General features: G+C 40.6%; 2 protein-coding genes and 1 long non-coding RNA gene across 10 annotated transcripts in view; all 3 read right to left on the bottom strand.

Moving 5' to 3' along the window:
* FGD3 (FYVE, RhoGEF and PH domain containing 3) overlaps nucleotides 1–19,065 on the bottom strand; it is a 111,054-nt gene extending 91,989 nt beyond the window's left edge. For both annotated transcript variants that reach the window (XM_062585651.1, XM_062585652.1), the window contains exon 1: nucleotides 18,986–19,065. In XM_062585651.1, coding sequence (XP_062441635.1) covers nucleotides 18,986–18,998 — 13 coding nt within the window. In that variant the 5' untranslated portion in view covers nucleotides 18,999–19,065. The remainder of the gene's footprint in view (nucleotides 1–18,985) is intronic.
* Nucleotides 19,066–34,404: 15,339 nt separating this feature from the next.
* Nucleotides 34,405–130,505, bottom strand: BICD2 (BICD cargo adaptor 2). Of its 7 annotated transcripts, none has more exons than XM_062585200.1 (9): nucleotides 130,034–130,504; nucleotides 79,843–80,055; nucleotides 57,933–58,085; nucleotides 55,195–55,647; nucleotides 52,949–53,968; nucleotides 51,707–51,858; nucleotides 39,722–39,932; nucleotides 38,053–38,127; nucleotides 34,405–36,529 (listed from the first exon to the last, which is right to left on the bottom strand). In XM_062585200.1, the coding sequence occupies exons 1-8, from the start codon at nucleotides 130,271–130,273 to the stop codon at nucleotides 38,080–38,082; spliced, it is 2,490 nt and encodes an 829-aa protein (XP_062441184.1). In that variant the 5' UTR covers nucleotides 130,274–130,504; the 3' UTR covers nucleotides 34,405–36,529; nucleotides 38,053–38,079. The 7 variants fall into 7 exon arrangements, with proteins under 7 accessions (XP_062441184.1, XP_062441183.1, XP_062441186.1 ...); XM_062585199.1 differs by having other exon boundaries at nucleotides 38,088–38,127; XM_062585202.1 differs by having other exon boundaries at nucleotides 38,088–38,127; nucleotides 39,767–39,932.
* An 8,363-nt stretch (nucleotides 130,506–138,868) lies between these two features.
* Nucleotides 138,869–144,179, bottom strand: part of LOC134145923 (uncharacterized) — a 20,263-nt gene continuing 14,952 nt past the window's right edge. Inside the window, exons 2-3 of the long non-coding RNA XR_009959716.1 lie at nucleotides 140,320–140,429; nucleotides 138,869–139,079 (exon numbers count right to left, since the gene is read on the bottom strand). This is a non-coding gene — a long non-coding RNA (uncharacterized LOC134145923). The remainder of the gene's footprint in view (nucleotides 139,080–140,319; nucleotides 140,430–144,179) is intronic.

The raw sequence follows: 144,179 nt of genomic DNA, 5'->3' as shown, positions 1-144,179 counted from the left end.
GGCCAGGGATTTGTGTTTTCCATGGGAAGAACAAACGTAGCTCATGTGCTACTTACTTCAGCAGTATTATTTGAAAGATAACTTAACTAAAATACTGGATTAATCTGAAAGCTTTTGATTAAAAGCACCAGCGATGCCACTTCCCCTGCAGCCCCTCTTTAACCGATCACACTGACCAGGCCCCGTCACTACGTAATGTGCTCACTCGGGGGGAAGAAAAAGACATGCGAAGAGCACAGCTATAATAAAATGAAGTTTTTTTATGGGAGGGAGAGGAGATTACTTCATGTAAAATTATGCATCTGACATACGCTCACAAGCCAGACACTGGCCCTTTTTACACCTCTAAAAGCCTCTAAATACAAAGCTCAAACTGCACAGTTTGAACTGTAACAGCTAAATACAGCCCATCTCCTACTCTCCTCACTTCACTTACGCATTGCTTCTTTGGATGGATGGCAGCGACAAACTGCTACACCTGGACAAAAATACTAAGATAAATACTGCTCGAACGTGAAGTTAAGGCTTTCTGTGCCTCTAGCATGTGCCTCTAGGCATTTCTCCGAATGCCTGCGAGCCCTCTGGCGGTGATCCCCAAGTTTGTAACCTCCACCACTACTGAGAACCCTGGGCACCACATTATTCTACGCCCTCAAAAACAAGGATTACTACAGCAAAATATTTCTACAGCTGTGATTTCACACCCCAGCCGGGCTCTCTTGGGAGCCCCCCCAGGAGACGCGCCGGGCGGGCTCGTGTTCAAGAACACGCTGCATGGCCAGAGCTGCGCCCGAAGCTTTTACAGATCTGCAATCGCAGACAATATTGTGGTGCCAGCAGGGACCAGGACTCCACTGCCGTAATGGATCACACCACCCTCCTCCAGCGAACTTAACGCTTTAGGAGTACAATCGACGGTGTCCATCTTTGCTCCCGCTTCAGCTTCACGTTCAACAAGAGCACCATTTAACAGCGGCTCATCAGAACCTGATCAGGATTGTGGTTTTATCTTCTGCACTTAACATTTTTGCTCAAACTCTTCCTGAGATAAAAATCGTGAGGAGAGATTTCTTTTATGAGCACAAGGAAAAACAGTTACAGCATACAAGTATTTTTCATACACACATGTAAAATTTTACAAGTGCAGTAAGAAAACATTTTCGAAATAAAGTGTGATGAAGTTGGGGGAAAAATTCAATTAAAAAGAATACAGAATTTTCAATGCAAGAAATCATTTATTTTCTTTTCATCTTTAAGCATCAAGTGTCATCTGGTGGATTGGTACAGAACTGCATGGAAAGTAACCATTAGCGCTTATTTTAATAGGGATGTAAACATAAGCAAACTAAGCAGAGAGAATATATTTACCTATAGCCTTTGGCATACAAATAACAGAAATGCAAACCTTCATCAGGTGCAAGTGTTTAGAACAAGATCAGCCACCAGATTGCTCATAACACCCCCAGGCAACTTATTGATTTATCCAGCTGAAGTTTTGGAAACAATAGTTACCTAGAGCCTTCTCCCAGAAAACCTGAAGCAAAGCATCCACTTCTCACGCGTAAGGCCTAAAGTAACCTTGCATGTCACTTGAAACAAAACCACCAGATGTATAAACAACGGTGGAAGTGTTCCTGTTTCTGAGCCTGTGAGACTCCATATGTCTCCAGATAAGACATAAAAAAAGCTTATTCAAATTAATTTTTTAATGTAACCTGAGATCCTTACGTAACTACCCGAATCTGGAAGTGGAGCTTTTAAGGATAACAGCTATCTTCAGTGATAGGTCAAAACTGCTTTCCCTCATGGAAAAACAGGGAATTCAGATGCTTTAACCAAGGCCAACAAGAGTGCTGCAATGCTTTAAATAAAGGAGTAAAAACTGAACCCTAAGCCATATTTCCCATTGTTTTCCATACTTTTTCAACACACATTTTGGTCTCTTCTCTCTAAACCAAGATTAACTACCTCTGACATAACAACTAAAACATATATCCTTCCTTTTCAGCAAAGGGAAGTTTAGGCAAAAGACAGAGCCAAGAAGAGAAGAGGGACTACAACAAAATCCTGATGAAACTACAGAGGAAAATATCACCACAAAAAAAAAAATTTGTCATCTTTTTGGTGCTCCAACCTTTAAAATAATTTCTTTTCCCACTATTAATGTATTATCATTTTAAAGACACTGATTTTGAAATACACTATTTACTGAACTTAATAAGCAAACCACGGGGCAGATGTATTTGGGAAACACTCAAGGTTTTAGGAAGAAGAAGAGTAGTAATCAACTTAAAAAGCAGAAAATTGGCAGCATCTCCATGGAGCCTTTCACATGCTTTTGTCATTTGCTGGGGAACCTCACGGCAGTGCTGATGGCCCTGAAGTTTCTTGTACCTGTTCGAAACCACTGCCAAGTCTGTTTGCCAGAGAAGGCAAAACAGCTTCCACAGCATGGTTTTGTTTGTCAAGGACTACAGAAGCTAGACTCAACCAAGTGCAAATCTCAAACACAGTTGACTTGATCAGCACTGAGAAGGGCACATTGCACAAGGGACTAAAGCTAGCCCACATCACTCTAATGACTGCAATTCGCCCTCAAACCCAGCCAAAGTTTCACATGACCCTGATATGCCTACATCACCTAAGCAAGGCCAGTTGCTGAACAATAGAAATTAAGAATATAATGCAATCTGTAACAAGGGCATTACCATTGGAGCTGCTTTCCACTCCTAGACAAGGAACAAAAACATTCAGGAGATTCTTTATAAGCTTTATACTTAATGCCTCGCCTATTAGTCAAATCCAGTCTTCCCCCAAACCTGACGCAATAGAGAATTAAACCACAGCAGCGTTTCTTAGCAAAATCCAGGCTGTTTTAGACAAGGGAAAAAAGCAAGCTTCGCACTGATCACTCCTTACAGACACCTCCCACAGGAAGAACATTTGCTAGGGAGCACTAGCCTCAGCATCCCAGCTCGTACCTGCCATGGACAGATGCCACAGATCCAGAGTGGAGCCAGCTGGCTGCAAGGGAGACAACGTGCTTGCACTCTAAGCCAAGCAAAAACATTAAAGGAAATCAAAAAAAAAAAAAAAAAAAAAGAAAGAAAAGAAAGAAAAGAAACAACGAAACCTCCCACATATGCCCACTTCTCCACACAAAGAGCTGTCTTGCCAGCTAGATCCAACTCAAGTTTTTGGGCAGCCTTAAAAGCGCACCTCCCGAGTACCGCAGTATTTTCCAGTCAGTTCAAATAACCTCATCTTCTTTTTTTTTCAAGGCTGCAAAAAAAGTCCTCAGCTGCCCCAGAAGAAGTAAGAAAGAGACAGAAAGCTTCAACAGATCAGAGGAAACGAAGCCAGTCCTCATCTCCGACCTTCCCAAGAGCCGTCAGGCGTGCCGCTGAGCCGACGAAGACCACGCAGCACTACCTCAAGGCCAGCTCCGCTCCGCAGAGCTGATCCACGGTCAGATAGAGGTGCAGGGACTGCATACAAACGCCTAGAGCTACAGCTGTTTAAATCACACAGTATAAATCAGAACTTAAGACAGGGTAAGTTTCTGGTCCTCCTGAGATTAAAAACTGTAAAATGACTAAGTGGAAAATACAGTCTGCCTAACTGCAAAAAAAGCTGAAACCGTAGTCACATGAGCAGCACTTACATCTCGGTAACCTCCCAATTCCAAGCCCAGTTGTGCTTGGCAAAAACTAGGGAGGATAAAAATACTTCTTTAAGGGGGGGGCAAAAAAGAAAAAGACTATCTTTATATGTACGTGTGCGTACACACACACACACAAAACACACAGCTACACACACGTACCTATCGAGGAGGCGCAAGGCCCCCCGCCGCGCCGCCCCGAGCCGGGCTGCGGCGCGGGGCCCCACCACGTCCCAGCCCAACGCCCAGGAAAGCCACTGCAGTGCGGAGTGCCTCCTGCCCCATCGGCGACTGCACGCCCTGGGTTTAGGGGCACGGAAAGAAGCTGAGAGAGGTAAGAGAATTAGTGTGGGCTATATCCGGAGTTTCCTACAACACCCACTTTTTCCAGTAGAGGAGATCTGCGGTCTCGAGAGGACTCACTTGAACGCCAGATCGTTCACTACAGACAGAGCTCCACCAAAGCACGAGCGCCCAGCTAAAGAAATCCTCCTGACACGCATCTTACAGATTCCTTAAATACAATTTTTCCTAGCGCTGCCTTTATTGTCGGTGCCAAGTACACTGCCTGCCAGCACAGTAGTAACGCAGGCTTGCAGCATGAGGAAAGGAGAGGGGAAAAAAACATTCCAAACAAAATTAGCAATTAGGAATTTCCTGCAACTCAAGCAGCACGCTGATGAACAAGCAGCAGAAAATGATGGTATCGGCAATGACAGCAAAATTTTTCTTCCATTAGACTTGACTAATCATTGTAAGAATCTAAGACAACCCTTACTACCACTGACTCCCTCCAAAACACTGGGAATAGGTGAAGAGGAGTCAATACTTACAAGTTCTTTTCATTGAAAAAAAAAATCATTGCGAATCTCCTTTCTTTCTTTTTTTTTTTTAAGGCGAATACAACCCCTCTGAATTTTTAGTATCCAGCCTCTTGCTTTTCCCACTACCCTCACAAATACATATGTAACCCAAGCTCCTGATCGTAACAGAAAACATCCCATAAACACACAATGATCTGATAACTTAGATTGTTGCTATTTTTCCTCCAGTCTTCTACAGATTCATTAAAAATAATAATAATAATCAAGGCTTACAAGATACCTAGTCTTTCTAGATGTGCCCACGTTTTTCATAAGCAGAACTGTAATATGTCTTCTTCATTTCCATTGTAATGAACTCTCATCCATCTGTCAAAGAAAAAAAAATGCAAAAAAAGGATTTTGTTCCTACATTTATTTTCCCAGTGGAACACCAGGGTGTAGCAGCCAGAAAGCATTTGTCTCTATCATTTCCTGCTTTTATTGACCAAAGTCCATCACGCTACCCAAACTATAAAGTCCATATCAAGCCTGTAATTAGAGAGAATTGAAAAGATAATATAAAAACAACCTATAACATCCTGTTTTTCATAATGATATCGATATGTTAAAGAAAATCATTAACCGTTAAGCACCCTTAATCTTAAACAATGCCATTACTTTACAGTCTGTATCCTCAAACACTTCAAAAACAATCCAGGAATTACCCAACATCTGAACCCAAAGCAGTTCACGATGTGACTCACAGGGAACTGTAAGCTTGGTTCCTTACACAGCTGTTACAGAGCTCTGCGCGTTCTTAGCATCTAAACTTCACCAAAATACACACCAATATTCTTGCAAAGCTTAAAATACTTACAAGGGAATACACTGAGTCTCCACCGACTCAGGAAAATCCTCTTGTTCTTAAAAGGCACTGATAAATACTTTATGTTTTGCTATATTGGGTCTGCTTAGCCTTGACTAGGCTGCCTGCAACACTAGAAAGCAAGCATTGGTGCTTGTTTTTGAGGTTTTGCCACCCTAATAAACACAAACTTCAACATGACTGTGCAGACAGTGTAAAGCGTTTCACTATTTAGAACAATCCTGGCTAGGTGGTATAAGACTATGGCAAGCCCTAGCCTAAAAACATCGCAAACCCACTTCTAATAGTGGGTTAGCTAACCTGATTCCAGGTGATACTGTTCGTTTTCCAGTGACAAGTCCATTCGGTTATAATTTACATTATAACACACATTACGTAAAATAAAGCAGAGTTCATATTACAAAGGATCTGCCCACTGGCCCTGAATGGGACTGAGATATTCCATTGTGGACAGACAAGATGATGTCATCTTCCAAGACCTCCTTTAAAAAAGAAAGAAAAAAGAAAAAGAAATACCCACAACCACTTCTAATAAATATTTTATTGTCTTCACAATCAGCACACCCTCAGCTACTGTGGCCAGAGCTCGCCTAGTCTATATTTTCAGTCCCAAACAGTAAGATCCTGGCTACTGATGAATTTGCTTAACAGAAAAGAGCTTTAGGAGAGCTCCTAAATTATGAGACTTAGGGAAGAAAACAGTTGTTCAAATTTAAACGCAAAGAGTAATAGTTATTTTTCACATGGTCAGTACGACAGAAATTGAGGGGAGGAAGAAATTGAAAGTGTTTACATCCACATTTTTGAAAAGTTATGGCAACTTGAATGGATTTGGAAGCAGCTTTGCTTGCTGAACGTGAATGTTCTCTTTTGGACCAAATATTTAGAGCACAACTGTCAGTACCGAAAAACATCCTGGCCTGGAAGAAAGTCATACTCATGATTGCTCTCAAGAAAGGATTGTGCTGCAATTCAAAAAATATGCAGGATTTAATTTCAATGGTCAAAAAACCAGAAGTGCCTGATTTAACCTGATTTTAGTACTTATGGATATATTAAGACCATGTGGAAGACAGATATAGTGGGTGGACCCGAACAGAGAGCAGCAGAACTGTCCCACTCAGACCAGCTCCAAATAAGTGGCCAGATAGCTCAGTGTCTTTACCTAATATTCTACATATTTCAGCCAGGGCATAGTACCAAATATCATCATTATGCAACTCCTACAAATGCTTCTGAGCGCTCCAAATTTCTGCTTGTAGAAATCCACAGTGAAGGCTGTGGCTACAAACCCCACATAAATCAGACTTTATCATGAATGTCATTAAACAAACATAAAAGTAACAATGCAGAAAAATTGCAGACTTCCAGTTTTTGTTGGTTTTTGTTTAAACAGACTAGCTCAAATCCTGCAATTGTAAGATCCAGCATGAAGCTCTTAAAAGAGAAAAAAATTTGACCACGCAAGTTAATTCCAAGCATCAATACAAGAAGGTTCAACTGAAGAATCAAGATGTATGTACAATTTCGAATAGACCAGCAGAGTGCCAGGATGGGGACAAATTCAGAGTCACCTTAAGTGCCAGCTAAAGGCACAGCAACACATTTTCATCATTTAAAATAAAAGAGGAAAAGAAAACGTAACAATCTACATCTAGTTTCTGCACGTTTCTAATACAGAAAAATCACACCTAGTTGCCAAATACAGTCTTTATGAATAAAAGTCTTCTTATAAACTAAGTTTCTTTTGTTCTGGACACAATACACAGTACATAGATTACATTCATTCAAAGGATACATTTTTGTGAGTCGATTACCCAACTGCAACAACATCTAAAGGACATGCAACACAGACGCGCTTTAAACCGAACTCTGCAGACACACCTAACAGTAACCTGAACGTCACCACCAGCACTTCCAGCCAAGTCTCCCTCTTCCATAAGTATTTTTCAAGCAGATACCCTTTCTTTATGGGCATGTAATAAGCCTGATCAACTCCAGCCCCATACTAATTACCCACTGGTGCTACAAGGCTCACATGAAGACCCGATGCCCACGGTCTGCTCAGGTGGGCACGCAAGCCCACATCTTGCTCCACCCTCCGTCAATCTCTAAGTGTGACCTCCCCTCAGCAGAAAAGCCGGGGTAAAAGCGTACAATTCCTTTGGGCAACCTCTTTTAACATCAAACTTGCTGAAAAGGTAAAAGCTGGAGCACTCGGCAGACTCTGCCGCTCTGTAAAATAAAGGACAGTCTTCCTGTTGCGTCATTATGCCAGACTTCAAAATAACGGTTTTTATTTTAAGGTCTGCCATATGCCTTTTTAGCAAACGACACAACTGTAGTCAGTACTGTCAATAAAAAAAAAAATTAAAAAAAACACGAGGGTTCAGGCTCAAGTCGCACACAGCCTAGTAGAAGACACTTTTTGCACCACCAGATTTTCAAGTCTTAAAAAATAAACAAGCAAAATGGAAGTTATAGGATCATGTTACATTTGAACTGCTTCTCCTGAGTAACTGATGTTTTTGAAAATCCCAACGAACATTAAAAAAACCCTTTAATTATATTCCACAAAAAATAATTTAAGGCTTTCAGTGCAAATGATGATTTAGCATATTTTAGGAACTATAGTGTATGACATTTAGAAATCTTTAATGCATTTCAAAAGTTAAAGGAGAAATATGAAATACTCATTTAGTAGCAGGAATATATATCAAATGTGGACTAGATTTGGCCTTATCTTTTTTTTTCCCCACTACCAGCTAGGGTCCGAATTAGTTTTAAAATGTGAAGAGGCTTCTTGGAGAGGCCTCAGTGGTATTTAACACACGATGTGCAGCCTCTGCGATGATCCATTTCATTATTTATCATGTCACCACACCCACAACTCCACATGCTACACCCAGATGCTACATGCTTAAACGGCTGATTTAATACATAATGTTGTTTTTTCCACTGCAAAATAAAGGACCAAAATGTTTGGAAAAAAAAATACGGGATACAACAGTAAGATCATGCATTTAACTCAAAAAAATCTATATACACAAGATCCACCTAAACCCTGCACAGTGGATCTAAAACCTGAAGTTTTAAAAGGCTGTAAGCACGGATGTGCATTTTTGTGACCTGGTCACCAGAAGGATACGAAGATCAACACTAAGTTAGCCTGTAACTGTAGCAACTCTGTGTTTATATTACGATTTAACATGTGCTGTCCACCAAGCAGAAGACACAACAGAAACACTTCTGGAAAAGAAACGTCAGCAAGGAAACTCAGAAGGTGTAAGGTACCCTCGACCCTCAAGATGGAGGGAGGGATGAGGGGCAATGACCAGGGAGAAAGGGAAGACACAAGCAAGAGGTTGCCATTTCGCCCCATCGGTAGCTTGTGGGGCTCCTCAGGCATCCTGGAGTGGGACAACAGGGGACTGGGACAAACCAGAGAAGCCACTGGAATTGGAATTTCATCTGATAAAGCTTATGGAATAAATCCAAAAAGAGGAGAAGTCAGGATAGTCTACTGAGTTTGGCAGATTTGGAATATAATTTTAGCAGCCGACTTCTGTATGACTGAGACACCCAATCAATGTAGATGCAAAGTAGCAGATGTGGACAAAAAACCCAACTTTTGCTATCAAGGTTTAAGTTCTTTAAGCATATTTCACCATCCCATTTCCAAATTACAGGCACCACCTCAGTTTCCGACATGTATTGAACAGAAAACAGAGCATCACCTAATGGCAGTTCTGCTGCTATTGCTAGCTACTAAGTGAGACCATACTTAATTTTTGGCACTGGTTTTGTTTGAAAGCAAGATTTGCTTCACAGCACCTATGTTCCTGCCCAATACGCTTTTTCAGCGGACAATTCTATTCTTCCTAATGATATGAAAACCACCTTTCTACATAGACAAGACAGAGCAACTAAGAGGAGCAGCAACTTATGGTCCTGCAAACACACGTGTAACATGGAGACTGTTAACACCACCACTGCTTTCCAACTCAGGACATAGGCAATTCGCAGAATGTATGCTGAACTCCCAAAATGCAGAATACAAGCCATAACTCAGCTTTTTGCTTTAATACATGCCAAATTACTGTACTGCAAATGCTTGTAAGCCATTTTTATGAAAGAATTACAGGTTACGTTTTAACAGGTGCTTAACTGACTAGGACAGGGACACCCTGTGTGTTAGACCTTGTGGGAGGAACGGTGCACACTATACTTCAGTCAGAGGCAGCTTACCCGCACACTTCTCATCGCGTTGAGAGAGTGAACACTGATTGCAAATGCAATCATTTTCCCCATGCACACAGCAGTGGGGCTGAGCATTCCCCTGCCCCCAGAATCTGTTATCAAAATACAGTGTTTTAACACTTTGAACATATAGAAGGTAAAACAGCAGCACCTCTTTGTCTATGTTTCCTTAAAAAGTAGAAACAAACAAACTTACAGAGCAACCAAATCAAATGCAAAAAGTTTTCTTCTTTTTCCAAGTATTACAAACGCGGGCAGGGGAACTCATTGCCACAGGATATTGCTACAGGACATACACTGTGGTACTCAAAAAACTAACACTGCATTTCCATTGATATAAAAATAACTATAGAGACAGAATTCTAAGTTTTTTTTTTTAAAAAAAGAAAACCACACAACAGCAATCCTAAATCTGCCACTATCCACAAGAAAATTCCCACTTCAGTGGGGAAGAGTTTTGGAGGGTTATAAACCCTCATGCTTTAGCATACAATCCGAATTTTAAATAACTGGAGGGAAAAGGAGAAGAGGGAAGAAAACAAAATACAACTGTCTCTTGGTGCTAGCTATTCCATAACTATCTGTTACAAAATTTTCCACGTCTGAAGCAGTGGTTGTGGCCACTGGCAAAGCTTAAACACTGGACCAGACTGATGATTAACTCAACAGTTCCTATAGCCCCAAAATGCACTTCCAGTTTCTCTGTCCTAACAAGAAGGGCAGCAATTTTAAAAATAACTTTTAGGACTTGCGTGGTCTGCGAAACATAAAAAAATTTTACTCACTAGAAAGGGAAGTCTAAAGAGCAGCATCTGTTCTGCATTCCAAATGAAGCAACTACTTCCACAACCATCAAAATCAAGCAGCCATAACTAAGAGCAAGGGCACGATTCAAACGCCTCCCTCACGTGGAAGAGCGAGGCTTTCATTTAATTTTGAGGTAATCTTATTTTCCGCTTGCAGGCCACCTGCGAACACTTGTAGATTCATTAGTAAACTAAGCATGATGAGGCAAGATGTGCATTTCCTTAAGTTGAAAGGATTCTAAAAAATTATTTTCTCAACCGCGTAGTAACTAGGGGGAGGGTCCCCCTCGCCAGCTGTCCTGTTCGCCTCCGCGCTCTCACGGCTCAGGAGCAGGCTGCAGGAACTGCAACAGCAATTCCTAAAGCGGACGGAGCGCGGCGCAGCGGGCAGCGCGGCTCGCCTCTCCGCGGGAAGCCGCGGTCCGCGCTGGGAGCTCCCCCGGCGCGCGCCCGCGCCCCACCACCGTGGCACACCTGGCCTCCAGCCGGAAATTGGAAACGGCGAGATTTTTCCTCCAGGCGAATCCACCCACCCCCAAACCAGGGCTCTGCAGATATTCAACAAATGGGAAAAGAGGAGAAAAAAATTTAAATGGAAAAACCATATCTGATACTTCAATGCACAGCGTAACCGTTCCAACACGCAGCTCTGCACGGTTGCAGCCTGCGGCAAGACCTTTAATCATGTAAGTCACGGCAGAGTCCGCCCTGGCTCCGAGAGACGTGGGCGGAACCGCGCCAGCCCGCGGCGCAGCCCTGGCCGAGGACAGGCCGCCGTGCGTCTGTCCGCCCGAACAGAGCTTGCAACGCACCAGCCGTGCGGGCTTCACGCCTCCGCGCCAGCTACGGCGCGAAGGGCAACAAACCCGTCGGCGACCCAACGCCGCCAGCACGAAGCGCCCTCCCCACCGCATTTCGAACACGCTGGCACCGTGGGAGCAAGTTCGCGCTCGATCGGCACAGGGCATCATGCAAGGGCAGCGTTTCGATGTGGATTTAGCCTCCCACCGGAGGAGAGCCTCGCCGATGCCGCTTGCAGACGTAGGACGAAATGGTGGGTCAGAGGCAGATTTCACGGGCCCCGGACGGGCAGCGAGATGGTCTCTGCGTCAGCATTCAGCCTCCCCGCAGAAGCGGCCGATTCCTCCGCCACGAGCGCGAGAATCAAGGTCGCTGCCATCTTCCTCCTTTCCCAGGAACGGCAGAGCCAGCACAGAGCACACTGCTGGGCAACAGCAACTTCCAGAAAACACAAACATGGAGGAGGAGATCTGGTCTATTGGTTTTAGGCAATACGAGTCCCTCCTTTGACTTATATTTCCCATTTCTCTGTTATTCTATACCCTGGAGAACCTTTCCTCCATTTCTGCAGTGTTCACAGATTTATTTCAAGCAGTGGTCTTTTACAGGTTTTCTCTTCTACATATTTCTGATTTCTTAGCTCTTTTTGACTTTAAAATCCTCTTTCTTCAAAACCTCTTTCCATCTCTTCCAGCAGTTTTTGCATTTTATTTACTTTTCCTTTTCTTTCTGCCTCAATCTCTCCCTTCTACAACTCCATCCATTTTAGTCTTATGCTAATATTTTCATCCAGCATTTTGAAGATGTAGGTGAAATTCAAATCACAAACACCCTTCAAATGCAGAGGGACAGTAATAGATAATCTGATATTTCAAGAAAGCTTATTCTGGATTACTGCCTTGTTTGCACAGTGACAACCAAAATACACTGACCAGGTGATTCCTACCAAACATGGCAAATCCATATTTGGAAGCCTCTTCGTGCCTCCTTTCCCCCTCTTCCCCAGCCCCAATGTTTGCTACAGTGACTTTCACCCTGCTCCAACCTCAGTGCCCCAAAAGATTGCTGAAGTAGCAAGAATCTCATGAATGTAAATATTTGCTCAGGTTAAATTACCAAGAGAGAAATTCTACTCAGAGCCTGCAAGCTCAAAAAGAAAGAATAAAGAGGGGCCAAGAGTTTAAAAAAGCTGGAGCCCCGTGTTAAATTCCTTCATCATAGTGAGACACCTGCCTGATTTTCAGGAGTCTAGAATAAATGTGAGAAACATCTGACGTGCAAGAGATGCTTAACTTCTACAAGTCCCAGTATTTTTGGGGAGGGCAGAAACTTCTAGAAGTTAAGCAGATTCTTCAATATGAAGACTGCTGGCCTTCAAATACCTTTATCTAAATTGCCGCTGTAATGAGTAAAGGTGTGTACTGTACGTATACACCATACCCAAAAGCTTTGTCTCCAGGATACAGGCTAGGTTTCTAATAACAGGCTGACATGTCACCACACTCCAGGGTCTAAGTATTTTAGCCTTATGTATTAATTAACTAGATCAACGAGCATCATAAAGTAACAGCAGAGGTGGTTACACTTATAGCATTGGCTCTGTATACTTTACTTCAGCTACAGACTACGCAAAATGGTTGAAGAGAAAAATGGCAAATAAAATACAATATTCATTCCTTCAGCAGCCCAGCATAAAAGTATTCTCTACTTGACTGTTCATAAACCAAAAAATTTCTAAGAAGATGCATCAAATCAGTCTCTGAAGAAATTCAACAACTAGAAGAACTACATTGCAAAAGGAAGAGACTCAGCATTTTAAAATATAATCTCAATAATTATTCACTTCCATACTGAAGTTCACAAGGACCTAGAGTGTTTAATAGTTCCTTGTCTCTCACAACAGCTTCCTGTAGTCTGCTCCATCCCTCTCTGTAAATGCCTTGAAGATTGCCATCCACAGAAATGCCTCTTCCTGCTAGTAACAGATTTGAAAACCATGAATTGTACATTATTCCATTCACTGCCTGATGACAGCTTCTTACTCTAGAGTCTAAAGAGCTTGCTTTAAAACATCAGTTGATACTTTTAACACATTTAAAGCCTGTGCTTTAGCCTATCCTAGAAGCCTGTGCAATTTAAAAATCTTTAAAGGGGTTACAGCTCTTGCTTTTAAAAAACCCTGAGTACTTGAGAAAATCATTAGCATGTAGGGAAGACATAAAAGTTGGTAATGGTGGACTGATTTCTTCAGGACTAAAAGGCTTTTTCCCCAGGCTGTTGCTGCCCAGCAAGACCAGTTCTGACCCAGTAAGGATTCTGCAGCTGGCGCCCCGGGGACCCTGCATGACAACAAACTCGGACTCATCAGTTCCACCAGTGCACATTTCACATCACTCAGTATTAAGTGCCTTAACATAGAATAAAAATTACATTTTATCACTTCTACATTGTTTTCACACTGCCACTCTATTGTCAAAGGGCCACAGCTCCTCAAAAGTTCACAACCAAAACCCTAATCATGCCGGGGATGGGAGAGAGAGAGGGAGAAAAGTATCTTGATGAAAAGTATCCTGGCGATACTTATCTAAGCAACCCCTAGTTACGTGCCCCACGCAGCAGACAGGCTGCGCTGCTTCCTCTTAGGGTGGCCTCCTCTCCCATTAAATTCTCACCGTTTCTATGCGTTATCACGTCACAGCAGGTAAAACACAAGGGAGAAGACAATCTCCGGCAGCAATACAGAATAATCAAGAGACACTCGTGAAATAGCTTGGAAGAAAGCAGGCGGGTCAGCTCACAGGTGCAAATTAAAGGGGTATTCACACAGGCTAACTCTACGGCAGGTACTCGGCTGCTTTGCACAGTTAGTTAACGGAGCTTCCACCACTCTGAGCACCTCTGTGGACCCCACAGCAAATCCCGTAAGGGACGACTGAGGTTATCCTACATAAGCCTCCTCTTCTCCCCAGCTGTCTTGCCCAACTCCTCACCCAGTGCTCTTAGATCACCAACTTTTTGTCCCACACTAGGGTATAAGTCTGGCTGAACAATAAGGAAAGTGCAGCCCAGAAAACAAGGAAGTTTAGTAACAATAAACTCTGAAATATGGTTGCATTTTACAGAAAAAAAAACAAAATAGCAGCAGAATTCAGTGACACCAGAAGAAAAAGCAGGAACAAAAGCATGCGGAGAGGTAGTGGCCTCACCACAGAGGCAGCGCGCTTTAAGCAACACCACTCCTGAGAAGCCAGGTCACACCTGCACGCGTGGGGAACCTCTCATACAACCGCTTGGTGACCATCACCACAAAACGCCGCGGCAGCAGGTTAAGAACATCTGAGCAGGAACCTCCCGCATTTTTTCCACTTTGTTCCCAGTAGCCATACCAGTGAGGGAATGGAGATAAGCAACGGTTTTTCACTCCGTTTACCACTGCAGAGGAGGACGCTGTGCGTCAGCGTTTCTTCGCTGTGCCGGATGGCAGAGCTTTCTCCTGGTATTACGATAAAGCAAAGCATCTCCTAACGACAGCAACTACGGATAAAGCGAAAAACCATTAACTGTGAAGTAAAATCTAACAAGACATAAAATTTTAAGACACTGCAAAGCGCAAAATGCAAATATGGTTACATAAAACCTTTCTTTTAGAAGATGGCTGGGGAATGGGAGGGGGGAGAGTAGAGGGAGGAGCAAAAAATTTCCCCGGGAGCACTTCGCAGTGCACCTCCACTATTGTTCCACCAACAAAGGCCTTCTCAAATTTCACTACGCGCAACCTCCAAGCGGCCAGCTCCTCGCTGCGACTGCCATACAGTTACCGTATGCTTCAGAGACTGCTACACCAATCTGCAGACGTCTACTCCCAATTTTGCGGTGGATTTTTATGGCGTAACTTCGGGGTGCTGCGCTTGGAGGCTCGGGGGACTGGGCCCGGCACTTGCTGGGAAGTTCAAAAGGGCTGGCAGAGGACAACAAAACGCGAGTCCCAAGGACCGATGGTGGGGAAGCAGCATGGCTCAACAGCTGCCACATCATGGGAAGAACTGGCTGGGGAGTTCAATCATCTCCCTCATAATTCTCCTGTTCTCTCTCACCACCTCACTTCACTTTATCTCAGGATATCTCAATTTTTCTGTCTCAGTTTCCACATCTGAAAGGTATAATAAGTTAATTTTTTATTTAAAGAAAGCTTTGAAATAGGTTGGAGAACTTGGAACAGGAGAGAGATTTCGCAAATGGTATCAATATTCATCATTATGCAATAATTGTAAACCAAGGTCTCTCAAGTGAAACATTCGTTTTCACATTAAAATTTGATGACGCCAACAAAAACAAATACCACAGTAGTTATTACTGCTTCTAAGCTGCCACGCTATGTGCTCCACTCGAACTACTATCTGCGTAATCAATAGCTCAAGGCTTTAATACAGTATCTGTATTCAATCCTGCAAGCTGGAAGTATTCATTAATTAATTTTTACCAACCACCTCTTTTAAATAGTTTCAAATTCTTTGAGTTGTCGGTATTGAGTGAGTGAAAAACACTTTAATTAATTACAAAACAGCTTGAAGTAGTAAATGAATCTTATTCAAAAGCATTTTAAAAGTTTACAGCTGCTTTAGTAGGAACAAACTTGCAGTCAGAGAAGAAACAACACATTAATCACATCATAGCGACATTTACACTCTGTCCTTTCAAGTCTCATATGGACTACTCAGTCACACGGACTAACCAAAGTAGGACCATCTGCACTAGTATTACTGGTTTCCATTGTCTTGCTTCAACAAAATCTCTAAAATTTAAAAGGTGCAAATGATTTGAAAAATAAGGTATTCTCTATTATTATTTTGAGCAGGGTAGGTAGTAACAGACAAACTTCAGTCTGGAGTAAGAGGGTTCACCCAGTGTCCACTGAACTGGGCACTTGACAGATACAAGGAGGACAAAGCTGTTTCCAAGGTGGCCTAAGGAAGTTAGTTGCTTATTTTCCTTTGAAAACCAGTAGAAAACACACAGATTTTACATGGCATTTCAGAGGGCTGCAATCTCCAAATCACCCCATCCCACAGAGCCTGCTTGAGAGCAAGGCTTTCCCCAAAACAAACACATAAATAACCTGAATCATGGAGCTAGAAGAATAATACCTTTGGCTTGATTTGAAGAACCCCAAGGACAAAGCTCATCTATAAAATATTGCAATGCAAACAATGCACAAATAAAAAACGATCATTTTGAACTGTGCCTTCCCAAGCCTTTCTTTCCTGTGTCCCAGTACTTCAGCAACCTGCTCCCCCTTCTACTGACCACTCTTGTCCCTTCTTGCTTACCCTACACAAGAAGTCTCTGGGATCCTCACCGTTCCACTCTATTTTTAAATTTGTTTGCATGTAACATTCTTTCCTGCATCTCTGGGACACTTCAAGACCAAATAACCTTTCAAGTTCCAATCTCCTTGCACATTGTCGCTTCAGCTGATGCGTTATGAGAGGCACTCAGAAGATCTCAGAACTTCAAAGGTCAGTTTTTCCCGTGTCATTGCAAATCACACCGGATTGCCTTAAGGAAAGAGTGACCTAGTACCCTAGTCCTTCTTCCCAGTCTTTAGGGAATATAGCCAATAGGGAATACTTGCACATTCATGAAGAGGCAGAGCTCTTCTGGAAAGAAAGCCCTGGGATTTTTTTCAGCAAGTGTTGCAAACATACATTTAAATGCCAGGAGCTGCACTGAAGAGGGCTGGAAAACACAAATTCCAACTCCGTTTAAGAACGATCTGAGTCAAGACTATACAAGCTAAAAGACTTCCTTAGAAAAGGAGTCTTTAAATAGTACCCACAAAATCTTTTTTTATTTGACCTCTACTTTGGGGACATATATGATCAAAGCCACAAGAGCAAGCAAGCTTATTTTCTACAGACTTTGGGTAGATTATCACACGCTACAAGTTGTGACTCTGAGAACAGAAACCGCTGTCTCATTGCAGACAACCACAGTTGACAAAACTATATATTCATGCATACTGTAGGATATTTATAGCCGCTATTTTCCAGCATCTAACTTAAGAGCCTAGGCTCTTCCTATAACTAATGTAGACAAAAGCTTCTAACGCAGTATCACAGCTCACCTTCTGCAGGCTCCACTCCACACCTTGGAGGACCAGCCTCCAAGCTTAACGCACTTGGTACCCAACTACTTCAGGAGATGCCAAAAATCAAACTGGCTGAATACTCCTCGATCCAGGACATAGGGGGCACCTCAGGAGGTTTGCAACTCATGCTACGCTTCCTGGGTGATCCATGCTTTATATACCCCAAGTAGTGTACAGGTGAACTTGCATTTTTAAAATAAGGATTGTTCTTTCTTCAAAAGTAGGAATTCCTTTAAGTTCAGTTTGTTTTTAATCACTTTTCTCCAGCTTCGTGACGCTAAGGAGATATACAATATACAGAACCATGTTATAAAGGAGTTAATCCAAGAACAAAACCAGCTTGCTTATTTGGAGGTATGAATTTGTAAACACAGTTCTGCTAGTCTGATGCTCACATCATCTGTGTAACTAGAACATCTTATCTGGTAGTATTCTATAGTGAAGACCAGCCTATTATTAAAAATTTGCATCTTATAAAGAATGTAAAAATGCTTTTATCGGTACATTTGCCACCATACATATCCCTTTTATATTCTGCATACCTCTCCATTTGGACAACAGAGCCAGTTCAGGTCATTTAAGTGTCAAGAGTCTCTTTCAGACTCGTGGTGCTGCTGTGCATTTCAGGTACTGCAAGAAGTGGTTAGCCTACTATTATTTTTAATTGTAGAGCCATTTTCCTTTGTTTTAAAATTCCCTGAAGCTCGTAAGGGAACTAAGGTAGAGTGTATCCCTTTAACGTAGTTTAACCACTCTTAATATTTGGAATGGAAAATGTGACTTCGGTACTGAGGTTTAAAAAACAGCTACGATGTATGCAGCCAATTTTCTAAACATGAATCTCATACTTTTTTTAGGTTGGAGGACTTTTTTCTTTACACGAGAATGCAGGGCTTACAAGAGACAGCCAGCTAAATGCAGCAGACCATTATGGCTCAGAGGTTTCCAATTTGCAACTAGCAATGGTTTACATTATATGTACTAACAGCTCCAAGAGGTATTTATAAAAGGAGAGAGCGGAGAAAAACTTGGCATTTTGTGAGCGCCTAAATATGGGTTGGTAGGGAACAAATTCGATCTGCGCGGCTAGTAACAGCCCTACCGAAATCGGGACTGCCTTTCCGCGGCGCGCTGCGCGCGGGCGCGCGGAGCCCGGCCCGGCCCTGCCGGCGCGGGGCGCGCGCACCGTCCCGCACCGCCCCGCACCGCACCGCACCGCCGCGGGCCGCGCCGCGCCGCCGCTTGCCCGGCCCCGGCCGCGGCCCGCGGGAGGCGGCTCGGGCCGCCGCGGAGGGCGGGCTTGGACCCCGCGTCAGGAAATAAATTGGAAAAAAAAAAAAAAAAAAAAAAGCGTTAGGAAGCAGCGAACCCGCTCGGAAGGCGAAAAGGAGGGAGAAAAGGGCGTCACGCCGCGCGGGCAGCTCCGCCGGGCCGCCGCGGCGGGCGAGCGGCGCGGCCGGGACGCGAGGGGCGAGGAGGGCTGCGGAGGGGGCCGGGGCGCCGCGGCGCAGCGGAGCGGCGCGCAGCGGCGCGGAGGGGGGAGTGGGGCCCGGCGCGGCCTGCCCGCGGCGCGGCGCGGGGCGGCGCGGGGCGGCCCGCGGGGGCGCGGCGCAGCCTTACCCGGGGGCTCCATGGGCTCCCGCCGCGGCGCGGCGGCGCTGCTGGCGGCGCGGCTGCGAGCGGGGCAGGGCGGCGCGGCGGGCTGCGCGGCTACAAAGGCGGCCGCGGCGCGAGGGGGGTGGGCTTCCTCTCCCTCCCGCTGCAGCTGCATCGCGGGACGCGGCGCCCCCGAAGGCGGCGGAGGCGGGAGCCGCTCCCGCCGCCCGCGGCGAGGCCCCGGCGCCGGCTGCCGAGGGGCCAGGTGCGGCTGCGGGCCCGGGGCGGCGGCCGCGGCGCGGCCTAGCGCCTCCGCGCGGCGAGGGGGCGGGCGCCCGCGACCCCCCTCCGCTTCCTCCGGCCGCCGCCCCGGGGGCCGGCGCCGGCCGCGGGGAGCGGCCTCCCCCGCCGCCTCGCCTCGCCTGGCCGCGGGGCGCCCCCGGCCGAGCCCCCGCCGCTGCCACGTCGCCCCGAGCGCGGCCGCCCCGCAGGCAGCGGAGGCCCCCGCGGGCCGCGTCGCCCGCGCGGAAGCCCTCGAGGCGCCGCGCCCGGGGGCTGCCGCGCCGGCTGCCGCCTTCCCGCTTTCCCCGGCCGCTCCGGCCCCCAGGGCGGCGGGATGGCGCGAGGGGACGGAGGCCGCCCGCGCCCCGCCGAGCCGCGGCCCGCGGGGCCCCCGCGGAGCTGACGCCCCGCGCCGCGGGCCCGGCCCCGGCCGACGCTTCGTCGGGAGGCGCGGGCGGCCCTCGCGGGCGGCGGGACGGCCCCGCGCGGGGAGAGGCGCCCGTGCGGCTGCCGCCGCGGTACAGGCCTGTCCGTCCGGACGAGGCACGCGTTGGAAGGACTGACGGCCCAGCGTCGAGGCCTTCGGCGCAAAGAGGGCGCGTGGTTGCGAGCAAAACGACCGCGCTGTTAAGCTTGAAAGTGCGAATCAGGCAGTCTGTCTCCCAAAGAGCGAAACCAGGTAAAACCGTCTTCACAAAGACATTTACTTTTAGGAAAAAAATACGAAATGCAAAGTTCAGAAAACAGCTGTGATGGGCTATAGTTTCGTTACTCAGCCATGCACCGTTACTTATCCTTCACCTGATCTACGGGCCGCTCTGATGTGGGCCCCATAACGTAAATATGCTTCAGAGCAACTGTAACGTGGTGGTGGAGTGGAAGAGCACTTTTACGATGAAATTCAAAGAACGGATTTGCTTGGACTAATTATTCCAGAGTTAAAAATGGAATAGCTGTTCTAAAGTAACTCCAGCAATAGGATCTCGTTAATCTAGAATAAAAAGCTCTATAGCAGATTTATCAGTAATGAACCAGCCTGGATTTCTTGATGTTACTTTCAAAATCCTAGCTCCGAGTATGCATATATGAATTTCTCATACAACAAGCCATTTCAGAGATTTGGCTCCCCCCGTTTACTGCTTTCCAGAATGGTCGTAGCTCCCTGAAATTAATTCTGACATTTAGGACAGTGAGGCAAATTCTCTCTTACGCCGTGACACAGGAACAGACCTGAATGTACCAGCTTATCAGATATAACTTAATTCAGCAGCAGAAGTAGACTAAAAAAGTGTTGGAAATTATCCAGGTCCTTTGCTCTCAAGAAAGCAAGGTCCATACTATAGTGTATAAAGAACAGACAAAAAAAAATGTATATTTTAAGCATATTTGATTTAGCACCATGGCACCAAATAACCGCCTTCTTTAAAAGGACTGTTTTATTTCAGCCAGTTTGCAGGCTGCAGCAGCAATATGGAATGACTAGCAAAAGTCACTCTCTATTTTTTATTCTAGGTGTTCTCAGCTCCTAAAATCTGGGCGTTTACCCCATTTGATGTGAATCTCTGACCAGAATCTGTTGTATTAAAAGGATAATTCTGGAGAAAGTTTACAATTATGCAAACAGTAGATTGTGGCCGTTATTTTTGGCCAGTTAAGATTGTAACAAAATGCCAGTATAAGTTTCTTTGTGTCTTAAGAATCAACCATTTCTTTGACCAACATTAGTAACAGGGAATGAGAGAGCAGTTTCATTAGATAAGCAGCAGTGAAAAGGAGTGATCTTTTCTTGGCACTCTGCTGGGCAGTTTAAGGATTAAAAGCTACTGAGAAGATGGGCTGACACCACCAGAAAAAAGCATAATAGCTACAGAATTGGTTTTGTAACAGTGAAGTATTTGCTGGGACGCTTCCTCCGAGAATTGTATTCTGTTCCCCCACAACTCCTCAATTAAGAAGCATCCAATGATGTAAAAGCAGGGTGAAGAAGAGCCAGGACTGTACTCAGGGGCACAGTATATGACACTGAATAAAGCATAGGGCTCAACCTTAATTACTGAGTTGCAGGCTGTAGATCTGTACCCAGCTATGCTAAGCCCTTTCCTCCTAACACGACTGTCTCCTGCTCCCAAGCTGCTTCCCCTTTGGTCTCTCATGAAGGAAGTCATAATAGGAACAAGTCGAGCTTGTCAACGTTTTTGTCACTTCTACAATTTTCAAGCTTAATTTCAAAGTAGTCATCAAATAGAAACTGTCTTCTGCGTTGAACTGGATCTTGCTCAGCACCTTAAGATTTTAGTTTTATTAAATCTTAGTTGCAAATGCAAATTGCACTTTGTACCCAGTACAATATACTTCCTTTATTTAAGCTTTGAAGCATTGGGCAATATCAATTGAATATGCCCTTTATCATGGTATATTTTATATTATTTTCAAAAGCTTAATGTCTAAGGCATATGTATGCAAGGGTAAGAGAAAAGGGTCAATAAATGCAGTGTAAGCACTTAGTGGAGTTCACACAAATACTTGTTCATTCTCCCTCCAAAATGAAAGAAGTTGCCTGTCATAATGCATTAAAATTCTTTCACAAGAAGAGCTTTCTCAACACAATTTAATTCTCCCTCATGTTGGGCTTTGCAGATGAATAAGGATTACCATTGCATGTCCAGGAAAGATAAATTTGAAGAGGGTAAAAATAACCTCTTACGCATTTAATGAGACACTGGAGACCAAGAAGCTAAGGCTTTGGAAGTACATGGTTTTGTCTGACATGCTTTTCATATAAGAGATGCATGTTGTGTTCTCTTCCGGATGATGTAATCCTCAGGGTGACCCTCATGTGCTTTTGCCATCATATGACACTCTACTGAATATACAAAGTTCCTTTGTGCATAGACTCCTTATTTAAAACTTTGAGAATTTCGTTCAAAGCTTTTTTTTTTTTCCTTTTTGAAGAGACTACTTTTTACTTGAAGATGCATTCAGATTAATGTAATATGTCTTTGGAGTATTTATGCAATCTTTTTCATGAATTTGAAACAGCCCTTTCAACTGCAGAGAAAGAAGTACTGCTTTATTTCCTACTCACAATGAAATTAAACCAGCAATTACCACAAAAATGTGAAATTTATGACTGCACAGAACCTGATTCTGTTACTTCCACTTTAAATTTAATAAAAATAAAGTGGAAGAAAAAAAAAGATTTAAACATGGCTTTCAAGCAGAAATATTTTTAAGCTTTCAGTACTTTTTTTTTTTTTTTTTTTTTTTTAATGATACCTTAGGCAAAACCAAGTTTATTCCATATTCACTAACAGTAGTTACCAAAGCAGCTAGGAATCCAGTGAAAAAACAAGGGCAGAACAACAGACACAAAAATAACGAACTAGAGATAAAAGTGAAACAGTCCTCCACAAAAGACACCAGTTTTGGAACTGCTTTTATGCTCTAGCAGATTTTTATAGCACTGTGGAATACTCAATAGCCAGAGGAAAATATTTTATCCCTACTTCATAAAGGACTTGAACTTAGATATTTACTAGGTATTCTGAGTGAATGTTAATTCTCCTTCACACTGAGGCAGTTCAAATCCTGGAGTTTCTAATTTCTGTGGTATTCTTCATAAAATAGCTTAATAGTTTTCATATTATATTAATTCAGCTCTTCTTAAAGAAATATATATCAAAGTTGTTATCTGGACCCTTGGAAAGCAGGAGAAGTAGGTTCACATAGCAGATGATGAATGATAGCAGGGTGTCAGGTTCTCTTTCCAGAACCTGATCTTCTTAACCAAAATTGTTATTGGCATCCCCAAGGATGGCAACAAAGCCGTTCTTCTTCTTTTAAAATCTGGGCTGGGGAAAACAGTAATCCTGTTGCCCTTACTTTGCAAGGAGCACTGAATCACCCTCGCACTTGCTTTGCCTCTATTATTTCTTCTGTCTCTCTGGTGTAAACAAGGATAGTACCCTTGATCATAGGTGCACTCCTAATATTCTGGTCAGTGAAGCTACACTTGAGCTGGGACTATTCGCACTAGGAGAAGACGGTGAGAACGAGGAGGTCCTATTGACCTCTTCAGCTGAAAGCCAGCATGTGTGGCAGCCAGCAGATTCTCTCAGTTTCTTAGTGACTGTATCTCCGTTTAGTAGCCACAACCATAATACCAAAGGTAAACTCAAGACAGAACACAGTAGTGTTATAGAAATCTCTACACATATTCATTTCTGTTTACTGTGGTTTTGCATTTATATTTTTAGATTACTGAAAGCTGTAAACTTGTCAGACCTATATTCATCTGCAGAATTGGGGATGAACTCAGTGACTCAGAGGGTCCTTTCAGTCTGTGTTTGTAATTTAGTTTGCATTACATTATATAGTAAGCAAGGGGTTAAAGCTTGTCACCACTTTGATTAAACGTTTCCAAACAATATTGATGTTCATAAACCCCTCAATAACAACATCTGCTTTATGAATTGAATCATCTGACATGGAGCAGATAAATTGAGGGTCATATTTTTCAAAAGCAAAGTTTATCAGGAACATAAACTCCATTATTCAAAAGGGAAAAAAACCTACCTAAATGCTCTTAGCTTTGAATGGTACTTAGATGATGTCTTTTCAGAGATTATTACTTAGTTATTTAAATAATCTAAAAGCTTTTATAGGTTTTTCTCCAAAGTTACAAGTTTTCAGTAACCTAATGTCTGCCAAATTCAGTTTCTGCTGGTTTGTAGCTTTGATTAGAGAGATCCTAAAACTGGAATCTCTGTTTAACATAGAAGAAAACACTGCTTTTCTGGACACTTCTAGGTTACATTTTTTTTTCCCACATTGGCCTGAAAGAGACTAGAAGGGTTGACTTTCACCGTGTGCTACAGTGGTCTGGCAGACAGTAGGTTTTAGCTTTTGAATATGAAGAGAGAACTATGAGGCTTGATTTTTGTCATCCTGGTCACTGCTAGTCCAAGTTCCAAACTAAACACTGACTTATTTTGAATTTTGATAAAGACTGTCTCATATCTTTTTTCTTATGTTGCTTTAAATCTAAACACATCAAATCAAATGCATGATAAGTATTACCGTGACCTACAGGTGACTCTACAAATCAGTTGGAGCCAAAATACAATTCTTTACTCTGGAAAAAAAAATCAATACCAGAATGTTTAGCACAATATTTATGGAAACTGTTATTACTAAAGCATCCAGAATACAAACACATTTCCTTTAAAAATAGATTGTCTTTGAGCTTTCATAAAACTACTGGAAAGTCTTCATACAATCACATTCTTGAGCCATCTCTTATGAAAGTTTCAGAGCAGCCATCAGCAATTGCTCTTTTTGCAAAGCCGGTCTGTGTGTTACCAGGATCTTGCTAAAGGCAAAATTATCAGGGATCACTCACAACTTCCTCCTTTAGCCCTCAAAACTACCCTTATAGCCACATCCTAAAACAGTGGCAATAGCAGGTCTGCCCAGCTCCTGACTGGGCTTCACTGAAGTCACGCAGCAGTATGCCGAGAGGGACAGATGGCTCTACCTGTAGCTCCCGTCTCGCAGTGATGTGGCTGTTCTCTGTCTCATAGATGATCTCTTGCAACATCTATCGCTTAGAAAGCAAGTAAATAAACCTGATTTATGAAAGAAGAGTCAATTTGCATCTACTGTCTTCAAGAAGTCAAATGGTCAACCACCTTACAGAATTTTTTGGCTGGTCTAAACCAGCATAATTGTCTTATTTGACTTCTTTAAAAATTTTTGTAATCTAGTATCTTGCATAAAACCCGAACTTCATTGAAGCTAAAATCTGCAAGTGGCTCATTAGCCAAAGGACTTTCTTTCTAGATTTTTAGTAAATGTGTTTTTTACCTCTTGTATGTATTTTGGTTATATTTAATAGAGAAGAGATGTTAGGCCATCTTTTTTCTTGATACTTCAATTTATATAGATGTCAGTGTAAGGAGGAAAGACAGGGTTTTGAGAAATCCAGCATGGTCTTAACTAAGAATTAGTGTGTGAGAACTAGATACACCAACTATTCTATCACATGACTTTGGTCATGAGGGAGAAAATAAAATTAAAGATGAACCCAACAGTGGAGTTCCTGGAGTCTGTTTAAGTCTCAGAGGAGGAAAAAAAAGAAACTTTCTTGGAGTGCTATTAGCCTTTAGTTGTTGATTACATAGTAAAACAGAAGTATTTACTACTTTTGATCTCGTTTTGATCTCGTCCATCATCTTTTGAAAAACAACACCAGTTTTAACAGGTGTGCCACTGGAATTACTGTCCTGTCTACCTTAGCACTAGACAGCAATAGTTCATGAACCACTAAAATCAGGCTTTTAATTTCAGTGCTTGGAACTCTGTGCCCTAGACCTCAGTTTGCTCAACTTTTTTTTCCCTTCGTATTATTACTAAAATCACTGAGTGACCTGTCTGTGAATTTCCACCCCCTGCTACAGTGGCCACAAATGAGCAAAGCGTGTCCTATGTGTAAATCTTTCATGCAAAAAAGATGCTTGTTTCTCCACCTCTGAAAACTGAATGAAAACAGTGGCAGCATTATTACAAACCACTAAACATTATTACAAACCGCTAGTCCTTTCTGTCTATCGTATTCCCTTGAAAAATGGTTGGGGCCCATTTTTGCCAACATCTCCATGGACATCCACATCTTACTGATTTTCAATACCAAGGTTATTCCTTCTTTTTCTTGTTTTCAGACCTTAATATTCCCTGTCCAAGCCTAGGTTTTCATTCAGTCTTATCACAGAGCCAGGCTGTTTGGCACCAGGGTGGGGGGTGGAGGGGGGTGTTTTTACCATCTCTCAAGTTCTTTCTTTACCATCTCTCAAGTTCTTTCTCTAAGGTGGAGAGTGATAGTAACTAAAAAGGCACACTACGAATTCAGGTCCAGTACAGAAGAGAGCAATCAGCTAGACCCATCTTTCTTGATACTTTTCAGACCAGTAGATCATGTTGTGACCAGACACCGGATTTTCCTGCAGTCATTGAGAGAAGAGAGAAAAGATCAGTAACTAAAGAAATCACCATTGAAGGAACAGTGGGAGACAAAGCCAAAAACAAAGCAAAGACGTTATGTAAGTAAAGGTATCCTATCTTTAAGTGATTCAGTGCATAGGACAGCCCTGAGCTGACAGCTATGTCATCCCCAAAATTCATGTTCAAGCAAGCTAAAACAGAGCAAGAAACAAGCCAATGAGGAGAACAAACATGCAGGAATTCTCCACTGCTCCTTAATGGGAAGTAGCTCAGGAGTGGTGGGAAGCCCAAGCCGCGATGGCACCACATGGAAGGCAGCCAAAGCACGATAGCATCTATAAAGTTCCACGTTTTTCTGCCATGCATGTGTGACCACATTACCCTTTAGGTAATGAGATTTATGATGTATTTCAATAGTTTAGGTTTGTTCCTCTCTATACAATGGGACTCAACTTCAGCTACAGGCAGGTAAGAGCTGCTGCAGCTCTTACATTTCACAAAGACCCAAACTGATAATACTGTTAAGGGGCGAGTTGAGAACATGTAGAATTGTTCCCTTTTGTGATCTCCTCTGCTAGAACAAAGTCCACAGTCTGCTGTACTTACCCATGATGAAATCCTGGCCAAGCTTATTTTGAAGCAATGCTCTCAAATTGCTGCTTAAACACATGCAAATGGGAGGTGCAGGCTGAGCTCCTGCTGGTTGAGAGCAACTGTTTCAAGCCTGTTGACTGAGTGTACAGCTGGGGATGCAGTTCTTGCCTGCCCATTCCTACGAGGCATTAAAATTAGCCGGCAGGGTCGTGGCAGTTCCAGAGTGAGCCCAAGACAGTTGGTGATGTGGCATGCTGACAGAAGGGCAAGCACTCGAGAACCAAGCTGAGTTACCGTAGGGATCACAAAACCACAGACGTTTCCAAGCATGTGGTTCTGGTCATGGTGTACGGCAGGATGCTGAGGGTAATCGGTTGCAGCAACAGGAACCATTCAAAGCTGCACATTCCAAACCTGCCAAGCCAGCAACTTGCCAGAAGCGCAAGAAATACATTCAGGATGGGCAGTGAAAAGCTGTGGGGAACACTGGCAAAGCAAGGGATGGAGGGGAAATCTTGGGACAAAAAGCCAAAGCTTTTAACGGGAAATAAACGTGACGATTTTAGTTTTGCTATCAGTTCATGCATTTTCTCTGCAGCTAGCCTAGGGTGCCGTACGCGGTTTGCTGCGGTGAACCGTTTTGTATTGTATTGCCATCTAGTGTCTGCTTTGGAAAACAGCTCCGATAGGAGGGGAAAAAACCCTGAAACTTTCAGTGAGTTGCAAGCAATGGTACTGCCTGTTCAAGCGTACTGAGCTCATCCCTTTTGCATTTTTTATCATTTAGTTATGAATGAAAGTACATCAGATATGGCTGGCACCTGGCTTTTAAGAGCTCACTGCAGGAGCATATCCTGAATCTGTAATTAAAGAGTTTATAAAGGGTGAAAGAATTTAAGAATTATCAGAGCATCCAGTCTCAGGGTTCGCAGCCAGCCTCAGTGAACTTATTCATGATTTGCCTTTTTAAATATTGTATTGCTTTATAGCCAAGACCTCAAAAATAGTCACTTGCACTAAATTTAAGCACTGGCATTTAGACTTCTGCAGTATTTTTCTCTGCATCCTGATATGTGGAAAAGAGTGCTTGAAAAGATGGGAACAAGAATTATCTCCCATTCTAATCTAGTCCTTCACCCCTACCTTAGACCACAGGCAGTGGTACTTCACAGAACTGAGATTACAATAAGAGCTGTTGCAGACACTTAGCAATTCTGTAATTAATAGAGCATGAGGGGACTGAACCAGAAATTTGGCTCACACAGCACAAATGCCACGTAGAAGAAAAACAGCGCAGATCTACAATGGTAGTCAGACTATAAAAATTACAATTTAATAGGCACCTCTGTACTGGCCAGATCCTCCACACATACTACATAAGCTGCTCTGCTCATACAGATTTAACGTCATCTACCCAAATTTACACCTGGTTTTGCTGTGCAACAAGAATAAAAGACACAGCCAACAGAGGTGAAGAAGCAGGCACTCCTGCCAAGTCTTCAGTAGCCAGGTATCCTGCCTAGCGGGGGACTTGTGCTCTGGCCTTCCCTCTAGTCTCTTGAATCTCAATTGGAGTATTTCTCTTCATAGTAATTAAACTAGTTTTAGATTGCCCAATATAAACAACTGCGTCAAAACAGTTGTCTTTTGGGTCAGGAGCCCTAGCAGTTTGTAGTAACACAAAACCAGAGACCTTCAACCAGGACAGCCCCCTTTTTCATAACATACCACCACTGCAGACTTAAAATGGCATGTGCATCAACAGGCAATCTCATATTTTAGCTGTGAGCATTGGATTCAGCCTAAAGGAGGGATTTACGCTGACGCTGTTGCAGAGATGCAGGTTGTGAACAGGCAAGGCAGAGCTGGGCACTGGTTATCCCAGTAATACAACAGCTGTGCAGAAGAAGATCTGAAACACTCAGGGACTGACCCCTGCATTCCCAATACCAATCCTGCGGTGCCTGCTCTGTGGCCCTGTCCTGCATGGCCCAGCCTTCCTGCCTCTTACTAATCCTGCTTCTCCCGCTCCTCTGTGGCTTTCTGCACAACTTCCAGAGCTCACAGACCCCCAGGGAGCAAGTCCGTCACTATGATAAGGTGTGAGTGTGTCTGGGCCATTTTAGCTCTGGAAGTTGGACTGACAGAGATGCTAACTTAGCTGGTAGTTTTCCACAGGTAGCTGGGGTAGACATGTAAGCAAAATTAGTTCTGTTTAATGAAGTCCCACAGATACTAACATAGTTAAAACCATGGTTAAGCCCATCCTAACCTAAGGATAGTCAAATTCATCTGCTTACACTTGATAATGAGATCCAGATAAGCCTAGCTGTATTTAAGCTGGCTCTAGTAATAATTAGAAGAAATATCTTAATGCACAAAGTCATTCTACAAACTGAAGCTTAGAGAGGGTTGCTGCATCCCAGGAGATTCACATGAGAGGTTGTGAAACCATACACACAAAATGAATATGCCACAGAATATAGTCTTCTCACATACGTGCTCTCCCCCAAATTAGACTATTACTTAGCTTGCACTGTTTTTTCTTTCTGTGGTCACACGTGTCTTTCCCTAGCCCATAATCAGTGCGCTGGCTGACCCCTTTATGATGAAGAAATGTATGTTATTTACCAGACTACATTATATTGCCAGCTGCTTTTTCAGAATTGAGTTGCTCTTAGGCTTTATGCCAAAGTCCCTGCCCACAGCAGCTCCAGCTGCTCCGAGTTGCACAAACAGTGCATGCTAATCCATTGCTGCCTTTTTTCCTTGCTGTGTCCTTCATGTTCTTGCATACCTCTGTGTCTGACTCTTCTTTCCCTTTTTCTGCTTCATCCTTACACCATTTTCCTCCACATTCTCTTTTCTCCTCCTGCCACCTCCCCTTCTCCTCACCCCACAGAAACAGATCAGTTTGTCTGCAAATAACTAGGGACTTGGGTCCAAGGCTGCTTTTGCTAGCTTCCATCTGCCTCCAAGAAAGGCATTTCCTTCCAAAACAATATACTGATGAAAGTGGCATTCAGAGGAATGGGAAGAGCAGCAATGACAACTTTGCCTGCTACAAATGACACAGATGGAAGAAGAAATATTTGTTGCCCCCTGGCTAGCAGATGTCCTATCAGGTTTCTCAAGGAACCCCGAGCTTCACAGACATGATGAAGCAGCAGAAGTGCCAGTCTCACTTGTACACCTCTGGGAAGAGCCTTTCCGATAACAATGAAGAGTCCGAAATTAGAAAAGATCAGGATGATAATGATTATAAACATAAAAAGAAATAAAAGTGAGGAGAAAAAGCACATATTCTTTCACTTTCCATTACCCAACCAACTTCTGAGATTACTTGGAAAGACAGAGCATAAACAGCAGCAGGAGCACTCAGGCCCTCTCCAGGCAGTAACTCTCAGTCTGCTGTGGGCTGTTGGGAACGGAGGGGGATTACGCACAACGCCGAGAGCTAACTGTGTCCTACTGACTCTGTGAAAGACACCCGAGCGTCTGCGTAACTGAGCTCTTGGAAGAAGTGTTCCCAGCCATTCTACACCATTGTTCCAACTGAGGATCAACAAATCTTTTAGCAAACATGCTTTTTTTTTCCCCCAGAAAATAAACATTCCTACTGGAAAAAGAAAATATCCTTGTGTTATTTAAAGGAAATTAAAACTACACCCAGGCTTTCATCCATATAGTGCAAAGAAAAGAAGGTAGAGTGACAGAAGCAACCTTTTTCTTCTTCCTTCCTACCACTTCACTGTTGTTCCTAAAAATTTTTAATAAAACAACCAACCCCTATTATCCATCAGGCAAGGGCAGGCATGTAGTTTCACCAACAGCCTCTCTGAAGAGGCAATGCAGAGAGATCTAGGCATCACATCCCCTGGCAAAACCCAACATCTGTGTCACTATCTCTGAAGAGCTGCCAGCAGCATAACAGGAGATACCAGCCACATCAAACTGCCCTGTAAAACAGCCAGTAAGTCTTACAGAGTAAGATGGTTTTCTTTCTGCACCGGAATAACAAACTGCTTGTTCAGACAAACAGTGTAAAATAGTGCCTGACAATTGGATTCATTCACTTTTTAGGTCATTCAAAAAGTAAGGTCAGCAGAGACCAAAACTGATACCTAATGGCTGCTCAGCAGCTTGAGCAAACCAAACAGCACAAGCATCTGCAGGACAACAGCAGTGCTCACGTTTCTGGCAGTGTCAGACCTGAAGGCTGAAGACTAAATTGTCAGGGAGGACAGATGAAAGACAGGGAGCTGGTCTGAACCTCCCCTGCTGGCACAGTGGGGTCAGCTGCCTTTCCACCTCCCTGAGCCCACATCAGAGCAGCTACCTGGGTAGCTCCTTCCTCCTCCAACCCTTGGAACATCTTCAATACACTGACAGTCACACATGTCCCTGTTCTGAATCTGCCCAGTTACCCTGGTTTGTTCTGCAGACTGAGCACTGCGAGTCAGGAAGGAGCAAACCCCAACTTTCTGCTGTTCCAGTCACGTTTGAGCTTTCTGCTGTTTGACTCAAGTATTTACACTAACCATAAAAAAAAAAAAAAAAAAAAAAAAAAAAAAAAAAAAAAAAAAAACACTCCCTAAGCATGAGAAGCAGGTGTAGACTGGTGCTGGCAGACCTCTAGGAGTTGTGTCTCTGCTACAAAGACAGACACAACCAAAGGGAACTTGTTTTTATAAAAGCAAAGCTGAATTTGAGAGCTGTTAATATAAAACCATACAACTACAAGCTAAAACAGAATTAATTCTTTCTCCATCCTACTAAAGCACAAGTCTAAGTTACTCTTTGGATCTAGGTAAGATCATGCTTTAAAAACCTCCTCCCAAAGCTCTCAACAACAGGTTCATCAGTCTTCTACTTGATATATAGATGCCTGCCTTTTAAAAGGAAAGGTATTAATATCGGGTCTCCAAGATTTTGATTAGTGGCTTAATAAAGCCTCATTGCTCAATTGGAGATAATGAGAAGCTATGTTCTGCTGCTGAATCGAATACTTTATGTCTGCATCAATTTGAATTCCAAGGCAGAAGCCATACAGCAAAATAAGCCCTATAACACTTCAGAATAGTGGAAGTCACCTGCACATTCACTCAATATAATCTGGAATAAGAACACAAACCATCTTAGTTGGGAACATTCTCATCACAGAAATTAAGGAACAAGTATTTGTGATTATGAAATTGCCAGACTGTCCCCCCGTCGCTTTGAATGCGCCTGAACACTAGGATACTGTTTTAACCTACAACTTCTATGTAAAAAAGTAGAAACCAGGGTTTTGAGCAGAATACAAAGAACTTATCTTTTTAATGTCAAGTAATATGCAACAGCATATACTAAAATGCTCTAAGAGCATTGTTTTTTTCCTTCTCTCTCTAAACTTGAGATTTGTAATTCAGTGTTTATACTGTCTGAAAAGCAGAAATAATTGGCTTGGAAAAAAGATAAAATATTATTTAGAACAATGAATTATGCAAGCCCTATCAAGAATTTATTTTAAACTATTTTGCTCTTAAGATGTATAATCTCTTTAAAACTATACACTAAAGTCATTAGTTTAAAAGTTATTTCTGCCTGTTAAGCACATTACAGTATTTTAGCATAGGACTTCCACAATTTGATTTGTCCACTTGCTGGCATTTTAAGGTAAAAACTACAGAAGTGTTTTAAAAACATAGACATAAAGGTGGTCAAAAATCTTCCAATATAAAGAGAATTGGGCAGGGTACATTTGGGGCCTTCACAGCTTGTTCTTCTAACCTAGTACTTCCTTCTGTAAAAAACCTTAGTATTTGTGGGTCCTGCCTATTAAAAAAAAAAAAAAAAAAAAAAATTAAGCTTAGTTAACCAACTTTGACACTTACTTGTTAAAACAATTAGAAATCTGAGTAAGCATCCTTATAACTCACTTAAGCATATATACAAACACACATACACATACAGACTAACTCAAATTTGATTTGTATATTTAGCCTTGATCAGTAAGTAGCATATATACATATATATATATATATATATATATATATGCACACACACACTCAAAATAATCATTAATTAGGTGCTTTCAGGTTTTTTTGCGTATTTTTTTTTAAAATAAGTTCAGAAAACTGATCTTAATTGTTTTCATCATATTTACTAAATCCTTGGGCTTTACTGGTCCAAGTTACCTTTCCCTGGTCCTGTGGGTTGATCCAGCAAGGAGAGACTTCAGCCTTTAAAAAACAGAAGCATTTGAGTATATTTTTTGAAATTGTAACTTTTGTAAATATTTATATAACTAAATTTTACTATCTCATCTAGGGGGATCTCCAAAAGCACCTATGTCTGAATTACTGAATACACAGCAGGTGACAGTGTAACATCAGGTAGCAGATTCCTTTCCCCAAGACTAAACACAGCAACATCCGCAGTCTGGAATTCAGCTAGTAACCCACTCTCCAAATTCAGCATAGGCAAAATTCCCCTCCAGGCACTGTATTTTTTCTTTGTATACAGAAAATGGCCAGAGAAAATAGCCATTCACTATGTAAGTTTTCAAACTACATATTCTCCTTGCCTTGCTTTGTTATTTTCCCAGTATTTTCTAATGACAGTTTTACCATTTAAACAGGTCTGGCTCTTGTTCTTTTGTCATTTGCATGCATACACATACATTCATTTACAAAAAATTTCTCTGTTAGATCAGCCCTTCAGCACAAGCTCTCATTATAGCAAATGCAAAATTATACAATCAGACCAAGTGTCCTAGCAAATACACTCTGCTGGTTAAATGCACACCATTCTACAAACTTTTTTGTGGTTGATTAAGTAGAAATTGTATTCTGTCAAGTTATAATGTGAATTATGTTAACTGGTTTAATGATACTATCAAGTGTAGAAACTATAAACAGAATAGTCCTAAAATCCTACCTAGCGATTTAAGAGTTTTATATAATACTATATATAGTATACAGAGTTATATATGAGTTATATATAATACTATATGTAGTATTTCTGCAGCACAATGTCAATTCACAGATCCAGGAATATTCTTCTATTGATACAATAAACCTTAGTCTCACCTTCAGACTTTAAGTCTTCAGACTTCTTCAGTTTTTGTTAGTGAGTTTTTGGTTTTTAATTTTACTAGATAAAAATTTTCTCACTATCTTTTGCAGCATATATGAGAAAGCTGGATGTAATTTCAGGAACACTCGTCACCACCGCCAGCGAAAGCATTAGTTCTGCTCTGCCCTCGCCGCACGGCTGACGGACTGCGTGCCACCTCCCTCTGCACTGGAAGGAGCGTTTGCATGGCCCCTCTGAGAAGGGGATTGCACTAGCGTGATCCAAATTCAAACTAACTGAGAAAGGACTCAAGAAGCAGCACAGAGGGTGGGTGCTCCCCAAATACAGGCACATGCAATTAATTTTCCAGTTATGTAGGAAAATTAAAACTGTTTTCTGTTTCTCTTAGATAAAAATTAGCAAGAATATTTATTTAGCCTCACACTAAAATCTACTTAGGACCAATGAAAAAGGTGACTTCTCAAAACAAAAATCACAAGCAGAAAACACAATTCCTTTTCTCTTTTATTGATACTGCCAATGTGACTACCTTTACGCAGGCAGATTGCTTTCCTACAAACACACTTTTTGTATTAATTTGGAAGTAGCATTTTGCACTCTATGCCTCCTAAGGTTATCCAATTAACACACAGTTATACTTTTAAGAATCTGTTTCCACATTTTTCTCTTTAGCAATGACATTCGCTTTTTTCAGATCTGTGTAAAGGTTACTTGGCAAGAATACATGCATATGACATTAAATGGAGACCAATCCACCACTAAAAGGTAATGCACATAAAACATAATACAGTACTTCGACATCTTTTCAAATAAATACCCACATACAAATGTAGTAATTTTAAATGCAACAATATTTCTTATGAATCAATACTGTAACAGAAGATGGAAGTATAAGTCCCCACATCTAGGAATAATAATGCTTTTTCCAGCAAACAGAAATCTTTTCCCCCACTGACAATATTATTTCAATTTGTACTTTTTCTGAGGAGTGGGAAGGCTTCCCCCCGACAAGTACCAATTTAATCATTCACGTAAGCCTCAACAAACAGTACCAAGGGAGGGAGGTACAGCTTGTTGATGCACTTTTCTGTTTCTGTTTCCTGAAATTACAATGATTAGATACAACATGCAAGAGAAGATATTAATGTTCTTTCACATTTGCAAACAATACTATGGTTAACTGCGTCCACCACCGTACAAAGCTAACATAACATCAGTATTCCCAATACGTTCTCTGTACTGTAACCACAAATGTGTTAATACATCTTGCTCATTTGTTCAGTATGAGTCCATTTGGTTCCCAAAGTGTATTTGGGTTTGTATAGGCTTTTTTTTTTCTCTCTATACCCCTGAATTTGCAAGGATTTGCATGATGAAATATCATTGACTAACAGAATTTTTTACAATTTTTTGTATATATAACCTCTATAGTAAGACTACCCATTAAAAATGTGCGAAAGGGGAGTTCACTTTGCACTTATTGCTCCATGTCTTTACTAACTTCCAAAACAGCCGTTCCTTTTCTTCTTGTATAGACTGAACTATTCTAAGATTCTCCCTTAAAATTATTAAAGGCACTACTGGCAATAATTAATGACAAAAAGGCGCTGAAATATAACACCCTATCATTGACAACTTTAGAATTTTTCTTTCTAAATGTACCATAATTTGGCACAATAAAATGAAAAAGTAACAAAACAATTCCAATTTGGAATTTAACCGGTACAGTTGTATAAAATTCTGTTAATCAATAATACCTCAACTTCCTAAAACCCAGGAATTCTGGAATTTATAGGTAATACTACTTATTTAATATTTTTCAAGTGCCTATTACTGTTTTAACCAGAGCAAAGTCAAGTTTTCTTCTTGTTACATTGAACTATTCCTAAGAATAATAATACAATATGAAAAAAACCCCAGAATTGGAATACCCTGGATTTCTTAATGAACATGGCAGTTAAAAAAAAATCAGTAATTTAAACATATAAAGCTTAACATTTCATAATAATAAAAAAAAGCTGCTGAAGCACAGCACATGTATAGTTTAGCAGAGCTCCTGGTTTTTGTTGAAACTCTTTCTAAACACAATCTAGAGCCAAAAAAACCCTCTGCCACATGCTGATGTAGAAATCAACAATCACAAGCCCCAATTGGAGAGAAACTATGAGCACAAACCACTGCATTTATATAAACTCTTCTACATAAGTAATTAAAGAAGCTAAAGTAAAATATCAAAATATCAAAAGTGCACAGGTTTAACAATCAGATAAAAAATGAGTATCCTCAATACAATAAGAAATTCCCCCATCTCAACATTTCTAGTAGATCTAAAACTAATATGGTGATCACTACAGTTGAAGTAGGTTTCTTCAGCACTTGTAAGTTTTCTTACTGCAGCAGCACTTACAGGTAAAGCTTGTTTGTTTTATAGCTTGAGACATAAGAGGAAAGTTACAGGTAGCATATAGGAAAAGGAGTTTTTAAAAGTTAGGTAGGGTCAGGTCAGAGGTTTCCATTCTTTGTGCAACGGGCTACCACTTTTAACCATAAGGAAAGAGGCTAAGAAATGCTGTTGCACTGTTGGAAAGGCCTTCTTCAGGGACTACTCTACAGCTGAAAATGGAAAAATAAAATAACATTAGAAAAAAATCAGTGTTTATTTCTCAATTAAAGAACTGACAACTTAATACAATGTGCTGCAAAAGCTCCATAGCAGGTTAGTTGGTTGAGGGGAGTCTGTTAGCTTACAGGGTAGAAGCAGCTGTTTTAGCTTGTAGATGCTTTCCAAGCTGATGAAACAGTGCTTTATGGGTTTAGCCTGGAAGCAATAGCTTTGCAGAAAGAAGGTTTCTTACAAGTACTGAATAAAGCTATGCTGTTCAAGCACAAGTCAACAGCAATGAGTGTGCAAGAGACATTTTCAGTGAAGCTTTAGGTTCTCCAGAAACATGCAGGTCAGTATATCATGCAGGCCAATGCAGAGAACAGTAATCATTAGAAGAGCCTGCTTGCAGAGGTAGGTGGTGGCTTAAGAAGTTCTCCATGCGATATCCCAACCCATTGAAAATGAAATGAAGGACTTTGACCAAATGTACATTTCAAGAAATTGTTAATCTTAAATATATTATAATCATTATCTAAACATACAAACAGCAGGATCAGGTCACCTTATGCACCACTGCTCATTTCTTTTGTAACATGTACTAAAAGAAGTCAAACTGAAACCTTGACAAGCTCAAACAGCTGTGAGGTTTCTTGGTTTGGTCTTCATTGTTGTTGTTTTTAAAAAATATCCACAGAAACAAATGAAGATGGAAATGATTACTAAACCTATTGTATAATAGCAAAATTGTTCATATTTGGAACTGAAAAGATAAGTCAAGACTGATAGTAATAGTCACTGTCTGATAACACTGAAATCTTTCTATAAAGTTCCAGTTAGCATGAAAGAAACCCTAACAATGAATTCAATTCGTTTCTTGAATTTACCTTTTTGCCATTAGGATTTTATGACAATACTGCCATCAGAAATGGAAGCAGTGAAAACTGTATTAAAGCTCCCTACTGTAGCAGAAGCAAAATGATAACTGTTTCTATTGGAGCAAGGAAAGTTAGCAAATGCTTGCTTTTACAAGGTATTTTTAAATCCACACACGATGCAGGGGTGATAAGAATAAAGGCCTTTTGGAAGATTGTGCAGCAAAGAAGAGAAAAGCAGGATTGAAAATTGTTAAAAGATGTTTCTAAAATATCAAACCTGCTGCTTAGCAATATTAAAGCTCAAATTCAGGAGAATTCAATGTTTTCTAAACACATAATAACAGATGCACAGAACCTAGTTTCTAAGGCCAGAATTGATATTTGTTTCAATCTCTCATGCAGTGATGTTTGGGCAGCATATTAGACTTCAATCGTTTAGGGTTTTTCCTCTCAACATTAGCAAAAGCAGTTCTGGCATTTGAATGTGGCTTTATAATGTTTCCTAGCCCTGTAGCAAGGTTTCCACAGCTCTGTTAGATTTCTTTAAAATCTCACTGTGTGAATTTCAGAAGTCTTTGCCCCCCGCCAACACCTGGGTAACCAAAGCCCCAAGCAGTTTCCCTTCACTGGGGAAACAGGCTGTGTTTCCTTATTACCTTATATTAGCATTGTGTATCTCCTGACTAGTTACAGGCAGAGCGGCAATGCACAGGAAGCAAGCTGCTGACCATCTATAAGAAATGGTAGTGAGATGAGGCAGTACTACACCAGGAGGATTAGAATGGCTTCAGAAAACATCTATCAAGCAGACAACTGTGCAGTCTCGCATTGCTTTTTAGTAATACTATAGGCATACAAAATTATTTGAAAGAGTACAAAATGAACAGGGCTTTACATTAAAACAAACTTTGAGGCTAGGCACTTTAAAACTCTGGTTAAAAAAAGTGTGCCTTATCGTGCTCCACAAATTTTCCACAATTTTAGAAGCAACATTTTTCAATCTTGTATCTTTATGTAGGCACCAATTATGAAGTACACTTTTGTATTATTAAACATATTGAAATTAAGCGGCTAAAAAGGCCCCTTAGAAGTTCAATAGCAGACAAAGGTTTGTTTGTTTTTAAATATTAATATATATACCAAGCTATTTCATAAATATTTATTAGCAGGATGATCTGGTTAAATTTCCAGTGCCTATAATGTAGAGCCCTGTAAAACATGTGCTTGCATAAGGAATGCAGTAACTTTTGTGTATTTTAAAAAAATTATCAGAGCTCTGAAATACTATCCTATAAAGATTAATACTGAAAGCTGAGAAAAATTGTTTTGTAGCTGACGATATTAGGCCATAGTCATATTAATTCTATGCAGATATATTGTGTGGCTACAGTAATACATAAAAGAAATTTTTTGAAGTGTTAACACTGCAAGAAGCAACAGAGATCGCAAAGATCCTTTCAGGACATGATACTTTTCCACAGCATAACTTCTTAAAGTGGAACTATCTACCAGGTAGGATCCCAGTTCTCAAAATTTTAAGTTCTATATCAGATGGGGTAAATAGTGCATATTTTTTATATAAGTGTGCAAGTTTCTTCAGGCAAACCCTCTGAAGAGAGAAAAGCAGAGTGTAAATAATGTATCCTACCATGATTTTCCAGCTTTTATAGCTTATAAAAGCTTTAGGACTTTGGTCAGTGGTGGTATGACAGCAAGTTTTTAATATCTGCCACAATAGGCAAATTAATTTTGGTTCCAGTTCTGAAATGCTCTGCATTTCCAAGACATACCTCTAATCTTAACATTTGCTTTTCACCACTTCTTAAGCCACACTAACAAGGGAGGTTTTCTGTTTGCTTCTGCCTGTGAAAGCATTTATTGAAGTATGCTGCAACCCTGGAGAAAGGATCACATTTGTGCTATACAAACTACAGTTAGTAACACCAGATATAGTGTATCAGGTATGCACTTATAACACTTACCATAAACAGCAAAACTCATACATGTTAATTGTGGAAAAAGCTAATTCCTTTCCACTATTAACTTTTTAATAGCATCCCCATACTTATGAATTAGTTACAGTTAAGACCACCATAATACAATTTGTATTACCTGGTTTAACAACATACTAATACAAGTCAACTCACTGCGACATTAGATAGTGGGGATTTAAGCTGACAGTTACAGCATAAAATAAGATGCATAAAATGATTCTTCTACACACCTCTCCTAGTCACAATAAATTTTATATTTCTCACTACAAAACACCTGGTTGTTAAGGACAGATCCTTCAGATCTGTCTCCACAGGACCGAATATGACTTACACTAGGGTTACTGCTCTTGGCTTTGGAAGCAGATTTTGTGCGCACCCTTTTGGACTGCTCATGGTCTAGCTCCAAATGCTCCAAGCGCTGGGTAAGGGCCAGTTTCTGCTGGATAGCCATGCGAAGCAGTGAGTTCAGAGTCTTCTTCTCATCTTCAGCTGCTGCAAGCTGCCGCTGCATTTCATCCAGCTGTGTGACATACTCGTCACATCTGCAATGAAATATATCAATCTTTAGCAAGCCTGTTTCCATATATGAACAAACGAAACCCTTGTGTCCGGCAGATACGAGCACAGTCTGATAGGTTTGCAGTTGCTTGCATACACACCGTTATAAGAAGGAACTTCAGCCAAACCTGGAGGAAAAACACAATTTCTACTGGGGTTCTTACAATCCCACACTCAGCACTTAAGTTGATACCTTTTACATATAGCACAATTAACAGCATCCCTGGAAAATGAAAGTATGGAGCCTGGTGCAAAAGTACTCATGTCCAAAATTAACAATAGGTACTAAAGCTAGTCTTCTGGATGTAGTGAGTAGGCAAGATTAGTCAGTTTAGTCTCTTGGCTTACCCAGAGAGAACATCAATTCCAAGCTTCAGGCTGGAAGCGGAGTCAGAAAGAAACAGTACAAGAAACTATAATGTGATCATTACTAAAACAACAAATAATACCATCTGATCATCTAAACTTCACACATTGTTACTTTAGACAGAGTCCAATAAGATTTCCAGTGGTGACTGAACAGTATTTTTAGAGGAGTATCTTTCACATCTCCACTTTAACCCACTCTGATTCCTTATACAGGATACTATAATTAGCATGTTATTACTGTGGTGGCCATTATAACTGGTGGCCATTATATAATTTTCACCATAAAAATTAATTTTGAAACAATTAACAAAGGAACAGAGTGTTACTGGGAACCCTACAGGGGAAGTTGTATGAATGCCTGCAAGCTGTTTTATCTGCAGTCCTTTTCGCAGAGTTTGGAAGCTACTTAACTTGCACAGTGCATCATGAACTATTTTAAAAATTAAGGTCTTTATATGTAAATGCACGTTTAGTGAACATCAACATATTATGTTTATGGGTAAAGAAATGAATGTTCATAGGTACCAATCAGAATTTACAAAGGCTGTATCTATAAAATAGAACTTCTTCATAAAAGCAGAAAATATCTGCTGAGAAGTTCCTTTTAATGTTGAACTGAAAAAGCCCCTCACTTCAAGGGAGATTTATCATCATGAAATAATATAAAATAGACTCGAGGAGTGGGAGAGGAACACAAAACAAAATTGCAACAACACGCAGATTCGTCAGTTGTGCTTATAGTACTAGGTATCAAAATCTGCTCCCCCGAATTCAAATAGCAAGAATAGGTCTTCATCCTAATTATATTTGCTTGTAAAGGGAACAGTGGAAAGGGGGGAAAATATATTTTTTACAAATTATACAATAACCTAGAAATATTCATATAAAACCTGCTGCAGCGTAGCTTAGCATACCAGAAGGCTTTGAATTTAGGGCTGCTATGTGAGCAGGAATCTATCCACTCATAAATCTGAGGGGAAAAAACACTTACCTGGTTGTATCACAAGTTACCTTCATCTTCCCCTGCTGCCCCCACCCCCCCACCCCCCCGATCTGATTCTTTGAAAGCTCCACTACTACAAACCACGGTAACGTCCAAAAAGAGTTACCATGTCCTTGAGAAAGGAACTGCAATAACTGCAGCAAAATATGATCTGGCTCAGAAATGCATGCCCTCCTCTCTACCCGTGTTTCATTCCCAGGCTGTGCAAAGCGGTCTGAGCAAGGGAAACTTAGAGGAAGCTTTCCCCCATAGCATTCCCAGCTCCTTTCCTGTGAAACAAAATGTATCTTTTTTTGGTTTTGTTTTGGAGTTTCCTTGTACAGAACAGAACACTAATTTAGCCCCCAGATTTCAGCTCAGTGAAGCTGAGTGATGCTTGCTGCAGTCTGTTTGACATCCACTAGACAAATGCTAACCCAAACCAACAAAGGCAAGAGTAACGGATTTCTTGTCTTTCCCTTTCAGAAAAGGAAACGAGAAGAAAACAAAGCCATTGCAGTAAAGCAGAGCAGGGACTTCCCACACAGCCTTGCTAATGTCCCTTAATCCTCATCTCTAAACATTTCTGGTGTTACTCAAGTGTCTCTTGATCAAAGACAGTCGCTTGCACCAAACCCAATAGCTGACTGGTAACATGTTCAAACACTTGTCAGCATCTAGCAGGCAGTAGTTTGCAAGTGAGCTAAGCTATAATTAAAGGCACAATTTTCAATTCAAAAGGTTATTGTATAAGTCATTACCTCATCAAGCTTTCTGCCAGCACAAAGGTTTAAAACATCATATGACTCCTCTTAAAAATGACAAGGCATTCACTATTTTAAATGCATCCATTAGCTTTTCCCATTCATGCTTCTTCCATTACAACTCCAATGCTGAGTTGTTCAACAAACATTGTTATCAGCAGTATACATACAACGGCTGCTTCTGTCGTACCTGGATAACTATTCTCTCGTGTGTATAAGAAAAATGGGGAGAAGACAAGTGTTAACTAGTATAAAGGCACACAGTGTGTCCTGAGCCTATTTTCCAGATCTTTAAGCCAAGGGAAATCATACAGCTAAAAAAAACCCTCCAAAACAACCCCTTACCCTGATGCAAACAAGGCTGGCCAGGGGCAGGGAAATGCTGCATTATGCAAAATAGAGCAACAGTTCACCTGAAAGCAAGCATTGAAAAGTTCCAGGTTTTTTACTGGATGCAGACATTGCCTGGACACATATACTGGGATCTGCCCTGATTTCCTTCCTGCTGTTCTCTGACTCCCAATTTAATTTTCTCAAACAAAAAGGTTATTCTCCCTAACCACTGTAAGAAAACGTAACCTCCAGCACTACTTTAGCTTAATGCGTTATTACAACCAGTCACAGCAGCATACTTGTGTGGTATGTGTATATATATTTTGCTGCTTTACAGATGCAACAAAATATCCTTCATTTTTTATAATTTGCAGAGATACTTCGCAGGTGTATATTATATGCAAAAATATTAGAAGCTCAGAACATAAAATGTCTTTGTTTCAAAAACACCTTTGAAAAAATATAATTGAGCTTTTATGCTTTAAAGAAGAATATGAAATTAGCATAAGCGTAATGTGCATTTACACATTAATACTTTTAAGTGGCTATTGAACAGAAACCTTTATGTTGCTTATTTTCTTATCGCTGGTAATTAACAGCAACAAAAATAGGAGCTTAAGTAAACATCAACTAGATTTAAAACCCCCCCAAATCCACTAACTAAAACACACACCTACCTACACAGAGAAGAAAATATCCTGAACGTTGAATATAATGACGAGAAATTAAAACATTATCTGGAGCCAAGTTAGCTTTTAAAAACGTAACAATGGGGTTGTCTCATTTTCAAGAGCTGCCTACCACTACTGCCTACAAATAGCAGGCAATAGTAAGACAATTTTCCAAGAAAGAAATACTGCTAGACGGAGATTTGACTGCAGGAGGCTTCTTGAGAGAAATATCAACTATTTTAACTTCTACCTCAAGAGATTAAGCTGTCAGCCTACATTAGAAATTAGAACATGCAGGATTGAACTCTCAATTTTTCTTCTTTATTAAAAACTGGGAAATGTATTAGCAGAGCAGCAGCTAAAAAGACATGGGAATGAAAATCGCCAGAGCTTGCCTGTAAGGGGCATTTGCCACCTGCTATTTCAAATGGAACCTTTATAATATAAATTCGTGTTAAAGAGAGAATTGTAAACTCCTCCCACAGTGAAAAATCCCTCATCTACAGAGAGCGGCATTTTTATATCACTAAAGGGGAAATACAGGGAGGAAGATTAGGCTATCGAATCTCCTTTTAGAAGGTGGCCTTGCACCATGGGTTAGGCATGACAAATCCACCAATACTGCGCAAACCACTAGGCACCACAGAGCTGTGCTCCTTAGCACTGAGGATAAGATTTAGAGTCAATCTCTATACTAGTCCAAAGTTTAAGTGGAGGGCTAAGGTTTATATGAAGACTTGTCAGAAGCTCACCATGCAAGATAAACATAAAATGAAGGCTTGTTATGAGGCACTGACAGAAGACAGGCATGCCTTCAGAGTAGTCTGCTAAACCACAGCTATTACCCACCCCACTGACTAAGCTGGTCTCTCCTGAAGATGCTCACACTGTATATCCAGTGTGATTACATATCCACAAAAATAAGTGCTTTTTTTTTTTTCTCAAGTTGAAGCAAAAGTGTTAAAGTGCCTAATCCTGCAAGTATGACCAGGGCATGCTCAGTAGTCCAAATGAAGCTGGACCAAAATTTACACAGATCCAACTGTGGGACCAAGGCCCTCTGCCAGGTGAGCATCTGAAACACTTCCCATGAAGTATATTAAGCCACTCTCTTGCCTTGAGTGATACTGCACAGACCAAACTCAAAGCAGTAATGTGTTCAAGGATCTCTTAAGAACAAAAAAGCGTTAAGTCTAAAGAAGGCAAAAGAAAGAATAGCCAGAATTAGAAAATCTAGGATTAGAGACAATAAACTCAAGTATATCTGGGGAAACCTTAGCCAGTTACTAATCTGCACTTAGTTCTTCAATATCTTGCATTGAAAACTCACCTGAGTTATACATTTAAAAAGAGCAAGTGTTATGGCCCTTATTTATATAAATCATTGGTATTTTCACCAAGAACAGACTATAGTTTATAACCAGCCTATAGCTGTCTAGATAGTTTATAATCAGCCATATGTAATCAATAGCCATTAGTAAGAGCTATTTAAAAACATAACCAGATGATAAATCTCTTTTGTAGTTCGTAACATCTGGGAAGAATTATCTTCTGTACTCAGGGGCATCACATAGCTGGACACTACAGCTCTTCTAAACCTCTGTTGATAAAAACTCTCATTGAAACATCACAGACTTTTAGGGCAATTTCTTCCTCCTAGAATTCAAAAGAAAAAACTCTTTTCTTTTTTACATCTAGGACGAAATTAGCTATCCTATCCCACTAATTCGAATGAACTTTTAAGCTACTGCAAAGCAGGATATTCTTCCCTTTTCTTCACCAAAAGGAGTAACAAGGGGTGGAGGACCTAACCTTGACCTCTCTGTCCCTCTCCTCAATGCAGCACTGCAGCTACATGTATGTTCTGTGCTCTACAGACTATGAGCACTGAGACTCTGTGTCTACTGCTAAACCAGTTGACTTCCCTAGCTAAAAGACTATTGATAGAAGTAACTGCCGCTGAGGTATTTTCCATATAAGATACTTCAAAGCAACTTTTCTCATTTTGATGAAAAACAAAAGGTAGACAAGCTACATGGCAAAAGCTGGTATTTTCTTTATTCTGAATATTTCTACAGCACTACTGTCATATCACAGAACATCTTCTGAGTTTCACTCTCTGTAGAGTAGCGGTTACCAGACTTCAGAAGGTGCCAAGGCACACAGGAATTAGTGGTGTAGATGTGGACACTTTAAAAAATATCTGAGAGAAGAGCAGGCGCTGATTTAATCGCAACCCAGGAGAGCCTATCTACAAGGGGCAGCCAAACTTGGACCTTGAGATATCCAGCATCACATGTGTTATACATTTCAATTGCCAGAAGCACTAGAATAGGCACTTCAGTGTTATGACTATGTGCAAGAAATCACTGCTGTCTGTTGGCATCATGTTTATCACATGGTCTTGTTACTCTCATGGGTGCTGGCAGCCCACATACTTTCTCTCCAGACATCATTCATCATCTCTAGGTCTGGCACCAGGAATAAAAGGCAAACCCTGTTCATTAATCCGGTCTGGAAATCCCATTCCTGGAAATTTTCAAAATCACATTTTCTGTATCCAACTCCTCTGCACATTCATCCAATGGAATATTTTTAGGCACATTGAATACTTTCATGTATAATCCAGTGGAAAGACCCTGTAGCTGTAATTCTCAATCCTGTAACAACTGCACTGCACTTCGCTTAAATTTAAGATCCTTTATATTCTGCAGGCCTTCAATGCCCACAAAGAAAAGAATACTTTCCTAAATACTTTGTATACTTGGAAGACCAATCTGACAGAGCTTGTATGACGCTGAAGTATATTTGCATTTAAAACACTTTCTCTCCATTAATGGACAACAAGTAGCTGCTAATTTCTTGTGTGTGGCAGAAAACACGGCTTTGTTTCTTTATCACTATTACTACTTTATAATTTTAGTCTCGTATTATATGCCGTCACTCTTTTCAGCACCTTCTAACATTTGCTACTTCTCTTGCTGACTTTTACAGAGTTTGCTTCTCCTTTTATTTACTGTTCATGAAACACTGGAACATGGGGACACCTATTAATTATATCCAGACACATTTGTTCACTGCTTGTCAAAGCCTTTGCTCTCTGCTGGGTTTCTTTTACTGTTTTATTTTAGAGGAAAGAAAAACATCTGTTTTCATATTATCCTTACTTGTTCTTAGGTTCTGGAAAAGAAAGAGAAAATACATGAGCAGCAAACTTGAGGGGGTGAAGAGGTATCCAAAGTCATTGCTCAGAGCCAGCTAGAGGCCGTCAGGGTTTATTAGGTCAAGTACAACTCCACATGAATAAAACTGTATGGTTTCCTTGCCTGTCCCTTAGCAAACAAGTCAGTGAGGAGCCAGGTTGGCTGTTTTTAGCCCCTTTTACTCCATCAAGAGGAGCTTGGCTGTAAACTCACACAAGAGGCACTTCTGGAGAGAAGAGAATAGTGTCCTCCCATGAGTACACATAGCACTTAGCATGCAAGTTAAAGAGCCCCAATAGACTTAAAGCCTAAATCAAAGCACAGAAAAACTGCAAAAACACAATATATGAAAAAGAAAGGTAAAAGCCACTCTGTACTTTTATTGCATATGGGTTTTGCCAATTTCTGTATTTAATAGAGTTTTTGGAAGGATGCTTACTTAGATAAAGTCTAGCAAATCAAACCCAAGGGAAAGCCTAGCCTAAGAAAATAAAGTAACCTTTCCTTTTTTAATGTGGAATTGTTTTTAGAAATGCCTCCTCATCCAAACTGCGGCCAACTTTTCTTAATGTTTTCTTCTCGGCTACAAAGTGATGGTCACAGTGACCTTTTATTCTTCACCTAACCATCTTTTAATGACCAGCTCTATTATTCTAGCATTGTAGTCTCAGTTTTTAACTTCAGTCTCTGGCTGCTAAATCTGCATACCTTTGCTCTGTTGACACTCCCAGCACACTCTAGAAATTGCAGATTCAAAGGTCCTCTCCAAGCAACAACTGGAGTCCTATGGTCTACCTAAGTAGGTCTTCTTACTCCCTCCTTCCTTGCTGAAAGTTTAAGCTATACCAACCTCCAGCTTAAATTCCAAGTTAGATTTTTTTCGTATCTGTTTTAGTACTGTATTTTTCCCCACAATCAATTTTAAGGGGCTCTCTTGCAAGTTTCAAAGACAAATACCTATAGGCAATCTAGAGAAACATACGGTGACCTACAAGAGGAGGAATCTGTGCTTTGCTCTCACCCCAAATCATCTGAAAACAGGACATAGTTCAAGTTCACCCACAACACTTGGGAGAAGCTCTTTGTCTAGCAAAGAAAGGAATCAGACTTTCATCTGACACTATGCTTTAAAGGAAGATGCATTAAATTTTCTCAAATTTGTTATTATAAAGCTATACTTAAATGTGAGGAGAGGTTTTTACTGGTCTACATAGAAACCTTTCAATCATGTTAACCCTCTAAATGGTTGTTACAATATTTTTAAACCTACCATAAAATATTACGGGAGCTTAAATATTTTTTCAAGGGAACACCATGAATAGCTTGGAGCTCTACGCTCCATTATTCACCACTTAGAAATGACCTGAATACCACCAGAGATATGCCCCCCAGTTTGGGAACTCCTGTTCTCATTTGCTGCTATTTACTTACTTGGTGCTGTTAACTTAGGGCTTTGGTTACATGAACCGCAACATATGCTCACATGCTCAACGAAGAGTTGGAAAGTCACCCCTTGATTCATATAAGATGTCAAGATAAATACTTGAAAAAAGGATCTCTGTGAGATGAATTAACTACATATCTCTGCACTTCACACTTGTTTGTATTAAGCAATACAATAAAAACTCTGAGAGTAAGCACTGCATTTTAAAGACTTTTTATACCTTTTGAAAGCTTACATTTAAGATTGCACTTGAAAACAAACCAGTTATCAGTTTATACAAGGCAGCAATCATCTACAGAGAATTTTTATTAAAAGTAGCTTGTGTGAAGCTGTATTTTCTTTTTCCAACTTGCAAGGATTTATTCTTTAGAATGCAAGCACACACACAGCAGATATTATTAGTTTCATGTTGTGTGTGTACTCTAAGAGTGACCCCTTCCTTTCCAGTCTTCAATCTCCTCATGTAAATACAAGTTATTCTGGTTTAAATTCTAAGTAAATACATTTATAACCCCCCAGAAACAATAGCCACAGTAGCATATTCTGTATAATGAACTTAGAAGAATATTTTGCAAAATATTCTTTCAAAACCTGCTCCAGATAACAGGTAAACTGCAGAAGGCAGATGACAACCATAAAAGAGAAGTACAACTTCACATCTTGATAATAAAGCTGCAGTTTGAAGTCTAATGAATGTGTGTTGCATGGTCAGGCCTTGTTGTTTATTTACATTTATCGCCATCCAGGCTGTCTTTTAACAACTAGGAATCTACTGGACAAAGTAGAACAAAAAAAGATATTCAACTTCTCTTTGCATTATAAAGGAGGAAGTGATTGCATCTTTTTGCTAGCACAGAGAGAATTTACTAATGAAACATCAAAACATTGGATTGCACTGATAAATAGTTACTAGAGTCTAATTAAGCAGATAAATTCCACTTTTCAGATTTAAAGGGCAGACTTTAATCTGGCCCAAGCATTCTTGGCTTATTTGTACATACAATAGCAACGTATGTATGTTGACAAAGAAAATCTGGACTTGAACAGTACAGTTAGTGCCTGTACTTCTCTGAATCATGCATGTAATGCAGCACTTGTCTTGATAAGTCTTGATTTATTTCTCTGTATGACAGCTTAATTTCAGGCTCTGTGTTGTAAAATAATAATAATAATAATCATAACAATGAAAAAATAAATAATGCTACAGTCTCAACAATACCCTTAATGCTGGAAGCTATTAATCTGTATTTTGCAAGCCTTCCTTTGTTTCCAGGCTCAGGTCCTGTTGTATTTTCATTACTTATTAACAGTAGCTGATGGTATTGTCAAATTAGTAGGATTAACCTACTTTAAAAAGGAAATTAGGTCAGTTACTATCTTCATGCCCAGCCTGCTTTGTTACAACTTCTCTTGCATCCTACAAAAATAGGTGGTTTCCTATGGAAAAGGCAGATCTGTGTGCAAGTCTGCTTCATCTCAGACTGACAAAACACAACACAGAAATGTGGCAGACAGAAGGCTCCAACCACGCTACAACAGCTTCTGCTGATACAAACCTTTCAGGCAAAGAAATAAGACTTACAGTAGACTGTTAGGAGGTGCTCCTTTATCAGGCTGTTTGCAACGGTTAAGAAATAATTTGTGCTATTACATACTTCTGATATTTGAATCACACCTAAAAATCACTCCAAACAATTTGAGATTATCTTCACCAAAAGCCCTAAGAACGTGCCTTCCACGTCTACCTTGCTGAAGCAATGAATACTTAGATGAAACAACTACTGACAGAGAAATGCATTCAGCCCCCAATCATGCTACTAATCCTCTCTGACCAGAGATCAAGTAGGGATTTATCCACAGTAACAGTTTTCAGTTGCTATTACAGCATCTGATACAAAAATACAGGCTCCTTCTAAAACCTAACATACTTAAGGGAAGCAAAGCTGCAAAGTGTCCCAGCAGCAATGCCTACATCTGATTAAGTTGCACTTCCAGTGCAGTGTTCTCGGCAACTGCCCCTGCCTCAGGTTAGCTGCGAAATACAAACCCGGCTACTCCTCCGCCATGCCACGACTCAAAAGATGACAGGCTCTGGAGACCAAGGCACTGCTCATTCTATCCTCAGGCTTTTGAGTGCTCTTCGTGTTGCTCTGCTCTTGGCTCCCTGTTTTTTCACTATAGGTATGAAGTAGAGCATAAGGTCAGCAATGGAAATTGTTCATTTAAGCAGGGGAATCTGTTGTGCGCCCACGGAACGAGCCTGTTCCTGTCTCCTCTAATTACACACAGGTCCCAGCAAGAACCCAGGGCAGAGCTCTAAGACTGTTGCCTTCAGAGAAGTTTTTATTCTGACTCCAGTTCCTCTGTGGCAGGGGATCCTCCTTACTGCCTTTTCAGAAAAAAAAAAAAAAAAAAGATTGACCTCCATACGGTAATAAACTAAGAGAAAAGCAGAGGTAGAATTATCCCTCCAGCATTTCTTTTATAGTTCTTCTCCAAACCACTTTCACAGTTGCTGTCTCACATTCACACTGAGGCAGGAAAATTAACATGTAGGAAAAGCATACTGAGGTTGTATATAATTTAGACAGCGAGCTATCTGCATCTAGGAAAAATAACCGAAAATAATGGCTTTCTTTTTTCCTCTTTCCTCCCAAGTTCCAGCTGATCTATAAGTAACAATGAACAAACTGCAATTTTGCTCCACAAGAGCAGAGAGAGGAGAAGGAGAGTATGACAAATCCCAGTAGTGCAGGGCATTACTTTCTCTAGAATAACAAGCTCCCATGATTCAATCTTTAGCATTTCTTGGAATCCACTTCTCCCTTCCACGCTCACCCATTTGCAAGGATATTGCCAAGATAAACTGCATCACCAGGAAGCCTGAGATTACTCAAGGGACATGAGAGCTGCTGCAGAACCACCCCCACAAAAGAGAAAAAAGCCTCATAAATCCTCATAAACACCCCTGTGGTTCCTTACTGTGGCAGTTTTTAGCAGATTGCAGAAAGAAAATCTTTTCTGCTTAAAAACAACTTTTGCAGAGTAGAAGGAGAACCAAGCAGCATTCAGCACATACAGACTCTCCACTCCCCTTGAGTTAGCTTACAAGTCCAGCAAAGTATCTAAGTATCAAGTTGCATTAAACAGGGACTATTACAATTTCTCTTTTCTCTGTATTCTTCAGGCAATACATGCGATATGCAGGCAAATCAACATCACCATGGGCTGTCTCTCTGAATGTCAAACTTGGACTGACTACTTTTATCTAAATTTTGTTTGTGTTTTGGGGTTTTTTGTTTGTTTGTTTTCCAGGATCATCTCCACACAGGAGCCACATGAATATTTCCAGCTGTGAAACAGATCTGGATTTTGTAACAGGATTTTGTTTCCCAGAAGAAATGTGTAGACTTGAAAGAGAAAATCAATGACAGTACAGTAAGCAATGTGCAGATCAAAATGGCATTTATCACTTGTACAGCAAATGATGCATCAGCAGGTATTTTTGTCCATTCACACCACAAAGCACAGCTAAGAAAGGCAGAAGCAAGTTCTGAAGACGTATATAATGCCGATTAGCTCACAGGTAAATGAAATGACAGAGAAGCCAACTGCAAGACAAATAACTTAAGGATATACATTGAAGTTTGCTCATCATCACTGTGTAATGAATGCTCATTTTATCCTTAACACCATTCCTCTTGAGAGCTGAGCGCTTTAAGAACTGGGGATTATCTGCATCCAAAATTTCTTAAGTAAATATCCCACACCAAATTCTTGTTTTGTGGCAACATACTATATCTCTGGCATTTTCCTCATTGCCAGGAGCACATCACAGACAAACACTACTAAGCAACAACCTTGGGAAAAGCACCCTCCTCCCTCCAATCCCTACACAAGCAGCTTTGCTGCTTGTGGGCAGGATATTCTGCTCTTCCCACGCACAAGCCAGAAATGACGTAATTTGCAGAGAGAGTTCACATGCTCTTTACCTTGTAGCAAACATTGCTCTCAGGGAAGAGAAGGTAGCAGCATCTTCTTTCAGAGCCTTCAGCTCATTGCGCAGCTTCATCATCGTCTCCGTAACCATAGCTTTCTCATTTTCATACTTGCTTTTTAAGTTGGCAAGGGCGACCTCTGCAGTCTATTGTTCACCAAGAACAGAAACGTACTTGTTAACGAAACCCTTCACAAAGTGGTTGGTTAAGAGATTTCTCACCACCTTTCACATTATGAAACATTTACTTACACTTCTGGCCAACTTCTCTTGTACAGATTAAATAAAATTGCATTTTTGAACACTGGAAACAGATCAGACATATAGGGTTCCTATTGCCATTAGGCAAGTTAATGATAGCAGAATCTAGGAAGTTACAGAAAACACATTTAGAGGCACTTATCTCCAACTATTAAAATAAACACTGCATAATTCAATGCAAAACAGAAAAAGTCTGTTTACTATCTCTATATTTACACATATTCAAGCAATAGCTTGTACAGCTCTCCAACCTTCAAAAAGCATTCTGTATTTGCATATTTTGGAAAACCTTTACATGAAAATATGTGCAAAAGAAAATTTTGAAAGTATCTAATTATTTCTTGAACAACTCTATCCTTATTCTTCTTTCTTTTCTTGAGACAGTTTCAACTTGCCTTATCTTCAGAGGAAGCATCATGAAGCATGCCACATGATGGTCTCATGACAGTTAATTTACTACATTGCTAATGTGTACCAAGTGGCATAGTCCAACCCCCAAGACTAATTTTACCTTTGTCACCTATTCTCCTTTGACCATGTTTTTATATCACACCCTCATCTTGAAAGGCTTTATTTTTGCAGACAATTTGAGAGAGAAGATGACAAATTTAAGAACTATTTTAAGGGTAATTATCAGAATTCTTTCAAGTACAAAATAATTATTGCCTCTTCATCTTAGTATAATTTTCATTTTAGAATAATTTAGACACACACTAGACTGAAGCTATATTAAATAAAAATTTAAATGAATATGTGACAAGCAGAAGTCACAAGACCTGGCACTCAAGCTTTATAGTAGAACACCTACCTGCCTCTAATGAAACTGCCTGCCTTTTCTCAGCCTTATGACCAATACCAGCAACAAAAGCCCCATTGATTTCAGGGAATGGCAGTATGCCCTCAAAGATAAATTCTCATGTGTTCGTGACCTAATTCCCTGAGATTGCAACTTTTATGCCTATAACACCCTACTTACCTGTTTGTTGGCCTTCAGCACAGTCCTTAGAGTTGCTATCTGTTCTCTCTTGGTGCTTAGCAGGGACTTCAGCTTCAGAATTTCTTCCATGAGAGCTTCTTTGTCCTTGTCCACTACTGGCCCAAGTTCTTGGGTAGCAACACGCTGTCTAGACAACTCAGTTGTTCTGTCCACAGCAGCCTGCAGGTGTTTGATCTGATCCCGGATTATAGCAATCAAATTATAAATGTTCATTGGTTCTTTCCGAGGATCTGACACAGGAGATGGCAGAGATGACACTGGAGATGGGCTGGTGTCACCACTTCCACTCTCTGCCTTTCCTAGCTCTATAGATAACAGCCCTTTAGAAAGAAGAATAGGAGATTTTCTTCCCTTGGTCTCTGGACTGCTGCGTCCTCCTCTACCTTCCTTGTAGTAATCCAGCATCACTCTGTTTGGAGTTTCATTGTTGCACATGCAGACATGGTGATATAAATTGGCCAATTCTTCACTGAAGGTGACTAGTTCATCCTGGGCTACACTGAGGCTGCCCTGTGTTTCTCCAGCAACATCACTGACTTTCTTCAGCTCCTTCTCCAGTCTGGCCACCTGTTCTCTATCATGCCTACTGGATTTTTCTAATGAGGTGATCTTTTCAGTGAGAGCTTGGCTGTCAGTCTCATATCTGCTCTTCTCCTCCTCATACTTAGACTCACACTCCTTATATTTGGCCTTAAGATTTTTAAGTTCTTCTTTAAGGTCAGTAATTTCTGCCACAGCCACTTTGTATTTACACTCTAAGATCTCTGGCCCATTGATGTCAACTTCATAATAATCTCCATCTTCATGGCTGTCTCGGTCCTTCTCATTGTCAAGGGCAGACTGACGTTCCTTACTGACCTGGAGCTTCTTCATTGCGTTCAGGTTTTCTGTGAGCCTGCCAACTTTCTCATGCTGCTCTGAGAGGGCTCCACGTGTATTTTCTAGCTGCTTTTGAGATTCTTGTAGCGTAGTTAGCAAGTTCATCTTTTCTCTTTCCATCTGAAATGCATGAAAACAGACATCTATGTAAAGAAAACAGTATCACACAAATGGCTTTATTTTATTGCAAGAGAAAAAAAGTTAGCCATAGCCAAAATCCATAAAGTTACAGAAATCTAATCACTTGCATATTATGGAAAAAGCTATTTCATTTACTCCAAAACTATGTCAAGCATAGTGCTGCTCCTCAAATCTTTGTTATTTCCATTCCAAAAAAAGCACAATTTTAGGCATTTCTTTTCTTTCATGGTTGGGGGCTTCATCCAAAAAAAAAAAAAAAAAAAAAAAGAAATTCCTGCTATCTTGAAAATTGTGAAGAATATTTTGGAAAGCATGGAATTACTCAATAAAAGAAGCTTAAAGTTTCATTAAAAGATAGTCCAATTTGGATTAAAGGAAAATTTTCTGACAGATTAGGATATTACAAAATGAAAGACTTCAAGAATAGAGGAGAAACTTTAAATTGTTAATGTAAATTTTGATTTGGAAAAAACCTACAAAAAGCCCAATCATTTTTCCACGAGGCCTTTTTCTTATAAAACTCATTTAATTATTGACAAAGTAATTTTAAGAGATTTCTACTCAACACAAACATGTGCTTTCCTTCAAACTCTCCAAGCTCCCAGTAGCATGTATATAACACAGAAACGCTTGGCACTTATTAAGGATATATGGTCTTAGAACTAATTACAGAAAATAGATATTATATATTTACAATCTACTTTCTCAGACAAGTATATGTGGGAATAGGTTTAATTTCACCAAGTGGGTTGTTCAACATATAGCTGGTATATGTATGAAGTACATAAAAACAGAACTCTTCATCTTGCACAAGGTTTTTCAGAGGTGTATAAAAAAACCCTTTTTTGAAGATGAAAATGTCTGGAATAATTACCATTTTTGGGGAAAATATTTCACTCATTGGCTATGCTTCCTGCTGCTGGTGACTTAAGTAGGCACAAAATGTACTGCAGAGAAAATGCCTTCTGACATTCCTCCAAATACAGGACATGACCGACTTCTAGCTTCTTTGGATTGAAAAGCAGGCTATAGACTTCTATCAACAAACATTCAACATCCTCAAATTCTCAAAAAATCCCAGAGATTTTACAAATATAGTTCATATTGTACAATGGTCACATAAGATACTGAGAAGACTGAAAGTCATTTTGAATAAACTTTAGCTATTATTTAGAAATACATAGTCATTTCACAAACACATTTACCTGTACAAGCTGTTGTTTCAGTTTCTGGATTTCAGAAATATTTAATTCACTCAGAAGATCTGAAACCAAACTTGGGGCTGGAGGGAAGCTTTCATTTTTCTTGGGAGTTGATGTATTATTCTTGCCATTGCTAAGTTTGCTGAGGCAGTTTTGTTCAAATCCATTCATGATTTCATCATTATTGGGCTCTGTGGCTTCATCACTAAATTTCAGTCCATCCAAAGAGATGTTCAGGTGGCTGTTGTACATGGAGTCATTAATGTTCATGTAGTGAGAAAGCTCCTTGCGAAGATTGTTCTTCTGCTCACGCTCCGTCTTCAGTGTCTCTAAGGCCTCCTCAAGCTGGCGTTCAGAGATCTCCTTCAGCCGTATGGCATCTTCCAGCTGACTATTGAGAAATTCTGTTTCCTCTTCAAGCCTTTTGATTTCATGTTTCAGGCCTTCAAACTCCACCTGGAAATACATAAAGGAGAGAAAACTGCTATTGGAAATGTCTGCCTGCAAGGCACAAAGTAATTTTACTTTTGTATGCTTTATTTCACTGACTATGGCAAGAAGGGAGTTTTTTTTCAATTCAAGAGTCTAATTTCCGTACTATAACTGTAAACACTACCCGCTTAATCTACTTTCAGAGAGACCATGGAATAAAATTTCTCAGCGAACTGTTAAATGAGCTGATCTACTCCAGCTTAATTAAGACAGTTGTGAGATGCAACATGCGATACAGAGGCATCACAGAACAGGCTTCCCTAGCACATTATGCAAACTCCTTCTGTGCTTGATTAACAAACTGCCTGGCCAACCTTCCCACAAATTTGATCTCAGCATTTTCAAAACCCAGGATCCCAAAGCTATGCATCTGATTCACTGTTAGACTGCTGTTAGAATATGCCAGTGGGCTTAGAACTGTTAGGATGCACCTAGAGATCAAACTCTGCTTTTACACATTCAAAATAAAATGTTTTATTACTTCTGTTGTCATCATTTCAGTACATCTTGAAAGGGCTACAAATCAGCCTCATTGTGCTGCAGCATGAAATCTGACTTCATACTGTAAATTTCTTTAGCTGTAAAATTTTATCTCTTGTACACTGAACTTACAAACACCGACAATTATACAAGAGGGGGGAAAGCTTAAAGAAAATTTTCCTTGACAGCTATTAAAAAAATTTCAGATGTCAGTACACACCCACTCCGGTAGTACTGAACCACGCAATTTTAAAACCAGGAACCAACCATGTTAATTCAGATTTGCAAGTTATAGCCTGGGAAAACTTGACAGCTTCTTCTATTTATCTCAGTTAACTAATATTTAATAAAATTCATCAAGTAGAATTATCACAAGGTTGAAAAAACAAAATAATACATTTTCACAAACAGAATTAGCTTTTGGTTCTCAATATATCCACTGAACCCAAATATTACTGGCAACTGAAAAGATAACGTCTGAGGTTAAATTTGGCTCAGCCTAGAATAACAGCATTCTTGAATATATTTAAGAGCATGAACATACAGCTGGGAACTTTCACTCGCACCTCCCAAGACAAAGAATGAGGAGGAAGAAAAAAAAAGGAGGAGGAGTTAAAAAGAAAGAAAGAAAAAAAAAAACAGAAGTAGCTAACTACATAGATCAGAATTTACCAGATCACTGCCTCTTCCACGCAGAGGGTAACAGCCCCTTCATCTCTACCACACAACTCAAGGTGCCCAAGCCCCATGATCAGACAAAATATATGGTCCAACTTGGCCCCTCTTTTGGGCAGAGAGGGGCAACACTGTAGCCAAAGTGACGAACATTGATATGGAGAGGCATGAAACATTCAATATCCCAAACACCTTGCTCAGTAGGGCAGCTCCATTCAGACCACTGAGAAGGAGATCTGATTAAGAAAGAACAAATCCTAGTAAGCTTTTGCCATGTGCTCAATTTAACAGATGGAAATAAAACTCTTGTTTTCTTCAAGAGCTTTTTATTTCAGCAACATTACATTGTTTTCCTCAATTGAACATTGAATGGGATTATACAATAAGACTGACAGAGACCTGAAGAAAAATAGCTAGACTCTAGTTGACAGATGAATAAGTGAATCGAGCCAAAGAGCACGTCTAATCTAATTACCTCTGCAAATGATAACTCAGGGAAATTCTTGAGTTGTTCCAAAAATGCAGTTTTCTTTTTTAAGACTCTGAAGATAGATGGAACTGTGCAATTAAATGTGGCTTTTCAGATATGCAATCACACAGGTCTAACAGCACAGAGAAACTACAACAGTGGTCCATGTTTTTGAAAGTAGCTAGAAGAGAGGAAGAGCACAGAACTGGAGAGGTAACGCAAGCATGAAGTGTCAATAAATTTTGAGAATTACACCAATTAGACACTGTGGAAGAGGAAGGATGGTGGGTATTGCAAAGAAGTCAAAAAACTAATGTAGTGAAAAGACTAAACTGAGTAACAAAGCAGAGTGGTAGATATCCTACTTCTAACAAAGAACAAGTGGGGAATGGAAGGACTTGGATGCCAAAGCAGAAGCAATAAGGTTTCATGACCATGTAGAAATATAGTCAAAAAGGAGTAAGACACCAAGGGGACAACTCTTTGTACTAAAAGATGGAGTTTCTAGTTTCAACAGCAGCATGTAGAAAAGTGGTTGAATGTTCAGGCAACAAGACAGAAACATGTTGTAACATAGGAAGTGATTGGTGCTACCACAGCCATGCCCACTATTTTGAAAACTTACCTGATTTTGCTTCAGGACAGACACTTGCTTCTGGAGGCAGATGTTTTCCTCTTCAAGTTCAGTGTAGTCTTGCAGGAGACGTGCTTCTCTGAATTTATATTCTTTAATATCATCTCGCAGACGGGACCTTTGGATCTCCACGTTCTGGTTGACCTGGAAAAACAAACCATAAACATTAGTGACTTGGTCAGCTACAGTTAAAATTTAATTTCGAAACTTCATCCTTCTTTATATGCACTAACCAATTAGATTATATTCAAACAAACTTTTCCCCCCTGAAATTAAATTATAGAAACTCAAGTCATTTACACAGTAATTAGATTTTGTTTTCTTGCTTCTCTTACAAATTCTCACCCCACCCTTGCCTCAAATGAAAGTTAATGGGCAAGTGGGTAACATAGCACTCATTCCAAAGTTTTCTCCCTAACTATTAGCAACAGAGCAAAATTTTCTAGATTGGAAGTCAGATGCCTGAACTCATTAACACTTAAGTATGTCTTTTCATGAGAGAAAGATTATTTAAATTACCTTAGACGTTCATATTTGGATTTGCTCATGATTTTCCACAGAACTGTTAATATCTAAACGCTGACAACTATTGCAATAATTTGGGAATATTTTTTAAAGAATCTTTTCCGAGAAGGACATTGAGCTAATAAAGCTCAAATGAAACCCAAGATTCCAAGTAGAAAGACCGACCAACTGCAGTAAGTTCAAACATATTCCTTCCTTTCAGTGAAAATTTTTGCAGGACCTTAACATATACACTTTTAAATTTAAAAGTGTATATATTATTTGGGGATATACAAGAATGAAAATCAGTATAATGCACAGTTTTCTTTAGATCACTTGTCAATATACACAGACACTCAAATAACTATAGAGGTAGCATGTACTCAGCTACCTGAATGGCTCATTGTAGTTAGTAGTATATTTTTCAACAGTAATTTTCCTCATGTCTTTAAATACTTAAGTGGAAAAAAAAGTTCTAAAATATTAGCAAAAATATCTTCTGACAAAAATTAGGTAACATAACTGTCCAGAAAATAGTGGGCAAGCACTTTAGCAGCTGTAACCATCAAGAGATGGACTGGTTGTCTAAACAGTTCCAGATCTGCTCAAAACAAAAGCAAGCTCTTAAGAGAGGCTGCCCATCAATTCAGCTATTTAGGTTACGGTATCTTATTTCTGTTTTCATCAATTCAGAAGTAGCCAAGATGACTTCATCCTCTGGTACACAAACTCATATTCTCTTAGCATTCCCTACATCTGGTTGGAAACAAGAATATTAGCAACTATCTCTGCAAATGAATAAAATAAGGCCTGAGTCTTCTTGCAAGTAGGTAACAGGAATACACAGGAACAATACAATACAGCCATCAACAGGCACATATGGAAGTGCTGAGAGAAAGAAAATGTGTTTATGGCAGGAATGTATGCCAAGACTTAAATCTAGCATGTTCTGAACTCATAGGTAGAGTCAACTGCAACTGTAAGAGCAACAAATTGAAACTATAGCTCACTCATAGGTCAGGTAGAGACTAAACTATATAACTTGCATCCTTACTTGTACAAGTAAAGAAAAAAAATGACTTCCAAGCACTCTTGAGAGGCTAAAATAAGTATTAATTGCTAAAAGCAGACACTACAGTACAACACTGCAAACAAAAAGCTACTATATGCTATATTCCAAGGATGCCTTGCATTTCTCTACTCATTCCCAGAAAGCACTAGTATTTCATGACTGAAGAAATGTCTGATCCAGAGAGTCATGCAGTTTTGTGGGATTCTCCCACCTCATCCACACAGGTATTTTTCCCTTGAGGTTATGCCATGTCACTGCAAAACCAGGCCTAGGCTAAGACTCAACTCATGCTCAAGCTGGAAGCCTCCTGACAGATTCATTAAGCTTCCAGCCAGAAGTAGTTTAGTTAGGTTCAGAGTCTCTACTAAAACCTAGACTGCAAGGTCAAGTTTCAAAATTGAAGCTCCATAATTAACTATCCCATTAATAACACTATGCTTCACTACCCCTTTTCCCCAAGGATCTAAAAGCATTTAACATTACTGAAGTTTCAAAACATATTTTTGCATATATTGGTCTATCTGTATACAAATCCCAGTGCCACTGGGAAAGAAGTACTTTAGGCAACTAAAAGGTACAGGTTGACATAAACTCATGTCATAACTTCTCCTTAATGATTATGATTGAGACCTCACCTTTGGCAGAAAAGGCCTACAGCCAGATAAACTGTTCAACAGTTAAAATTGCAAGAGGTTCTTGCATCAAACTGAGTTTTATACAAATTAGGAGGTCATCTCTATTACTTGCCCCCTTCTCAAATAAATGAAATCCAGTGGAAGACCTCCCACAGATCGATGGGTAATCTTCTCTTCTCCTTTCTTCCTCCAAACCTGAACAGGTTGCTTTGCTCCTGTTCCTCCCTTGATGACCTAATGATGACTTAATCTTCACAGAGGTCAATGTCTGGAAAAGTCACTGCAACCATTATTTACCACAGAAAGAATGAGTTCCAGCCAATCCATTCGGTCACATTCAGAGCAATAGCAAAACCTTACTACCTAATGTGAAAATATCGTTGTGTTCTATCTAGCACAAGAAAAAAAAAAGAAAATCATTCTATTCCAATGTGTACAGGAAGGGCAGATTTAAAAATAGCTGCCTTGTTTCCTGACCAAGGAAGGAAGATATAACCTAGATTTATTGGCTGCTTAGCAAGCTGTACACTCGGCTTGCTCTTAGCATTTTCTTGTCAAATAAATGTGCATGTTGCAAGCTGCAAGGTTAAACTGGGTCCCATGCTATTTCAAATAATGAACCAAATATTTGGATTTTTTTTTTTGAGGGAAAGAAGTTAACTGCCTTCTTCCTCATTGGATTTTTATATTTATACAAGCAAAAAAATCCATATTCATATATTTCAAGACAAACATACCTTGCACATACTCTCACAGGTGTTGTTTCATACTCAAAGTATAGAAAATTGAAAGATGAATTGACCTACCGATGAGTTTGAAGCAGAACCCTCCTGTGATTTTAATTTTTTTTTTTTATTATTATTATTGCTTCAGTTACGCAACTAGGAATTCTTTATTCCTCCTCCAACCCAGCCAAAGATAGCAGAGAAGAGGGAGCTGTAAGACTGATTAGGCTCTTATATGAAAACTCAGATTTTACCCAAAGCAAATCACATTGCACTTAAAAAAAAATACCATTCCCACTCTGTGAAGAATTAGTGGCCATAAGATGCTATTGAGCATTCACCTCCCTGACAAAACCCCCTCAACTTCTTCAGCTAGAGGATACTCCGCACTGCACATAAGCATCCCACCTATCCCAAAGACGACTGATCACACAGGCTACATCCTAAAGTGATTTCACTCTGCCTAAGGACCACAGATCACACATTGATCTTGCTGCTAGAAAGCTTTTATTTGGCATTTTCATCCTGCTAAAGTCCTAGATAGGTCTTTTTACAGAAAGAGCCTGTTATACCTAAGCCTCAAAGAAGAAAGAGAAGAGATTAAGAAAAAAAAAATCCTTAGGAGATCCCTGAAGCTGATCATTTACAGGCAGACAAGCCACATCAAAGAACAAAGAACAGAAGAAATTGCTGTCTGCCTGTCATCTTAGTGAGACCTTCCCTTCTGGCTGCCATTCAAGAGACCACTGACAATCCCTATGTCGAAACCACCCTCCACAAGATCGCAGTGAATCATAAATCACACCGCTCTCTTCCTATTCCCCAGTCTCTGCCAGCAACACACCAGCCGCCGTCTATAAAGGCTCAGCCTTCCCTCCAAGAACGAGCAACAAGAAAACCCCATTACTTTAAAAGAAAAAGATCTACCCCTCCTGGGGGTAGATGGGGGTTATCAAGACAGATTTCATCTAACTCATGGGCAATTTTTGAAATGCTGAATTGCATAAGCATCCTAATTAGCAACAACAGTTTAATTCAAAAGGTAGGTGACACTGAAATTTGACAATTTACTTAAGACTACTTTCTCTCAAAGAAGTACACTTAAAACAAAATAAATTAAAAAACCTGCACTAAAACGAAGTAGTCCTAATGGTCAAAGTCTGGACAATGGTTGCAGATCTGCCTTATCCCAGAAGTACTATCAAAGCTGATAAAGTTCCCTGATTCCACAATAAGTACCAAGGGGCCCATTGCATTAACCAAGCTGCTTGCTCTCCTGTTAAATATAGGTTGATCTTACAAGTGAAGCTTTATCACTAGTACATTTTCTTTTACATTGAACTTCATCAGCTCATAAGGCCACAGGTCAGATTCAAGTTCCTTGCTATGCTATGCATACTTGGAGCAAATTTTACATGTCACTATTAGAGAGTCATCAAGTTTTACATGTCATTATTACAGAGTCATCAAGTTTAGTTTGCTCAAATTATTATTAATTCTAGTATTACATTCAGTGCTTCATGCAACAAATATTTGTAGAAATTATCATTCCAAACCATACACACATTGTGTTCTTCATGGGAAAGATGCACAAAAAAAGGATACAAACTCTTTGGAAGACACACAGGGTAGCTGGAAGGGATGGCAACTAACACACATCCTGTTGCTGTCAGTGTGTGTGCATGTGTGTAGGGGGGAAATTAATAAAGCATTACCTCTTAGACTTTTTACTAAATACCAGCACAAAAATTGGGAAGACTATTTCTAGGATATTTATGTAACTTACTGTCTTCTTCAGCACTTTTTTGAAAGAGGCATTCTGAATGTTTTTCTGAATTTTGTCTCTATTAATGGTTAGCTCTGTTGGTTAGAGCGTGGTGCTAATAACGCCAAGGTCCTGGGTTCGATCCCCGTATGGGCCACTCATTCGAGGGCTGGACTAGGTGATCTCCAGAGGTCCCTTCCAACCTTACCAATTCCATGATACACTGCTTTCTATTTCCAGAGCTGTCATTCCAGAAAGACATCCTCATAGTTAGATATCCTACCTACATGAAATACCAATGGTGCCGTTGGCTCAAGATCCAACTATGAAACTTTTCTATGTCCAAAGAGAAAATTTCAAGTCAATGACTATGCATTAATTCAACTAACAAGTTAAATGTCAAATTTACAGCTGCCTATGCAATTTTAATTGTGTATCCTTGTATATACAACCTTTACACACATGAGGAAAGGGGTCCTGCAGCAGTGAAGCACAAAACTGTGTAATTAAAGACTGGGATACTTCTGGAATATATTCCTGGAAGGGCTTCTGCATGAGAAACCAAAAATTTTTCCTTTAGTTTTCAAATGTTGAGCTCTTAAATAATACATATATATTTTTTGTCACAGATATAAAACCAAAACACACTAATATTTGAAAAGAAAAAGGGGGAAAGTTCCTTTAGGTCCATCTGTTTATCAGATACGAACCCAAGGTTTGGAAACCTGAATGTTCACTACTACAATGAAGGTCACTTCTATGACAAGGCTTTTTTCAGTCGCTTGCAACAGGAAACATTTTCCGGGGGAGAGAGAGGTAGGTCAGCTACACAGCAACACAGCACCGAAAAGCGTGGCTGGAGCTCCTGAAGATGCCCTTTTCTTCCTGTTTCTTCAGATGCTGGAGGTACAAGAGCTTCTCAAAATTTTGCACGTTCTATTGTTAGAATTACAGATTGATAAAATAACTATAAAACATACAAGAGTTGCATCATGACTTCCAAATACACAAATGTTTAATTTCCTAAATATAACAGCCACAATAAAGCTAGCCAACTCCTCGAAAGTGGTACTTCTTCACAGAAGCAACATCTCACACAGAGCAAAATCCAGAATTGAGAAGAGGGCTAGTGATACAGGTGAATATCCCTGCATCCCACCCCTCGTCTAACAGGCTTAGTGCTCAGTTTACCTAGAGCTCTGGAGGACTGTAAAATAAGCTATTCCAGGTATTTCTAACTATTTGCAATCCATTACTAACCACCATTAGCTATACAGGTTACTGTACTTGCCACATGTACTATTCAGAAGATCTGTCATCGTTTGTTTACATTCTAATATACTTACACTTTTTTCTTGAAAATAAGTTGAAAATAAATGTTTCATTATAGCTTTATCATTATTTCCTTCCACAAACTTTTTGTATTTTGTTCTTCACCTAGGACAATATATTCATAAACACTCATATATAAAACATATAATGGCACCTACCACAAATTTGGGTGCACACCTTTTGTTCAGCATTCAACTATTTCTACTGAAATTCTACAGTCACTGAGTTGCTTCATAAGCATTTAGTATTGCTTTTATACTTTGGTTCAATTTACAAGACAGACATCCAGCTGTCTTGCACCTTACACAGTAGAAGTGGACAATCCTTTGGATACAAGTAATCCATTTATTCTAACTGTATCGCCTGTGTCTTCTACTCCAAACAGCATATGTGAAATTAAGAAAATAATTCTGTGAAGTGACAGAAATATTAACATGCTCTCAGAAGAATTTAGAACATCAGCATATTCAAAAGAAATATTGCAAAAGACAGACTACACAACCAATAGAGAAAAAAAAGAAAAGTCACTGTTTGCATTAGTAGGATTGTAATGTTTTCTAGGGTAACTGCAAATATATTTTGGTTTCTTGCTCACACAAGCCCACTGGAGAAAAAAATTAAAATAGGTATTATCCTAAAGTTTGTTACTTAGACTCTGCTCCATGCTCTTGCTGCAAGTCAGGACATGGCAAAGTTTATCTCCTGAAAAGCTGTTAGACTTGTAAGTCTCAGAGTGACTGGAAAAAGTGATTCACATAAATTGAGAAGAAAAGGAGTTCTGTGTTCACTTAGAAGCAGAAGTAATATGTTCTAGTGGTATATTTTTTTAAAAAAGTAAATGTTAAGCTTTAATCCCATTTAATACTTTGGGGAAGGGAGAAAAAAAAAAAAAAAAAAAAGATGAGTCACATCCCAGTCAAAGACTCACTTCCCCAGTGCCTTCGACAAACAAACAAAAATCCTACAGCAGCAACTGCAGTCAAATCTATACTGGAAGCTCCCAGCCCACAAGCACAGCACTTGTCACCAGCACTCTCATAGGAATCTAAGCTACAAGCAGATGTCATTAACAGGCATTTCTGCCTACTCAGCAGCATGATACCCGGCCCTCCCAACTACAGCAGAAGCATCTGTGTTGACTTCTTGGGTTGTTCTGCAACTAATGCTAAGAGGAAGAACTTAAAAAAATGATAATAATTTAAAAAAATCCTCTCATCCCTTTTGAGGTTTTCCTGCACCAGGGCCAAGTGTGCCATGTTTTATGCACTTGGAACGACTTTGGGGAGTGAACCTGATTTCGCCTTCCTAGTAGAATTTTCAGAGTTTTACAGAACTTCCCCTGGCCCCCAACCAGGGGACAAGCTCTGAAGAGCTTTAATTCACACGAGATGGCCAGCCTTTGAGGGCAGTCACGCTGAATTCCATGACAAGCACCTTGCAGAGAACAAAAATCAGAGATGGTAGCAGAAGAAATGGAGTATGTGTAACTCACAGCCCATTTATTCTCCTGTAGAAAGCAGGAGAAAAGACCACACTAGCTATTCATCATCTCTTACACACAATGATCCCAATAGTTCTGAAGTGTTAATGGAAGCTGTGCAGCTATATGTCTAAAGAAATTTTAGTCGCAAATATGTACAAGTCCTGTTTTTTTACCTGAGTCCTCATATCCAAGCACACACTCCATGACAAAGCCTCTTACTACATATGCTTTTGTCTCAGATTTTCTTTACCTGTGATTACTAGGGCGGTGCCCCATCATTATGTTCTCACCTCGAGATTTTTAATTGCAATTTGTAAATCATTAAATAAAAAGCTCTGTGAAGCTGTGACATTAAGGAAGGGAGAACAAAGAAATGCGCTGTCATGGATTTCTTTTCCACACAATATTAGAGAGGCCTGAACCAAGGCAGTTAAAACAGTGTATCCTGAGACCATTTAAATAATCTCTTATAACTTCTTAACCAACACAAAGTCTTGCTACAACATCTATGTTCAATTACTTAATGCATTGTTTACCAACTATCCATTTAAAGATTGGATCCAATCTGGAGTCAAATGGGAAGTACATCCTCCAAACACTTTCTTTCTCAGAGTTGAAGAGGAGGGTTAACACCTGCACACATGCATCTGGGACTAGCAATACGCCATTTACCACTTCCTGTCAGCTTATGTTCCTTAATGTCCCTGGTGTAAGAACCTGGCTCTGCTCTAGTGAGGTCCTCTTCAATTGTAAGCTTACAGCCAAGGCTAAGACACCCCTCTCCCCTCCAACCTTTAGCTGTCCACTCAACTGGGAAGAGATCCCAGTTTGAGAAGAGATCCATTGATTATTAAACACTAGGTTTTTGGCACCGGTGCAACTTCACTAATGCAGCAGCAGCACAAAGCCTTTATGAAAATGAAGGGATTGACAGTCTAGAGGGAGTCACCTGACTGTCACGACCCTTGTGCCCAAAAGCCAAAGGTACAGATAAGTCCCTGAGATCAGAGAACAACCTTTTTTTTTTTTTAATTCATCCAAAAGAGCCCATTTTCAAACTGGAATGAGTCAGTTATTGTCTCTCTTCCAAACAGTGGTCTCAAAATTGTGCATTATAAACCAGGACCCATTTTTGAGCTCTGGAAGCACAAGTTTGGATCTATTCCCTTTGTTTATTCACAGTTGCACTTTTTCTTTAAAGAAATGAGATTCCTACTGCTGCAGCTTTGTGGCAGTGGGTGGGCCAGAGCTCCACACCTTGTCTCCAGCCAAGCGTGGGAGTCTATACGGAAAATGCTGACCCAAACTTAATGATGTTATGAATGGCACAGTGTAACATTATTATTATAGTCTTCCCCTTCCTGCACTGAATTGCTTGCTAAGAGCAGTTAAACTCCAGCTGCTTTTCAAATCTCAAATCTAAATGTTTGGCAGCTTTCCATGTCCTTCACTGCCACAAATAAAACATTTAACCCTTACAAAATCTACTAATAAAGTTTTATACAGCTCTCATCTTTTCTTTCCATAAGGGGTGGTGGAACTAACCCTAAGAAAGGTCACTGCCACCCAAGAGCGGCACCACTAAAGAGTCAGTGTCACAGCTTCTCCAGTCATCATCTGCCATCGCCTTCCATTTCTCCCTCGTTAAGTGGGTGTTATCTGAGCCCACAGAGAAAGCACACTTTAACCTTGGGACAACCGCTGCCATTTAAACTCAATCAAAGCAGTCTGAACCTGCATATGCTACATGTTACTTCAAAGGACATCTGGAGGAACTGGACAGCACAAATATTCAGGGCAGGACCCACAACCAGCCACAGGTAAAAAGCCTGGCAGTATTCAAGTCAGGAGAGAAACATTTATTCATTTCAGCTGGAGTCAGGATGCTTCCTCATATAAATATTAGCTAACAAAAGATTTCTCAGTGACCTAAAAGCCTAGAATTTCCTATTCGATCATGTTTAGGGACAAGTCCAGGTAATCTTCACAGTCCCAGTGCAACCTCTCACACATTTCAGTTTGCTCTCAAAAATATTTATCTTTACTCATCAGCTGCAACAAATTTCCCCTGTAAAGTATGGAGCTCTTAAAAAGAAAATAAAGGGGAAAGGGGAATAGAATGGAGAGACACAGTCTGAAAATACTGCGCCAGCACAAGTCACTGCTGCTCATCACTCCCAGCCCCTAGATGTAACTGCAGAGATGGGCAAGGATGAACAGCTACCTCATTCACAGCACCACTGAATCCAGAGCAGTCTGCCTGCCTACAGGCTTTTTTTTTTTTTTTTTTTTTTTTTTTCCATTTTCAGTTGCTAATGTACAAGCATGAGTTGCAACAAACCTCTCTTGGGCTGAAAAGAAAAGGCAGGAAAAAAAGCTCAGTACTGAGACAACAGCCCACTGCGTTCACAGGCTTGCCTGCCATGCCCCAGGGCTCAGGACAGCATGGAGCAAGGTGGTTGTGGAAGTATCTGAACTCAACCTCTGCCATTGCTCCAGGGAAGGACTGCAGTAATCTTACAGCTACAAATTGGCAAATTAACATTCAGCAAGAAATCAGGGACACTTTTTAGCCAGTAATGGGAAAGATGAGGAACACTTCTAGGAAAACAAGATAAACACTAAACCAGCCAGACTAATATAAGGATTGTAGAGAAGAGTCTACATTGAGTCTTCTGTGATTTTCATCTACAGCTTATCATACCCATGGGAATATAGTAATACTAAAGTGTGATTTAGAGCTACTATTTAAAATACATTTCATTAAAAAAAAAAGAAAAAGACATACCTTGCACGCTGAAATCGACTGCAGATCACTGAAAGCCTTAGGGGTCATTTCTCAACAGAAGTGTAAAATGTACATTTCTTTAATACACCAGGTATCTTGAGAGTCAAACACATATAATCCAATCTGATAATTTGACAGAAAACTCAAAATAGAGTTTGTGTATCTAGAAATTGCCCCACTGTTGTTTTCAGGAAAAGATTCCTCCTTTGAGGAACACCTATGCTGTTGCACTACAGCTCACATAACACTCAACAGCTTTAATCAGAATAGGAGCTTATTTCAGGTAGGTGCAAATTCACATAAGTCCATTGAACTTAACCACTAAGGTTCTTCCAAAAATTTGTCCCAACTATGGCCCTGGAGAAGTGACAAATGGGCCCCTGGAAACAAAGAGAGCATGCTTCATCCACACCAGCAACTGCCCCATCTCCTTGGCAATACGGGAGCATCTTGCAAAGCAGTCGCTGTCCAGGGACTCTCAGGTATAGCGCAGCTTTGCGACAGACGCACTGAGCTAGCAGACCTTGCAGGGAAGCAGCGGGGATTTCCTTCCAGCTCTGTGCGAGTTTTCCTTGTCATTGTTTTCAGCCTATTTCCTGAATAGTCACTCTTGTATTTAGTCAAGCCAAACCATGCTTATAGTATTTTCATAGACTGTTTTTCCCAGCCCGCTGATAATTCCTAATGCTTTTCTCCATGGTGACAATCTTTCTGGTAATTAGTGATAATTATCCACCAAATTTTTCCTACTTAGTGATATTAGAGAGAGACTACATGTGCTGTGTGCCTGCTCTGCAAGCCTACAGCTGCTTTACTTTGCTACCATGTCCCTTTTCAAGCCCACATTAAGTCTGCCTCACCAGAAATGCCCACAAACCACATTTATTTCTAACAGCTTTAAGTACAAGTTTCCCTTTTTAATTAAAGCCTACCTTCCTCTGTTAAAAGGTCTGCTGGAGGCTTTTTATTTATTTATTTATATTTCTTACTCTAATATTAAAGGTGTGTTTAAAGTTTCCATTAACCATTTACAGCAGTGACAATATTACCAGGCATCTTTAATATTCGCACACTATGGCATCAGACCAAAAGTAGTTTATGGGACTTTAGCACTAAATACCACAGATCTTTCAGACACAAGGTTAAAATAATTTACAGTTATAATATTCACAAAACATAGACGTTAGTACAATTATCAGAGATCAGAGGTCTTCTGCTGGCTTAATTTATATGTAAAACATTAGATGAAAGCTTTGCTAAACTTACACTCCCAATACCAGAGGCCTATTTCACAAGGTACTGCACCTCCTGGATGTTAAAAGTGCTTAGTTTACAGTATGTAATTCTGAGATACAATCATCTCAAAATCACTAGCTTAGATCTTCAAGCAATTTTAAAGTAAATCCCAAAGAAGTTACTTATCCAAATTAATGATATCACTTTATATCCAAGTTAATGATACCTATGACACCATTCCATAACCAGCAGAGGTATACACAAAGAGTTTGCTCACTTTTGGATTACAGAAGTGCCACCACTTTATAGTAAACATCACAAAATACAGGGAAAACACTGTGGTATTAAACAGCATCATATGGGCGCCAGGGAGGCCAGATGAAATGTACAGGTTATCCCCAGCACATTACTACTTTTGGAATACAGCCGGGCTGACACGGATGCCTGTTAGCCCCAAAGGGCAAAGCAGGCACAAGTCACCACATGAAGCACATCCATGCCAGGACTCACGAGGACGTATGTTGGGCCCCTCCATGTATTTGGAAGAAACAATCTTCCATCTGCAGCCAGCTGCTGGCAGAAACATGCTTTCAAGCACCAATCAGTTGGAGGAGACCATGTAACTGGTGGGTATAGTAAGCTTTATACTGTGTTTCCAAACAAAAATATGTTTTTAACTTGTCTTTTTTTCAGACAAGGATCTGCTAACAGCTTAGTCCTATCATTCTTCACTCTCACAAACAGCTGAGCTTCAGCTGGGGTCTTTCCCTGTTAGGCTACTGCAACAGTTCCAAAATCGGCAGTTTTGGTGAAAGCTTAGTCAGGCTCTAACACGGTTAGTGCTGCCAAATCAGGATCACCCATTGCAAAGTTGTTGGCTTTTTCCTTTTAATTTACCAGCATCATTTTCAACTAACGCTTCATACACAAGACTGACTTGCACAGGAACTGTATGAATTTTGTGTCTACCATGATTTTTTTTTTCAATGAACTCAATGCATAAAACGCTTATTAATCAGAGGCAGAGCCACTGCTAAGAGAAAGCGACCAAGTGAAGGGAAGTGAAAAGCAAGGAAGAAAGAGGCAGACCAATGTGCATAACTTAAATATTGCTGCATCACAGACTGTTTTCTTTTCAAATAGAAAACTGTAGGATACAGCAGCAGCAGGACACAAGCAGCTCAGATTTTCTCTGGGCAGCTACATTTACTGCTTAGCAGCAGACTTCAATGATACTCTGATGATTCAACACAATTACTTAATATATGCTATGACTAATTATGAACAGTTGAACCTCAAGCAGCACATCAGAGCTAACTTGTAGTTTACAGAAACAGAAGTGGGGACACAGCAACTGGACCTTTCAAGTGATGACAAAATGCTGTTTCCAGAGACTTCCTTTGGCTCCCTTGACTGTTGTTACCTTACAGCTACAAGAGGCTTCTAAAAGCCAAAAAAACACCTTTGGGTCAACTGCTCTGCATGTACATAAGTGAGCAGCCTATCTCCTGCTGGAGGTGCCTCCAAAGAACCAGCTGACCTCCAAGCGCACACGAGCAAGGCATTAGCAAGACACTGCTTTGCTCCAAATTACATAACCTGCACTCAAAATGGCTGTCGTATGCCTGCCATAGGGCTATTAACCTTTATTTCCATAAAGCAAAGAAAATAAATCCTTAGCCAAGTAAGAGTAAATGGATTTTATTCTTATCTTTATTATGTTTCCATAATAAGCATTTTTATAAGAACTATTTTGAAAAAAAAAACACACTAAAAATTAAACTGTATAAACTGCCTAAAAATCTACACATAAGTAGAACCTGCAGCAGGAAAGCAGAGGATTCCCTTTGTCCTATACAAATGTATTTTCATTGATCCCATGCTAGTTCTTCTCCCTCGAGGGCTATTGTCCAGGCAGCAGAGGAAGCATAACCATCAGAACCATCCCAGACCGCCGTTGTAACGGCACAGAAAGGGCAAATCTCCAGTCTGCTTTGTTAGATCCTCTCTATCAGGGCAAAACACTGACAGCCAAAGAGGTGGCAGCCTATTCTTGGATGCATTTGTGTATGTGCTGACACTACCAACTACATTACCAGTTGTCCATAAGTTGTCCAAATATTACTCCAAGTATTGTACAGAGATCGTTGTACTGACTCTTTTCACGTTCACCACATAGTTGTCACATAACGGTCTTCCTCAGCTACTCTCAAAAACTTGATCCAAACCAGTTACCTGTCAAGTCGAAATCAATCATCTTTTCAATTTTGTTAGTAACGGAGGTCCAGGATAATCCAGTTAAAGAGAAAACGTGCATACTTTTCCAGCTTCCAGACCTACGTTACCCCAGGCAGAAGCACTTTGCATTTTGTTGCACATGATCACCCAGTACTTCGTTACTCTGTTCTGTCTTTCCCCTTCCGTCAGGACAGGAGCAGAGCTGGCCAACGCCAGTTTGCTATGCAGACAGAGGGCAGCTTTGAGGGGAGCACTGGCTAGCCTGTGTTTTACTCCTCTGCAACTTTAGAGCAGCAGGAGACACCCCCCTCCTAGCAATCAAACACTAAATGTAGTATGAGTTCATGAGTTATCTACACTCGCTAATGAAATAAGAAAACAGAACATCAATTAGTTTCACTTAAAGAAATCTGGAACCTGCCTTCATCTGCTGACTCTCCAGCAGGCATTTACGAGGGGCATGGGAGGGAGAACTGATATACTTCTATCCTTGTTTTAGGTGAAGTAAGTTGGGGAAGAAGGATATCATTAAAGTATACCAAAACTACATTAGAACACCAAAATACAGGTTGAGAAGAAAGGAAAAAGAAAAAAAGGATTTTAGTACAGTAGCTAGGGTACCAACAGCCCAGCACAGTCATTTCTAATACTACACACACATTCCCCAGCTCTTCGTGCTTCTGCCCGAACAATGCTTTGTCACAACTCATGTCCTTAAAACCTACTGTATGAGACTTGAAAATAGATCTTGGGATGCTGTCCTGAGTCAGTCTATCAGCTGGAATCTACTGGATGAAACCAAGTGACCCCCCCCCAGCACATTACAGTACTGCTTTGAGGCATACTGTACTACACGCTCTTCCCTTTCGTCAAAAAAATAAAACAAAAACACAAAACCCACACCCCACTGGCCCAAACAAATCTTACTTGGAAACACTGCCAAGGGCTGCCTACTTTAACGGAAATCATGCCAAGCACAGGTGAAAAAGCAATCTCCCAGTTTCTGCATCCTAAAATTACACTACTGTCAAGCTGGAGCAGAAGATTTTTGTTTTTGTTTCCCCCCACGCTGAATGAAAAGAACAAACCTCTTTAATTAATGGTTCGCAAAGTTACTCCAAGCCATTATTTTACCAGTTAGAGCATTTCCAGCTATTCCCTCAGTGGCACGTGCTGATTTTTAGGTCATTTAAAAGATTAAAGCTGTATACAAGAGATTTTTCCCCTCCACTGGTTATCGTGGTCAGAAAGCCAGGGCAGGCGAAGGGTCACAGTGAAGGTCACACGAAGCCCCAAATCGCTCTGCTATTACAGCTGCACTGACAAGCGTGTGGCAGTTTAATTAGAGCAGAACAACGAAGAGATCCCCCCAGCAAGCAGGCTACCAGCTTATTTCCCAAAGAATACAGTAACCTGGAATCTTACTGCTAATTGAAACCCTGAAAAACATATTTAAAAAAGACTTATAACATCAAGAGAACAAGCATCTATGTTAGTACTACTTCAAAACCTGGAATCTGAAAATATGTAGGGTTCCAATGGTGACTTTCATCTCTGATTTTCAGCATTCTCTCCACTTTTTAAGGCTGAATATCTAGGCAGCAGCCATTACAGGAAGAGAAATGCTGTTAACATCTTTCCTCTGAACATATTGCTGCTCAACAACAATAGAGAAATCATGAGCAGATGCCTGCTTGAATACATGCAAACGTATTTTTGCAACAATTTGTCTTCCTTGGAATGAATTTTTTTCAATTATGTTTCAAATGGCTACAAATGACGTGCTACTTCCTTATTGCAAAAATATTAAATTCTGATAATTATTTAAAAAACAGGAAATTATCAGTATATTAAAAAGAACTTCAGTGAAGATAAAGAGGTGGGAAGAAGACAGCTGCCATCTGCAGCCATCTGCAATGTGCTGCAGCAGCGTGCATCTATCGCACGGTCGTCACCGCAGTTGGGTTTCCTGTGACGGACAAAAGCTGGGTGACTTCTGTGCCCACCTACCCCATCAGCTCTCCCAGGGCTGCCGAGTTAAAAGCAGGAAGGAAGGAAGGAAGGAAAGGGAAAAAAAAAGAAAGGAGAAGAACTAATAATAATAAACCACAGAGACCCCTTTAATTCTTTCAGAACATTAGAGAATAAAAATTCACACTAAATTTGATGGGTTCAGTTCTGTCAAGACATAGGCTCCTCATTGCTTTGCTTTCAGAAACAGAGCATTCTCGATCTGTAAACAGCGGTTTTTACCTATGTAGCATATTTAGCAACTCATTTTCCGTCACACTACTCACTTTCAGAGGGCAAATCCTTAGCTTTGTCTTGGTGTGCCTCTGTTGTATAATGCTAGAAAAGCAGCAATAAAACAAAAAAAGAAAACACTTTCTATACACTGCTGTGGTGACTATGTCTGAGTCAAAAGGGGCCTACAATCCATGGCTAAGAAATCTGCTCTGCAAGAATCTTAGTGCTCAAAGGCTCTCCTAGAAACAAAGCCTTGCCATGGGATCCCTAGTGAGGAGGAACGGGGGAGAAGCATCTTTATCCCCAGGGTTACTCTACAGCACTGCGTGCCACATATCTGCTGCCTGCCCCCCAAAATTAGCACATCTCACAGTGCTGATAAGCACACTGGTCTCAGTGCTTTCAGGCTGAATGAGAATGTGCAAAGGCACCTGTTCTCCAACAAACTTCCCACACAACACATGGGAGCAAAAAGTGACAGGCGATACCAAGCCCATAGCTGTTCCTGCAGGGGAAGCCGTTCCTGCTTTTAAAAAGCACTCAATCTTATTCAATTTTAATGTCTTGTATTTTGTGACCGATTTGATGTGTTATCTGGTCCACCGAGCACCCTCCCACGCGCCATCTCCCCCCTCTGGCTACTTTTAGATTGCATTGATTGTTAATACCAGCGCTCAGACAATCATCATTTTGAAAAGACTTCATAATTTTGAAGTCTTCCTTCTTTGGCTGCAGGGGAGTTCTTTTGTATCATTTCATTTACAGATTATCAGTGTGTTCAAGAGGGAAGGACTGAAAGCAACAATACACAAAGGACTATTCAGCATCTTAGCTATAAATCCTACCGGGAAAGAGAAATACAGTCATGACTTTGGGAATAGTCTTCCTTCACTGATAATGTTAAGGATAGTTCTTATGAAAACCTGGAGAAACCAAACAAATACACTACTGTGCATTTATAGCAAAAAGTGTCAGCCAGTGGGGTCAAGTCTAACAACCAGCATAATGGCCAACCATGGTGAGAGCACTGGCTCCTAAGAATAACCACTTCCTAAGAATTAACAAATACATGCATAGACACATCCTGTGCTTTCCAGAGTCTCTTCCCCCTCTGTTCAAATACTTTAATTGCAAGGCACCAGAAAGCTGACGCATGAATCTACAATATTACCATGTCTAAGGATATGGAGAGATGACTGCAAGCGATTAAGTTACTACAAGCACAAGGCAGTAATGGTCAAGGCAACCTGATCTGCTACAGTCTTATATTTGCAATGACTGAAGATCAACTTCCATGTGAATCTGTTCTAATCAGAGTGCTTGCAATTGCACAGATAAATGCCCAATGACTGAAATACTCAGCTATCCACGAGGTTTGGACTGATAGAGCTTTAGAAAAAGCAGACCAAGTTCTAGGTCTTCTTTGAAAAATACAGACTGTGTCAGGGCAGGTTGGTTAGTTTTTGCCCTGGGAGTATGGTAAACTTTGTAAACTTTAACCTTGGTTACAGACATCTTTTAAAAGCTTAACTAGAGCACGAAGGTTGCTAGGGTCACTAGTGACTTCGAAAGAACAAATTCATGACCAATTCCTCAGATGAGAGGCAACAGAAAAGGATGGAAAACTGAGAGACTTCTGCAGATGTTTAGGCACAGATGTTCCCTTTCCCCAAGATTAAAAACTCAAACAAAAGCCCAGCAGGACAAATAATTGTCTCTCTCAAATCCACATACTCTGTGCCAGCCTTCTCCGGCACAAGTACTGGCAATGTGTAGGGCTGCTAGATGCTCACCCTCCCCCCCCCAAAAAAAAAAAAAAAGTAAGAATAGGTAAGAGCTTTCTTACCCAGATAAAACTTCCCCCACTGAAAACTTGTAAGAAACTCTGCTGCCATAAGAAAGAGAAGGCAGCACTGTGCATGGTTAGCACAAACAGAAGGAGCCAACACATGGCCACAAAGGGCAGGGGGAAGAAAGAAATAAACACAGAAAAAAACCCAAAGACACTACAGTGCAAGAGGAGTCAAAAAGTTTATCAGTATGGGACTAATGGATGCTCATATCTCTGCGAAAGACTTGAACTGTTCTAGCTCCCTTGCCTTTTTAGAAAGGGGAATAGTGTAAAGTCTACTGCTGTCTCTCTGCCCCAAGAGAGAAAGAAACATATTTGTAAGTTGGCAGTCATGTACAAAGTACTGCCCCTCTGCAAACAAAATTCAATAAATCCTTCCAGAAGAATCCTATAGGGAGAGCGTGCCAGCATGCACAAGAGTGCATGAGAGAGCGAGCCTGTGAGAACTACATTAGCCATACAAAAAAGACTAGATATTTCCTTGTAGGCAGAGCTAGATAGATGTGGTGTATAGGTTATCCGATTTGACACAAGTTTTTCTTGATAAAGGCTAAGCAAGAAAAAAATAACTGATAACACAAGACAATAAAACACATGAAGGTTTTTTTTTTGGATCCAACCTCAGAAAAATAGTTTCCCACTTTATATCCTTGGAGACAAAGTTACTCACATGGTGCTGATAACTCAAACTTTTTAAAAATACGTTCTTTAGTACATATTATATAACATCATGTCACGTTAGACATTTTTCTCCTTAATGTATAAAAGCACACATATAAAGATACAGTTTCTTTCACCGTTTACATAATCAGAACATCCTCCTACTTTTCCAGGGAAGTACTGCTCATTTATTTTCCTGCTTGTGCATTATTTGAGCATGGCTACCAGATGATTGATCAACCAAACCAGTCACCTATGACAGCTGTTCTGGTGCCATGAAAATACAGGAGAGATGAAAACGGATCAAAAAGAAGTGGCAATTAACAATTACTCAGGAGATCTCCTTGCAGTGACTCTTCCAGGACACAGAAGCTGCTGAGCTAGCTAATGACAGCACTTAAATTCATAATTGGTTACCACCCTGTCAACCTGTCTCAACAGGCCAAAGTTAGATAATTCAATAGAAAGTATCAAAATCACTTGTGTCTGCTATAGGAACTCCAGGTGTACTAAATGTCATTCTTCTCCTTCCAAAAGCCACTCATCACTTTTGTGCAAGTGTTCTGAGAAGAAATTAAAGGAATGAGAGCATCTTAAAGGCTCAATCTTGAATGCTCTTCCAGCTGATCCACATCAATGCCGATCACTCATTGCATGACCACCACTACTGCTCTCTGCAACCCAGGAGGAGCTGCTGCCTGCTTTGCTCAACCATCCCCCATGCTAATACTAACGACTGAAGAGATTTTTCTTTTTCTCCCCAAAAGCCAGTTACAATATAATTCTGTATCCTATCAGCTAGCTACCAAATAGCAAATAAAAACTTCTGCAACCAGCTCTGACAAGTAAATCTCTCTTAGAAGTAAGGCAGCGATTCAACCCCAGATCAAATCCAGGGCAGTTGCAAGAGGGGCAGAGATGGGGTGTGTGTTTGGGGGGGAGGGGGACAGGGGGAGGGGGTCCCTGTTCCACCAGACATCTTGCAAGCCAGTGCTCTTGATAGGCAAGAATGCACAGTAGAAGGGCTAGATCCCTCTACAAACATCCTCTACAACAAGATGAAGAAACTACTGCAGCTCTTCTCCACCAGTAATCAGAAAAACTAAAGGAAGAAATTTCCACTATGCCTATGTTGTACAAAAGAGAAGACCATGTTCCACCTTCCCGCTCAATATTTCCTACCCTCAAATCATACCCTCAGCAGAAGAAATAGTTAGGATGAAGAGAGGAAAGGAAGGAGGAATAAAGCACTGAGATGACACAAAACAACACATAACCAACTGCCTGGCAAGGTCACCTGTAGAAAGACACATAACCACATGTTTCCAACTGTTATCATCTATCACGTAAGGTTTTGATTTTTTTCTTAACCCAGTTCAGTTTCCATTGAAGGTTTACAATCAGTAGCAACACTCAACTGATTGTTTTCAGCAGTGATTTCCATTCCAGTAAATAAATACATCTTCTGCATCTCAATAAGAGAGATTTTTTTAAAAAAAAGAAAAAAAAAGACTTAATTTTTACAAAAATGTAAACCTTCCACAAGAACCCTGACATCACCCACTTTTCCTCTTCATGCAGTGCTCAGCTCTCATTGGAAACTATCAGACAGAATGGCTTCCATCTCATGCAAGGGTGTGTGCATGCAGGGAAGGGGGGATTTGGAATGACAAAGCACAGGAAAAACACCCTAAAACCTTGCAAACTAACAGCTCATCCTAGGGTTGTGTAAAGCAACTTGCAGCTTCAAGCAAATGTGGTTGAGAGGTTGAAACATGACAGTATCTAAAAAGATCACCTTCAACTACTGTGACTCACTCAGTTGGACTGAAATCTGCCAATCAGCATGTTTTTAAACAGCACTTGGAATCCGTTATGGATATAATGCTCTGTTTGGGGTGGGGAGCTTTCCTTTTAAGCTGTTCTTAAAAGTTAGGAAATAAAGACAGGGTTGTGTGTGCTTGCAAGAACTGGTTTTTTTGGCTAAGCAGACCAGCATGGATCGATTCCAGTTCTGTTATCCCACAGTCAGGGCCCAAGAAATTAAAGAGCTGCACCGACTCATTTGATTACCTGCAACAGTTTGTCCATCAAATTTCCTCCTTTGTTATACCAAAAGTGAGGTACCATTGAACCTCTACTTTTCCAGAGAACTAACCTACATTTTCCAGAAGTCCTCATCTTAAGATTTTTTTCAGTGCTTCAGATACCAAACACTATCCACATATTTTTTTACTACTCCTGGAGAAGTTAAATTGGACACTTCTGGTTTTCAGTTGCGGTCCTGCGAAATACACTCAGATTCACATGTGGGCTCCTTCTAGCAGGGAAGCATCTACCTATCAAGCTAGCTGATTATCTCAACTCCAGAAGAGACAACTACTTGATGCTTCAAAGGAAGGTAAATGAAATCTCAGAGTGAATAACTGTGGAGTAACTGTTCACTATCTGCGGTTTACAACCTTTTATCTAGTCTAAATTTAAACAATCGTTTGAGCTTGTAAAAGTATCTTTTCTGTATCTGTAACATGCAGACTCCTGTTAAGCTAAAGATTTTATATGCAACTATATTGTTTGAGATTTGATTTTGAACTAATCTCCATAGTTATTCTCCTCAGAAATATGCAGCTTTACTACCAGAGTAATAAAGGGTCAAAGGTACTTTGAGATGGTAAGTTAAGCAAACTTATGAAAAGGTAAAAGTAATCACTTTCATGAAAGAAAGCACGCAAGACTATACACTCCTTTTGTTTAGTGTTTTGTTATGCACCCACATCCCTATAAGCTAGGATGGAAGAAGTGATAGGTAAACTATAAAAAAGGAGAGAGGGGAATTCTACATGAAGTATTCGCAGCAAGAATACCTGTGTAGAGAGGAAGGCAGAAAAAAATGCATCCAAAATAAATCCAAAGCTATTCTTAGTGCCTGGGCTAAACAGATTCCTCCACTATTTAAGGCAGAAGTTCTCTGACTTAGAGCACTCATGTGCGGTACCAGTGTGGTCTGGATGCATAGTTACATTCCTGCCAAGTGACCTGGAACACAATGTAGCACTTACTCCAGAATGAGCAGCTATTCAAACTAGCAGATTAAGCTTGAACTGGATCAGAACCTTAAGCCATTGTGGTGGCCTAGCACCTTGGTTCAGTGTATGGAAGCAGATAGCTGGATTTACTGCACTATTGAATTAGTTTCATCTGGATATAACACTTTACTGAAGTCTCAGGGGACAAAACTCATCTCACCAGCTGACAGTAATAAGCAGATACTGATCAACCCTAGCATCTTCCTTATTAAGGTTACATAGCACCAGAACATATAATCACAATATAAGCTGTGGTGTGCATTTTCATCTTCCCTTACCTCTTTCAGTTCCTGTGCAACAGAATTAAGGCGTTCATTTTCAGACTGGGTGTTGGCAAGGACATTTTTCAGCTGCTTCAGTTCTGTCTGCAGCTCCATAACTTTTTTCATGTAGTACTCTTCCTTGGTAGCCGATTCCTGAATCAAGGTTTCCTCTCTGCTCTCTCCATCAGCTGCTACCTTCTTGTGGTTGGTATGGGCCTGTCCAAAAGCCTAGGATAGCAAGCAAGCCTCTTATTAGTAAATGTAGAATTTGGAATAAATAACTTTTCTTAAAAAAGTTGAAATTATTTACCCCCATATTTTTCTGATGCAAAATAATGCAAGCTTTTCCTACACCTATCTCTTTTTCTGAGATTAGATCTTTACAAGGTATACAGGGTTCAATGCAAGACTCTTGAAAGTAACATGCAGCGCCCAAACAGAGGCTTGTGGTACATTGGATATGTAGGCAAAACCTCATATAAACCCCTCTGGGGGAAACAACAAGCTATTGACTTGACAATGCTGTTAAAGACTTTGGTTTTCAACAAGGAGACTGAGATGAACAGACATTTCTGCACGTGCCTATTCTCTGTAGGTGATCAGACTTTCTTCTGCAGAGACCAAATCACTGAAAAAAAGATTTAGCATTAACAGCCTGTTCCACCTCCTAGTCTGTGCGTACACCCTCTCCTCCTGATCCAGCTATTCCAAAGAAACATATTACCACACCCTCATCTGCTCACCGTGGAGATTACTGCCCCCTCAAACCTGCTAACCCATTTCAGTCCAAAGTGAACCAGGTTAGCAGACCTGCTCCTTAACCCAGTTAAGCTAACCTAGGTCACACTGGCTAAAGTAGGTCAGAGCATGCTCACCCAGACAGCTCTGCTGGCTACTCAGAGCAAGGCATCAATGACAAGGGCTTAGAGGCAGGCCTCACACAACTAATTTCTGCAGCAAAGCATACCTCTGTTCAGTCTTGATATTCTAATTGCTTAAATATTTTACCTCTTCCTTTTTATTTCTGGGGGGTTTTCATTTTGTTTTAAACTCTGTCAGGTGATGTTTTTATCCATGTTCTCCAACACACAAGCAAGCAGCTCAGACAGACAACCTAACCCCTAGACTGCGGCATTTAAGAATCTTGTAGCAGTTTTTACTAATAGATGTTATAAAGCAAAGATTTTAACATTTTAAGCAGGCATCTACTTGTAAGAGTCTGCCTGGCAGATGGACTGAAGTCAATGAGATTAATGAATGCTATCCTTAAACCATGCATATGTGCAAAACAATCCAGTCCAAGATGTATTTGGAGCTTTCAGGTGCAACAGCATCTTTCAAGGTGCCAGTGTCCACACAGCAGGTTTTCATAACCAACGTCAATACCATGCATTAAGCCAGCTCAAGGACAGATCAGCATCTCATAAAACTTGTCTATTTGCATTACATTTTCAATAATCATCTTTTGCTAGTTCTTTAAAACTATACTATCAATGCAGGAAAAAAAAATGCTTTGAATACAAGCAGGTCTCAATATTTTATTATGTCTCCATATTAGACCAGGTTCATTACCAGCATAGTAATTATTGAATATACCAGTGCTGAAACAAATGACAGAATCGTTACGTTAAAGGTCTATGTTAAAGGCACCCACATACTGCTGCTATCAGATTGTGCCTGCGTTTCAGATAAGCAAACCAGAGAATCAGGAGACAAATATCCATTGAAGAAATTCTAGTCAGATTCACTGAGATGACCCAAGGGAAATTAATAAGCGTCACATTTCAGACAGAAAGTAAAGCACCATCTGTGCAAGTCCTCGGCAAATCAGTTTCAACAAAGCAGCTTAAAAGCCTAATACCTAAGATCACCATAAACGTTAAAGGGACAGCAAAAAAACCCACCCAAATAAAAACAAAACCAAAACAAAAATACATACAAGCCTCTCCTCAAATATATTACCATTTTTCCATAAAGAATCAGTATCTAAATTTTGGAGACTTAAATTTATTTTAAATCTAGGACAATGAAAAAGGGACTGCGGGCATCCATTTTCTTCCCAGTGGAGTGGCACCGCTTTCTCAGTAGTGGGATGCCAACATTGTGCATATTGTAAATTCAGGATACTCAAAGCCACATCTGATCAGCCATACAGCAGAGTCTCCAAGCATGATTAAATCAAGTAACTTAGTAATTCATTTAAGAAGTTCTTGAGAATAATGACTAGTTAGTTTTAACACTTTAGATGCAGAGGCTAAGCCCTGGGCTTCTTTAAGGACCTAACAACTGAAGAGAGGATTTTGCCATTTTGCAGATGCTACTATTGATAATGAGTATTTGAATGCAATAACTGACATAATGGATAAGACTGGGAAATTTTTAATCCAATATTCTGTCTCCCACAGAGGCTAAAGCCAGAAGCTTCAGAGAAAGGTTAAAAAAAAAAAAAAAACAAAAAAAAAACAAACAAAAAAAAAAACACACACACAATCTCCCAGAGCTGAGGATTGCCATAAGCCTCAAAGCAGCAGGTTTAATGTAAATTTGGAAGATCTATTAACATTTAGTTATCCAAGTGAAATATCCCTTTATATTCACGTCTCGATGCTTTTTTTGGCCATACTATCCTACAGCAATACGTTCTATATTTTAATCATACTCTTACACACCAGTTGTTTTCTTTGTTAGTTTATACTGACATGTTTGCCATGTTTTAATAAAAAAAATTGTATTAGATATCTCAGTTACACTTCTCTATTCACAGGGGAAGGTGAGGTTCAGTAAGCTACCACTACTTATATATTAAAGAGAGTTTCCATGCTCTGAGACAGTCAGAATCCCTTTTGAGAAGCTGCCTTTTATTATAGCTTGTCCTGAATGGCAAAACTAAGCAGATCAAACAGGAACTACAGATACCAGTTCACTTGGACCAACTGCAAAAATAAGCGCTGTCAGTGATTTTAGTTACAGCACTACAACATAAGAGACAGGCAAATCCTAGATTCAGGCAAAGGGCTCAGGCATCGTCCCTACCAAAGACGGCCATGGCTATTTCTGCACAGCAATGTGGTTATTCACTCTCAACCAGTAAGCTTCAATTCTAGCAAAATCTAACATTAGATTGATAATATTGCTGTCCAGGGTCAGAAAGCTATTGAATAGAGAACTGTGAGCAAAGGGACTCTCATACTCCACCCCTTCATAACAGGCACCTGGTCAACAGAACAGGCAGCCTGGAATGACTGACTCCATCTGTATGTATTTATAAGGGAGCACTTTAAAAGTACCTCCATTTTTAACCATGCTTCATTATTTCATTATTTTTCTTGCCTTTACTTAAAAAAAAAAATCCATATATTCCTCTTAAAAGCTATTTACATAACCATAACAGGCTATGTAGAACAGGAAATACAACTTTAACAAAATTGTCCAAAATTACAGGGCAATGCAATTATCTTCCATGGCTACAATCTAGGTCTGTTTTAAATCAAGCTGTTATAAGGAAAAATGAATTTTTACTAATGTACATGAAACCTATAAACCTTCATGCACCTAAGAAAGTCAGTATCGGCCTGTTCACTTTCTTTCTGTTGTAACGTCACAGAAAACACAGAAATAGAATTCACAGTTAAGTTACTTTGCTTTTAATCCTCTTCTGAAGCCTTTATTTCTGCCTACTATACTATCACAATAGAAGAAAATAGAACATTGTAAATCAGAGCACTGGTTTTGCAGAGAACAAGGGAGCGATGTTGGGCTACTTGGCATCTTTGTAGTCTGCGCTGCACTGAGTTTTGTTGCGTAATTCTGTTTTGGGCTGAGGTGGTGCAAGACCTTCTCCTGGCAAATCCTTGCCAGCTCCTATCAGGGAACTACAGGACTGACACTAGAGGACAGTGAGCAGCTGTGACAGTCACTCTCCCATTGAGTTAAAAAGCCCAGTTAACTGTGAAGGATACCCTAGATATCCTCTTCCTTACACTACCTAGAAAGAGGAGTCAACTACAGAGACATCTTTGCAGAAGAAATGTTCAAACGCAGTTAAAACGCAGCCTTGCTCCTACAGCTCTGAACGGATGGTTGCTGTTCCCCTATTAAAACCTGGATCAGAATGTGTATGTGCAAGAAGGATGTCCTGAAGTTGCCTGAACTTTATCTTCTTAGTGTATATACTGCAGACTTTACAAAATAATTCTTAGTTTCGACACAATTCATTTACACAGACTTTACTGTATGCTAGTACTGCAAAGTATTAAATTCTACTGAAGAGTAACCTCAAAGAGTTACCGCAATACACTGATATTAAAGGACAACTGAAGTTCCTCATACTTGTTTTCCTTTCAGGTTTCCCAGGGTCAGGTCAACAGTTTAAAATACAGAAATATTTAAAATTAATCAAAGAGCCCATGAACCAAAACATTCTCTAGCTAGTCATTCAACCAGATATGATCATCAGTACATCTACAAAGCAATTTACACTGCTGGACAGAGGTACAATTTACTTTTATCTCTTCCTTATGGCAGGGTCTGCTTTTTTAGCTGACTAGGATTTTACTTCCTCTCTTCCTCTCTCGCATGCCTTACAGATTTTTTAAAAAGCATCTACTTGTGAAACAGAGGCTGTAGCCTCCATAAGTATGTTTCTCTTTTCAGTCTACCTTTCCATCCTGCTGAAGTACGCAGTGAAGCAGTAATGCCCAATTTATGGGATGAGGTCTGCTCATGTGGCCTTAACTTTGCAAAGATACGGCTTTAAACTGATGACAAAGTAGAACTATACAATCTAGTTTGCTTCCAACAAGCTGGGTATGCCCTGAAAGGGTCCAGATCAAGTTCTGCTGCAGACTAAAACATTTTTTCCCCTATTTCAAATGGTAATGTGAACAAACTAAGTTAGTAAGCTTTTTCCTGGAAACAATGACAATGCAGAAAGCTGCTGATTAACTGAAATACAGACAAAGTTTATCTCGTCAGACTGCTGTCACCTATCAGTCACATAAGTATACGTGATCCTTCAGCCCCAGAGAATTGTTTAGGAAATGCTGCCAAAGGCTAATTATGGCGCCACTGAAGCCAATGAGAATTTTAACCCAGCTGATGAAGGTTCACCAAAATAAGTATTATCAACTGAAATGCCCTTGAATCAAATTTCATGTTGCAATATTACTTGCATCAGTGGACTCAAAAGAATTAGTATAGTACATAATCACTAACACACTCTTAAGGAGTCTAGAAAAATCTAATTGTGTTAAGGAGCTTTCTGTAAATTTAATCTTCAGCAAATGATGCCTTAATCTCAAGAATTCAAAACTCTCCATAATAATTAAGAGTGGAAAAAGAAATTTGGATAGGAAGGGAGGAGGAAGACTCATGTAGAAACTGGGATGTTATGCAAAACTGCCAAATCAAATCATTTCAAAGCCTTGGATCAAACTCCATTTAAATTGGGTTTAAAGTACCAATTTCCAAAAGACAGACTGGATAAAAGGCAAAGTTTCACCTAGGTTTGATGAATACAGAGCTTCAGCTGTATATTTTACATGAAGAACTCAATCAACTCTCTTGGAGACGAGGAGATATTTTTCCATGTAATCCATAGTAGTGAAATATTAAGAGACTTCACATAAAATAGCACACTTCAGGAAAGTAGTTCTTTGAAGATCAGAAATACTTGTTAATATTTTAGGTACTTTTTAATGATCTTGTTAAGATTTTAAACCTAATCTTTTAGAAGAAAAGGTTTGGCCTTCGCATTCACTGATCTTAAGAAATGTGAAGAATCTCTGAAAGAAGCTAGTTTGAAAGTTTAAAACATTGTTCTCCTCTTAAAATGCCCAGTGTGATACAGGAGATGCATGAATTGACCTTAGTCATGCTCAAATCCCAGCAAAGCCCCAGCCCTCATGGAATTTCAGAACAGAGATGTTCTGTTTGCCTCCCTCTTAGATTTGTCATTCCAGACATCTATTAGTCAGAAACAGAAGATCCCAAAGATCACAAAATTTACTCAAATTTACTAGATACACTTCTGTATTTTCTAAGACTTTCTAAACTGCACTGCTAAAAACAAGAGGTTCATGAACTACCTGGGGTCTGGTCAGCATAGCAGAAAGTCATAGGATCAGACTTTGGACCTCTTTCAGTCACAGGAAGAAGGTGACCTTGTAGAGTGGCTGCTCATCTCCTGATAGGCTAATACAGGTACCCTCCCTTTCCCCTTAAAAAAAAAAAAAAAAAAACAAAAAACAAAAAAATCAAGCTGGGAAAGAGAAGTTTCTGAGCTGGAGCAAAAACCATCACCACCCCATTTCTTCAGTGACTTCTTTAAAAAACTGGCGTCCCCAAGGAACGTGCAAAGTTCTGCCGTTTGAGTTCAAATGCTGTGCAAAGATTGGTATGCTTTGGAGGCAACTATATGCTGCCTCCTTAAACACTACATTACCTTTCTCAGCCTGTATATATTCTTCTTAAATTAGTGAGAGAGTCAAAATGCAGCTCTGAATAAGAACAGGAAAGAGAAGAAAAAACCTCATAGCTACTTAAAGCAGACACACTGACAAAGAATCACAAAATCCTGGAAATGTTATAGAGGAACAAACTCCACAATTAATCAACAGCAAAAGAAAGATTTCCCTCTTACTCAAAATTATGGAGAGTTTCTCTTGTCATAAAAACACACAAGAAAATGGAAAGAAACAAAAAATATTTTAGTGAAGGAGGTTTCTAAGATAAAGTGTTTAGAAATTCACATATCACCACTGGTATACTAAAATCTGTCCATTTAAAGAACCAACGGGACAGAGAAAGACAACTGCTTAAAAAGAATATAGATTTGGGGGATTGAGAAAAAGGCAGGAAATAAACAGCACAGAATCCTGAAGAGGTTCAGAGCTCCACAGTACAAAGCAACTTCAGGACAGTACAGGCCATCCTAGCAACACCCGCAACCTACTTCAGACAAAAGATAGATCTCCAGCTTGTAACAAAGTTGAAAAAGTTGAGGATATACATTTATTTCACTAAAATGTTTTGCTTTTGTATTTCTTTAAGCTGAATACAAGGCAAAACAATAAAAAAATTTTCTTTGGTCCAAACAGAGTATTTCACATTCTTTCCTTACGAAGTTAGAAACAGCTAAGTAGTACCAAAATAGAAGTCCACCATTTTCTAAAATATGCCAAAGGTCAGATATTCAAAGTGACCTAAGTACTTGCTTAACAAGTTACACATCGCCTACAGCCAAGAACTGAGCACTAACTGTGATCTGGAGACAAGGATCCCGAGCTTGCTAACACCTTTTTGTATACAGGACAATAAATGACCATTTGGTCATTTGTGCAGCTGCCTGCTGTTTATCACAGCTCCACAGCAAATGCACAGCTTCTTCTCTGAAAAAAGAAAACAAAACAACAAAAAAGCACAAAAAAACACAAACAAAAAACAAAAAAACCCTCACATACTGGTCCTTCACTCCAGTCACTCATGAGTGGCAGCAGGGGGGGGAAAAGTATTACAGCTATTAATGATTTCAACTTCTATTCTGTAATTGCTTACAATTTGTATTTACATATACTTGTGAAATAAAAGTTTTGCAAATTTCAACATATGGCTCCCACTCTGCAAAAGACTCCTAACAAGGGCATACAAGAAACATCCCATGCAACTGTAAATTACCTTTATTACTTTTGAAGTAATGATAATCAAGAATTTTTTCAGCTACTAAGTGGCTTTAACACTGTGCTCAATTGAATCAGCTGACTGACACATGATTTCTAGCAGGGAGGTGGTAACACGGCAGGCACCACCCCATGATCTTGTGCCTAACGCACTTCTTGGTAGGTTAAGATTGGAGCTTGAGACACAAGCTGTCTATTTGAATCTGCTCTCCGTCTGTCCCAACATCAGGGAGGTTATCGCACTCCTCTTCCTCACCAGCTCAAGAATGTCAAATGCTTCTTCAATAAACCCAGGTTTTGAGCATTTCTGGAAGCTTGTTTTCCATTTGCAGGAGGAGGGAGGGAAAGACACCCTGATGAACATGGATAGTAGCACATCTTTCAGTGAATGACATATATACTATCTAATTTTCCCACTGTGTATCAAGTCCATTTTCTGAAAGGGGAAGAAAGAAAAAGGAGAAGGTAAAATTCAAGTAAGCCAAAGTTTTCCAGAGCTCTACTCCTCCTTGCCTGAAACCCTTAAAGCATGCAGATATCCCAGGTGGCAAATATAGTTGCTGAGCAGAGAGTTTAACTAGTATTTTTTGCAATACAGTATTTACAGAAACATTAGGTGCTGCCCATACGGTCATACACATTCAGTACTCTGCAGCACACACAATCATTGCCGGGAAACAGACTCTCCTGGCAAAACTAGACCCATGCACAGAGGGAGAACACGGCAAAAAAGACTAGAATAGTGTTTCGTCCCTGATGCTTCAGAGAACTAAAAATTAATATGCTCTTTCTAATCAAGAATAAAGAGTCTGAAAACCACCTACATAAAAAATACAAATAAACATCTGAGTCAAGAATAATACAGAAAGAACAAAGTAGCAATATTTTAACTTACTAGTTTTCTCAAATTAGGCAGTAAGTGGAGCAAGAACTTAGCTGAACTGAGATGTCCTAACCCCATACTACTGTGGTAGAAAAATGTGCAGACACCAAATTCAGATTCCCAGGGCGGGCAGCTACCTGCAAGCATGCAATCCTCCATCCCAGTGCTGTCAGTGGGCCAACCAGTACTGCCACCACCACCCAGTTGTCTGTCTTTATTAAAAATCAAAAAGCTAGGCAAGGCCTTCCACTTTAAAAACCCTTCACTGATTTACAAAGAGAGGTTTCAGTGCAACTTGCAGGATTTAACTAAATAAAGCCTCCCAAGGAAAGGCTTTTGGAATAGGACTCAAACTTTGCCCTGAAGTATTTCAAACTGCTGTTGAAAAAGAATCACTCGTGAGCTCTCCTGCATTGCATTGGAATGAGACTTGGACAAGATGGAAAAGCACCAAAACTTTCAAGACCACATCCAAGCTTGGCAACAGTAGTAGGACAAAAATTTGAAAAAGTACCACCTAAGCTCATTGATTCTAGCTTTAGAAAAGGGAGGGGGGGGAGGTTGTTCCTTTTGTGATTTTGCAGGGCACAGCATTACAACGGAGAGAGCGAGCAAGAAATAGCACTGCTATAGGAGAAGATATAAGCGACAGCCATTCAGTTTGTTTTTGATCTGTGTATTGGTCACAGACCCTGCTAGAACTGAGGTTGCTCAGGCCACCGTTCATACAGCATAAACACAAGACACACCTACGTGCCACTGTGTACTCCTAACAAATTTGTTGTCCAAAGTAATGAGCCTGTGCCATGGACAGTCCAAAACTTAAGCTACAGGAGTCAAAAGGTTCACTAGTACTGACTACAAACACAGAGCATAAGAGATGTTGCTGGCTGCAGCTGTGCACGTATCTGTATACATATACAAGAAAAGGGAGAATAAGAGATTGAGCATTAGACTGGGAGCAGCAGATAGAAACTGGCTTTATTGCTATACTGCTTGTGAAGCCTGAACCGCACTGAAACCACGAAGGAGCAGTTTATAGGAAAAAAAAAAAAAAAAAAAAAAAAAAACAAGACCGCTGGCATTACCACCAAGTTATCTTAAAGTAGAAAGCAAAGCATCGTACCAAGGCCTTTAAATACCAATCAGGATCACGGGCTAAAAAGGAGCAACACCAACAAACCAATCTGAAATTGCTGATGAAGTAACAGAAATATCACAGTCCTCTTCAGACTCTTAGCTTTCTTCAAATTGTTGGGTAATTGACTTCACTACTACAAACCGTTCAATTTGCAGGTAATACTCAATTTCCCTTCCTTTATAATTATTTAACAGCAAATACTAATGTCCTTTATATGAAGCATAAGGCCACAGTGTACAAATGCTTTGCTTACAAAGGGGGGAAAGACATTTTCGCTAGTCAACTTACCTCAAAAATAATTTTTAAAGTCTTCTTACTGCTGAAGTAAACAAGCTTTATATCTTTAAGACTTTTTGGAATTGATCAAGTTATAGCCTAGGCTTTCCAAGTAAGCTAAAACTTTTCGTGCTGCTCTATTGAACTCCTTCCATGGGAGAAGCAGCCTCAGTTCACATCCACAAGTCTGGCCCAGGGACCCTCTCTTCTGATGGACAGCGCATTGCCTGCATCAATCAATGAAAAAACCTTCATGGCCATGCATCATGAAATACACACCATCCAGCACCTAGAAGCTTCAGCTTGCTTCAGCAATGACAGAACTCTTTGAAAACACTACTCTTGCAATTTTCAAAACTATATACTTTACTAATGGCCAAGACTTAATTTTCCTCTACTATTAAGGGCTTAAACTCAGAGGTTCCCAGCCATTCTTTGTTCCCCAAGTCACTACCAACCTCCTCCATCATACTGTGGGTTATTTTGCTATTTTGAGGGGGCCAGACCGCTTTATTCATATCAATACAGAGCTTGGAAATCAAACATAGTTTTATGCTCTCTGCTTATCATAGATTCCCAGCCAAAGTTAGCGTATAGTATATAAGCTCTGGATAAAGATCAACAACATATAAAACCGTAAGTTTCTAACAGACATTTCCTGGTATTGATACTGAACTTCAGGGGGTTTTCTTTGTTTATTCCACAGATCTGGTAAGATAGCAACAAAGTGACAAACGACTTTAAGACAATCAAAAAAAAAACATTTCTTAAAGTCCTGCCAGTTTTCTGCAACTGAAACTGGATCAAGGAAAATAAAAGTCTAAGAGCTACCACTGCAAAGGAAAATAAAAAGCTGCAAGTGAATGTTTAACCTTAAATCCTTCAATTGAAGGAGAGTCAAGATGTTAGTGATCTATATGCACTAGATAATGCTTCCTTCAGACTACAGGTTTACTGAACAGCTATGTGCAAACCCACTTGCAACTTGAATATGGCTCTCAATTTTGTTCAGAAAAGCATTTTTCATTAGAAGAGCAGCTCAGGTAACAAGCTAGAATTTTGTTTGCAAGCAGTTTTCAAAAGGTATCATGTAATATTGATATTCTCCTCCCTCTAAGTGAAAAACTCCCATTTTTAAATTTTCCTCCTAGCAATTTCATTTTAATTATCAGTATGTCTCATCAACAGTAAGCTAATCAGGGTATATTAATATGCATCAGAAGATTAATTAGCACTAAAAGCCACTCAAATTTTTCTTCCTGCTTCTGTATTTTCATCTTCCAAAATTAATTAGAAAATTTTAGCATCATTTCAGCTCCTAACATTTTCTGCTTATCAGGTTCAAAATAAAAGATGCTTTCCATGGTGTCACCAAGCCACTGCATACTTTTACAGCAACAAATTCATTATGACTATAATGATCTAAAATAATGACAGCAAAGTGTAAAAAACACTGTTCACAAAAGATTTAAGTCTCTTTGCAGAGAGCAAAGAGTTTAACAAAAGGAAGTAATGTATTGTGCTTGTGCAATGCATTCACATATTCTCATTTTAAACGCTCATGGCATAGTGGTCATATATGCATTGTTCAACTAATAACTAATGCTTTGATTAAAAGCTTCTCAAAGTCCTCAGGAAGAAATGCCTTAGTCCTGGATCAGAAGCCTAAAGCTGCAGTGACACAAGCACTTTAATGTGCTCCCATAAACACAGTAATCCTGTGAGCATGACATAACGCTATGTTCCCACTGGCTCAGATGCTCTTGGCTCCTCGTCCCTTTCTCCTCCTGCTGCCGCACTCGGACAAACACTGGCATTCACTGCACTAGCAAGGGATTGATCCAGCTGAAAGAGCACACAGTGCTGTTTGATTTTCAGCTGTGAGAGTTTCTTATTCTGGCTGCCTTGGTACCACACCAACACCAGGCACCAGTGCATGGGGGCCAGGCCCTGGAGCACAACACAAACTCCCCGTGCAACGCGAGAGCTGGCTGCCGCTGGAAGGGTGGCCTCAGCTCCCTTCTCTCGGTACAGCAGCACAGCTGACGCAGTAGTGGCTTCAGGCTGCAAAAGTGAGAGAAAACAAACCCTGAGAAAAATAAAAAGGGGAACATTTTCCTGCCTGACCAGGGCAGGCTGCAGCTTTGCCCTGAGAAGAGGCCCCTCTCTACAGCAGCAGCTTTTGGCCCAGCTCAGCTGCCCTGTCAAGATCACAAAATCCCTACTCCAGCGTGCCACGACTGATTTCCTTCACATTTCTTCAAAATTATCCCAGCACCTTTAATCAGACCTACTGCATTAACACACCCTTGGCAGCAATGGGGAAGCTGCAGTACAAGCAGAGGACAGGCATGCGTGCCACCATGTCCCTGGAACAAAGCATGCAGAGTTTTCTAAAAGAGCTTCTGAGGGAATAAATTCCAGAAAACAAAAACAAAACAAAAACACTCCCCCCTCAAAAAAACATGAAACGTTGGTAACACAATGAGGTTCAGATGACTTCTGGGTCTTGTGTTGCGTGAATTATTCCCATGTAGGCTCCTACTCATTCTGCTTCTTAGAGATGTGAAAGCAACACAGAAGAAGAAAAACTAGACACACAGTTTCCCTCTCCAAAACTAACAGCGATAACAGAGCAAAATGCATACTCCAGTAATTTAAGAGTGAGATGAAAGGGGCAGGCTGACAAGCTAAGCGGTCAAGCTCCAGAGCTCCTTTCCTTCCTTTCCAGCTGAGCCAGCGCGATCACCCAACATCCGCAAGACTTAACCAGGTTTCAGTTCAGCAGAAACAAATGCAAATGCTCTGTAAGATCGCAGTGTTCTCCCTCACTGATTAGAGGGACATTCCGCAGATGATTTAGAGGGAATTTTATTTTTATAGTAAAAAACACACTCCAGCCAATATTTAGGATATACTGCTTCAGTGCACTGGATCCAGAATGAAAAGTCTAATTTAGCCTGTCAGCTTAGTTATCTTGACACAAACTATGCAAACCATATCAGTTTGTGTAGTTGGAGGACTAAATGGAGTTGTGCCTAAACCAATAGCTAAGTACCAACTCTGCATCTTGTTAGATGATGCTTGTGGTCAGATATGGGCCATACTGGACACAGCTGAGAAGAGGCCACAGCCTCCTTACCTCCCTCAAATATTCCTTTGACATGACTTAGCCAAAAAAAAAAAAAAAAAAAAAAAAAAAAATAGGGAGGGGGGAATGTGAGGGATAAAATACAGGCCCAGTGAAAGCAGTAGCAACACTCAAAGCAGCTTAGGAGACACCTCACTTAAAATCACCGGTATTTCATTTGTTTATAGACATGAAAAACATTGGAAATGGATTTTTTTTTTTTTTTTTTTTTTTTTAAATGTAGGACACAAGTAGTCTAGAGACTGCAAAAGAATTATGGTAGCAAAGAATTTGGCTTCTGGTGCGGAAACCGCTGAACCAGCTAAGAACTAGTTTGCTTCCAAAGTGAGTTCATGTGAAAAGGTGTTAATATGACAGCTCGAGTCAGGAGATTTAGAAAGGCACACAAGATCCAGCATGAAGAGGACTATCAGCATTGGTTTCTCCCACCACCCTCTCGTCACCAGTGCCCTGACACAAAGGCCATCCCTCCCCTCGCACATCCCAGCTCAGGAGTGGCAGAGAGCTGCTTCTGTGCCCGTCCCCTCCTCAGCAAGGCTCGCAGCCTCACTACAGATCTATTCAGAAAATTATTTACGGCAACTACAATGCTTGTCCTTCAGGTTTTTTATTCACCAATAAGCCTGAACTAGAACTTATAGGTGAACAACAACATATTAGAACCAGGACCACTTTAACGAGTGCATGCAAATCAGGTAGCATAATCTCAGCAAGTGTAGGCAGAGGCAGCAGAGGCACGGTATTTTCCTAAAACAATAATTCTCAGCAACAAGAGCTAAGAATTTCAAGCTGATAACTACAAATTACAACAAAAATAGCTTAAAGGCTGCATTCAAAAAGCACAGAAAAAGCATAACCAGATAGTTTGGCACTGCAAAAAGGAGAAGAGCTAGATACTTCAGGACTAGAAAACAGTGATTTTCAGATCTAAATGAAGAAACAAGAAATTTCTTTGATTGCTAACTAGGAGTAGCTGTGCTTTTTTGGCACCAGTTCAGTACTAGTCCCAGACATTCAAACTGCCTTAATCCCTAGGCTTTCTTGATACAGACATCTGCCCATCCAAAACCATTTGTTTCCTACAGATCATGCATCAAATAGTGATTACTTCTAGTCACTACTGACCCAAGGTGAAATTCCTTGAGCTGTTCTCCCCCCATTACTGACTCATAATTTGAGGCATCCCACCCTCCTTCTCATAATATACAGATAAAACACATTAAGAAGTGGAAAAAAAGGTGTTCTCTATCACTCAATTATAAACTCACTCTATAATCTCTCTATATATCACTATATAAATTCAGTTTAGCAAGTCATCCCACAAACTGGCCTCACTGACATTGTTCTATTCCTGTAATGTTTTTGCTTAAATACTAAGATAAAAATATGTATTGAATATTTTAAACTACCACTAGATTCACCAGATTTCCTCTTGAAACAGTACCTTTAAGACTCAGAGACTACTTCATCTGAAAATTTGTAAAACCTTTCCTCCAACCATTTCCTAAGCGAGGGAACAACAGGTAGACTGTTAAGGCAAATCATGTAAGACCACGACTGTGAACACTTCTGCAGTCAGGAGCCTTAATCACAAATGCAATCTCGTGACCTGCCTTGCACCACAAACAGATTTGCTGCGAATGGGTCAGGCAGTCATGCATAATTCATAGGAGCCTCCCAGTGATTTATCAGGATCCTGAAGCCAGGCACTGCTAGCCAGTACTCTGTGCTATTATAGAGCATAAGATCAAAAAAAAAAAGGTCACTGACTAGTCATACTGTATTTTTCTATCCATGACATGTACCCATACATTGGCAGCAAGGGATTGTATTACATGGTACAATGGTACACTAAACAGAGTGGTTAGTAATAAAACATTTTTAGAAAAGGCTTTTAGATTTCATACAAAGTAAGAGACAAGCAGTTTTGTCTTAGGCACCTATGACAAGGCATAGCAGAAAAAAAATGTATAGGTCAAGTAATAAATTCATGCTACGAATCTCAGTGCCTTAGTTTTGTTTTCTGCGTTTTCTGAAAAGACCTGCATAATCAACATTTATATTAGACTAGAGAAATATCTCAACTTACAATAACATACACACAGAAGAACTAGGCAAGGTTTTACACATACATTTCAGATTTCCACTGTTCTTAAGAATGACAAAACAAGTGAAATGACAAGTAATTTACTTGGGCTTTTACCTTACACATAACATTTTTACACTTTTCAATCCTGGAAAATAAACTCTGGCAAAAAGGATGGATTCATAAGGGAAATAGAGATATGAGGAGGTTAAACATCAATCAACATGAGAGAAGGAATAACATGCAAGCCTGCAGAGCCTCCCAGTCAAGGAACCTTCAACTTCATTATATTGCTTCACTGCTAGCAAATACCTAAACCAAGAATTTATTTCTACCGGCATAATTTAATCATGCAGTAGTAAGTAAATAATCCTGGCCATGCCTGGTTACCACTGTGTTGAACAAACAGTGCAACATACAGAAGAGGTATATATGGTTTATTGATGCCTAAAAATACAAGGTATTTCTGATGAAATAGCAAACACAGCATTTCTCAAAATGGAATCAATACGATACATAAAAAATTCAAAAGAAAAACAAGTGGGAAGGAGTCATTCGTGTTTTCTGCTAAGTGTCAGGATTAAATAGTTACAAAAGCATGTGAAGAACAAGAGAAGGAGAAGCGAAGGAAGGGAGAAAAAGTCAACCTGTTGACTAATTACAAGCTTGGGGCTAAGGAATCTGCACATATAACTAACAGTAAACTGATCTTGGAAATAACACTCCAATGTCAAAATAAGACTTGAAAATAATGACTTGGGTAAATTCTAAGCTAGATCTTAGATTTGCCAAAGTTAAACAGCGTTCTCGCTCGTGGATACAAAATAGTCTAAGACCTGCCACTAAAACTATTAACACACGATATATATTGTTACCCAAATGTGTGTACATGGACAAGCTAAAAAATAGAAGCCCTTTCCAGAACAGCTTTGTAAACAGAATACAGCAAAAATACAATTTTCTTCAAACAATACTCCCCCTCCCCCACATGACCTAGTTTAATTCTATATTATTATTTGTTTTTTTGGCCTCTTTAGTCTTATTTCTTCATCAGATCTTACGCTGAAGAACAGAGAATGAATTAGAGGATGATGCCAAAAGGACGATATAATTTCAGAGGTCAAAAGGCTGGTTCCTAACATGACAACGCCAATCTGCATAAAACAAGGTCGTCAGCACATATCTAACCAAAAATTGGAACAGGTACAGAGATCTGTACTAGAAAATAAAAGAACAGGGTAAGAAAGGACAGAGAAAAATCCCTCTGTGTTGGTCACTCTGTGTTTAGGTCAGCTCAGAAGCACCACGGATACCTACAAGCTTCCTCTCTCCTGCCTGAAAAGATTAGCTTTTTCCTGACTTCATCCCAGTTTCACCTCTCTGAAGGATTAAAAGAAAACACCCTTCTAGAAAATAAACAAACAAGAAACTGCTCATAAAAACCTGCCTGCTAATAGTAATCATGGAATCTAATTCTTACAATTGCCTTCTTCCAACCAAGCAGCCTTTGTTAAGTTAGCAGGCTAAGTATTAAGAGCCATAAATGGCTTGGAGTCAAGAGACTAGCTTTTATTTCTGGCACTTCAATGGATTGGCATGTGATTCTTTGGACAGCCATTTCATCATTTTCTGCTTCAGTTTCCTCATCTGTCACAGGGAAACAACACTCCCAGTACCCTGTGAACTGCAGAAGGGATAGTACCAAATCTACTGGGAAAAAAGGCAGGTAAGGGGAAGAGAGAGATAACCAAAAAAACCTTTTGTTATACTTCACCCATTGAATTCTTCCATCATGTCAAAAAGCAGACAACACCAACTAGTGCAAAATGTACTTAACCCAAGGGGATTTAAACAACCAATATAGGACAGACAAACATCACTGGTGCCAGTGTCCCAACATTTGTATATGTTGTACCAGCTTCCAAAGGCTACTCCTTCATTACTATCTTTTCTTTATCTAACTTTGCTATAAACTCAGTTTTCCAGAAAACACTTACTTATGGACTTCAAAATGAATAAAAGAAGCTACAGATCACATTGTATGCATGGGATTGACACTGCTCCCTCCTGACTTGCACCTTGAGCCAGTAGCAGTATTCTCCCATGTATTTTTATATAAATCACACTGCTGGCTTCCGTATCAAACAAAGAGCAGTGCCTATGGTCATCTCCGCAGAAGCACAATCAACAGAACAAACATATTTATGTTCTTACACTCAGCATCAGAATGTCAGAACAGAAAGTTATTATACAAGGGACAGTATTTTTCATTCTTTGATCCGTCCTTCAACAGCAGCACTATGATGCTTGTGTGACTCAAAGCCAATGCATTTTTGTTATTTGTCAGCTTCCCCTAATTCCTCAGACAATTACTTCGCTAACCAATTTTCTGAGATGAAAAAGTAATCTTCAAAAGTATAAGAGGTTTAAAAAAGGTAAAGAAAACAGGCTCAATCCAACACCAAAAGCTACGCTGGCAGCAAGCTATGCAACTTCTGTCCAACTGTGAATGCCCTGGAGTCAGAAGCTCTCATCACAGCAGGCTCTAATTAAACACTGTCAGCTAGAAGTGTGAGATGGGACGTCACTAACAGCCGAAGCCTACACACCCAAGCATGTGTATTTCCCTCCTTTAACCTTTTCATAAAGGAATGTACAGGAAAACAGGACATAAGTGTTCTTCATATTCACTCCTGCTCAACTAAAGCCTGTATTTGTTTTTGCACCTCTCATAACTGGGTTAATCCAGCTAAGAAGTGCATTTCTCTCCATTTTTTCTGTCTGAGCATCCAGCAACACATGGTGCTGAAATGTCAGGCAACAAGGGGCAGTCTTTAATAAATGCAACACTGCCCTTTTCTCTGAAGTGAAATGCTGCTGTATGAGGCTAATTGTACTCAACAGATGAATCAACATGAGGCATTAACCCTTGCCTTCACACATTCACAGATATGTTTAAAGGCTGAAGTTTACTGCAGTCACATCACTTGTACAGCACACCATGACAAGACAACACCATTTAGTCTCATGTTCCTTCAAGAGGCCTGTTAAAAACAGAAGAAATTAGTTTAAAACTTACTCAATAGAAAAGTAAACTTAGACACAGAAGAAAGGTAATAATCCCCTGCCTTTTTCACTGATGTTCGAAAAGCAGAGTGATGTATGTATGCATGCACGCACCAGGCAAGAAGTGCCACTTGTCACCTTGGTGGCACTGTAGGAGCATTACAGTTGCCACATTCTGGCTTTTTGCCAGAAAAAACAGTGGAATTTGTAGAAGCATTCCCATCTTACGGGCTACCATCAGCTATTTTTAATACAAATTCTATACACCAAAAATTAAAGAGAAATCAAACTGCCAATAAAAGAAAAAAAATAGCATTGTTAATCAATTCTTCCTTACGTATCTTTTTCTAAGGATAAAAGTCAGGAGATGAAAAATACACCAAGGTGTTTTCCTTCAGACTATTCTCAACAACGATTCAAGGTGTTGTTTCTTTCGGAAGGTACTGTATTAATGTGCTAGAGACCACCACATACCCGATCCTCTTTTAACCACAAGCACCGAAAGGGTATATGCTCAGGGTATATGCTCACTAACACCGAAAGGAGAGTGCATATACTCTCCTTTCGGTGTTAGTGAGCAAAGTCAGGACTGCCAGCACTCATTCCTGTCTGCTGTGACTTCTAAGATAAGTGTCTGGAGAGCTTGGAGTTAAAAGCTAGAGGACCTTAGTCACAGGGCATTTCATTCATTACCTTCCCTCTGCAGGGAGGGAGGGAGGGAATTGCCAGCCCCACAACGCTCTGCAAACCTCAAGCTAGTTTTGTTACACAGCTGGTGCTATAAATCAACATTCACATATTTCTAAAACATGATCTCTGTCATTCATATACAAACATCTACCAATATCAAAATATGTTCACTGACACGGTGGAACATTTCCTCAACTCCCCTCCTGAAAGGGATCCCCCCACTATCCTGCCTACGGGCAATTAACGGGATGGTGCGGGACCGCCACGGGGTAACTGCCCTGGGAGAGCGCCCAGTGAGCTAGGGGTTCAAAGCCTGCCTGGGAGCAAAGCAGCTAACCAACAGCTGCTTTAGTCATTTTAAGCAACTGAACTGGGCATCCATCCAATTTTTTTTTTTTTTTTTTTTGAATAAAAGAAAGAAAAGAAATATTACCATAACTGTAGTGAGGAAGGAAAATTAGTAGGTCCCAAATGCATTTTGCTGAGCTTAAATTACAGGGGTGTGGATTTCTGGTGTATGTACATGTGTACTCTCTTTTAAAGGAATAAAAGGAGTGTACGTTGGGAGTGGGCAAGTGAAAGGAAGCAACAAAGATGTCTACACAAAAAGTTCTCCTTAAGGGATAACCTCTAGCATGGTTGCAGGAGTGTGTGTGTGTGTGTGTGTGTGTGTGTGTGTGTTTTGGGGGGGGGGGGGGTCAGACAACAACAACAACAAAATCACTACTCTACCCTGAGGCATTTTTCCCTGCTCTGCATCAAAACAGATCAATAGCTAATGGCCTTGTCTGCTACTAGCAGACATTTGCACTTAAGGACCACAGCTCAAGACCAGGCCTCAAAGTAAAGAAAGATGTTGCCATAGATGGAGATCAGTAGGATACATTAATGCTATTTAACATTAGCACTATTTATTAGTCTGAGGCAAGAAAAGACTATAGACCTCTATCCACAAGTACAAAGGGTGCCTCTTCGCTGTTCACCAGCTATCAAAGCACATTCAAAACTCACTCTTTCTAAAAATAAATAAAGAGGATCTCAGATGTTTAGATCATTCAGCACTCACTGTGTAAGAAAAAAATGGACATTCATATCTGACAACAGTGAGGGCTAGTGGGGAGGGAGGGAGAGAAGCAGCACTCCTTCCATCACCCAGTAATAACTAAGAAAAATATCCTAAGGCATTTTATTTATAGTTTAATCAAATTTACAATCTCACTGGGAAAATTTTGATAATCAATTATTGATTTTTAAAACCCTCTTAAATATCATGGAATGATTTATTTATACAGGGCACATAATATCAATTTGATCCTATTAAACATGCGATTCAATTTTCATCTTCCCCCATGTACAAATCAAAGGGTGACTGCACCTGGATTATGAAAATTCCTGTTCTGTCAGACTGCTGCTCTTCTGTAAAAACGTGAGCTGAGCGACTAAAACTGTTGGGACAAACATCTCAAATTATATTGCATATATTTGATGTAGGTGCTACCTGTAATGAAACAAATTAAAAAAAAATAATCAAAACCCAAGATCAGTGATCTATAAATATTACACTAATTCTCTGGCAGCTTGCCACAACATTTTAGTATTGATTGAAGTCCCTTAATAGTCATGGTCCCCTGAGAAGATATGTGATGAACACTCAAAGCCCACATTTGATAGAAACTAGAAACGTGAGGAAAAGCCTAATGAGGGCTCCATCCCCTAAACCAAAGGGTTGGTATTTAACTTTGAAAGTTGGGAAGTTGGGAGGAGTTATCTTTAGCTAACAAAGTAAGTAGATACATTATATCCCCTAAAATGGAAGGGCAGAATTCCTCCCCCCCACCCCAAAGAAAAGAGTAGCTTCTGTTTGCATTTGAACATTTGCAAGCAGTCTGACTGCAGTACAGTGCGTACGCAGCAAGAACAGAACGTGTGTTCGTTTGAGGCAAGTTGGGCTGAAATCCCCTGTAGCAGCCCAGTCTCCAGCCCAGCACAAACATCAGTCTCCTCAAGGACCCTGGTTGGCCTCCAGATTACGGTATAGATCCAAAGTGCCACAAGGACCTTACCTCCTCCTTTGTTTCTCACCATCACCAAAGCCCTCACAACTTCCACAAGTTTGGGAGCAGGCTATTTCTCCTACATTCAAATAATCTTGGGGCCTAGTGCAAAAATTAGTCAAGTTAGCAAGAGCAGATCCACAAACACTAGCTCCCCTTTGATCTGGTCACTATGGAGGGGTAATGACATCTTTAGAAACAACACATCACTTCCTATCATACCAGTCCACCACACACAGGGTCACCAACCTCATTTTCCAAGAGACGATGCTGTGGTAAAGCTTCACATGCACTCCAGAAAACAGAGTCCAGCCCTGGAACTCTCAGCTTTTACTGAACTAGTGTTTTACAGTTTCTTTGGTGAAAGCCCAACTAATACACAAAATAATTATGAATAGTCTTTCTATAAAAATACTGTGGGTTTGGGTTGGCAGAATCAAGACCTTGGAGTGCCATCAGGCCTTCCAGAGCGACACAGTAGCACAAACCTGTTACATAGCTTACTTATTATGCATCTATTACATAACAGACATACAGAAGATCAGGATACCAGATTCCTAATGTACTCCCATAAAGCTTGCAGAATGCCCTTCAATGCTGTGGATTAACTTACTGCTGAGAGATGCTACTGAAATATTAACTATTATTTTTCTACAGCATTAGTGTAAAAATAAAATGCTAGAAACAGTACCTCATTCTCACACTAGCAAGACTACTTATAAAGCATGAACCCAACCCACTTATGCAGGCAGTGTTTAATTGCAGCTTATTACAAGGTTGGCCAAGAACTTAAGTTGACTATGGGGGAAAACTGTTCTCTGTCTCAGCAATCAGGTGTGAGAAATTAGACTTAACCTCTCTCTCACCTCCTTTGCCCCAACTCAGCATTTGGGATTAGCGAACTGAGAGGACTAAACCAGGGAACAAGTTTAGGCATTTCAAGATGAGAAGATGAGGCTTCCACTCGCTTGTTAATTACTGGCAACAAAAGGACCACCCCCACACACACGGAGTTCAGACTGCAAAGCCTTCCTCCCTTCTCTTCACTACCAAGGCTTAGTGCACTGTGGAAGGCTTTACTCCAAGTATATGATTTTTATCTATATGGCTAACAAAGTTCTACATGAGTATGAAATTCTGCAGCAACACTCATCCCACTTCTTTTTTTAATACAGTAGTTGATGAGAATTAGCATCTCATTGCATGAGGAATCTTTCTGACTAAGAACAATTCTTGCCTGCCGAGTGAGCACCACCCACTCAAAAATAATGAGGAAGTAAATTGCATCCTGCAAAATATATTTAATGTAAAGCTTATTACTCTTGCTGCTTGTTAAACAGGATAGTGGATTCCTCTGGTGTGGGGGTAATAGAAGTTTTGGTGAACAAACTCTAATCTACAAGGCATCAGAAATACAGTTGTGTAAACACAATTCAGTACATATAAATATCTGTGAGTCGTTAGCACCAGAATAAACCAAGACATGAAATGCTGGAGGGAAGGCATATCTCAGATTACTTATTTAAAACATTTCTACTCATTGCAAGTACAGTAAGTGTGGGATCGTTTATTGCATATGTTGAGTACAAGCTGGGCTCATGAGAACTCAGCTATTCATCTATCTCATATGTAGAAAGCTTTTAAAAATATAAAGACAGTAGTTGTGATTTTCAATCTCAGTGCTCTTTAGTCTTGAGAACCTGTGTGCGCATTAGAATGACTATCTCTAACACTTCAAGTTTATCATGAGCAGTAATTTCCGCACTAGAAAAGCAGACTTTTTATTTTAATAGTCTTTTTTATAGAACAAACAAACAACACTGAGTATGGAATTTATTTTCCAGTTAGAACCTGGCTAGAGCCCCACATTTAACTCAATAATGAGTATCCAACTACAATTTCATAATCTTTTGTGTCAAGTATTTACAGCAAATGCTAAATGAGTCTCTTGATTTCCTTTCCTTTTTTTGCTTGCAGCCTACATGTGCCATATTTAACTATAGCACATCCAGTCATTACTGCCTGTTATAGTTGTGTTGCTAAAAAAAAAAAAAAAAAAAAAGAACAGCACAGACATGTGAGGCTTTGTGTTTTAAGGTCCGAGTTAAAAAACAAAAAGGGAAAGAACAACCTCCTTCTCATACCACAATTTCACAGTGATCAGGCAGTAGGTAGAGAGCAGCTGCACAACTGAGAGAGCACACGCAGCTAAGTCACTGGTGTGCACCATTTAATCTGAAACACAGCCAAATCGATGCTTGATATTGCTCTTGGGGTACTTGTCACTATGCTGAACCATCTAGCTGCTAGTAATATTAGTGGCAGAAATGATTCAAATGATTCAACGACAAGGTTTTTCCACGGTTAAAAGGGGAGGGGGACAAATGTGTTTTACTCGACATCTCTAAGAGATGCTTTCTGAGGAAAGGAGAAGATATAGGGCAGGGGGAATTACAAAATCCAGAAGAAAAGGCAGCACCAGTGCCTTACTTAAAAATAATGGAAAACAGGAAGCAATGGCTTCCTTCAGAATTACATCCCTCCTCCTGAGCCCTTGCAGCAAATCATGCAAGCGAGGTGGAAGCGGCAGGATCACAGGACAGCCCAAACATGCTGATAGCCGTTCTTACACGGCAAAGTCAACGTTACAGCAGACATTGCCCGTTTAACGGCAGAACGCCTGCCAAAATACAGAAATAACACACACTGCTCTCATGGGCAGATAAAATGAGCCAGAGATTTTGCTAAAAATGAATAGTACGAAAGACACTTGTAAACAATCACAGACCTGCTGAAGCAATCACATATCTGATGCCTCCATTCAAACCTATTCTCAACATCCTCTACTGTATCCCGGGAGGCTGCACCCAGGCCCAGTTATCCTGAGATATGTTATTCTTCTGCATCCATCTGAGGGCTCCTAAATCACCAAATTCTTGAGATGTGGGTCCCACCTACTGACATTATTTATTAGCAGCAAACACCTTTTCCCTTCAAATAGTTAAATACTTCTCATATTCCTTGTGATTTAAGTGCATTCCTCCTCATTTTCCACTTTGCAAGCAAACCTTGTTTCCAAAGCCCAGTCTTGACAGCACTGTGGGCTGCTTTGGCACTTCTTATGGAGGCTCTTTCAAGTGCCAGCCTGTTTCAGTTATTAGGGACCATCTCCAACTATTATCAGCAGAGATTCCTGTTTGCCTTTATGCCGCTAGGCCATACCTGAAATATCTAAGTAAATACTTACTCCATAACGCAAGTTAAGTGAAATTTCACTAGGTCACACTTTCATATTATTTTATTTACTTTCACAGCTGCATGATTACCACATTTGCAGATGCCATTAACTAAACAAGGAATCGTAATCAGGTGCTCACCGACCTTGTGCGCAGTCTCAGGCTTTCAAGTGCAGCCTGCGATAAAGATCTTTAGACTTGGCATCAAATAACAGAAGGTTACATAATTCTTCTTGTCACACAGCAAACCACAAACAATCCAGCCTTCTAAGACTGGGCTAATCTAATCTAACACAGGATTCTTCAGTTACAAGAGTTAAAAGCAACTGCAATTCTGCAAAATTTTAAAGAATTATTTAGGGGCACTAAGAGGCTTTTTTTATTATTATTATATTGATATAATCAACATTACACACAAGCAATGCTTTTATTTCCTTAGCATAAGACTCCAGCCCCCTGACATGCAATGCCATCAAAAGGCAGGTACAAAATTCAGCATGAAGCTGGAACAAAATGGCATCCACAATGTCACCCACCTTACCTTTCATGAATAAAATCTGAGATTTTTTTAAAGCATGGATAGTCCATCTTTACTCTTTATGAATGTCTAACGGATGTTTAGGCCACACATTAACTAGCTGTACCACAGACAGTAAGGGAGAAAGGCATTTTTCCCCCTGCTTAGTGAGCAACTCCAAAATTTCACTGAAGCAATTTAAGGTCCTTAGAAGTTAACTATTGACAAATACCATTCTTGCCAACTCTAGTCATAATTTCTGGTTTAAAAATACAGCTTTAGAACAAAGTCTTTCCTGTTCCCACTACCTGTCCTAAATCTTACACACAAGGCTCAAATTCCGCTTTCACTTACAACAACATAAGTGGAAGACACTAAAGATTTACTCAACAGAAAAGATACCTAGTTGTCTTCACTGTTTTTACTAAACACAGTTAAATCCTTTTCATATCACAGAAAGAAACAAGCAGTCCATACTTTTGCAGTCTTCCCCAGATTTGCAAATGCGCTAGTCTGGTATGGATTTCTTGCCACTTTGTTGTAACATTGCCAGGTTTAGTAAGACGTAAAAGATACCAGGAAAGTGTCACTCACTGCAGATGCTACTTTTATAAATATATATATATATATATATATATATATATATATATATATATTAAAAAAAAAAAAAAAAAACCAGAACACTGATCTTGGGAAAAAAGTTAAAACAGTCTGCATTCTTCAGCTCTTACTGATTTTAATAAGTTTCACCTGTTGCTTTTAATTACAAAAAGTTACAATGTGTAGGCTGAGAAGGCAGAGGTCCTGACACTATGAATTACAGATCCTCATTAAAAGCATTGATCCCCTGGTGCTTGGTGCTCTTCTAGCCATGCAAGGCCCTTGATTTTAAAATTCAGCCTTCCTTAAATCAAGATTCTCCAGAAGTCTCAAATGACTTTGAGACTAAACTCATGAGGCCAACTCATTTTTTCTTTACTTAGTTCTAAAACTAGAAGGGAAAAAAAAAGAACTCCTATGAATTTTCAGTGTAACTACTATCCCTAATACACAGGAGTTCATTTCAAGGCTTTAACCTAATCAAAAAAAAGAAAAAAAAAAGTGAAATTGCCACCATAAGCACAAAGGAATCTTTGCCAGTACAACACTGGCTGCAAAAGCAAAGCCGTGCAATGTGAAGTTGTCTGTCACAGATAATGTCCAGCTTGTGCTCTGCACACAGGAGGCTTGTGATGGGAGTCTACACTGCCTGCAGTGAGTTAGTAGCCAAATATAGCCTATGTGCAGTCTCCCGGCTGCTGTATTGCCTCCCCCTAACAATGCAACAAAATGGCACAGATCCAAATGGATTAACAATAAGCTTTAATGTCTTAATGTATCTTATATATCCCACCTGAGCTGTAAGGGAACAAGGTTGCTAGAAACAGAAGCAGGTTAGAGGAAGAATAACAATATACGTGAGCAATGAAGAAAGCCATCAACTAGACTGCTAAACACACAACCCCCCCCCTGCAGACAGCTGCAGTGAGAACAAAAGGGAAAGAGAATTTATTAGCAGGTACTGGATTTCTAGTTATGAAAAATAATTAGAGCAGGAATCATCTCGTACTACTGCAGTCTCCTGGCAACCATCAAAAGCACGAGCCCTTCAATGTCAGTCCTGCAGTCTTGTGCCTCTATTAGTGAGTAGAAAAAAAGGTGACAGACACATTAACATGGAAACAATGAGAAGGTGCATTAACTCACAGAAGGGCCATGACTGAGGGCACACAGTCTTGGTTACCGGAGAAATTAAATAGTACATGCCTGCAACACAAAGATCAGAGCTACAACAAATCCTGGCAGCCAGTTTTCAGATCTGCTCCTCTCCAGCTTCGCCAAGGAAGGCACATTTCTCTCAATTTCAATCTCAGAAATACAAAGAGCAAATAACGAAGTGACTCCTGGCACTTCAACTGGAAACAATGATCTTCACTCAAATTGCACTGACCACCATAATTAAAACTGATAAGAAAAAAGATTCCATTCTGCAAAACAAGTAACTCACCAACTTCTCAGCTAAATAAGAGTCAGAATATATCTGCACAAAGTTGCACTGCATAATTAGTTTATTCGGATACTTTCCCCTTCCATCAAAAGATGTGTCACTGCAGGGAAAAAAAGAAATTCAATGACTCTCAAATACCCTTTGAAATCCAGTGAGGATTCCTCAGCAAGTCAGCATGATCTACACATTGGAAGTTTGAGCCCCAGAGTTCACTCACCACATTGTGTGGATGCCACTCAACTGATCACAGAAGATGCATTCCAGTTTTCACATCAGGTCATGGTTCTAAAATGGTGCACATCTTCAGTCTGACGGCCACTTTGTCAAATAACATGCCATCTAAGAGTGGTGGTGAAGACATCTCAGCTTCCACTCTTGGCAAAAAGGGGCCAGTCATTGCTACTGCTAGTAGCCAGCTACAAGACTTAATGAATGACAGACTTTGTTCCTACATTTGTAGATATCCAGAATTACACTTTGGTTCCTGCAGTTTGCAGGATAAAAGAAAGAGGAGAGACTGGTAAACAACCTTTTAAACCAGTGAGACATGGTCTAAACTCCTACCTCAAAGCTAAGAAAATTGAAAGCTTGTTCACGTTTTAAGATTTCTAAAAAGAGCAATCTAACACACAGCATTTTTCATGCAGACAAGCTTCTCGGTTCCATCAGGACAGATTTAAGTTTTACCCACATAAAGAGAGGAAGTGAGCACAACTCACTATTCACAAACCAGATCCACTCAGTGGAACTGAGACTGCTTGTCTAGCTCTATTTGTCATATTAAGGCCAAATGTCCAAGATTGTTATAAACTGAGAATTCTCCAAAATCAAAGAATCCCAAGACACATAAACATGGCCTGTAACATGGTCTAGTATTGATTTCAAAAAGCTTCAGGTGAAGTGTCATAAAAACAAAACAAAACAAACAACTCCACCCACCAAAAAAACTCCAAATAGATTTGCGGAAAAAGCAGTCAGTAGTACATCCTTGTCAGTGATTAAGCAGCAAGTGTGCAACAGGAAAGAGACAAGGAAAAGCTGATTTCCAGATGTCAGTTTAATTGTACACTATAATTGGCTATTGACAAAAATCTGGAATTATTCAAAATAAATGAGTGAACAGTAACAGGACAAGAGCCTAGGGATTATTTTTGGTAATGTCAAAGGGTTTTTTTGGTTAAACAAAAATACTGTTAAGAGAAGAGAACTCAAGTAGACTTTAAATTATTGCCTCAAAAGAAATTGAAAAACAAACAAAAAAAATCACAATGGAAATGAAGCTCTGTGGTTTGCATGGCAGAAAGTAAATATAGGCAAGACGATAAATTCAAAATCATAACCACAAATAGCAGACACTAAATTGCTTATGAAAAAGAAAATAATAATAATCTTCCTCCGCACACACACAAAGCAGACAACCATCTACACAAAAGCCCAATAAAAAAGAGGGGGTTAAGTTCAGACTGTCTTTTTTTAAACAGTACTAATGAAAGGAAGATTAAAATATTGTTTTAATGTAAAAGAGGAAGCATTTTCCTTCCTCTGAATGAATCTAATTTTATTTTCTAGTGCTTATGAGTTCATCACAGCCCTAATTTCAGCAGGGAAGGAGACTGCCCAGCTTCCTCTCCCTTCCGGGCCTGATACAGCAGCAAAGAGCAGCAGGAAGCACAGGAGAAGGTTTACATTCCCAAGCAGTGCTCCCACAGATTTTCATATCCATTAAAAGGAAATAAATGTCATTATCAACTTAAAAATTCCACACAGGAAACTTTGCTTTGTATTTTCGATGTGTGAGGGGACTTGGATTTTTAACTGCTGCAGGGAACCAATGCAAAGGCAACTTCTCATCAGCCCAGCTGTTTAGCCAGCTCTTCAGCTTTGTGTTTTTGTTTTTAAGGATAGAGGATGCCTGTAAAAGATTTAACACATTTCCAGCCAGAGGCTGTTCACACGGTTGCAAACTGCTATCCGAATACTTGCTGCAGGTGGTAGCTGGTAATTAAAAACTTGTAATAATTAAATTCACCCAGAACTTCAGCAAACTTCCTTACTACAGTTCTGAACTTACGTTTAATAAGAACAGAATAAAGATTTCATAGCTATTAATTATCATCCAAATATCTCTAAAAAGGCTCTGCTGCCTAAGGTCAGCTGCCTAAGGGTTACACATTTGAACCCATCTGCCAGTATTCTAGCAAGAACCACAAAGTCTTACATTTTGGTGAGACCAGATCACTTCAGAGTTTTTTTGGCCCTAGAGCCCGCTAAGAAAAGCCAAACAAGTCTGATCTTTGTATTACAGACATTTATATATCTACACATAAGTTAACACAAGGAAAAAAAATCTCTACATGACACTTAGAATATTACAGGATTTCACTTACCATTACTGGAATCATCATCTGCTGAATTGCCTCAAATGAATTTTTCCTAAGGAACTTTTCTATATTAAAGTATGAAATAAAAGTAGGCTTTCAGGTAGGTTTTATAAGAGCATGTTCATTGATGATTTGGGCATGAATCTGTCGCCTCATAGTTGGTCCCCACCTCCACCCATTACTACTCAACTACATTTGCTTATTTAAGAATCTTAAAAAAAAAATCTGATTGCAACTTGCATTACAGACCTATTTCACCTAAAAAGAGGCATAAAAACCTAGTAATAACAAGTGCTCAGTCAAAAGGTAGTCCCCTCCTTTCCCTGAGGGTAAAATTAGTTGTCTATCATGTTTATTAATCCAGACTAACAGTCCCAAAAGAGAGGTCAAAAGTTAACTCCCCTCCTCACTGATTTATGTTGTAATGTTTTCTGTCAAACGAGAACGACAAACAATAATTTTATGCAGTTGTATTGATTTAAAAAAAAAAAAAAGAAGAAGAAACTACCAAAACAGCAAACAAAAAAGCACCCTGCCAGAAGGACTGTTCTCCTCAACACATGTTTATGCTGTGTAAAGGCAGCAGCAGATCAGCTCACTACTGTTAGCATGGGCCCCCGATACACAATCACAGGAAAAGTAGTCTTTGAGATACCCCAAGGAGCCAACATCATGGACTTCAGAGCAAAATCTTTTTCCAAGGTTCTAATCAAGAGCAATGCAAGGAAACTGCAAATAATTCATTTACTTCTCTCCCCCATAGGAGATTTTTGCCTAAGATCTATACAGACAGACCAAGTCAGCAGACCACTCAGCAGATGAGTCATCCAGACCATTGATGTTCCACTAGATTGGACAGTGTCCCAAACAATAAGCTGTTTTTAGAAAACCAGGGATTCATCCTCTTATGTGGCATGAGGGAGGGATTTAGCCTTAATTTAGCACCATTTAGAAAAGATTACCCTTTAATTGCAATAGGAGCTGTCAGATATGGTCAGCAATGAAAGGCCTTTATCCTGCAGCTCTGTCAATGACTAGCAACAGCTACATAGAAGCAAAGCGACAAATGCCATGTCCGGGCTGGTGGCTCTGTGAGCTGGACCTGAGTGGCCACCTCGGGTCGCAGAGACGCCCACAGCCACCACGTCGGGCAAGCTGAGGCAAGGGATGGCGTGTGACGGCACGACCACGATGGGGAGCTGCAGCTGCTGCCCGCTTTGCATATGCGATCCAGGGCAAAAGACAAACCCCGCATTCATCAGCATGCAAATCGCACCGAGCCTGCGGTGCTGAGGAGCAGCCCCGATGTGCAGGGAGCAGCCCTGGCCTTTGAAGGGCCCAGATATAAATAAAACATAGGGCTGAGCCAGGCACTGACTGAACTCTAGGCCCTCTCAGGGGGAGATTACACACAGGAAATGCTGATTGTTTCCACTTTAGTGTCAGAGGCCTGTCATGCAAGCAGAGACCCCGCTGCACAGACCCCAGCTCACTGCCACGCTGCTCTCCCGGGTGACAAAAGGGAGCTTTGAACTTTTTGAGTTGAAAATGCTGTTATCAGAATGGTTTCCTGTGCTGATTCACAAGGAAAAGATCAAAAAGCATGGTCTGCAACAGACCTGTGATAAGAGTCCTTACAAATGCCACACTAACTAGATACAGCTAACTAGCAACTGGCAAAGATACAAGTTTATTCAAGACATTACCTCAGTCTCTACCTCCCTTTACGTCAGAGGAAGAAAAATGCTAGTTTGGACAAGGAGCAGTGCAGTTTTAAACTTACCACTAAGTTCGAACTACACCTTTTGTGTCATTTTACACACACACACACACACACACACACCATTTTTGACCTTTTTGCAGCTGTAGCAGAAGCTACAAAAGAAAATGGATGACCAAGCTTAAATTTCAGCAAGTAAGCATATGCTAGTTTGAAATATTTTGGGTTATTTGAAAAACAGTATCTGACTTGAATCATTATGCTATTTAACGCAGGGCCTTCTTCCCTAAATGCTTCAGTTCCCTTTAACACTAGGTAAACCAGCAAAACATTGAGCCCTCAAAATGCCTTCAAAGACACTGTAGAGGAACAAAACAGTTGCGGGGTTTTGACTTTTTGCAGTTATATCTTCAGAGTGTGTTTGCAGTGCTATCCAACTGAACAAATCACTGAGAAATACCACATTCTGGGCAGGCTGATATAAAAGCTCTTTGCTCTGCCATTCTCCCCAGGACTGAACAAGAAGTAATTGCATCTGCTCTGGTGCCATTGCCTGGATGCTGAAGTTATTGCTCACAGATGACTTAATCTAACTACATTTAAGACATAATGTGCTAAGAGACACTCATTGCATGCAGAAGGAGAGTGGGGCTGGAGGGAATCTAGACTCCAAATATGCAATACCTATTTAATGTGGCACATACCAGTGACACAGAAGATACACTGTGAGAAATCTACAGTGGCATAGAGCAAACTGACCTATACCTCAGTGTCCAGCTTTGTGTTGATGTACTATTTTTTCATTCATGTTTGTCCTAACTCTGGTTATAAAAAGATGCAATTGCGCAAAACCACATTTCCCCAAATTTAGAAAAGAGAGCAAAGTCAGAATTTAAGTTTTAAAATTATATTCTTTAGTCATTGCCTTTGCCTTCTCCTTCAGCCTCTCAAAATCAAACATCAAATGACTCTCTTAAGGGCACACTCAACTGTATGCTATTTACCCCATCTACCTGGTCTTTAATTATTGCTCCTCTCTGCATTCACTGCCGTTGTTGTCTGTCCTGTTCATTGTCAGATGAAACACCAGACTTACCCATACAGGACTAACGTCAAACACACCTTTAATTAAAAAGCAAACTACCATTCAAACAGAAATGAGAGAGTGAGAGCCCCATCTTGCACTCAGTGACATAGTGGAGCAGACTCCCCCCCTTTTTTAAAAATCAAGGCCAAGGAAGACGTGTCTGTCCATCTATCCAGGGGCTCATGTCACATTCACAGCTGGAATACTTGCAAATTTGAAAAGGAATGCTTTATTTGTTGCATTATAAACAGAGAATTTTCTCAGGCACATGAAGACCTCAAAGCTACAGACAGACAAGAAAGAGAATAAAAGGAATTATAGCTGTCCCCACCATTAGAGTGGGTTTTTTTTTGTTTTTGCATTCTGAGAAAGCAAAAGAATTAGAACTATCCATGTTCTAGAGTCCTGAAATTTCAAACTATGTTTACAGTAGGACATTTTACTTACACTCTGCTGCAACATCAGTTCCAAATGCAGCATCAAGACTGACCTTCAAACACAACAGGAAGATTAAACAATCTAATACTGTACACTGGAGAGCATTCATGTGCACACAGACACTAAGTCTTGGCCTATTCTTTATAGGTCTGACAATATTTTCCAAGTAAAACTTGGGTTAGAGCCTCATTTAACCAAGAGATAGCCGAACAAAACCGGATCATTTCAACGTCTTGCAGAGGCTGTATTCCCTTGTATACAAGTGTCTACTGATGAGCAGGGCCACACATTCTTCTTTCAAGACCTAATATTAGGTGCAGTGCCACAAAGTTAATACAGGACTAACACAGCACAGTACTATGTAGCAAATACAGGAGACCAAAGCAAGAGAAGTACTGCCATCATTCATCACATTCAATAGAGACGACCTTTCTATAGAGGAGAAAAATGAAAATAAAATGAGAAAAATATGTTCCTTGTGAAGTGCACACAAAAATACAATGTCAACTTTATTTCAGGCCTATTGTGAATAAATCCAGGACAGGACCTACTTGAAAAGATGCGTATACATGACTCCGCTGACAAAGAGGCACCACAGTAGATGACAGGGTTAATAAATGCCCTTTGAGGCCAGTTCTCACAATTCCCAGAGCTAAGAACCTTTAAGTCTAACAGAAGTCTGGTAAGGGCTTTGCCACGACTGAAAGCCTCCCTAGATGAGCAAAATTCCAAGACACATTCCCCAGCTGCAGCCCAACAGGCTGAGGAGTATGAAAGGAATGAATGCCCGACCTTGTTCCCCACACACCATAACAATGGGAGGGTCAGAGGGAACATCAGAGCAATTTTGATGTTAACAGGCTTTGTATCACACTAAAAAGGTCCATTTGCTTGTGCCCCGATAACTCATTTATATGTTAGGCATTTGGCCACACAGGCTAAATTAGAACAACTGGCTACAAAACAGTACAGTAGCTAATGTAAATCCATGCAGCTTTTATTCAAAGAACAGATTCCTGCAGATATTAGTAACATCCACCATTACGTTGGGGTATGGTCCACCATTACATTATTGTATTCCTGATACTTGATTCAGGAAACATATATACCAAACAAGGTTAGCAGGCAACACAGAACCTTTTAAGTAGAGACGTCTTTCTCCCTTGTCCTTCCACAGATAGATTAAATCGATTTATTAGTAGGGCTTACTAGATTCTCAGACATAACACTGTCTGTAAAACCATGATCTTGTTTGCCACTAGTGTGTGTCTGTGGGGCACTAACAAATGGAACATTTCAACGGGAAAGATTTCCTCCAAGCTTCCACTCTAGCCCTGCATTCAACCCTCCCTACTCCAGCAGCCTGGATATAAAGCCTGTATCCCAGTCCTTAAAAAACCTTTTCAGTTTCCTTAAAAAAGAAAAAAAAAATCCCAAAATTCAGAGAGAAGGACTTGCGAACTACGATCTATACTTCCAAGCTGATTCTACTGGCCATGGACAGTCTTGAGCATGTACTATTTCTCTCCAAGTCACCACTGCGCTCACCTCAGCTGCTGACCCAGCAGGATGGAGAAACATAACCAATTGTGGCTCACCTGATCAGAATTCATTCTGGACTCCAACAGCAGAATACAGTGTTTGCTATTTTAGAACCCCATCGAGGTTAGCTAGTCCCCATTAGAGGGGTACATAATTCATCAGAGACCACTGTAGAAGTTAAACAGCAGTCTGCAGGGATAAAGCGTAAAATAATGCAAATCATATAGAGGTGGGGCAATGGGCTTCAAATTTCATTAAAGTAAAAATGATTACTAGAATCCCCACAAAACACAACTATAGGAATAAAACAAAGTCTGTCAAGGGCCAGACACTTCTGTTAAATGCAGACCCATCTCCACATTCCTTTCCTAAGAGGTAAGGCTGGAAGTATCACAGCAGTCAGCATACCATTGGTCCTCCTGAAATCCAGTCAAACAGTTAACATATCTCACATACTCCATTTGCTTAAATGTAGACTCAGCTACTTAATCCTTCAGCCAGTGTTCACTGTGACTAAAAATAGAGGGAGGGAAAAAAATCATAAAAGGAAGAGTTCAGACTTGAGAACTGCATCCCAACCAAAGGCATATTATAAAACATAGCCTGTAAACAATTAAACTGCAGAATAACAAAATCACAAAATTGTTGAGCTTTGAAGGGACCTCTGCAGATTACCTAGTGCAACCACCTTGCTCAAAGCAGAGTCACCTAGAGTAGCTTGCTCAGAATATTGTCAAATCCAGTTTAGAATATCTCCAAAGCTGGATGCTCCATCTTTAGGCAAAGAAAAGAAGATAAGGAAATAATTCAAACACAGAGTGTTGATTTTGTGGTTACTTACATATGTGCTGTGGTTTTGTCTTTAGTTTTTATAGACTATTCTGTAGCAACATAAATACAACAGATACCAGAGCTAAACGATTCCATAGCTGGAATCGTTTCAAGTATCTTAAAATGCACGCTCTTAAATCCTTCTATGACTACTGAGGGACATCAGAACAAAGCTTGAATATGAGCAGACTGAGGTTTATTTTTGTAAAACAAACAAACAAAACCCCACAACTCCCCCCTACTCCTTTTGAGGACACCTCCTTTCCTCCAATGCAACTCAAATTCAGCCAGTTAAGTGCAAGCAGTCTCCTTTCCCAGGGATTACTCTGGATATTTTGGCTTCAGCCCACCTTAAAATAGCTTCCTGAATTGGTGCTGCCGTACAGAACACGAACTGTACTGGCAAATACAAAAAAGTACTACCTACTACTTAAAATGCCTATTGTGTCAGAGTCATATACAGCTGGAATGAAGCCATTAACTGTGCCACACGGGAACTGCCAAGTGTTATACTCAAAACCCTAAAGTTGCATCTGAGAGCCAAGAGGAGTACAGCAACACACGTGCCAGTTCCTACCACAAAACGTACCTCTCTGAGCCTTTTTGCATACCCAGGCCTAAAACCACTGCAATGGTTCTCACACAGAAAATACGTTCACTCATTGCAGTTTAACAGTCAACAACAACTGTTAGCACTTGAGCTGTGGGATACCTCCCTTTCACCCTGCTGTCCCATACCAGTACAGCACCCAGCACGCTCCACTCAAGAAAAAACACCACTTGATCAAGAAAAGGGCATATAAGCATCAAGCAATTAACACTTGTTTCTGCTGTAAGATCACCATCCACTCTCTACCACTGACAAACTTACCTGTCTTGCAAAGATAAGCTTTCATTTGAAGTAGGCTAGTATTTAAAGATAATCAAGACAGCAAAACAACTATATTGTCTAGATATTACTTGGGTAGAACACTACTTCCCTGCTAACTATACTTTAGGCTTGGTAGTTGGGGCCAAAGCTTGTCATTTTCATTTTAAACCAATTGCTCACATGCTTGTACATGTGACATTGCTATAGTATTTTTAATACAGCAAATACAGAAATTGCAATTTAATGGTTATTATATATACACCTACAATACAAAACATGATAACTGAAAACAAGGGTTACCCATGGCAACTGCTAGCATTCCAAGAAAAATAGGATGGGCTGTAACAGACTAACACTAATCTTAAATTTAAAACCATTATTTAACTGTAAGCCTTCACTCTTGAAGACTTAAGTAAAAACTTTAGCTTCCACTTGAAGAACAAAATGTCTACCCTCTTGTTTGCTGCATCTCCTCAGCCATTAGACTTAAAATTAAATCCTCCTCCTCCCACTGTTTTTCACCTTGTAAGTTTTACGCAAATCACTCAGAATTTTGGAACATTAGAAAATCGCAACACAGACTACACACAGAACAAAAGTAAGAACTATGCGGAGAACCCAAAGTGCACTGTAACAACAATGGAAAATCTGTTATGAAAAGGGGGGAGGAAGCAGCTTTATAAAAGTTACATAAAGTACTCTGCTCTCCAGCTTCAGTTATTTCACAATCAACAACAAAACAAAACCCCTATGGGTTTAGAAAGGAACATATGACCAAGAAGAATGAAAGAGGTTGGAGTTGGCTAAAGTTTGTTTAACAAAGCTACGGCAGTAACTCCCTGTCATTAAGGGGAACAGGGGGCTCAGATAAGTCTACCTCCCACCCATGCTGTCCAGCCCATCCAGCTTCAAATACCTCCAGACCTCAGAGATTTCCTTTCTCTTTCAAGTCCATTAGGACTGTGACTCGAGAACAAAATCTTACAATAAATATAGGGACAGGTAGGAAAGCAAGAGAAAGAAAAACACCCTTTGAGAAAAGACTATGAAAAAAAGACAGTCTTTTCCACATACTTCCTTTTATCTTATGCACGAAGAAATTACAAGACAGAACAAGATTACCAAAAGGATAGTTATTAAATTAGGAGACTGAACTCAACAAGTGTAATCGGATGGAACACACTGAACTGAAGAGCAAAATCTTCTTGTAACACTAAGCATAGAACAACTGAAAACTCAGAGACGTGGCTCCAGAACTACACACTCACTTCTGAGAAAGATGCCTTCAAAACCCGCTGACAGCTCCAATAGAGCTCTCCACGAACGTTTATCCAGTAAGCAGAAAAGAAAGCTGCATAAACATCCTTTTCAAACTTCGGAAGAGCAAGAAAAAGTGAAAGGTATCACGCAAAGTTGAAATGTATTTCACCACAGGAACAGTGGAAGGAAGGAGGTTTCTGTTGAATATGGCACTTGGGCAGCCATGAGGAATGTTTTGATAAAGCTCAGCATAAATAAGGATTTAAAGCTAAAAGCACTCTCTAGCTGATATCTCAGTTTGGACCTCTACACCCTTCTTTACTCATTCAATTGGCAGCTACCAAGATCTATGCGTGAGACTGATTTACACATTCTTTCACTGTATATTAAAAAAATCCTTAAAGATCGTAAATGTGTTTCAAAATATGTTTTTTAAAAAGCAGCACGTTGAAGGTCTTTTTGTGTTTACTCTAGCTGTTGCATGGAAAAAGAAAGAGATGAGCTTTTTAAATCTTCTCGTAATGCTAGAATTAACCAGATATGCGTATATGTAACACGGAAAGTAAAGAACAAAAATACAAGTAGCTGCCTCCTGCTGCAAAATATTCAATATACATCCATGCTTTATTAGGTTTCAATGTAATTTAAAAATCTGTATTGTGTTAGTTTTGTATCATGAGGAAATCTGTGTTTTCAATTATTAGGTTTAATCTACTCAAAGAGATTTCTTAATGTGGTTCACTAAGGTCACATTAAATTAGCCAAGTCCATCCATTCATGCCTATACTGTACCACAAAATGTGAGAGTACACTAATCTAATGGACTGTATTTAAGAGAGTTTAATCAAAAATTGCATAAATACTTTAAGCTTCATTTTGAAAATAAATTTTTGAAATTTCAAGACCTATTTCCTTTCTGGTGAATGTAGTAAGAATAAGGAATTCAATCTCTATAAAAAAGAAAATACAGAAAGAATGATTTTTAATAAAGATTAAAGTCCAGTAGTAAAACAAAATCTTAAATACTTTTCTTTCAATTTACTCTTGCAAGCATCCTTAATATCCTCATTGATATGGTAAGGGAACTGTTGTATCTGTAGTTTACAGCATCACAAGAAAATAGTTTTAAAACTAAGTTTGCTGCTTTATAAAACAAATGAGCTATTCCATCAAGTTTTTTGGCCATTTCCCAAAAGGAGAGCTTAACACCCATCCACTGGTTTAGGTTTTAAATAAAACAGCTGTGTTCACAAAACAGCCATTCCCATTTCCTGCCCATAAAACATTCCCAACTCATTTGAAATACAGGAGAGAGAAAAACAAGGAAAAAAATACGGTGCTGCAACTGCAGAATAAAATCCAAGTATTTATGAGGGTGTCTCAGCAAACTTCCATGCTACAGCCTGCTCACTTTCCTACCAAACACTGAGGCACGATTCCCAGGAAGTGCTAGCACATAATTTTGCTGTTGGCAGAGAAAAGAGGTCATTGCCATCCTGGTCATTAGATTTCAGGAACTGTCTGCATTCCCATTGAATCTCCCATTTTTTAAAGCACAATACAGCTTTTCTGCTGTTTTTAGAGGAGTTGTGACAAAGGGTCTTTGAAAACACAAGCTCTAACTCACATTAAACTCAAAGCATCCACAGAATAAAGGGCATGATTTTGTGCATACATTTGTTAATATCAGGGGCATAAACATCAACAGGTGTATAAACATCAACTGTACAAGGTTAGCTGCTCACTAAGCACTCTGTACATGCAAATACAAAACTGTATCATGACTGTCAGGGTTCTTAAATTATTTCACATTTAAAATTCAACTGCTAAAGTCATGGAACTCTTCCTCTTTGGGAGGAAAATGCAGTGGGCATTCAGTTACTTTCTAGCCTTTGGGGTTGCATAGAAGCAGCAAAACAACCTAATTTTCCCTCTTTCTTTCTTTTTCTTTCTTTTTTTTTTTTTCTTTTTTTTTTTTTTTTTTTTTAAGGCTTGAATTCCTGGTTTTTTTTTTTTTGTTTTTTTTTTTGTTTTTTTGTTTTTTGTTTTTTTGGTTTTTTTTTAAATTCAAGACCAGTAATACTGGCCAATGTATTTTCTGTACACACAAAGCCAAAGCCAAGGTGCTGCCTATGAAAACTGTACCCAAGCAAAAGATGCAGCTTTTTAAGGTTCCTCTCTCCAGAACAGGTTTCCTAGAAAAGTAAGAACACAGATCTCTATGCTTAGTGCAGGTCCAGCACATGGCAGAAAAGAAGCCTTTAATGTTTTCTGAAGTCACCCTCTGTTTGTTTTTTTCCTGCCAAGACTGTCATAACTCATCTAAGAATCAAAGTCACATTGGACTGGTCTCTGCTCCTACTGATGTCCTGGGTGTTCCTGTCACAGCCGAGTACTCAAAAGTTAGAAAAGGCTTATTAACTAGGAGAAGCAAATTGCCATCCTGCACTCTATGTAAGCTTTACTGCTGACAGATCAGTGGCCCTCCTACCCGTCTGAAATGGATTTGATCACAAATAATGCCAAGAGGAAAGAGACCACTATATCCTTGCACAGAGTGAAAAAAAATGTTTTAAAACTACTGTGGATCATATCAATTACACAAAAATAATCCAAGAAGTCTGGATTTAAAAATAAGATTCTTATTAAAGGTATGGAAGGAAAGAAATTAAGAGGCAAGGCTAAAAATAACATAGTAATACAACAGATGATACTGTGATCCACTGTGCCTATCTCCTCCTTCCCTTCATAAAAGGGAGACCTCCACACACACAAGCAACGCTGAATAAACCTTTCTTAGCAAAGGGATTTTCCAACTTAACAAAATGTTCTGGTTTTCATGCGCTTGAAGTTAAGTCATTTACATTATTTAAATGCAGATTTAGAGTAGCTATACAGTATGCTAAAGATTTCACTTTCACATTAGGCTTGTTATGTACACGAGACAGATTTTTACATGACAGGACTCATTCATCTTGAAAACCAACCAGCCATTCAAAGTTAAAAACAACCATCCATATTGTTATGAAAGACCAGAAAGCTGGCTGACAAAAGCTGGAGCATTTATTCATTTAAGATCACAAAGCTTATCATGCTATTATAATGGAGGGAAAGAAAATCAGCGTATTTTTCTATGGGACAAGCCCGAGACAAATCCTTCTTAAAGGCATTGATGCTTCAGGAGGTGGACAAGGGTTTGTATTTTCTTATACACTTCGTCACACTAAATATGTTGCTGTATTCAAAATGCAAATTCTACTTTAAACACTCTGTCTACCACTGCAGCTCTAAGATGTGGGAGAATGTCTCAGCCCTGTGGACTGGCAGAACACAAACCATTAAAACTTTACCAAACATGTAAACATAGACTTCTGCAATAAGAAATGTCTACAACTGAAGTCACAAGATTTAGAGAGTTAAAAAAAAAATCATATGGAAGAATACGTATTTGATAAGGGGGAAAAAAAGCATATCTTCTCATAAGTCAAGCCTCACTGTTATTGCCATTACAGTTGTTGTGTACACTTATATAAATCTAAAGGAGAAAGAAGAAAATTTGAGCTTGAAACGAAGAGTAGTTCTCATACAATACAGCTAAGAAATCAAACCCTACTCCTCACTTCAAAAAAGAGCATCTATGCTAAAAATGATTACCTGCTTTTAATAGTTCAGAATATTTTCTTTTAACTATTTCCTGATTAAAAACAAATACTTTATGAAAATAGCAAACTGAATCAAGTGGAATTGCTCACACTGCTGTTGAACAGTGAACCAAAACACAAACCAGATTGGAGCTCTTATTTGCACTGATATAATTCTCTCAGAACTACTAGATTAAATTGTCACAAAGAAAAGTTTAAATCAGGAACACTGTTAAATGATTTCAACTAAATCAGAGATGAAAATATATTTAGAGGAGTAAGTTTTGGCAGAATAATTTTTCTTTCATACTATGTGCCAAAGCTGCTAGTATATGCCACATTAGCTTTTTTCTTTTGCTCACTGCCTCTCAGGAGCAGTCTAATTCATCTACAAGAGGTGAGGCAGAGGGCAGAACCCCCTCTCCAAATGTAATCACTGAAAGCCACAAAATAATTATACAGAGACCATTTGAAAGCATGTTTTTTCCACTTCCTTCCTAAAATCATACCATAGAAAAATCTGACCCACGCCCTCTATCAAGGCCGAGCTGGAAGGCTGTGTTGGACTGCAGACAATCCCATGACATCCAGCCACGCTAGTCATTACCACCAAATCTCCCTCTTGACACACACACGTCTTTGTATGGAGAGAGCACAGGAAAACCCCTTCTAGCTTACAGTCCTGTGCTGTCCCTCACTCGCGCAGCAGAACAAAACAACCTCCAAACAAACATTATCCCTTGAGTACTTCAAAACTAAAAGGATTTTGACCTCATAAAGGGACTAAAACTTGACGTAAGAAATTCTCTGTGCACAAGAAGCAATAAAACCCAGTTGGTTTGGGCAGGTCAGAGGGCAGTACATATGTGTCTGTTCAGTTTATAGTGATAATGGAGAAATAAGCTTATTCATCCAGTAAGTCAATACGCTTCTTGGCCTAGGAAGTAGAACTAACCTACATGACCAATTCTGTTCTGCATTTGAAGACCAAATCTGACGAGAGGCTTCCTAATTAATTTACTGAGATATCACTTCATTGCTTACAGTGCTCAGCTGCATCACTTCATAAGTTTGCTGAAATCCCAGACTGTACATTGACAGCAATTAAGCGGTAAGAACAAAGATTCAGGAGACAGAAACCATGGTGGCCAAGAACCTGGGCTTGCACCCCACTCAGGGGAGATCCCATTCATTTCAGCAAGAGCTATGCACATCCTAAGATGGCACAGCTGCCCCTGACCAAGTATCAATAGAGCCATGAGACTGCAGCATTGGACTGGACAGTGTTCAACACTGGTGCTTCAACTTTGTTTGGGTCCAGAATTCCAGATTAGGCCCCTATCCAGGCATGCAGACCCCAGAGCCAAGCACAACAACCTCCCTTGTAAAGAGCCATCTAGACACTACACGATTCCCTGCTTCCCCAGAGCTCTGATGACAAATATTTTTGTTTTATAGACAAGGTACCTCTCACCTTCTAGCAGACTCTTCTGATGCCTCCTACCTGCAGAGTCAGCCTGTCACAAGTGAGCCTGCACAAGCAGAATCTGCTGCCTATTATGTATTTCGGCTGGAGTAGGGAAAACTGGAGAGAGGAAAGTGGAAGGAAAAAGGAAGGAGAGAGCTGAAGGCATGGGAAAAAATGAAAAAGGCACAATTCTGCACCTATTAGACTTGAACTTCAGTATTCTCTGAAATGAAAGCTCCTACATTCATTAGGATGGCAAAGTTTGTTTATGTCACTTCCCTCTGCTAAGGTTTTGTGGATCATATTTCAAACTCCATGTTATATTCCTCTGTTGCTCGGTTACCAGATCTGAACAAACAATTCTCTGCAGTCTGCCAAAAGCAGAGAAAGAAAGCAAATGAATGCCTGGAGGATGAATCACCCTCTGGAAGTCATCTTGTGGCCCCACACTGCTACAGATTAGTCACAACCTCAAATACAGTAGAGTGAAAGAGGAAATGGCGAATCCATTAACTCCACTGCAGAGCACAGACCTGCTAACTGCTATTCTCACCCATTCGCCACCCTCCTAGGAAAAATAGGCAATTTTCCAAATCATTAGAATTTTCTTTCAGATTAGAGGAAAAATGTTCCCAAATTCAAAGCAATAAACCAGGTATTAGCACTCCTGAAACCACAGTTTGTTCCAGCCAATTTGGATATGGCAAGCTAGAATTGTGACTGGAAATGAGTAAACTGAAAGTATCGTCGTAGCATAGCAGCAAGAAAGCCCCTTTGCAAAGAAACATTGATGACTGTAGGCTTGAAACTTCTAGTCTATGGGCAGGACATCTGACAAATCAGCGGCAGTACAAACAGATACGTTGGGGATAGATGAACACATAGCAAGAACTGATGAAGCATGGCCCACCAGAACCTCTCCAGGTTCATTCAAGTCCTCAACAAAACCACTCTGCAGAAAGCTCTCCCTGCTGCATCTCTGCACCTGTGGTTCCCAGCATGTAGTAGTCAATGCCAAATTCCTCTTGCAAAGAACAGCCATACAGGGTGGTTCCTCTGCCTCTATGCCCTCTGAACACCTGTTCCACAGCCCACCATCCCAAACCCCACAGAGCGCTCACTTAGGACTGCGGGATGCCATAGCGGAGTCTTCACTAGCCAAAGCTCTCTTTGGGGAAAGAGAGGCTACATTCCAACACAGAGCCCTACCATAACCCTCGTGAGCCTTACAGTAACACTGTCACATTAATGAAGCATTGCTCATTCTCAACAGACAAAGAAAACGACCCCTATGTAAGCTGTGCAGGCTGCAAATTTCACAGCCTAATATTTGTTCTGCTTAGGCAAAACAGGTTTCACAGTAAAGCTCAACAGCAGTATTAGTTTAAGATGCTCTTCTCATCACCTGTTTGCAGCTGCTCCAAACTACTGCAAGGTAGTACCTGCACAGCCACATGCAGTGCATCTGTGACTCAAATCAGGGAACTGACCTAATTTTAAAAGAAAATAAATTTGCTATCACCAATATCACAAAAAAAATTTTTTTTGAAAGTTTGGCTCAGCTCCATGGTGCGGTTCATGGTATCCCATCCACAGGCACAGCGAGCACAGTACTGACACACTTCCAGGAAAAAAATACGCAGCACATGGGACTACCACTGCCAAACTTCTGTACCATGAAACCTTGAGTTCAGTCAGAACTAGAAAATTGGAAACAAGCTATCTAATGTTTGCTAGATGGTCAAAGACAGCCCTCACTCTGGGGCAGACAGACAAGCATCACAGAACTAAAGTTCAAAAACAAAAGCCACGGTTCACTAAGTCACAGCTCCCAGATGAGACTACACCAGCTTAAAGAAAACCTCTACTTCTGCAGCTTGTTTTTTAAATAGTTTCATTCCACTCAAAAGTACTTAGTACTCACCCAAACATTTACTGAAATTCCATTACATAACATGCATATACATACACAAACACACACACACGGAGAGAGAGAGAGAGTGTGTGAATTTTACAGAGGAGAAAAAAGCACCAGAAGAAAATCAGGCAATTTCATGAGAAGAATCCCAAATCATCATTTCTCTCAAAGCATAATACTATTTCTGATTTTCAAGAGCAGCAATCCAAGCAACACTCTGGAATAAAATGAAACATTAGCAACATGAACTTTCATAGGTTACTATTTCTAGTACAGCAGGAAAAAATGGAATGTTTAACTTTTCATTCAAGCTTCATGTTTTCTTCAAAGTAAGGATATGGGAAAAAAAGTAGTTTTTCCAAAACACAGCAGCAAATGTGCATATTGCTGCAAACGTACCAGGTCAAAATTAATGGTTGATGTATTCTTAAAGAAAACCAATCTTGATTTACTAAAGTATGATAATGAAATTCATTTCCAGGGGGAATAGTTCACTCTCCCCATGACAGCTTTCAGTTTCTGACTTAGAGTCAACAATTCTGTTCTCTTACATTTCTGATATGGCAGGTGTTAAGAGTCTATCCAAGTAACAACGTCATCATTAAATTCACAAGACAAGTTCACAGAAATGTATGTATTTTCCATTATTACATGCAAAATTGTTATCAGTTCCCCAACTTAAATTTGCAGTAGTGTTTTTTGATTCCAAATGTATATATGTACAACTAGAAATGTTTGGTCCAACCTAACCTATTTTAAACAAAAATATTTCCTTTATTTTTTACACACCCTTCCCTTTCCTTTTAACAGCACTGGATGGTTAGATGTAATCTCACAAGCCATAGACGTTCTTCCTTTTGTTTTCAACAGCAATCAAAATTATGTTTGAATATTTGTTAGGTGGAGGTTGCAGACATGTACCTATGGTCGTAGAGGTATTATTACTGAACATAACTATTTACCATGATTAAATGGAAAGAGCTAGTCAAGCAAGCACTGAACTACAGACACAGAGGATTTAACCCTATTCTACCACTGGCTTGTTATGTGACTATTCTCTATAGTCTCTTTGTGCCTTTATGTTCCTACACACAAAATGAACATGACAACACAGCAGCACAATTTGTAAAATGCTTTCAAAGTAGATAGGTCTGGGGAGGAAAATCATTGTCATTTCAGTAACTAGCTTATATGCCTGTGCATAAGGTATATATATTTTTTTTCCAAGAGGAAAAGGAATGATTTCCTCTTCACTTCTGATGTACACAGTCAAAACGTTAAAACACTCTGGATCAAGTATCCTATAGCCAATTAACTGTTACATACATAGGTAAGAGAATTAACCAAAGCAAAACTTCTGGCAGTAAGCACAGATACAGTACACTATTTTAGCAGTATATTCATATGAACATCACAAGTGTTACTGCCTAGGCACATATCCCTGTTGCATAGTATGTCCCACTTCACCTTAGTGAGAAATGCTGCCACCCAGTTTTATCTTAACTTTTCTTTCAAGGATAATTTGTAAGATCTATCCAGGAATTCTCTAGTGAGAGTTCATATAATGAAATAAAGTCAATGAATGCCAATTCCTAAAAATAAAAACCAGAAATGAGAGCCATTGCCACCCTATAGATAATGAACTGTTGCATACAACTCACTCCTTTCTTTCTAGGCATTCCTTAGTTATTTTCAAAAGAATATTTTATGTTAACTAATGACTTGTTTCCCATTTTTCTTTTGTGTCTTCCTCTCCTTAAAAAAATGAATTTGCTGTACTCTTCTCAAATGTTCAGCACTTAAGCAGTAGGTGTGCATTAGCTTGGTCATCACATGTGTACCCAGACAGGCAGTTATCTATAAAACTCTTACCATGCACCTGGTTTTATAAACTAGCTGCCTTTGATGCTTTCCTGAAGCACAACTTCAAGACACTGGATGAAAGGAGGGAAAAAAAAAAAAAAAAAAAAAAAAGGAGGAAATTTTAAAAGGCAGACTATAGTCTAGATAAAGTTAAAGGGAGGGGAGGGAGGACAAGAAGCTAGTTTTATTACCTCTCTTTTCCCTATCTTTTCAAACATTTTCCCTTTTTTTCTTTTTTTTCTTTAAAGCTCATAAACAAAGAAGGCCTTGACATTAACTGTGATATACTGACACATACTTTAAGGAAAGGCATTGTCTACTCACATACTTTTACATTATTACAAAAATAAATAATTCATAATATAATCATGCCCATATTTTCCAAGGGATTTAAATGTGAGTCTACCATCACCAATACAACCTAAACAGTTAGCTATAAATCTAACTGACATCTCAAATGCAACTCAGAAGTCTGTAACGAAGCAGATAACTCCTTTCGCGAGCTAACATTCCAAGCCATATTCTTCTACAAATCATCAAGAATGTCAATAGTTGAATCCCCAGACAATCACTTTTGAGAGATAAAGCTCAAAGACCTGATCCCACATATCCTCCTCATAAATACAGAAGAGCTGGTTCAGGCATGTAGGTAGTTTTATATGGTTAGCTCCATTGCAGACAGAGGCTTGCAGGATGACTTCCTGGTTGAATGCAGCATACTAAAACAACTCTATTACTTCAGCTTTAAGAAAAAAAATATAAATATAAATACATATAATATGTATATGTATGATGTGATGTGGTATTTTACTGCAAGAAAGTAACCTATTATCTGAACTAGGAAAAAGTTATTTTTGACTATAATATATATAGTCTATAATATATATAACTTTAATAAAAGTTTCAAGTAGGTATCATTTTACAAAAGCAAGGGTAAGACCAAGATAACTATTACATTTACCTGAGCAGACGGTTCATACTTAAATCTTTAGTTCTTCTGAATAAAAATAGAGGAACAAAGCACAAATTACCATAAAAGATATCAAATACAAGTCAGCATATGATCATTAAAAAAAAAAAAAAGACAAACTCAGTGAAGAGTCCACAGTTCACTACAGGCCCCGAAGATGTTGATGTGAAGCCTCAGTGTGGGGACAGGACAGCTGCTTTGCTTCATGAGGAAAATTTGAATTGCAAATACAAGGGGTACACAGATACCTCCACAAAACAGAGTACAGCTCTAAGGATGTCACCTGCTCATAAAACTGTGGAGGTTAAGGCTATAGAACTCTGTCACAACCTTTTGGGGAGAAGTACCCTGGTAGGGGACAAAAAACTCTAGACACTGTAACAGCCGTAGCAGAAAAGTCCTTGTTCCAACAAACTATCAGTACAGTTTCCATGCTCAGAGCCCACGTGCCTCTGACAGGAAGGGGTCATAATAGGGGGTGCATTATACCAGGAAACAAATTAAAGTATATCCAAATTTGCAGCAACTCCCAGCAGGAGACTGCTATATGCTTGCACGGCATATGGCATAATATGGCGTTGTACTGTTGAGGGCTCTAGATGCATTAGACAAGAAAAAAGCAAGATTTAAAAAGACTAGAACTGCTGTATTTTAAAAGCCTATTTGTAATCACAATTAAGCAGCAAGAGATGCCCCTTTTCGAGGTAGATATTTCAGTATCAATTGCTTGCTTCTGCAGGAACAAATTTAGATAAACTAAGCTGGAATTCCTCTAAATTGGAGCTTGACATGTGGCAAATCTTACGCACAAGACTCTTCTAGTTGTGCCCAAGAAAAGCAAGAGGCAGCATAAACTGCAAAGAAGATAAACTCCTCTGAGAACATGCTTCATACATCTGTTAAAGTTTTAGCAGATCTAATGAAGACCAGATTCCTCCATAGCATCATAAGAAAGCTAGAGGAGCAACGTTTTTCCCTGCGTAGGCTGAACAGCAGAGTCCTCAAGCTGTTCCCAGAATTGTCTGCCTCCCAGGTTATGACTTAATTACAACAGGACATGCACACACAAAGCAAATCCTTGAGAATAATAAAAGCAAACAGGAGTGAATCATTGCTGATACTACTATTTTCATTTTTTTTTTTAAAAAAAAAATCTCATTTATAAACATCTGAAAAGAAGTTGCATTCAAGCCTTTTTCTATCTGAAAAACAAAATACATAAAGCCCAAGCACATACAGTATGGCCCAGTGAATAAAGCATTACCCATGACTAAGGCAACCCAACCTCTTTTCACAGCTCAGGCACTGGCTTGCTGAGCCACTTCGGGCCAGTTAATTCACCTTGAAGGGTCCTGTTTCCCCATCCCATATACTAAACGGGTTAAGGATGTTTTGTTCCCTCGAGCTTCAGCTCTTGTGACTCTCTCCTAACACCTCGACTGATATTTCAATCGTTGTAATTAAGTCAGTTTCAAGTCACTTTATCTAGGCTGGTACATCAAATTAAATTGCATTTAGTTAACATGTTTATAGCTATTCAATTAAAATAATTAACCTCTTTTGTTTATACTGGTTTAACATAGTAAAAGCAAAAAGGCTCCGTTTACAAGTCCAAAGGATCAGTAAGTGAGCAGGTTCACAGGGTTAGCTGAAATTTTACAAACCCATTTAGGAGTATTTACTTCACTTTGAAATGACATATTTTGATGAAGCTTCAAATCCATTTCAAACTGACATGACCTAAACCAAAGACCAATCAGACACAGTTTGCACCAGTCAATTAAATCCGCACATATCCACATCTTAAGCTAAATCAGATCTTTTACAATACAGCAAGGCCTAGATCTGTTCAAAATCAGCACAGGGTTTGCCTGCACAGAAACAGTCACCAAAATAACTAAGGGCACAAGCAAATGAACAAGTTCCAATGGGACATACTATATTGTAAACTAGCAGAGTATCAGCTACTCTATCATCAAGATAACTAACCACGAGTCTACATATTCTGGCATGTCAGTGCCACTCTGTGCATTGACTCTTCCTAAGAAAGCTCTTTTCCAGTATACTAGACCTGAAGAGGATCTCAAATGAGAAAGACTTATGCATCAGTTGACCTAATAAAACAAGATCTTGTCTGACAAACCTTACATTACTTAAAAATTACCTGAGATAGGATGTTTCCTTTTTAAAAAAGCACAGAACTGCACTGACACAAAGCTGTGCCAACTACATTATTTTGGTGACAGTGGTCTACACTGTCATTAAGCATATCATTAATACCAATGCAAGTCTTCTCTAAGCTAGCTCCATAAAAAAGCAGGCATGCAATAATCACTTTGTTTGCTCTGTTCAGTCTGAAGGGTCATTCTGGCCCTCATAAAAACCCTGCTCCTCACTATCTGCCCTTCCCCTGCAATTCCTGCTCCCGTTCCCACACTGAGGAGTATGACAATAGCACTAAGCAGACTGAGGCCTGCCAGAGCAAAGCTATTGACTGCTCCAGTCCCAGTGCATCCTACTCTCTGAGAGAAAGAGCTGCACTTCTTTGCTCAAGGCAGGCAAGAGGCTCACTCTCCTTGAAGCAGACCAAAGGTTGACCAGTTTCCATTCCTTTCTATCTTAGGATCTCACAAGAGAAAGAAAAGCATTTCTCCCCTCCCTCAGGAAGAGAAGCAGGATTAGAGGCAGTAAAGCATTTTTTCATTAGCCTTCTAGTCACCTTTTAATCTCAAGGTAAAATACAATTACCTTTTAAATTGCTCATTTTGGACAAGGAAAAGAGATGGGTTTCACTGAGGCCTTCAAATTCTGACAGAGGGACTTATCTGACTCTCCGATAACCTAACAGCAGCAGGACCCCCATGGAAAGACCAGGGCCCCTCTGTCTGCCATCCCCTGGAGGACTCGCCCAGAAGACTACTAATTACTTCATTACAGCAGCTTCCGCTTTGCTTTCTGGCGGCTCCAGGTAAAGCCACGCCGCAGAGCTCCGAGACACGTCAAAGCGGGGCCAAGGCGCTGCGCTGCCCTGGCGGCGTGGACAGACGGGCGGTACAAACGGATGCCTGGCACGGGGTACGGTTTCTCCGGACCTCCTAGGAGCAGGCTCGTTAATTCGCTGGTCTCTACAGATGGCTCGTTAGATAATTTGCGTATTAGAGAGACGTGCTCAGCTCTGCACAAAGCCAGCTCCGCAGCCAGGATTTAAACACCGCCACGGCGCGGCCCTCCGCAGCAGCGCGGCCCCGCAGCGCGCATCCACCCTCTCCGTCCCTCTGCTCCCACGGCCGCCGTTGCCCGGGCAGAGGCGCCCCGGGGGCGGCCGGGCCGAGCCGAGCCGGGCCGGGCCGGGCCACGGCGGCGCCCCCCGCGGCCGCACGGCGCCTCCCTCACCTCCTTCAGCTGCTCCATCTCGGTGCGGATGGTCTCGTACTCCACCTCTAGCTCCTCGTACTGCTGCTTCAGCTGCTGCTTCTCCTCCAGCACCGCCAGCCCGTACTCCGCCGCCTGGATCTTCTCCCGGGTGGTCTCGCCCAGCTCCTGGAAGAGCCGCTTGATCTCGCCCCGCAGCCACTCGGGCTCTGACTCCATCACCAGCTTGGCGTACTCCTCCTCCTCCATGGCCAGCGACATGTCGGCGGCGGCCGGCTCGCCCCGGCCGGGGCAGCGCGGGCGGGCGGGAAGGGCCGGCAGGAAGGGCGAACGCTGAGCCCGGCTGCCGCCCTTAAAACCGCCGCAGCCCGCAGGCGGCCATGGCGCGCCGTCCGCCAGCAGGGCCCGCTCGGGCTGCCATGAAACGGCGAGCGGAGCTGCGCCGGGGTGAGGCGCCGCCAGCCCCCCGCTGCCGCTGCGAAACTCCCCGCGAGCGCCGACCGCAGTGAAATCATTCAAAAGCAACGGCCGGCCGCCCGCCCCGAGGCATTGTGGGGCGTGTAGTCCGCGCGCCCGCGCCGCCCCGCGGGGCGCCCCGCCCGCGGACTACGCCTCCCACAATGCACCGCGAGGGCGGGGAGAGGCGGGGGCGGGGGAGCCGGCGGGCGGTGGCCGCACCCCGCGTGGGGGGTGGGAGGGGGGCGGAGAAGAAGAGCGGCCCCTGCCGGGCGCGGCGGGCGCCGCCCCGCGGGGGCGCCTGGGGCGGCCGTTGGCTGCCCGCGAGCGCGGGGGGGGGGGGGGGAGGGGCCGTGACTGGCGGCGCTTGGGCGGCGTCGCCCTTGGCCGTTAGCGGCGGCACCGCGCAGCCCGGTGGCCGTTAATACAGACAGGCCCCCGGCGCGAGGGCCGGTCGCGCGCCGCCGCCCTCTCCGGAGCGGAGCTGGACGCGGTGGAGGCGTGTGTCGGCGTTAGGTGCCGCTGCCCCCCGCTGCCAGCGGCACCTGGCCGGGCGCTTCCCCCCCGCCCTCGGTCGCGCACCACCGAGGCTCGGTGCGTGGCAGCCCCCTTCTAGCACGGGGCACGCAGGCCCGGGAAGGGAAGGCCCCCTTCCCGGGGACTCCATCTCAGAGTCGCTTGCTTTGCTCACCCGCATATCTAAGATGATTTAGAGATCGATAGCTCACAGGCAGAAGGGTAAAGGCAGAACACCAAAATTTAGACCAGTCACCAAAAACCAAGCAAAAGGAAAGTTCTCACGGGCATGTGGTGAAGTTCCGTGTTACCTCAGAGACCTTGATCCAGGAAAGCATTCAAAGCACATTCGTAACTATAATCCTGTGAGGAGCTGCACTGAATCACTCTGTGTAAATTACGCACATGCTGAAATGCTTTGCTGGATCGAGGTCAAAAGGAACGTGCCCTGTAAGAGTTATAAGGGGGCTCAACTCTGTGAGCTGGAGGACTAGAGTATAAGCAGTAAGAAAAAAAATGTCAGGACTATACCTGTACAGCATCTTACCTGCATTGAGTATGTCCAATTAAAATATTCTAAAGATCTGTGAATGATTAAGGGTTATTTCACAATTTTAATAGCTACGTTGCTCTGAACACAGCCTTAAGCATTCCAAGGGATAAATATAATCTTTAAGGGCCTAATGTATCAACCACAGCATCAAAAATAAACCAAATTTAGCACAAGCAAGACTGTAGCAAGTAAAATCACCACAACACATACTTCCCTAGCTTCTAGCTCCTTCACAGTGAAACTTTTAGGGTGGCTGGCAGTCAAAGGCTTCTGAAGCAGTAGAATGTAAGACCACTACTTCACAAATTAAATACAATAGCAGTAATGTGTGGGGACAGACCCATGTATACAGGGGTGTGGTTCCCTTTTCCTGGAAGGAGAGTACGATAGGCCACACCAACATAGAAAGAATGAAATATTAACATTAAAAGTATTGTATTTTCAAATATGGAAAGAATGAATTATTAACATTGAAAGTGTTATGTTTTAGCCCCTGTGTGATTGACATCTGCACATAACTCTGAATATCTCATTTGTTTCCAACGTTTCAAAGCTCCAACAGAGTGCTCCATCAAGCAGTTCCTCGTCTATTAATATGGAACAGAAGAACTGCTTTTCCCAGCATCGTCTTGAGGATGAGCACATTCATGGCATAACATGCCCATATACCACAGAGCAGACCTGATAGAAGCACTGAACAGAAATGTTGCAGCAAGTTCAACTGGCATAAATAAATGTGAGGCAACAGTATCTAAGCAATCTTTACCACACTGCTTGAAAAAGGAGTTACTAATCTGGTGGGAAAATGTGATCAGCTATTGCTATGTGTTACACCACTGTGAAGGTATGATGGCAAGTGCACAGTAAGCAGACACAGAAATTACAATAATCGCTTCTCCAATGTGGGTAGAATTAATTTCTAAAACATCCTAAGGGCTGAACAGAGCCAAACACTTCTCTTTAACCATTGTGTGTTACAAGCAGCTCCATTAAAGTCAATGTGAATGAGATCCTGCTTTATACCAGGGCAGAGATGATGATGACTGCTTGACCCTCTGTCTGCACAAGAACTTGTCCAACTTGTTTGCTGCTTCATCCTCTTTTAGCGCAGCGAGTATAACTCAATTTCTTCCAGTGTCAGGAATAATAGTAATGATCTGGTAAGCAAATACCAAACATAATGAAAGCAAATACATGTTTGAGCACCCCATGAGCTCTAGAACATAAAACACCATCTTTGCTTATAGCTGCAGGGTCTTTTTAAGCTATTTTCAACTTCTGCCTGAGTTCATCGTGCTCTGTCTTGATACATATAAAAATATATCCCTTCAGTAAACCATTTCATGTCCAAATTCTATCTCTTAGTCACAAAGCTGCCTTGGCCAATTTTTATTGGGGCTCCGGCACTGCCTGGGGCTCCACAGGCCTCACATGCAGGAACACATTTCAACACTCAGACAGTGGCCTGGATCTAAGAAGTAATAATTAAGTGTGCTCAGCCCATGGCAGGCACGTGAAATTCCTTTAGCTTTTTATTTTCAAAGCTCCTCAAGAAAGGTCTTCATGACTAATGCTTATCTAGCTGGCCTGAGCCAATGGGCACATACCCTCTCTATAACAAATATTTCAGCACTGGTACATTGCTAGGCTTTTTATTTTTCCCTCTGAAGTCACGTTGATTCCAGGTGCCAATGCTCATTTAAAACCTGTATTTTTTATTTCCAGGGATTCTCTTGCCTACCTGTGATTTTATATCATTTTCACTTGGTGCAACACACACTGATGCCTTCAATAAATTTGTACTATGGAGTTGTAGCTGCCTGGCTCACTGTCTGCTAAAGCCCCCATCACTTCATATAAAACTCTGCATTCACCTCCCCTCCACTGCCCCCTAGGAGGGCTGGTAACCCAGCAGCAGCTCTGATTTCTACCAGCAGAACAGCAGTTGTGGGTCACACTGGCCTGGCAATGATCTGAGGGAGGAGATGGCCTGTTGGCAGGGCATATGCTGGCTTTCACCATTTACTTTCCAACTTCTTTTTTTTTTCCTTGTTTTTCTCTTTATCAGTATCATTGCTAATCCCAAGCATTCACAGCTAGTCAATCAGTAAGTTATTTTTAATAATAAATACTGGATTGTTTTCTTTTACCTCTTACTCTTTAAGCCTTCATTGGGCTCAGGTTCTCTCTGTCACTTTGGACTAGAAAAAAAATTATGTAACTTTCTGTACTGCCTCTTTTTGGAAACTAAAATCTGCACTTATGGATTTGCCTCCAGGGTATGAGGTTTCCATACCCATCCTGAATTTGCTAAGTATATGATTAAATTGTGAGAACTGACTAGTACTGGAGATTATTGAGTTGAGCTAATCCACTTATCATACTTCAGATTGCTTCACTTAATAATTATTTGTATTCTAGATAGTTCTTAAAGCCAAGATTCATTTCTAGGTTTCATACTATGCAGTTTTGCTGAAGTGCCTTGTCCAAGATGCAAAGGAAAATGTCCAGCAGCATTTGCAAATATCGCAATAGCTATTTTGAAAGTGTTTCTGGGCAATTTTGGAAAAATAGAGTGGCTTGTCAAAGCTAAGGCTCGCACAATCAAGATAACGACGTTACCATAATAAGGGCTTGTCATGACTGCATGCTTACAGCCTGGCCCGTGCCCATAGCCTCCTCCTGTGCACAGCCAGGGGGCCACTGCCCCTTTCAGGCACTGTTCACTCTTTTTTTTTTTCTGTTGAGATTTTAAAGCTAACCACTGAGCACAAGATGGTAGAATCATGCAGGAATCATCTTGGCTACTAAAACAAAGTTGGAGTGTGTTTCTTCTTGGTAAAATTATGATCTGACCTGATCCAAGGAAACAGAACGAAGGCAAAGCCCTACAATACCAGTTATTTAACCAAGTCCAAGCCCAAAAGCACACAGGCACTCTAATTCAACACTGCAAAATGTTCAGGGAACCAGCAGACATGGTCAGCTTTGACCAAGTGGTATTTTTAGGATAATCTCTGCTGAGCAAATATGGAAAGCCAACCTAAACTGTGCCTAAAATGGATGACCTGCAGGCACGAGAATCACTAAAACAAAGTTATAGTTTTGGATTAGTTTAAGTGTACCAAAATAAGGCCAGCCAGCACATCATTGTTTCATTCTCCTTATATCCACTGTATTTGTGCAAAGCTCAACTATAATGTACTGCAGCACAGAAACCCAGCCATCTTTAAACTGGTCCCGAAGCAGCTGTAGCAAACTCAGGTGAGCAGCACCCGATGTGTGCACGCACACTCACAGCCACCTCACTCATGCCCTCCCTGATCAAGGGAATTAATATTCTGCACCTAGACGTGCATATGGGCCACTGCAAATTCATGATTATGGTTGTTTAATCAGAGAGCAAATGACATTATCTGATTGCTTATCAGTTCTCCTTATTGCCCCTCCACAGCTTCTGCTCAGGCGACCTAATGGAAAAGCCTTGTGGGAGGGAGACAACACGGGAGGGAGGGAGGGAAGGGAATAAAAAAAAAAAAAAAAAAAAAAAAAAAAAAAATCAGTGTTTCCCACAGCTTGGGAGGAGACACACAGGCCCCCACACAGGAGGCCTCTCGGCTCTCTCTTAGTTCATAAGCTTTTTGCATGTAACTAATTTCCAGAGTCCCACATTTCCTCTGCTTTCTATTCAAAAAAAAAAAAAAAAAAAAAAACAGAAGTGTGAACACCTTAGGTCTGACTAGATATTTGGTTAAGGTATGATATTGGCTTTCTTAAACAAAACACTTCAGAATATGAACCTGAGAGGCTTAGGTGGCGTGAAAATATTTATTCTAGTTACTGAAAACTGGATATTCATTGTTAGCTGCTGATCAGAAGAGAGTGTGGTGAGTTAGTTGCAGAAAGCTGCCAGAGGTAACATCTGTATGCAAGAAATGAGCAGAGGAATCATAGACATTTGTCACAAAATTGAATTCTTAAGATCTTTAAGTATCAGGGGAAGAATATGACTTAACTTACAAGGTTTGATGGCATGCCCTGGCTGGATGCAGGGAGCATGCAGCAAATTTGGGGACTGCTCCGTGACCCGGGTGGCTGGATATCCAGGCTGATAAGTGCCTGGCCTATTGCCAGGACTCGCAAGGGAGGAATGACCGGAGGGCCCGAATACCGGTATGTCTGGCATACCATCTGCAAGGCGCAGCAAGCAGCAGATGCTCAAGAGGCATTCTTGCTCTGCCAGGAAGGAACAAGCAGGAGGAGGGAGGATTTTTTCCCCCGAAAAAACATTTCCTTGCTTTCTGCTCTTGCCCTTGTATTGCAAGCCTGGCTGCTCCCTCACTGCTCCTGGCTTTGCTTCCTGGCTTTTCTGCATTTTTCTTCCTTGGTTTCACTGAGCTGAGAAAGGCTTGTCAAATACACCAAGGTGTGATGAGTTAAACTGGAGCCAAAGAGTTTAGGAGACTTTTGGCCTGAGCTGGCAGCAAGGTAGTGGGATGCCCCACTGCCAGCAGTAGCTGGAGGCACAGGGACCGGGTGCCCCACAGGCCCTCACAGAGCCGATGGCGCCCACGGCTGCAGCCACCGCACTGGGGACTCGGCGCTGCGAGCCAGTCAGGCTTCGACAGCCCTGCAGCAAGGGCCAGGGCAGCCCAAAGGGCCGTGTCACCGCTTTGCAGCTGGGCTGTGGACAAGGACCACGTTTGTGCATCATGCTGTTACACGTGTGAGGGAAAATACGCCCTTTTAAATCATCTTTGCAAACCCAATTGACAAGCAGTAAAGAAGCTACCATTACCCAGTTGCTTTTGATGAGGTAAATACACCCTTATTTGGATTTAAACCAAACCTGTTTCATTTTAGATAAATCATCTAGGCACATGTTTAAACTAAAGCAAAACAAAAGCCCACACAGTGGAGTGTACCAGTATAACAAAGTGGATCACTGCATTACTATTTCTCTTTTTTCCTGTCTTCCTTTTCCTATTATAACTCAAAAGGGTCACCTACAGGGGAATCATACAGCTTTGCAGCCACACTGAAACATAGCACGTGCTTACGCAGGAGCAGATTTGACTTTTCTGCATGCAAACATGAGATAAGTATAATGACTGTGAGAAAAAGTTATGTATTTTCTCTCTTCTCACAAGCTCTGCAAGGCATAGCTGGAGCCTGCCTTTGCTTGCACTGCTATGAGCAGCAGGAATTCCACTGGAGTCAGTTGATTTACTCCAAATTTACACAGCCCGGGCAAGATTAACAGATCAGTTTTGGCCCTGCAGAGGACACACATGTAAAATTGATAGCATGTGGCAACTTCGGCATCTTGAACAAATCTCCAGAGATCCCCCCCGCCAACATGACAGTGTCTGAGGGCACAGCCAGCACCTCCTCCTCCATCATTTTTCCTACAAAGCTGATTTGGGAGTAACAGCTAGGAAACATTTCTACAGTCAGGTATTTTCTCAATGCTGGAATTCTTCCTGTCAATAGTTTAAAATAGAGCATTTGCCCCACATCAGGGAGCCACACTGTAAATGGTGTCTGCAGTGATGCAGCCGCATGCTTACTGCATGCAGTGACTTTGGGAGCTCAGCAAGGTGCAAATTGGCTGCTCCTTCTTTTCTAATAATTTTGTCATGTTCTAAGCACAGGGCTCCTCAGTGCCGGTTTCTAGATCAGCTTAAGGAAAAATAAAATCAGTGGAATTAATTTCATTAATTAGCTATCACAGTAGGTCTGAATTCATTGTTATTTTCCCTCAGTATGTTATATAAGTATATGGGCTCCCAATTTCAAGATCATCAAGTTTTAACAGAAACAAGATCAGAATGCTGATGAAGCTACATAGGCTGCTAGTGAAGCAAAGTTACTTCATTTCAGAAAGAGGAAAACACTTCTCAGCAGAGGTGTGCAGAGAGACAACAGTGTGCATGGCCAGAGCTACCCGATACCCAGCTCACTGGCAGCAGAATCATAAAGGAAATGGAGTGCGATCCAGAGCTTAGCTGAACTGAACTGTGGTTTTAGTACTGAGCTAGTGGATTAGGAACAGGCATGTACTATTTTTTGGTGAATATTTTATCCCCTTACGCATTCTGGGATATAACTAATATCTGCTGTAATTCCTGTATTAATTACTAGTAACTTGAATTTGTATAGAGCTCTTATAAAAGGAATTACAATGTTTTATCAAAGTAAAAAATATCATTATAGTCCATTTCAGCACCTGGTAATACTGAGGCAGGGTTAAATTTTAACCCTTAGAAATACTGCTATGCGGACTTAAGATTGTAACATCAGGTTCCTATTTTATACACCTATTTTAGAAATATTTAGAAATATTTTTATACACCTATTTTATACACCTATTTCTAAAATAAATTTTAGAAATAAAGGCTCTGTCTTTTGCTTGCTGCCTTTCCATTGCTAATTAAAAACACCTGCTATCAAGAAAGGAACCCACCCCCTCACCCCCAAACCAAAAGCAGTCCATCACAAGCAACTACAAAAATATCAGACATATAAAAAGGGATATCTCTGAAGTGTCAACATGGGCAGTGGTTTCACTGGCCACTATAAAACCCACAATTAAAGTGTAACGAAATGCCTCTCTGCTCAGTTCAGAGGCCCCATGGGTGGGTTCAGGGAAACAAGGAAATAAAGCACCAAGTTAATTGCATCTTATTAAACGTAATCATTTAAACAAGTAGACCTTAATGGTGTACTTTCTGTAGCTGTAGCAGTTTTATACGTCTGAATTATTTTCCAGACTGGCCTTTGTGTACATACAAAGCAGCCACAGGGGCGCGTTGGTGAAGAGAGCAGGCGCACGGGATGCGTAGCAGGGGTCTGCCTCTGCCTTTGTTCGCACTCCTTACGCAAGAGTAGAGCTGTGCTGTCAGCATAGGAGTTGCTCCTTGTTGACACCAAGACTCAGGTCCTTTCTACAGAGAAATACTGTTCTTAAAGAGCAAGAATGAGCCTGCATTTACACTGATAAAGAATACAGATGCACTGTTTTAAAAGCTCATGCTTGTATCCAAAGTCAAATTCTTTGCCAGTATAAACACAATTAATTCCATAGAAAGATAAAGGCAGACATGGCACAGATTTTCCTAAGGAGCCTTTATGAGACTAAAAATCTGCAGCTTGTATCAGCCTACTGGGATGACCGCTACATTTCAAGAGAAGCAGTGCACTCAAGTTCTCTATTTTTCTCATGGCTAATTAACTCTCCTTGTGCAATGGTGGGCTGGAAATAACACATGAGATAACTGGTTGCCACTCAGCCTGTATTCATTTACAGTGAGGGACAGTTTCCTGGGCAAGCTGTGTTGCAAGGAGCAGAAGTGAGAGAGGGAAAGAAGGGTGCAAGGAGCAGGAAAAAGACGACAGGAGAAAGAAAACAAAGAGCAGTGCAAACCCACTGTGCTGTATTCTTCTTCCACCCATAGTGGAAGATGTGGAGGTGCAGGTCTACTGCTCTGCAGTCATGTCAAGTGCAACAGTTTGCTTTAACAGGATTGAAGTGGAGCATACCTAGGTGAAGAGGTATAAGGAAAGAAAATCAGACCTTTCCTTTTGTCCTCTGTCAGGAAATATTATAGACTGGCCAAAGCATGAGCCACAACTTTTGTTATCTGAAAAAAGACTAGTAGGGGAGGGGAAGAGCTGAAAGCCAAATCCAAAAATACATCCAGGGAACCACAACCCTTCCTCACCTTGTTGTGGAGCAAACCCGCATGATAATACAGGTAACATCATTCAATGCATAGCACAAATAAAAGATATGTTAATCATCCTGTTCTTGACTGGGATACCTTCTATTCTTAGAGGTGGTAATGAATGCAAATTAAATGGAAATTATAGCCCAGTATTACAATAAAGTCCACTGATAAAGTGCTATCATAAATGAAAACCCATATGTTGCCTGTGATGCCAAGAACATAATCAGCATTCTCTTGGTCATGTTAAATATACCTACCATACCAAAACTCCACATCTGCCACAGATCTGCCAGTAATTACACTTGAAAAAGAGACCAGATACTTGTTAGTTCCGTGCAACTAGCTGTACTGTCTGTCTTTAAGTTATCATGGCTATTGGTTTTCGGAGTACAGCATTCATCAGTCTTTCACTCCCACACTTTGCTCCCTCCTGACAACTTGCGTTTCTTTGCCATCTCTAAGCTCTCCACATGTCCCATCCTTGCTGCTCAGCTCAGCACGAGGCACAGGAAAGCAGCCGCCAGCCATCTGCCCAAAGTGCTGCTTGTGTCACAAAGCACAGAGCCCCTAGCACGGTGACATCCCAGTTGCAACATTTCTAAATCTATCAGCCGTGTTCTCTATCTGTAACCACTGAATATTAACTTCCTATTGCTTTACGCCTTTCACAGACAGGCTAATGATTTCACATTGCTACCTGAAGACAATCTCATGGAGAGAAGAGTAAACGACGTTTTACTTGACCACTCGATTAGGTGGTGCTCTGTAACATCTTTAACACAGCAATATATTGTTAGTATATTTTCAAATCAAGGGAAATCAGTATTTAGAAAAATAAACAAACCACTTAGGACTGTCAAGTTGAGTTTTAAATATGCATTTAGGAATAAGAAGTTAGAAGTTAGGCCCAAGACCAAGGAAAACAGAGTTTTGACCAGAAGCATCTGTCTCAAAGGGCAACGCAGATTACACAAGCCAGAGGCCAATTTCTGCAAAGAGTTATGTATCTGAATAACTTCAAAGACCTTATTCACATGAGCAAAATTCCTCACCTAAGTCTCTGCAGGATCATGCTTCATGACAGGAGCCGGTGTGGCTGCAGAAGTATTTTATATGGCTCTAACTCTTGTTAGTCCAGTGAGGAAGGGAATAGTGTCTTCCACTTTGACGTAACCAGGTAAAAAAAAAAAAAAAAAAAAAGCATGTTAAGTTGACAAATGTCATAGCATTTAACTCGAAACTAGACTAGCCTGAAGAAAATCATGCAGCTTGAAAGGTGCACCTTCTTTTATTACATAGCACTCCCAAATGAAATGGCATGGCAATATGGACTTTTTATTGTCTGGGTATTAACTCTGTGCTCTTCACAGCATGTCTTGCATATTCTGCATTCAGATAAGGCTCCTGTTTGCAGAGTTGTTCTTGACTAGCATGCAAGAGTTCCTCTGGCCACATAGGGAATCTGTTTCTATGAGCTGCCAGTAAGTCTGTTGTGTCCGTTGCGGAGAAAGAGTCAGCCCCTCCCAGGTCTCCTTACTGGTCAGCTGCAGGCCCCTTCGAGTTCCTCAGTGGCTCTCAGGAGTTTCCCATGATCTTGGACCAAGTACCAGAAGATCCAGCAGCTCTCGAAGCGTAGCCCAAGGCTGCTGCAGCTGGTAGCTGCATCCCTTCTCTGTGCTCTCGGAGCTCTTTAGCCTCTGCCTTTGTTAGCAGTGCTCAGAGCCTGAATATTTAATATAGACAACTATATTATTTATATAGCTTGATATCTGTATTGATAGCTGTGTAACAACTACACCTGAAATATAACACCTTTCATGTAGAAGAATAAATTCATTTGGGGGAACACCTCTGTTTTCTGGGTGCTTGGTGTTTCAAATTCCCACCTTTGATTTGTCTGTTCAGTAGCGTTAAAGTCAGTGGTAGCTGCAGACCTGCAATAAATCCAGTGAGCATGAAGACACATACCCAAAAAGCCAGTTATGCAGAAGGCCTTTTGAAACTCTGGCAGGTAGTCACAGCATGCTCAGCTAGGACGAGGTACAAAAGTCACAAATCTCTATTCTAATCTCTAAAATACTCTTATCAATAAATGTGTTATCAAAAAAAAAAAAAAAAAAAGCCACTTGCTTCAGCGGCAATAACATTTGACTTGATCTAGCCTTTCAGATGATATATATCCCATATTCTTTGAACTAAGTTGTTGGATGACTGCTCTGCAGAGAAGCAAAAGTGCCTTCTTTTGCTTCTGTGCAGCAAAACACACTCCCCAAGAGAAACCTTATAGTCTGTACCTGCCACACTTTTGGTCTGGTGGAAACCCTGAGCGGTAGCTCAAGACTGTGTTCACTCCCTCGCTCTGACATTGCAGCCTGGTTACCTGAGGGGAAAGCTAGTCAAGGCCATGGCCCTGCAGTTAATTATATTGGGTGCCCCAGAGCCCCCCTGGAGCCTATGCAGTAAGGGAGAAAGATTTCAGAAGCAGAGCAAGAAATTGGACCCTGCTCAGTACCTTTGACAGTCTCTCCCTAAAGGCATAACTCAAAAAGCTATTAATGGCATAGTTTTCCTTATTCAAAGCATGGTTATTTCACCTCTTGCCCCGGAGGAAAATGGCACCCAGCTGTGAAACGGGAGGCAGCTAATGGCTTGCCGCAGCAGGCACCGGAGCTGAATGCATTTCCTTCTCCGCCATCAGTACAAAGGAAAGAAGAAAGTCACCAGCACAGGGCCTGCCCACAGGGTATGCGCTGCTCCGATGCCCTGGATTCTCTGCTTTCCTCTCCTTGTTTGGAGGCAGTGCTGCTGGCCGGCACTGGCACCAGCACCCATCGCCCTACAGCAATTCCAGCACGTGCACCTGTCCCCATTAAGGCCACCCTCAGGTAGCCAAGATCATTGCCTTCAACCTGCACCACGTGGAAACCCACAGCCCCACCACCCGGCCTGGCCCCACATCGTGTGCCCCACACCCTGCGCCCAGCCAGTGAAGGGGCGCTCCATGCCACGGGCTCCCAACAGCCGGCTACATTGCCTATGTATCCAACAGAAAAGACCAAACAGAGCAAGGGAAGTGTTTTCCCGAGCCTGGCTCTCCCTGCCAAGAAGCTGCAGGGACAGTCTGCAGAGCACCCACCTTAATTTCACTCCCCCCTTGCAGGCTTTTCTTGTACCTGCAGGAGGAAAAGACGGAGTCTGCTCCTGAAGTTTCCCCTCCCTACTACTGCCTGAAGGTTTTTTCCCCTCCTTGATACTCTATTAGTACTAGTATTTTATCTCCTTCTCAGGTCAGGGCAAAAAAGGTCTAGTAACTCAGCTGGGGACAGGCTGGTACGAAGAACCCGATCATTATTCTTGCAGGCTCTAAGCACTGCCTTGTATTAATTGTTGTTTGCCTTCTCTTTTCCTTCTGGGTAGTCTTCCTTGAAAAATGCCACGCAGTCAGTTTGAATAATAGCAGGCAGGTAAAGCAAGGCACATATTTCCCTTTCTTGTTCTGCACAGCCTCTTCCCAGCAGAACACGGACAGGATATCCCTGACTGAATTTTTCATGGGGTTATTGCTATTATTCCTGACACTGTGGCACAAAGCAAACAAAAACCAAATAATCAAGTGGCAGTAGAGCAAGGAATAAAGAGAGTGGATTTCCCACCAAAGTCTGGGAAGGTGAGGAAAATTTGGGAAGCTTCCTACTTCTTAACAAGCAACATGTACATGAAGTTAGTTAGGTACCTTGAGTTCCTGAACTGACAAGGTGGTGACCATAAGGTTGAAATTCACAAGAACAGATGCTCGCGGTTATCTAAGTGGCATTTCCCTTTAGGAAAGGGCTGAGGTTGAATCACGAACGTCTTCAGCCTTGGAACTAATGTCATTTTGAAGGAAATGCTGAAAGATGCAGTAGGAGGAATCATTTCACATATCGATTGATTGAAAAGTGTAAAACTCATGCCCCTTATCTGCAAGGTTAGAATAATATATAAAAATGGGAACATAAAGTGTACTTATTACATGGTCCTATCTTTTAGCATATGCCAATAATCTCCACAAATGGAACATCTGTGAGGTGAAATGAAGAGTCTGTTTGGTTCTACTGCTTCTGAAAACAAACAAATACATTGGCAACTCCAGGCTTTATACAGTATACACACTAGCTATAGGCAGCTGTGTCTATACATCACTGTGACAGATTTTCCAGGTCAGTGATGAACTCAGACAGAACTAAAACTTGCACAGTTCTCCAAACATCCATAAACAGCAAAAGAAAAAGATGATTTTCCACAGCTTTTACTTCTGATTCTGCTCTAGTTACATTTTAATTTCCAGTTAGAACTAAGGTGAGAGTGAGAAATAAGAAAGGGAGATGATTAGAAAGCTGAGATTTGTGAGGTACCCTTGGAGAAATCTTAATGAGACTTTGTACCTTGGCCACCTCATTCCTCCACTTCAGGAGGCTATACTCTACTAAATTATTTACAGTCTACGTAAACTAAGAATGAGTGCAACCAGAGTGTTTGGAGAAACAGATGCTAAGGTCGCCCTTTCTTCCTGCTCTGCTCCTGGCAGATATATTACATTCACAGTAAGGCTGTGAGCTGGGGCAACTACACTTGCAGAATTGAATTTCTCCTACATGCAGCTTTTTTATGCCATTCCCTCATGCTGCTTGCCTTACCCTTCTCTTCTCTAAGGGCTGTCCAGTAAACCTTTAATAGGCAAAACCCCACCTGGAGATCAAACATTTGCAGCTGACCACAGCCTCCTTCACTGGAGCTTTGTCATCAAAGCCCTGAGGTCAATTCCCACCCAAATTCTTTCTCCTGTATAACTGCATTCCTCATCTTCCCACTTCAAACACTTTGCAGCATGAACTCTGCTTTGTGACCATACCTGGGCTATAAAAACATCATA

This window comes from Rhea pennata, chromosome 12, assembly GCF_028389875.1.
Source record: "Rhea pennata isolate bPtePen1 chromosome 12, bPtePen1.pri, whole genome shotgun sequence".
Taxonomy (NCBI): Eukaryota; Metazoa; Chordata; class Aves; order Rheiformes; family Rheidae; genus Rhea; species Rhea pennata.
Note: the sequence above shows the minus strand (reverse complement) of the source record. Positions and strands in the feature narration are given on the sequence as shown.

Coding starts and splice junctions, on each gene's coding strand:
- BICD2 (XM_062585198.1), bottom strand. CDS start 130,273: ATGTCGCTGGCCATGGAGGAGGAGGAGTACGCCAAGCTGGTGATGGAG. Junction 58,086..79,842: donor TTGCACAGGAACTGAAAGAG/GTAAGGGAAGAT, acceptor TTGTTTTTCCAG/GTCAACCAGAACGTGGAGAT. Junction 51,859..52,948: donor TGCTGAAGGCCAACAAACAG/GTAAGTAGGGTG, acceptor GGTGAACAATAG/ACTGCAGAGGTCGCCCTTGC.